The sequence below is a fragment of the Perca fluviatilis genome, chromosome 7, assembly GCF_010015445.1.
Source record: "Perca fluviatilis chromosome 7, GENO_Pfluv_1.0, whole genome shotgun sequence".
In the NCBI taxonomy this organism is placed as follows: Eukaryota; Metazoa; Chordata; class Actinopteri; order Perciformes; family Percidae; genus Perca; species Perca fluviatilis.
In genome coordinates this window covers 10316601-10460779 of record NC_053118.1, presented here as the reverse complement: position 1 = coordinate 10460779, position 144179 = coordinate 10316601, and the positions used below count along the sequence as shown (strand labels likewise).

The 144179-nt window shown below is 40.4% G+C and overlaps 3 protein-coding genes across 7 annotated transcripts; 1 reads left to right on the top strand and 2 right to left on the bottom strand.

Annotated features, from left to right (window-relative positions):
• The first annotated feature begins 34013 nt into the window (after positions 1 to 34013).
• On the top strand, positions 34014 to 79229 carry cep162 (centrosomal protein 162). Of its 4 annotated transcripts, none has more exons than XM_039806359.1 (31): positions 34014 to 34122; positions 36787 to 36888; positions 37485 to 37602; positions 39467 to 39523; positions 41704 to 41976; positions 45383 to 45523; positions 48036 to 48213; positions 49098 to 49177; positions 49258 to 49328; positions 49662 to 49692; positions 51519 to 51587; positions 53048 to 53254; positions 53529 to 53610; positions 54569 to 54830; positions 55876 to 56107; positions 56821 to 56987; positions 57658 to 57792; positions 59821 to 59952; positions 62187 to 62299; positions 63287 to 63386; positions 63474 to 63600; positions 64529 to 64692; positions 66102 to 66206; positions 66303 to 66539; positions 68454 to 68726; positions 71736 to 72054; positions 73083 to 73215; positions 74983 to 75124; positions 75625 to 75723; positions 76846 to 76980; positions 78648 to 79229. In XM_039806359.1, the coding sequence occupies exons 2-31, from the start codon at positions 36829 to 36831 to the stop codon at positions 78843 to 78845; spliced, it is 4440 nt and encodes a 1479-aa protein (XP_039662293.1). In that variant the 5' UTR covers positions 34014 to 34122; positions 36787 to 36828; the 3' UTR covers positions 78846 to 79229. The 4 variants fall into 4 exon arrangements, with proteins under 4 accessions (XP_039662293.1, XP_039662292.1, XP_039662294.1 ...); XM_039806358.1 differs by having other exon boundaries at positions 39464 to 39523; XM_039806360.1 differs by lacking the exon at positions 39467 to 39523.
• A 2796-nt stretch (positions 79230 to 82025) lies between these two features.
• LOC120562578 (melanocortin-2 receptor accessory protein 2A-like) lies at positions 82026 to 91915 on the bottom strand. The gene is made up of 3 exons (XM_039806357.1): positions 91661 to 91915; positions 85467 to 85566; positions 82026 to 83215 (listed from the first exon to the last, which is right to left on the bottom strand). Exons 1-3 carry the CDS (start codon positions 91779 to 91781, stop codon positions 82852 to 82854), a joined length of 585 nt encoding a protein of 194 aa, XP_039662291.1. The 5' UTR covers positions 91782 to 91915; the 3' UTR covers positions 82026 to 82851.
• Positions 91916 to 103002: 11087 nt separating this feature from the next.
• LOC120562586 (cytochrome b5 reductase 4) lies at positions 103003 to 132616 on the bottom strand. Of its 2 annotated transcripts, XM_039806375.1 has the most exons (16): positions 132389 to 132616; positions 131104 to 131228; positions 128850 to 129003; positions 127633 to 127733; positions 126447 to 126531; positions 125229 to 125310; positions 125066 to 125123; positions 120622 to 120715; positions 113773 to 113805; positions 113544 to 113666; positions 111137 to 111277; positions 109598 to 109744; positions 108241 to 108391; positions 107243 to 107329; positions 104918 to 105079; positions 103003 to 103592 (listed from the first exon to the last, which is right to left on the bottom strand). In XM_039806375.1, the coding sequence occupies exons 1-16, from the start codon at positions 132507 to 132509 to the stop codon at positions 103538 to 103540; spliced, it is 1719 nt and encodes a 572-aa protein (XP_039662309.1). In that variant the 5' UTR covers positions 132510 to 132616; the 3' UTR covers positions 103003 to 103537. The 2 variants fall into 2 exon arrangements, with proteins under 2 accessions (XP_039662309.1, XP_039662310.1); XM_039806376.1 differs by lacking the exon at positions 131104 to 131228 and having other exon boundaries at positions 132389 to 132495.
• Between the last annotated feature and the right edge of the window lie 11563 nt (positions 132617 to 144179).

Here is a 144179-nt window from a genome sequence, read left to right as displayed (position 1 = left end):
TTACATGATACATGAATGTATCCAGACCATAGAGCAGGAGGAAGCCCAGGTACAATAAAGTTTCCAACTTTAAATTTAAAAAGAATTTAAAGAATTTTAAAATGATCACAGCATATAGATCATAATTAATGAAATTTCCACAAAGCAACTTCACTTAAGTGTACCTTTCTGGATGATTAATGAACATGTTTATGGACACTTTCTTTTACAGGTCTTTTCACTTGTGTGTGCAGTTTTCTGGTGTGAGGCGGGTTTTCAGAGAGCCATTATTCTGTACTCTAAAAGTAGGGGACAAAAGCTTTTAGTTTTAAACATAATATGGAGACTGTTCTCATGTGAGTTTTTCTATGCAGAACAGTTAAGCTCCTTTAGAATTTGTGGTAAAAAAAAAAAAAAAAAAAAAGGGTCCATCAATCAAGTCAATCTGCAAAACAGCTCAGAGAAAAGCAGCAAGCACGGACGGAGCACCAAGTGAGGCATGAAAGATCCTAACTGAAGAGGGGAAAATAAGACCATGCAGGATAACGTTTCCATCACCTCAGCCAATCAAATTGTGAACAGAAAGAGAAGGACATTGGCATGAAAGAACCATGTAATCACAGCTTGTTTCTCAGGCGCCCCATAATCTCTCACAGGAGTGCAGCCTTTATGAATCATGTCAGTGGTTGATAAAGCTAGAAGGGAGGGGGCTGAAAAAAATGCATGTCAGATGAGCTAGTCACCTAAAAGTTAAGCTTTGTAGAGATATACTAATACTACAAGAGTCTGATTTATGCAACACTGTTATGGCCCTGACACACCAACCCGATAAACCTATTTCTCGCTTAAAATGTTTTCAGAAACACGTTTCGGTGAACTATCTTCGTGCAATATGAGATCGTATTCCGAACGAAGCCGCCAAATACAATTCAAATACAGGTAACATGTCTAAATATTACAATCCCCAACCATAAACTGGATGATGTGAGAGTAGTACAAATTACAGGCTGGGCATCTTCATGACATTTTCTTCATTTTCTTTGTGAATGTCATAGACAGAAGTCATTTCTCTATGTTTAATGTGCAGTGTGGTACAGTTATATTTTGCTCCATTTTTATTTTCTCCCTTTTACTGTTATCAGTTTTGTCAAAGCTCAGACATAATTCACTCATATCAGAAACAGAATCGCTTTATTCGCCAAATTTACAAAGTACACAGGAATTGGACATGGTGATACAGCTAAGTGAAATAGTAAGTTAAAATGCAATGTGTAAATGTAAATCCAAAATTCTTAGAAAACAAATGCGATTATAATTCAGGTTGAAGAGAATGGATCATATCAAAATGTTGCATCAAGTTTTGCAATTCTTTTATTTTTTTTATTTTTGGAGAAGTTTCAAGAACAGCACTACAGTAATTCACTTTTGCTTCTCTTATTTCTCAATTTTCCTCTTCACAATAAATCTTGAAACCAATAACCTTCTCTGCGGTTATTTTAGGACCCAATTTACTTTTTTACTTTTTTTTTTTTACAATATATTCAAACCGGTCAACAAAAGAAAGCTGCGTCTAGATTTTACAGAATTATGGTTTACAAACGGCATCCTCTTCCTTTGGGCACCCAGTATATTTTTACCATGTATTTTCCAATATACATATTTCATTAATAACCCTACTAAGATCATATGTTAACATGAAAATGAATAGAAATTGAATAAAATTAACTAACAAGTACTGCATTAAAAGGGGAATGCAGACAATAAGCAACAATCATGTTGAATGTGTCTACAAACAGAAAATCACTTTCACGTTAGGCAACTAAAAGTGTTTAGTTTGAACTCAATTTATGAAATGTCTTCTAAGCAAGAAAGGTACAAATTTATTTACTAACTGTCTTTAATGCTGACATGCTCACAAAGACAGTGCTAACATGCTATTATTATAGGGAGGTATAATGTTTGACATATTTACCATCCTATACGTATGCTAACATTTGCTAATAAGCACTAAACAGAAAGTAGAACTGAGTGTATTTCATTCTGGACTAACGTGGTGGAACGACCGATCAACATTATACAGACCAATTTCATATAAGTGCAACAGTTAAATAAATGGGCATTCAATCAGCATGGCAGTTATCCACTGCCAAGGTATTTCAGAGTGCTATTAAAACATGAACAACATTAATCAAGACAGTAAGGTAAGTTACACAGAAGCAACAGCAGACACCTGAATCTGTTTTGTCCCATTGATTTCTCTTCTTTAACAGGAGCTACTGCAGGACAAGGAGGGCCTCTGTCTTTCCTCAGCTGGTGCGCTCGAGATTCTGTTCCTCCCTTGTGAAAAGGGTCATATGGATGCGTATTAAGCTCAGGTCACTTAGCTCCTATCTGCGAGGATGCTCTTAGGGTCAAACATCACAGACCTGTTCCTTATGAACATAATGATTTGTGGGTATTTGCTGGTGACTGTTGCTGACAGTGTGTATGTTGACACAGTCAGTGATTTGGATGGAAAGTTTCCTTCCTCTTGTGGCAGTGACGAAACTAAGGAAACGGTTCATAATAGAACGATACAGACTCTGGTACAGGCACAATTGTAAAAAGAGATCGTAGCATAATTACACAAGCATAAAGGCATCATCAAGACATTATCATATAATTCAAATATTTGCATTTTTGCTGAATAAGTATCTTGCTCGCAAGCAAAAACGTAGATAAGAAACACAATCATACTGTGAAGCAGCCCGAACACAAGACAGCTGTGTACATTTCTTATCGACTTGATGGGAGCAGTGTCAGGTGTGTGTGCACAGCGCAGCACATTTAATTTCCAGCTCACATTCCCGTCATATTACTGACAGGGAGAGCAGCTAGGAGCCACGCTGACCTTGGCCCTGCCTCTCTCCTTTTGACGGATGAAGAAAATGTTGCCGAGCAACGAGCCGTCCCTTCCAGCCAGAACACCCGTTTTCACCCGCTGCTCATTTTAGAAGTTTTAAAAGGACCATTTGTGGAACATTGTAATTAGATCCTTGAGACTATATTTCTGATGAATATATTCCTGACAGTATTCTTGAATGTGGCTAAGTACTTTTGATGGATCGCTTGGCTTGGTGACTAAACAATGAGGAGGAGTACATCCAGGGTCATTTCTTTATGAACTTTGCAATTATTCCCAAGGTGAATCGATTTCCAAAGCAGTTTCCTGTATTCAGGAGCTGGCAGTAAATGACAGATGACCCTCACACGTTTCACAGAAGTCCAAGCCAAATATCCACTTCTGATTAAATCTCTGCTAATGGCTCATTCTCTCTCTCCTTTTAAAAACAAAAATCAGTACACACAGTTGTGTACACACACTGAAAGCATCAGATTTGCATACCAGGAGTACGAATGTTTAATAATAGAATGTCTATATTTAGAAAGCTACATTTTAATAAATCCATCTTAAATTTTTTTTTAACATAGAGCGGTCAGATTTCTTTTTTTTAATGACATACCTTTAACGCATGGGAGGGCCTTGCTTGTCAGCCAAGTCAAGTCATATTTATGTATTATATAGCCCAGTATCACAATCACAAATTTGCCTCAAAAGGCTCTATTTACAATGTGTGTATGACACCTTATGTCCTTTGACTCGGCTAAGGAACGACTTCCCTCCCCCCCAAAAAAACCTTTAAAAAGGTGAAAAATGGAAGAAACCCTCAGGAAGGCAGACAGCACAAACAGACATGCAATAAATATAGTGTGTACAGAATAATCAATATAATTAAATTACATTGTAGACTAAATGACAAAATAATTAGTGCTGTCAATCGATTAAAAAAGTGTAATCACGATTAATCGCAAATTTAAAATACTTGGATTTACTTGTAAACGTCTGGGTAGCTCCTGGTAGAGCGTGACAGCCCTAAACATTCTACGTAGAATGGGAACATAAATGCGAAAATGTATCCGGGAGTATGTCGGGGAGCTTCCAGGTGTCGCCAAACAGCCACACGACCTCCTCTCCACCATGTAACCTGGAAAAAGGACAAGCACACAAACACACGAGAGGCAGAACTGAAGCACATAATACACACAAAGTAGAGAATGGAACACACTCACAGGGAGAGAGAGAGAGGAGAGGCTGAATCTCCTTGAGGACAGAGATCCAGTTCAAAACAACATGCACTTTTCATTATATTGTAACCATAAAACGGCAGTTGTTGGCCACTCGTGCATGCTGACGTTAGCCTAGAAATCTAGACGCTCCCTAGTGGCAGCACATTTATTTTCCAACCAGGGTCAGTCTAGGCACTCTCCGTTGACTTGCGAGATGGAAAAACCAAATTTTGGTCAGGCCAATCACATTGTGTATAGACTCGGTGGGCGAGCTTATGGCTGCTGCTGCGAACAGCGGTCTTCTGGAAGACTTGGAGTTAAGCTTTTCTTTGAGAAAAGAACAAAGAATGGCACAGAAATCATTCTTAAAAAAGGAAGGATACGGCAAAAGTGTAATCTATCAACTAGCTCTGCTACCTTCTTCGTTGCTCTGCCTGGTTGTAGCGCTATCCTATTACGTGCAGAGGGAATTTGAAAGACAGTTTATCCCGCCCCTCGGATTGAGCTCCATCAATGGTGAGTTCCCAGACCCAACATCTTGATGTGGGTCTGGCTTGTCAGGCTATGCTGACGTAACATCCGACAATAATAACATAATCGGAACTCAGCCTAAACTGAGGATATTTGGCAAGGATGTGGAACAAAAGGACATCTCAACTTCATGATTCATTTTGACATTAGCTTTGTAGTTTTAGTTTGTACTTGTTCGGGGTCCTTTTGCGGCTACTTCTGACTTTGCAGCAGGATTTTGTTTTAAGCAGGTATTTCTTTAATGTAATGTCACACGGAACAAGTTACAAGTAAATACTTGCCTCTTGCACATTAGCTACTCTACATTAGTTGTTCGGCAAACTGCTGATGTACTCCATGTTAGTTAGGATGTTGATGGTAGGAAATGGTGTTTAATAGAGATGTGTTGGTCGTGAACAAGTAGGCTCTAAGGCGGCTTCTTTCCGGCTCCTGTCTGAGAGCCACAAGACACAATAATAGCATGACTATTACTATATTCCTATAGCCTTGTCTCCAAAAAAGTGCTTGGACTCACTCACCTCTAATATTCTGGCCAGCACCCTGTAATTGCTATCTATGGTATGTTCATTGCCAACATTTTTTTTTTTTCCCCAGGAAGTGCATTCTTGTACCACCCATAACATGTACAAAAAAATATATATTTTGTCTCAAAGAGCCACAATGTGCAGGACACTGGGGTTTGCATCCTGTATTAGGCATAATAGTTTTTCCCTAAACTTATGGTTTAGGTTAGGGAAAAACTATGACCACCACTGCTATTGTTACTAATAACATGAACGAACGGTGCAAAGCAAATTCGCTGACTTTCTATCTGAACAGTTAATGAACTACTCCAGTTACCTTTTCAGTTTTGCAAAATGCATTGTGGCCTTTCAATCACGTCCAGCTGACCTTCACCTGCTACAAATGGGAACGATTTGTTATATTAAAGTACTTTTACAAGGTTATAACATCATCAAAACTCTTTCATGTCTACAAGTCCACAACACCAATCTGTCAAAACGACTTCTTCGAAAAAAACAAGACGTGTGGTCTCAGGAATCTCCTGCAGCCTGCAGGTTAGTTATTACTTCATCAAAAAGGTCAGGGATTGGAGGCGGGCTCAGGTCTGGTCACGCTAAATACCCCCCCCGCCCCCCCCCCATCACAGACTAAACATGACAGTGAATTCCTCAGGATACCATTCAATCATACACTGAATTGACAGATAATTACACGGATGTGTGGGAGTCCGGCAGCTGGCATCTAATCTGCAGCTAAACAAATAGTATTGACAAACTTGTTTGTCTGGCTTACTTGAAATACATTAATTGACTCTTTTACCTCAAGGAACTGCTGTTTTTGTCATTGTATGTATATGATTACATAAGCCTGACCTAGTTGTGTGTTATCATAGTTTTCCATATACTTTACCTGAAGAGAGATTAAGCAGCCGGTAGATAAGTTAATGTAAAGAAAACACACTCTGAGCCTTCAGTAAGAATAAACTTTGAACACTAACATGAGTTTTAGTTCAATCTTTACTGTAACTAAGGGGGATTCCAGGCCATATTTTTTTAAGTCAAAATTGACTTTTGACTGACAATATTTTAATAATTGATTGCACAGTCCATTCAGTAAATGCCAATTCAGGTTTTTCTTTGCCTTGACAAGGAAGTTTTACCTTCTAACATGGAAGAGTGGGCACACTGCAGTCTGTAGCGGGATTCCCTGCTTCCATGGACAAGATCTTGTCTTCATAGACTGCAGTGATAATGGAAGTAAATTGAAATGGTGGTTGTATGTGAGCCTTATTACAGATAACCCATCTTAGCTAGCCAGCCGCTTCTGTAATTGCCATGGATAGCAATATCAGCTGAGTGGAGAACTGGCCTGTCTAACTGGCTTTGCTCATAAATCACCAAGTGTATACTGTTACACTGTAAAATGGCTGCCCAGCAACATCAACATTATGAGTTTGACTGCTCCAATTCACAACAAATGGCTGCCCAGCAACATCAACATTATGAGTTTGACTGCTCCAATTCACAACAAGTAATAATTATTAGAGATGTTTCAATGTTTCACGGATTTAAATACCCAGAAATTAGTAAATCATTGAACATCACTAAGCTGCAAAGTGCTCTTTAAAAGCTGCGCTAATCAATATTTGAATATAAACTGGCAAAAATGACTGTGTTAAAGGTCACATATTATGCTTTTCCGTGTTTTCTGTCATATCTACAATAATACAATAATGTTGGATTTTCATGTTAAACGTGGCCAAAACAAATAATGAGGTAAACTTATTTTAGACAAATCCTTGTGAGCTAAAACGTTCAGATTTCCAACTATTCTGAACACTCCGATTTCAACAGTTTTTTCTACTCTCGGCTAAAGGCTGATTTATGCTTCTGCGTCGAATCGACGCCATACCCCCGCAGACCCCTCTGCGTCACGGCGAACCCCCCTCCAAGCCCTCCGCCGTAGCTCGACATGCACCTCCAAAATTTTTTAACTTTGCATCGAGGCGACACAGACCGCAATGACTGTGATTGGTCAACTCGTCCTGTGTGTTGAGTGTTGGTGTTTCAAGCAGCCTACTGTGGGGAGTAGCAACATGCTAGTTCACTGACGTAAGCTTTGCAAATAAACTCAGACATATTTTGGTTACAATGAAGGGGTTATCCGTTTGTAAAGTGTCAGTAATGTTTTGAAATTAGCACTTTGCCAGCAAGCAGTACTTTGTGGGCAGTTGTGCTAAAGTTTGCTTGCTAACATCACATAAACTGGGTGGCAGACACCTCGCAAATAACCTCAGACTTAATTTCTGGTTACAGTAACTAGGTCAATGGATTTTACTGTCTATTTCTCAATACTTTTTACAAAATCTAAGCATGAAAAGGCCAAACAAATAAGAATCATATTTTAGCACGACAGTCTATGGGGTTTACTATTCTGAGTACCGTTTCGGTGGTGAGCGACACAGACACAGGCGACACCCCCTAGCGTTATGGCAGTTGAAATGCACTGCGATGCAAAGCAACCCCCGACGCAGAACTCCGAAAGGGTCACGACGCTGTAGGAGCAACGCCGTAGCTATGGCGTGGAGTTGACACAGAAGCATAAAACAGCCTTAAAGTGATGGTTCGGAGTAATTTACCCTAGGGGCCTTTGCACCATGACCTCGAGCCAAACACCCCCCCAGAAGCTTTTTTCACCTGGGTCAAACATTGGGCGAGTTAGCGTAGAGTAGCGTTAGCCGCTGAATAGCTTAGCGCAGGGGCTAATGGACCCACATTTGTATCTCTTAAATGACCCCACTAATAATGCCCAAAATGATACCAAACGTCTACAGTAGTACAAATAGGTTATGCACTCATAAAACGATGGATTGGAAAGTTTGTAAGTACACCAGAAGTTTATGTAAATAACACTTGCCTGCTGGCTTCTCTCTGCTGTTGTTGTTGCTGCTGTGAGACGAGTGCTTAGGGACGTCTACAAATTACAACAACGAAAAGAGATGCAACAAAAATATTTTTTAATTTTACTTATTTTAAGTAAGTGCTGTAATATAACTAGCAGGAGACAAGTAATAATTGAGGTAAGTTTGTAGACATTACCTTATTTAATCATTAAATTAATACATATTTTTGTTGTATCTCTTTCGGTATAGTAATTTGAGCACTATAGCACTCGTCTAACTGCAGGTAGCAGCAGCAGCAACAGAGAGCTGAAGAGAGCAGGCAAGTGTTCATAAACTTCTGGTATACCACAAACGCTCCAATTCATCGTTTTATTTGTGCATAACCTATTTGCTACTAGTGTACACCTTTTGTATCATTTTGGGCATTATTAAATAGGGTCATTTACAAACGATGGTAATACCCCCCCCCCTAAGCTATTCAGCGGCTAACGCTACTACGCTAACTTCCAATGTTAGACCCAGGTGAAAAAAGCTTCTGGGGGGGTGTTTGGCTCGAGGTCATGGTGCAAAGGACCCTAGGGTAAATTACTCCGAACCATCACTTTAAGTCTTATGCAACAGCCTGCTTTGTCATCTGCTCCAATTAGGCAGGACTAGAGTGTTTTTTTGTTTGCTTTAAGCCACTGCGGTGTTAACATTGTCCCATGTAACTACATGCTAACGGCAGTAAACAATGTCGCCTTGGCTGCCAGTGTCGTTAAATTCTCCCCAATTCGATTCACATTACTCCTGAAACATTTTCTATTTGTAGTATTTGGTTTAAAAGCCTTTATCTGCAATTATTGACTGTAGAAAGTGCTGCCATATTCTATCAGTGTCAACTGCTATCTAAAGTAGCTACATGGCTAACAGCAGTAAACAATGTAATCTTGGCTGCCAATGTTGTTAAATTCTCCCCAATTCCAGGTCGCATTACTCCTGAAACATGTCCGATTGGTTTGTGTGTGGTTCAGAAGCCTTTATCTGTGATTTTCGACAGTGGAAAATGCTGCTTCGTTCCACTACAATCTAACGTTAGCATACTGCTAACTATTAAGTAGCTACATGCTAACGCGACATAGCTGTAATCTTGGCCAATGCTGGTCATTTCTCCCAAAATTCCGGTCACTTTACTGCTGGGACATGTCTGGTTGTGTAATATTTGGTTTAGAAGTGTTTATTGGTGATTTTGGTGAAGCTCCAACTTCAACTAGTGAAACACGGTGTGTGGACAACATTGACATATATATTAATGGACCAATAGACCCCGTTGCTCTGGACGGAGACCAGTGAAGGCTATTAGAAGCACTTTTCCGGTGATGGCCAGCTTTACTGCGCAGCCTCCAACTGACAGAGACAGCGTAAATGTGACGTGAGCAACGTGTCTGAAAGTTGTAAGTGTTCTGGTAGCTGTGCCAAGAGAAATCTCAATCATTCCCAATCTTACAGAGACGGAGAGTGTAGGTATATGTAAGGAGATAACATAGGCACAGACTAATTATTGCTAACTAACATGCTAGTTAACATTAGTAATTAAACCTAAACAGCTAATGTAAGTCGAAACTGCCTGCGAGCTTCTCCTGTACTATACGGTAATTCCTCTACTGTGCGACAGTAATGGTGCGTTCTTTTTGTCTTGTAATCGCAACTAGTAGCTTGAGTGTGACGTCACATCCATGTCGGAAAACGAGTTACCGTGGGTTGTTGCGTTCTTTTTGTCACACAATACTACGAGTTGGAGAAAAGATGGATTTTTGTAACATTTTTAGTAACATTTAGGATTCTATTCACCCAGTTATTGACATATTACACAACTATATTTCACAGTTTGATGCATGAAAATTACGTTTTGATTAACGTTAACGTTAGGCTACTGCTCTGCTTTCTGCTCAAGGCTCGGCTTAAAGCCGTTGTTGTCATATAGCAACCGAGCGTCTCAGCTGCACAAGCTACAAAATAACTAATCAGGCGGTATTTAACTCCTAATAAGACATGCCTATAGGTAGCAGTATACAGTGCTATGTGTACGACTTCTTCATTTGGTTACAACAAAGACAAAAGTGCTTAAAACTGTAGAAAACCACAATGTTTACTACGTGTGATGCACGACGTAGCCATCTTTGAAAGTGAGCTCGGGGTCCTCTGAGTTCAGACGACTTGACGAGTTGTAAATACGACCTCGGGGGCGTTCTTTTTGCAACTTCCGGGTCGTAACTCCGGAAAACAACTCGTAAAACGACTTTGGTGGACAAAAAGAACGCACCATAAGTCACTTGGTTATGACACAATCGTTAGCCTATTTTTACAAAAACGTCTGCTACGGAGCCATAACGTGAGATACAAGGTAATGGAGCCTTTTATACGTTGTTGTGTTTCTTTCGAACTAAACAATGGACAAATCGAGTCTTTAAACGCTTCGGATGTAAAGTTATTCTCAGTCAAGTGACGTAAAAAGAAAATGGCGGTAAGCGGAATGCTAACAGGAGGTGATGGCCAGTTAGCAACAAAATGGCGCCATGATGGCTCGAGTTCTGAAGCGAAGCTTACCCCCTTGGTGGACAATGTGTGTGGAGGCTCCAGACATTCCAGGAAGCCCACTGGCCAATCAGAGCAGACTGGGCTTTTTCGGGAGAAGGGATTAAAGAGACAGGCGCTCCTACAGAGTGTCTTATACAAAGGGTGAATACGGGTGCAGCAGAGTAAACATGCTGCCTCCTGTTTACCAGTATACGAGAATGTTGATGAGATATGCGGTTGTGGCGTGTAAGTTTAAACGGAGATTAGTTCTAAAAACACTTGTGTGCACGGCGTAAGCTTTTGGCTCAAAACTCCGCTTAAAAACCAAAACGTAGCAATGTAAATGTAGCCTAATACTTGTTGAGATAGTTCAGTCTGGACCACAGATGGGCCACCAGACCGACATTTCCATTTCCTGAGCTATGCCGCTGGTGTGGCTAGAATTATCTTGGTTTATTTCAGCACTTTAACTTAATCTGCTATATTCAATGTAATGTTGCATCTTTTCAATTTTGCATTATCCTTTGATATAACGACTAATTCACTTCATTTGATTTTGCGTCCCACTTCTCATTTACGCCGTTGTAAATGTAGATCCTTTCCTGGATGATCTTCGAGGTGAAATAGAGAGTAAGGGTGATTAAATGAGTTCATGTCCTCATCTCGTAATCATCCTCGGCTTGTGATTTACCATCTGAGATTTTATGTTAATATCTTGCTGCAAGACATTGATAGTGTTTGGGGGAAAGTTCTCTGTTTGATAAATGAAGCATTGACGCCTTTTTAGCAAACTTCATTAAAAATGATTAAGAGATTTTCAGACAAGCAAAATGCAATCCTTTCCATTTAAGGATTCAGCCACTGGATCGCTGCTTCTCTCCCTGTTCCAGCTTCCCAGGGGAGTTGCCTGACAGCTGCACTGGCTCTTTTATAGCATTAGGAAGGAGTGCTGGGAGGCAGCACTACCTAATTGGCTTTTTGGACAAGAAAGTTATCCTACTTGATGCCATACTAGAGCTTTCAGAGCTTTTAGATTAAAGTTGTTAAAACCACACAGCAAAACTGAAGCTACAATGAAAGTCTTGGTCTGGAGGGCGATTTGGTACTAGGAACAACATAAACTTCAATTTCCCATCTGCTGCTTCTTTAAGTGTATAGTTTCATTAGCCAATGTTAAGTTTTCTTTTTTAAAGTAAGGAATTTATCACGTCAGACAATATGTTTATCACATGCCGAAAAACATTTCACATGTGGACAATTTTGGGACTCACTCATTGGATTTGGGATATTTTACACACACAATGTAAGACACCACAAGCAAAAAGAAACAATTTCACACGTAATATCACACAGGAAGCACATTTTACAGGTCACAGGTGAAACAGCAATTTACACATTATGTATTCAGGTAGGTAAACATAGTTTTTTCTATAATTTACATGTGGATGCAATGTGTATGGAGAGATGTCAGAGTAAGGAGGCTGCCTCAAAGGACGGCACCCTGAGCAGTTAGGAGACAAGCTACCAGTTAACCCTATGTACTTGGTCCATACATACATACATGGGACTTGAACCTGCGACCCTCTGGTTTTCGAGCCAAGTCCCGACAGCTACCGCTGCCCCTCCAATGATGGCTCTAACACATGTGGGTTGTTTATTTCACATCTGAAAACATAATTACGTATGTACTTGTTTGCAATATTTTCCCAACTGAACTAAAATGTTGTGCCCATAAAAAGTCAAAACAAAAACAAATTTTAACTAATGCATATTTAAATTTTACTTTATTAAAAGAAACAAATGATAGAATTAAAAAGGTATGTAGTCGTAGGTTTTCTTTTGAATATTAAAAAGCACTTAAGTTTATAGATATAAAAGAGGTGCTGTGATACCTCATTAATGACAGAGTGTGTTTACAGTCCTTGCTCTATTTATTTATAGCAAATGGGTAAGAGCTGGGATTCATTTCATGATCGCCCTCTGTGACACACTCAAGCATGCTCTTGTCATACATTAGTATAATGCAGTGGCAGCTGGTGAAAAATATCCTAGTTGGACAGTGCCATAATCAGTCAGTTTCAGTAGCCACCCCAACACAATTTAACACAAACTGCAGGATACCATTGCTCTGTGAAATAGTCAGTAGTTATTTAATGCCGATATTAAAAGGTTTAGGCATTCTTACACATAAAACATCAGCAATATATAGCACAAACTTGCCATTTGCATTTGAAATTGAACTCAAACTATTGACTTATTTATCTACACCTTGCAACGCAAGAGGCCCACCATCAGAACAAAATGGACAGTGGACTATATACATACAATAACATCAAATAATATAAATTGACTTAATATTTCTAGTAAATATTACACTGTATGAAAGCTGTATAATAAAGAAATTGACTAAACTCAAACCTCTTAATGGAAGCATAGCATACAGTGCTTTATGATCAAGGCAAATGTTACTAATAGTTAAAGTGCCCAAGAACTGCCACAATTAAATGAACTGCAACAATATGATTAATCAATTAGTTGATTGAATAAAAAGTATTATCTGCAACAACTTTAAGTAATTTTTCAAGCAAATATTCCACAACACATGTACAGTAAATAGCAAACATACAAATTCGAATTACTATATACAAAGAAACATGTGGTCAGGTCTGTGTTGTGCATGCGGGTGTGTGTGATCTTATTAGTACAGGAATTTTGCCCTTTTTCTCCTTCTGAATGGCAAAGTATGGTGCTTAGCCTTTCCAGAAGCACTGTAGCGATGGCATCTGCGGTGGCATTCTGGATTGTAATGAACTCAAAAAAATGCTCTTGGATGTTGTTGTTGGCGTTGATGTAGCGTAGCACAAGCACCAGCTGGCAGTGGGTGGACATGTCAGTCGTCTCGTCGGCTTGAAAGGAGATAAAATACGCGCTCTTTATTTACTCCAAAATGTAATCCCTCAGCACTGACAGCTCGTTTTGTAAGGTTTTTGACGTACCTTTAAAAACGACGGCTGTCTTAATGGCACTTGCCAATTAATGCAACACAGTAAAAAGTAATAGTAAAGAGACCTGAAATCAGGCAGCCACCTCCAGTTCGCCACCCCCACACACACACACAATGCGCAATGGTGAAATCTATACCAGCGTCAGAAAGCACAACAAATCTCTTTCCCCCCCAGAGCTGAAAAAATCCGAGAGGAGACACTGACAAGTGAAATATATTATGATATTGAGTGGTTTTAGCTGGCTAATGTTAGTGTGGCTATTTCATTAGAATGACTTTACATGAATTAACATTACTAAAAGTAAAGAGCAAAACTTTGATAAATTAACTTGTCTTTGAATAGATACATTTTCATCAGGCAAATGGTTGTTGTTTAACAATGAAGACATCATCAAAATGTTCATGTTTCGATTGAGTGACCCCTGTGGAGACCCCTAGCTGCAGAAAATTACATATTGTATGTTTAAGTGTTGACCTAAGGCCGTAACACAAAAGCATTTCAAATGGCAACATTTTGTGATAAATATTTTGTGATTTTTTAAATTGATTTGTGAATTAAATGTGATTCACTCCTGGGGGAAAAAAACTAATGCAATTTTCTTTAAAGTTCAACTTTGGATAATTTTGACAAGCCAATAGCAAGCTGTCTAGACAGTGTTGACCTTTGGGGGTATGAAGAATTCAAATGGATGAAGCTATTATAGGCTCTTGTTGCCTAAAAATGTCTTGTTCAGCATTCTGCCAACCAAGCTACCTAGCTACTCCTAGTGCTGGCTGTTAACTTATAGGACAAATCCGGCGCAAAATGAACCTAGAAATTAATAACACATTTGTACCAAGTCGACCATTCTCTGGGATATGTTTTCATGCTAATCGAATGTGACCAGTTTTAGCGCAAACTTAGCTTTAACGCTAGTCGTCGAGGCACTAGTAAAGTAGAAAGAAATCGCTATTTCTATACCACTAACAAGGCTCAAAATAGCACCACACATGCAGATGACCGGTGCCAGTACTCAGCCGGCCGCGTTTACCCACCGGTAAATCTCCGCTGGAAGACTCGCTTCAGAAGGTTTGAAAATCTGCAACTTTCCCTCCTCAGCGTTTAGCTAGGCGCAGCGCCATTGCAACCATAAACACTGGCTTGGCCACGTCATCCTTCGCTGCTACACCCTCTCTTCATAAATCGTCACGTCCGGTTTCAAAAAATCAAGATGGCGACATAGTGCCAAACTCAAGTCTTCAAAACAATAGTCCACAAGCCAATGGGTGACGTCACTGCTGCTACGTCCACTATTTTTACAGTCTATGGCTGCTCCTCAAAGGAGTCCAGATATGTTAACAAACACATGCAGATTAATTTCACTCTGCCACGTTCTTAAGATTACACACTATACATATTTTCAATAATGGAAATTGTAATGAATAATGAATGTAATGCCTCACCCCTTCTCGCTACCCATCTAGGGTACAATGTTGATACAATAACATGCTACATTGTTTTGTGAATAATTAAATCATGTAACGAGGAGACATGTAATTATGTGAACATTTAATCACTGTGACTGGCATGTATACAAAGCAGAACTCTTCTATTTCACGATGAGGCTGAGAGCTGCATTATCAAAAGAAAAGAGCTTTTTTTTCCCCCACATCTGAATCCTCAGGCTGAATCTATAATGAATCTATGATGATATTAAAAACGGAAACTTGTCTAGAATAAAAGATAAGTGTATTTAAACTTCTGAAGTGAGGAGCTTTGAAAGTCGGATCTCTGTCGAAGCCTGGTAATTGATTTTCTGTCTGCTATCTCCAAAGTCCTCTCTCTGCCTCACTCTCCCTACCTCTGTCCCTAATAGCTGTCTCTATTTTATTCCATCTCTCTTTGACTACTTATCCCCCTCTTTCTGTGCTCGCCACCTCACTCAGCCATCCAGCGGGCCTGTCCTCATTAATCAGGTGTGTAGGCAGCATGAAGAACAAGGGTATGTTAATCTCTGTCAGGAGCCTGCTGTACCGCGCTCATGCTTGCTTGCGTGCTTACTCGTCTTCCTGCTAGCCTCCCTGCCTGGCTGTCTGCCTCCCCTCCTGTCTACCGGTCTGCCTGTAGGTGGCCGTGCACCAGCAGGGTTTAATGAGCCTTAAAGGACAGAGGTTTTGACATGGAGCTTTGCTGTCCATTTACATCAGACCTACGAACACACATGCAGCCCTTCTCTGGGTTCATGGCTTGGTTGCTATCGTTGTCTGCAGACAGGGATGGTAGATCTTAACCTTGGGTTTGTCGCTCTTCTAATCACAAGTGACAGGCTTATCAAACGGGCAATCTATAACGTGTCACATGCAATAGATAAAATGTTGAAGTGATCGAGGATTGAAAAGGTTAAGCATCCTCCTTAGGTTTCCAAGGATCAATGTATGCACACTGTCTCACCTCTCCAAAAAGAAGCCCAGATGAACCCAAAATAACTCACCTCACTCCTCAGGCTCCACTAGAGCCACTGAGGGGAATGGATGCGTGAGGTAAGTGTAAGCTGCTCTGGGCATGAAGACTCAGGTGGAGCGCGGAGAGTAAACCGCGGACCTGAGAGTTTTTGTTGTTTTCCCCCATCCTGGCTGTCAAGCCAGATCACACCTTTACATGTTGGTCTTTGGATTAAAAGAGAGTGGCATCACCCCCTGAGGTAACGTTCTCCTTTGTCACTGAAAACAAGATAATCAGATCATAGAATCCACCTCACAAATGCTGACAACATCGTGTTAGTGATGGCAACTACTCACAATCTAAACCACAGAGCTACACAACATTTAGTTTGTAAGCCTTTTTGAGTGTACAGTAATACACTTATCCGCTAACCTTATTGCAGAGCTCTATTCACAGCTCTCAAGGGAGGAGGGTTTCTGCAATCGCAACAGGAAATATTGAATCTAAGAGGTTTTCTGCATTAAGCCACATGTGGCTGTTAAGTGAGTGGTTTTCAAAAAGGTTAGGACATTTTTCTAGCTCTCATGCTGATGCATTGTTTGACAAAAGCAGGTGTATAAGCCCCGAAATGGGGTCTATCAGTGAGCGGCCTCCCTCTGTGCAGCTGTATCTCATGTCTATGAATCAACATCAACCCTTAAACTTTGAAAACAAGGTTGGAAAAATATTAAGTTTTCTGACTGTCCGACACGTAGTATCTAAAGCTCTTTCTCGGCAGCAATGAAAGTTGTCAATTGAACCAAATCAGTTTGGATTGCTTGCCTAATAAGCAAAATACAAAACAATATGACAATCTAACCTTATGAAATACAGTAAAAAAAGCTGTCAATCATCTCCACCTGCTGCAAGCTGCACTACCTGCCCTGACTGCTAACCATTGTACCATGTCTGCTTCAGATCCGCTTGATTTGCATAAAATAGAGAAACCTACAATGCTGAAAAAATAGAATCTATTGATTCACGTGACATTCCATATAACAACTTCATATTGTGTGGATCCACATTAAAGAACAATTCATCTAAATCCAAATTAATTGAATGGTTTCATTAAATGTCTCGCTTTGCCAGACCCTCCTCCAAAACGCCCTGAAGGAGGGTCTGGCTACGCCACATTAGAGTCCGGATCGGGCCGAATTTTTCTGTCCGAGGCCGGCCTGTGTCCGACAGAGCCGTGTCCGAACTGGCCCGAGCCCGACATGCATTAAGAAATTTGTGTCCTAGCCCGACCCGAGCCCGACAGTTAAAATCTATTTTTTTTCCCCTCATACTAATGACACATGTACGCTACGTTTGTGGAAAGCTTTTATTAAGCAACTGTAGGAAGGCATTCGGAAATGTCAACAGATGAGCGCATCAGCGCACACGGGGCAACAAGCGCACGTTAATCAGCTGTTAACATGTTCAATGGGTTAACCTTTCCTGATCGCTTCGTTTCCAACCGTGATCAGAAAACCAGGAGAGACTGGTTACCTCCAGGGCCAACGTTATAAAATGAATAACCACTAACTCTGCTCCGGTTGCATGATCTACAACACGCATGCTTCCTCTTTCTCTAGGCTCTCTCTCTTCTGCCCACTTACCTCACACACTCACACACACACACACACACACACACACACACACACACACACACACACGCACGCACGCACTGAGCTCTCTTAAAAGGAGCCGCAACATCATTTTACAACAAATGCCTTATCGCGCTGATGTGACCGAGCCCGACCCGACCCCGACCATAATTTCTAAATATCTGTCCGAACCCGAGCCGTCGGGTACCATCGGGACCCGTCGGCCTCGGGTCGGGTATCCATGCCTTACTCCACATAGCATTCGGGGATGGGAGGAAAACGTGCTCTGGTTTAATGGGATTTCATTAAACCAATCAGAATCATAATGGGCGGCGCTAAACTCCGCACAGAGCCGCTGCTAAATAGTCGTGGGAGAGAAAACTCAGATTAGACAGATAGTCTAGCTAGCTGTCTGGATTTACCCTGCAGAGATCTGAGGAGCAGTCAACAATAGTCCTCATTATCCCCAAAGTGGAACGTCAAGGATTTAAACTACTTTAAACTGAATATACAATTGAGTGAAACATTGCTTTAGGCTTCATCTCATTTGTTTAGTTTGAGTAGAGAACTGAATTTTTCTTTCTAGTTAACCCAAGTTTTGTCTTTAGGATTGAGCATCGAGAACCAGTTCCAACTTGTAAATCGTTTAAAAAATTAGAATTCCATTGGAATGATTTTTTCTTATTGGAATCGTTCATCGGTTCCAAATTTCATATGCAGAAGTTTTGGTTTCCGTAGCAGCCACCGTACTTCCGGGCGCTCAATGTGTTGTGTGGCTTTATTTTACGTTGGAAAAAGCCCGGTAAAATTGTAAATCTCCATTGAATCAAAATAAAATGTTCATCTTTGAAATAAGCATGTGACCCGTTTTAACTTCACCACTGAAAGAATTGGAATCGAGAATCAATGAGAACCGCAATCGAAAGAAAGAATTGGAATCAGAATTGTTAATATCATAACGATGCCCAACCCTAGTTGTACTGATTTTATTCTTAAAGCCCCACCTAGTGCCCTTTATATAGAGACTGTGGCCAACTAGGGAATCGAATGTTCTGAGCTATCCCTTTATGCGATTGGTTCCGAGGTGGTCACGTGTTTCGTGGACTCCATGTTACCAACATTAATCTGATTCCCATTGACACAGTGCAGGGAATAGAGGAAAATTTTTATAAATTATTTAAAAAATGATATAAATCACTAAAAAATCCCAACTGTTTCGCATTTGGCTGCAATGAAAGACAGGGAAGCAGCAAAATATTTCATAAGTCCCCCCGTGAACCAAAAAGGCAAAAAGTATGGGAGCTGTTCATTATTGTGTGAGGTAAATGTCAATTCCTCGCTTCGATATGATATCAACTTACATAGGACAAATATAGTAATACCATCGTAAATGTGTACCATGCTGTCAAAAAAGTTCTAACACTGCTTAAGAAATAAAAAGTTTGAAGTTAGCCATGCCTTATGCTAGTGTTAGCTTTTTCGCTAGCACTCCATGTACCTAAATGCTTGTGATCTCGCCATAGTCATATGGCTTTTGGTCTCGACCGAATCCAGGAGATATAGTTTCCTATATCTGCGTCTATGTTGTCAACATAAGACCTGTGGCGTTAGTGCTCCTTTTGTACCATCATTTTATTGAAAAAAAATATATATAAAGCTTCGCTCCTATGAGATGGGTGGGGTTTTATTACACACAAAGCTAACTGGCTATAGTTAGCCTGAACGTATGAAAGCAGACATTAGAAAGGTAAACACTGCTGAGAGACTTATTAGGCGACTGGTCACTCACTACGAGGCCCATTTACGATGTAGAAGGTGAATATACACTGAAATATTTCCGTAAGGGCCTTTTACATATTGACAAATGTTGATAATAACTTGTATATGCCCGTTTATGGTGAAAATAAGCGATTTATTTCAAGATAGCATATTCGCCCCATAGGGTTACACTGTAGAGTCATCTGACATTGGTCTCCAATATGGCGCCCATGATTTGAGTTGGCCACACTCTCTATATAAAGGGCACTAGCCCCACCATGAGCCAGACCACAGTTTATGTACCACACACAATAAATAAATAAGTAAATACATACATAAATAATATATACAAATTGTCAATATTTGTGTTTTAATTATTAAATCCAACCAGTAATATGTGAAAAATATGATAGAAATTCATCCGTGCAACATATATGCTTTTTCTACACTTCCCCTCTACCTGTCTGCACGTCTCATCAGCCTTGGGGCGCTGCGGATATCAGCCCAGGGGGGCGGGTCTGTGTAGCAGTTTAGCCAATTGCTCATTTAAGATATGAATGTATGACATAAAATTTAGCCAATCAGCAGGCTCAAATATAGTCTGATATGGGCGATTATTTTATCGCCCCAAGTGCGAGCCACTATTAAAGTCAGGACGAGTCTGACGGCGCCATTTTTACTGTATGACAATGGCGAACAACATTCCTACCACGATTAGACCCAACCCTAACTCAGTACAATCTCTCTTCCAAGATCCGTTTGAGAGGAGAACTTTGGCGGATAAACTCCTTGTGAAAGAGCTGGTCCCAGATCAACCTGACATCTGTATAAGGCAGCAGAGTAGCGAGTACGTGCCAGTACGTGCGAGGCTTCTCTCGTAGCTGGTAACATTACGCTAGAAAGGCCTGGCTAGCTGGATGCAGTCATGCTAATTCACTATTTTGCTTTCGTGCTTGCTTTTTAAAAACAACTGGGACTGATCCAGAAGGGACCGTTACCGGAGTGAGGGATATGAAGCACCTGTCTGAAGAAGTAAGTAAACATGAGAACACCAGAGCACACATGGATAATTCAGTTAAGCTAGCTATATTCGGAAGAGTGAACATCGCTACGCAACTGGACGACGGGTCACAGAGTTGCGGTGAAGAAACTCAACGAGTAGGTGGATAAAAATATATATATATAAAAATATAAATCTTATCCAAAAATCGGCATATCTTATCCAAAATAAACAACTGTGTAAAGTTTCATGGGGCTTTTGAGTTGGCCTGGAGCAATCCTGGCATTTTCAGGGGACTGGTGGACTTCGTTACCTCCCTCGACAGTGTGCTGGAGGAGCACCTTAATTATGACACAATTAAGGGAAGTATGATGTTGTGTGGCAGACAAAATGCTGTAGTACTGTTACTGAGTATAATTCTGTGACATTGTATGATTTAAAATTACATATCATCTGGTGCTTCCGGACGTTTGCCGTGTTTTGATGGAAGTTAGAGCATCTAGAGGGGTTAAAGGTTATATGACGCCATTGACAGGTTGCCAATTCTAGGGTATGAACATTGTTGAAAACATTTTAGATAATATAAGTACACAACTGAAAACAATATATTACATATGTATAGTCAGTTTTAGACATTTCAATGAAGAAATCTTACATATTACATCTTTAAACACTCTTCATGCTTTGTATCTAAAGCTTAGTGCTTTTGGCTGAAGGTAATGCAAGTACATACAAATTAAAAAGAAAAGCAAATAGGAGCAAATAGGAGCCCAGTGTGAAGTTTAAGACAAAAACTAAGGCAGGAAATAATTTCACATCCAGAGCAGCCCTTATTTTATCCCCAATAAAGATGTAACACAGTGCCAACCCTGCCAGTGAGACTCCAGCTGTGGACTATGGTGGTAAGTTTCGACAGGGGGTGGCTGGAGGGGCGTCTGTTCCGCCCTCAGTTTGGGTCCAACTGGATGGCGTGACAGGAGAAATGTCAGCCACTGCTGAACCCCAGTGAGCTTGGTTTCTTGCTCGCTGCGACAGAAAAATATAGATCTCAACTCGCATAGGAAAGCAGACAATGGTTAAGTGTTCACATCCCCCAAGCTTGGACTAAATGAAAATAATCTGATCAATATGTGAAGAGCCATAGAGAAAATATTTTTGTATACAAATCTTAATTATAGCTCTCTCCAACCAGCATGTGCAGGGTACTCCAAAGCAAGGCCCAGTATATGAATGAATCAGAACCCTTTCACTGCTATCTTCCATCACTATTAGAAGCATCCATTATGAAGCAAGCATTCACATCTTCAGTAAGGATTTTCAAAAGAAATTTGACATTCACAATTCACATGAAAGGCAGCATATACAAAGCCACGCATAGTTCACCTGCTTGCTCTCTCCATTTCACTGATGTGTACACATTAAAAGGTGTTTGCCATTTTTACTGGGAATGAGCTGTCAGCCCCTTTCACCTGAGCTTGAGAAGACGTGGGCCTATCACAATAGTGCATGGCAGAATGAAATGTTAATGGAGGAAAGGCCACGCACATGGAGGCTGTTGGGGCTCTGATCAGACTCTTGAGACTCCCTCGTCAGCCCGAGCTGTCACGGTTAAGACAACAGTGTCGACAGAAATGTGCCCACTGACCTTACTGCTTTTCTGATCGCTTTCTTAAGGATTATAGAAATAAGGAGCTCAGTAATAATAGCCACAACATTTCTTTGTTTATGGGTAAACCTCAGGGACTTGTAAAACGATTAGTTGAATGCCAGCAATTTATTGTATGTTGTTCACAGTAAATAGTTTATGGTGTTTGCTGTTTAGCAGGTCATTTCTAATAGGAAAATGCAGGTTATCACTGCACAAAGGCTGATACTTTTTGAAACCAGTGGCCCAGCATAACTAATAGGGGAGGTTCACACAATAAGTTAAATAAACAAGGGAATTTATTAACGACAACTAAAGTAAACTATTGTGTGTGATGTCAGCAATCAGTAGTGTATTGTGGATGTGGGATGATATGAAAGTGTAAATGCTCACTTAACCTTTAACATAAACAAGGATTCAATTAAACCAAACAAAAACCAAGTCGGGCTACCTGTAGGGAAAGTGAGACCAGACCTCATGGAATCACCCAGCTTTATAGAATCCCAGCAGGTGAGGCCAATCCCCCAACGAGGTGGGAGGAGCCAGTCAATCAGGCACTCCTTCATGGTGATTTTTTAAATGTCTCCCCTTCAATCTTAATCCTTTCTCTTTATTTTTTTTGGGCATTTTCACCTTTTTTTGACAGAGGACAGTGAATAAATGAGGGAGATATATATATATATAGTTTGGACACACCTTCTCATTCAATGCGTTTCCTATTTACTATTTACTATTTACATTGTAGATTCTCACTGAAGGCATCAAAACTATGAATGAACACATATGGAATTATGTACTTAACAAAAAAGTGTGAAATAACTGAAAACATGTCTTATATTTTAGATTCCTCAAAGTAGCCACCCTTTGCTTTTTTGATAGCGCTGCAAACCCTTGGTGTTCTCTCAATGAGCTTCATGAGGTAGTCACCTGAAATGGTTTTCACTTCACAGGTGTGCCTTGTCAGGGTTAATTAGTGGAATTTTTTCCCTTATTAATGGGGTTGGGACCATCAGTTGTGTTGTGTAGAAGTCAGGTTGATACACAGCCGACAGCCCTATTGGACAACTGTTAGAATTCATATTATGGCAAGAACCAGTCAGCTAAGTAAAGAGAAACGAATGGCCATCATTACTTTAACAAATGAAGGTCAGTCAGTCCGGAAAATTGCGAAAACTTTGAATGTGTCCCCAAGTGCAGTCGCAAAAACCATCAAGCGCTACAATGAAACTGGCTCACATGAGTACCGCCCCAGGACAGGAAGTCCAAGAGTCACCTCTGCTGCTGAGGATAAGTTCATCCGAGTCACCAGCCTCAGAAATCGCAAGTTAACAGCAGCTCAGATTAGAGACCAGATGAATGCCACACAGAGTTCTAGCAGCAGACACATCTCTAGAACAACTGTTAAGAGGAGACTGCGTGAATCAGGCCTTCATGGTCAAGTAGCTGCTAGGAAACCACTGCTAAGGAGAGGCAACAAGCAGAAGAGATTTGTTTGGGCCAAGAAACACAAGGAATGGACTTTAGACCAGTGGAAATCTGTGCTTTGGTCTGATGAGTCCAAATTTGAGATCTTTGGTTCCAACCGCCGTGTCTTTGTGCGACGCAGAAAAGGTGAACGGATGGATTCTACATGCCTGGTTCCCACCGTGAAGCATGGAGGTGTGAGGGTGTGGGGGTGCTTTGCTGGTGACACTGTTGGGGATTTAATAAAAATTTAAAGGCATACTGAACAAGCATGGCTACCACAGCATCCTGCAGTGACATGCCATCCCATCCGGTTTGCGTTTTGTTGGACCATCATTTATTTTTCAACAGGACAATGACCCCAAACACACCTCCAGGCTGTGTAAGGGCTATTTGACCAAGAAGGAGACTGATGGAGTGCTGCGCCAGATGACCTGGCCTCCACAGTCACCGGACCTGAACCCAATCGAGATGGACATGTTTTCAGTTATTTCACACTTTTTTACATAATTCCACGTGTTCATTCATAGTTTTGATGCCTTCAGTGAGAATCTACGATGTAAATAGTCATGAAAATAAAGGAAACGCATTGAATGAGAAGGTGTGTCCAAACTTTTGGCCTGTACTGTGTATATATATATGTGTAAGTACTGTTAAATATGTGCTGTGTTTATGATGCATAATTAATGCAAAATTCATAGTAAATTTATAGTTTACATTCATAGTCTCATACAGTAAATAAATAGGAAATGTGTTTAATGTAAAGGTTAAAATGAATGTGATGTAATGGTTCGATTTTAGTCCATTGTGTTTTTGTTTCTCTGTTGTGTTTTCCACTGCTGCGTAATTTGTTAATGGACCAAAGGAAACCTAACGTGTACACATGTTACGGCGCTCTGCTAATTAAGTTGGAGTTTCACTGTCGTCGGAGTCAAAGCGAACTGTGAAGGATTTTCCGAGGATTTAAGAACCTCTTTTCAGGACAAGCAACCAACGAGTTCTCACAGCGTGACATGGATGCATTAAGGACAGAAGAGCAAAGCAATAAACACCCGTTTCAAAGAACCAACCTGTGTCTGTGTTGTCGTGAAGAGAGCTAATTTTTATATATATATAAGCCTATTGCTTATTATTATAATATCTGAATCATGCAATCACAGTGATGGATAGCAGACTATCATAACTTCCTAAGCCACAGCAGTTACAAGCATGTCCCTGCCATATGCATCAGTTTTGAGTGTGCTTTGAAAATAGTTGCCGTGTTGTAAGCTTCTGTATTTACAGCGCGTTTTCTAAATGCTGTGCATGTGTCGTCAATTGGATTTTTTTGTGTGCTGTCCAGTTGGTGAAGATGTTCCTTCAATTGCTTGTGTTTTCTTTCATTTGCGGGGCGTAGAGCCCCAGGCCCACAGTACAGAGATATGAGGAGACATCGAGTAGAGGCATTCATTATATCATATTGGGAAATGGATTTTGTGCAGAACCAACTGGGGTTGTTTCATACATGCATACAAACAAACACACATGTACTTAAAATCTAATGATATGAGAGGCTGATAACAGAGCTTTCCAAAGCAGCATCCATCTCGCCACGACACAGATGGGCCTTGGGCCTCAACACAGACGGCTCTCTTTAACAATTTACCTGATTTAAAAGCCCCTTATAGCAGCTGGGATTCAGTCTGAATAAACAAGGAGCAGATGGCCACTTGGAGGCACAAGTGTTAATCAACTGGGATGGAGGCAACAAGAGATTCCGGAGAGCTTTAAGACGCCTGTTTGAGAACGTGCAAATGTATGCATGCACATACACGTACACACAAATACTGGTCAGGCCAACATATGACGTCTGTGTTAGCTTTTTGACTCGAATTGGATATATGCTATTACAGAAAGTTAACTTTTATTTGACGAAGGCATCTTTCTCTTTTACTCAGTCCACACCAAAATCGTCACTGTATTTATTTGTAAATTACACTTCTGATCAAGTTTTACAACACCCACCTGTGGATGTCACCCCCTTTATATTTAACTCTTGTGTTGTCTTCCTGTCGACCATGAACCTTCCGGGTCTAAATTGAAAAATGAACTATTTTTGTCGCTTTTTCCAACGTTTTCTTCGGTTTTTCAATGCTTTTGATGCTTGTTTAAACTTTTTTGTCACATTTTTGTCACTTTTTTAAGGATTTTTTTATTTATGGCCAATAGACCTAGTTCAAATGACATTATACCTATTTTTTGAGTTAAAAAAAGGAGAAATCATTAATTATTTTGCATAATAGTTAAGATCAGAGGATCTTGAGTGAATCACAGACTGGTATCTGTCAAAGTTTAATCAGGAGACTGTTTTGAAACCATTGAAACTTGTTTTTCAAATGCTATAAAATTGAATAAGACACCCAAAATTAAATGAAAGTAATCATTGATTTTACCTGCAAAGATCGTTGTATTGAATACTTCCATGCATTCATGTTATTTTTGGACAATTTAGTTAAAAAAAAAAAAACTCTAATTCTGTTGTCTGCGGGTCAAATTAACACAAGGGTTAAAGACAAGGTGTGGTGTTAGAACATACAAAGAAGCCAGAGTAACCACTCTTTGTGTCCACATTCTTTGTTAGATTCATTATCCTAAAATATCAACTTCAAGGTGGCCTGTGGAGTTTTGTTGTAAACAAACCAAAACACATGAGCTGGTTTTCACCCATTTCATCTGACATCTTCCACAACAAAGATAACCTGGCATTGACAACCAAGGAGCCAAATCGAGCAGCAGGCTATCCTACATGTGTAAAAACAAACAGCCTTGGTTCTATGATTCTCACTTCGGGTGAACTGAACGAGCCCACAAAAACAACTAGAATCTCTTTGAATCCAATATTTAGAAGGATGTTAACAGTGAATTGATAACAGAATATATCCACAGCAGACAAGTAAGTATTACAGTTTGACTGTGAGCCAACCTGCAAATATCAGGCCGGTGAAACTGAAGCAGCTAAATGGAATTCAGAATGTAGTCATCTGCTCTCGCTAATGTGACATGTGTAAATGTGTTCTATGAAAACACTTATTGCAGAACCCCGTTTCATTTTGCTGCAGGGAAAGCACATGGAATGAGTTTCAAGCATTTCATCTGACGCTTCCACAGAAAGATGATCGTTAGTGACAACCACGTTGCCAAATCGAGCAGGGTTTCCGACATGTGAAAATTCAAACAACCTTGATTCTGTGGCTCGTTGGTCTCTGAGCATGATTCTCGCTTAGGGTGCGAAAGGTCCAGGGATCAAATCCTGGATGAGCCCACCATACGAAACTATAATCTATCTAAATTCAATCTTTAGAAGGTTTCAAACAGTGAATTGATAACAGAATCTATCCACAGCAGACAAGTAAACCATGACAGTTTGACTGTGAGCCAGCATGCAAATATCAAGACGCTGAAGCCGAAGTAAGCTGAATGGAATTCAGCATTCAGTCGTGTGCTTTTCCCATTGTGACATGTCTAAATGTGTTCACTGAAAACACCTATTGCAGAACCCCGTTTTATTTTGCTGCAGGGAAAGCACATTATATGGTTTTTACAGATTTCATCTGACATCTTCCATAAGAAAGATGACTTGTCATTGACAACCAAGTTGCCAAATTGAGCAGAGTTTCCTGCATGTGAAACAACAACTTTGATTCTGTTGGTCTAGGAGGATGATATTCGTTTAGGATGCGAGAGATCCCACGTTCAAATCCCGAACGAGGAAACATTATCAAACTATAGTCTCCACTATATAAATCCACTATTTAGCAGGTTTAATGTAGGGTAGCTCATTCTGTCAGGTGGAAAATATTTATCAGACTGGCGTAATGTGTCAAAATGTGATCAAATCTGGTTTAAATTAGGGGCAAGCATATGATGTGTGCCTTTAAGGTATAGACAGGTGACGTCTTGAGTCTGCCAGAGAGAAATCCCAGGTTCTCCTCCCCATAGTCGCATCACTGCACGGCAGCTAATAGAGAGTGGAGTCAGCAATAGGGACTTCCCTAAGAAGGAGGTCCTTAGACTCAAAAGTATCCAATTGGATTTTTAAGCAGCATGTCTTGAAAACTGTTATTGGAGGATTTCTTTTGGGGGAAAGTCTCTTGTGCATACGCCACTTCATGAGATCAGTCTGCTTTTCAAGCACATTAATATCTCAGAATATTCACTTGGAATCTCAAAGTAATGAGAAACTTTAAAATATTGACTTAGAATCTCAAAATATTGATTTAGTATCTCAAAATATTGACTTAGTATCTCAATATTTTGACTTAGAATCTCAGAATATTTTGACTCAGTATCTCAATATGTTGACTTAGTTTCTCAAAATATTGACTCAGTATCTCAATATATTGACTCAATATCTCAATATATTGACTTAGAATCTAAAAATGAGAAACTTTGAAATATTGACTTAATATCTCAAAACATTGACTTATTATCTCAATATATTGACTTATAATCTCAAAATATTGACATAGAATCTTAACATATTTACTTAGTATCTCAAAATATTTACTTTTTAATAAGTAAGTTTCATTAATTACAATATAATGAGAAACTTTAAAATATTAACTTAAAATTTCAAGATATTGACTTAGTATCTCAATACATTGACTTAGAATCTCAACATATTGACTTAGTATCTCAAAATATTGACTTAATATCTCAGAATATTGACTCAGTATCTCAATATCATGTGAGTCCACAGCTTTATGGAAGTGTAATAATAAAATCCCTACTGAGTACTTTCAGTTTGAGTTATATCCACTAATATGTGTTTCAGTCATGAACACTCTCATCATAGATTTAGCCACTTATTGCAACAAATGGAAATACAGGTATGCTTGGTGCTGATGACTCAGCTTTTTATGATGCTCCCTGTACCACCCAAGAAGCATGCTAAGCTGTAAAGTGGAGCACCATGCAGAAACCTCCCTTGGTAAAAAAGAAGAATGAGCCAAAGAAAGACACTGAAAACCATTTTAAACTTTGAGTCATGTTAAGACTCTGAACTAGTAAGCTGGAGTCTGGGGGTGGGGGTGGAGCAGCAGCAGTGTGTGGAGCAGCAGCAGTGTGTGGAGCAGCGTCAGTGTAGCAGGGATCATTGAGGAGGGAGTCATATTTAAAAGGTCTGCCTTGATGTGAGAATGGCTGTGATTGGCGTGTGTCTGATAGAAATAATAATTCAGCGGGCGTATGACTTCAGTGTCCTGAGTGAACGCTAAACTTAATTTAATTATTCCATGTACAAGTATACAAATGGTTTTTTTTCCGAGCGCTACATTATTGATGCCACCCTGTCAGCAGCATTTGGTGGTCCAGGTGCTACTGCGTCTGAATACTGCATACTGTAAACTGTAGCCATCCATCATGTTTTATGACTCTTTGCCTACTAAAGTTATAAAATACGTTACAATAACTAAACAGTACAAACACACGGTGCAGCAGTGTTTATATTGGCACGAATGAGCTCATCCACTCGGTCAAAGTTGGACAAAGATGAACTCTGAGCTGTGATTGGACATTGCACTGAAAAAAATGCTTGAATTTGTTCATTGTAAGGCCTTCAATTAGACTGGGTAAACCCAGCTCGATCTGCCGGCGATTTGATTTCGCCCTGCAGCTCAGGCTGGAAACCTGTACGTTTATCTATCCTGCTTCCGTTACAATTTTGCGGGGACCAATCACAAACTGGCTTATCCACCTGGCGCGCTATTTTTGGGTTTAACACGATGACGATAGAGAAGCGACCAAGCATCTTCTTTTTTACATTCAACATAGCTGCCACCGAAGCGCAGCAGCCCGTTGATGCCGCTGTCGCTGCTACGTCACCCAGATCGTTAGTCTGATTGGTTGAAGGACTATCCAATTGCGTACAGAGTCATTTGAACTATGCCCGTTGGTCACACCTCTTGTGCAGTAGAAAATACGGAGCAGACTCCCCAGACTAATGTTCAATCTTAAAAGATTGAGCTTGGTCTGGTGATAGCCAGACTAGCCTTCAATTGAAGATAATTTAAAATGGAGTGAATATCCATAGAACGGAAGTGCAGTGTGACCATACCTGAAACCTAGCCTCGTGAGACCGTCCTGATCTCGCCAGCTCCAGTTTTCCACTCGCAGATCAGTCTGGCATCTTGAGATAGAGAAAATTTGGAGCCGTTCGCCAAACGACCGACCAATCAGCTATGCTTTGCCTGCAGCAGCAGGGGCTTGTGGTTGTAGTTTCATACGCTTCATTGATCTGATTGGTTGATTTGGCCCGTATATCACCAACATAGGTGGTGATATACAGATGGTTTATCCAATCAGCTAACCAGTATTTTCGCACCTTCCCAAAAGTTCCCAGATGGATGTGCCGAGCAAATGCGAAGCAATCCATCTGGCGGAGTCAGGTTACCTTAAACCAGGGCAGGGATCATCAACATTTTTTAGGCAAAGGACCCTGTTAAAGAAGCTCAGTCTGATGCTGTCAGCTACTGAGGTGTTTTAACCCAGAGTATCTCTAATACAAACATGCTGTGTAGCGTTCAATGATCGCCAGACGATGTTGGGTTGCAGAATAACAAAACGTTGATTTGTATGTGGAAGGCACAGTGAATCCTTAAGCTTAACTGTATCTGTTGATGGCCACCATAGTGGATCCCTTGTAGGCCAGCGAGTCTTCATCAATGTTGTTGTTTTTTTTCCGAATAGGCCGATTTATCTGTGCTAATAATATGCTTCATATTCATATTCAGACATATTTGATTTTTGGGGGAAAGAAACTTAAAAAAAAAAAAAAAATATGAACCCACGTAAAAAAAAAAATGCAAATATTTGTTCATGCAAATATCAATCTACACATTTGTGAATATTTTTTCTGTGACTTCACATTCAGAATACAGGTGTGTGAATATTTTCTACAAGTGCAAATTTCAATTACCAAGTTCAGATTTTTTTTACAAGCTCTCGTGTGTTTTTTTTCTTTGTGTGACTTCAAATGCAGATCACATGAGTGTGTGAATATTTTTCACAAGTGCAAAATTTAACATACAATTTCAGATTTTTTGTTCTACAAGGGTCTCACATTGTATTCTACAAGCTCTCACCTTTTGCACCATATTTACCTCCATACGTACGTAGCCACGGCGTACATTTTACACAGTAATATAAATCACGCTTTAGTGTGCAAAGGAATTCCTAAAAATGTAATAAAAATAAATACATGAAGAGAAACAGAAATAATTGCCATATTTACAGTAAAAACAGTTTTCTTAGTTTGCCGTGTGATCCAAATGAGGCTGCATGCAGGACGGATCAGCCAAAACCAAACAGTCTATATATGATGTCTCTTTCCCTCCTTGTAGCCTTGACGCAGTGTGAGTGCTGGAGGTGTGTGTGCAAGGTTATGAGGGACAGAGCCATAGAGGGAGGCAGGTGATGGATCCGCCCTGACCTCTGAAAGAAAGAGAAAAGCGAAGCGGGGCTGAGTGTATTAGATAACTACTGATCTCTGGTGACGGGCTGCCCTTCCAGACACACAGAAACAGGGAAGAGATAGACTGATCCTCAGCTCAATACTGCCACCGAGTGGAAGAAAAGAAGATTACAAGTTAATTCTAATTCTCCTGCTAGAATTAACTGCAGTCCATGCCACTGAGCTACTTAATAAGTATGTATTAACCCTTGTTTTGTCTTCCCGTTGACCAATCACTTGATGTCCTCCTGGGTCGAAATTTTAAAACCCTTTTTATAAAGCAAAAAGTATTATCACTAAATTCTGTGTTACACCTTTTTAGCCAACTTCATTCTAATTTATTAGCACTAATTGTACACTACTTTTTGGAATTAATAGTCAATGGTCATGTGATGCTCATTTACATATAATTTAACAGAATTTGTGAGTTAAAAAAGCAGAACTTTTGAATTATTTTAACTAATAGAGTAATCAGAGGAATGCTTGTTGATGGATTATCACATACTTCAACAGATGTTAAAATATAGTCAGGATTCTGTTTTCAAACTATTTTATTTATTGTTAATGGCAGGACATATATCACAAATAATCAATAAAATGTATATACCCAAATAAAATACCCCAAATTCAGTCATTCAAGAGTGTTGTATGCAAGGACGTAACTTTGGGTTCAACATTAGGGGGGTTGAGATCTCCACTTTTGAGCAAAATTGCAATTTTGAGCATATCAAACACATAATTAAAATGATTGTTGTTGTCCCTGTATCAAGACCTGCCAGTTAAGACCTGTCAATCAATGTGGGAGTGATACTGTGGCGTTGGGGTGACCCATTTGCTTTTTATCTGGATTATAAGCATGACTTTAATATGTCTTGAACAGTGTAAAAGTAAAGTCAATCATCAACTCTCATAATCAGCACAAAGGCTTTCCAAAGTACCTTCACGCTGCCGGCTAGTTACCATATCTTCTTTTATTTACCATGGACCTGATGCAAGGCTGTAGTACTTGAGCTCGGACTCGAGTCGTTGTTCTTTTGTCTCGGACTTGTCTTGGACTCATTGGTATTTGGACTCAGACTTGTCTTGGACTTGGCCATTGGACTCGCCAAATATTATAGTTGGTCACGACCAGATCCAGCACTATATGCTTTATTACTAAGGGCAACTTACTCCTTCAAAACAAAACCATTGATGCATCGTGCTTCTTCAAAAAAAAAACAGCTTTCGTTTTATTTATAATCCATCCAGAACAGGCATTGGTATTGGTCCTCGGTACATATGCCTGGCTGCATCATATGCCTCATACATCAGGCATCGATCATTTTCATTTTGGCCACATGCCGACATGCATGAATGATATTTTTGCGGTTTTACACATAATAATCCACGATGATCACATGACACAAAACTGAAATTGCACGTCAAAATGACACATTGTCAATATTTTTAGAGACCCCCCAAAATTTCACAAATCACGTTTTCAGGGGAGCCCAAGTCTTATTAAGAGGAGCCGAGCTCCCCCGTAGTTCACACCCTGATTGTAATGGTGTCCTTACAGGTCTCCCTAATAAATCAATTAGACAGCTGCAGCTGATTCACAATGCTGCTGCCCGAGTTCTACTAAGACCAAGAAAGTGGATCACATCACTCCAGTTCTGAGTTCTTTACACTGGCTTCCTGTGCCTCAAAGAATAGACTTCAAAGTACTTCTGCTGGTTTATAAATCCTTAAATGGCTTAGGGCCAAAATATATTTCTGATCGGTTATTCCACTATGAACCACCCAGACCTCTCAGGTCGTCTGGGACAGGCCTGCTTTCTGTCCCCAGAGTCAGAACTAAACAGGGGGAAGCAGCGTTCAGTTTTTATGCTCCATATATTTGGAGCAAACTTCCAGAAAGCTGCAGGTCTGCCGCGACTCTCAGCTCTTTTAAATTAAGGCTGAAGACCTTTCTTTTTGATGTTGCCTATTCTTAATTTTTATATTGAACTATTAATTCTATTCTTGTATTTTATCTTGTATTATATTTGTATTCGTTAATGTTTTTATTTATTTTTGAATTTCCTATTTTGCCCTTTGCTTTTTAACGTTTAATGTTTTATGTAAAGCACCTGATAAAGTTCCCTTGGCCTTTGGAATTAAAATAGCCCCACATCATCACATACCCTTCACCATAGATTGGCATGGGGTACTTTCAATAAAATCATCTCTCAATGCAAATCAAACCAGCTATTAGGCTAACCGACATAAAACCATGCCAATCTCTAGGTATGGTGAAGGCTATGTGATGATGTGGGGCTATTTTAATTCCAAAGGCCAAGGGAACTTTATCAGGATGCATAGTATCCTGGATCCATGAAATAACTGGCCTTCAAAAATAAAAATCTGCCTGCCTCTATGGGAATTTAACATAGGGGTGTACTCACTTTTGCAGTGGTTTAGACATGAATGGCTGTGTGTTGAGTTATTTTGAGGGGACAGCACATTTACATTGTTAGACAAGCTGTACACTTAATACTTTACATTGTAGCAAAGTGTAATTTCTTCAGTGTTGTCCCATTAAAAGATATAATGAAATATTTACTAAAATGTCAGGGGTGTACTCACTTTTGTGAGATACTGTAAATGTTTTTAGTTTGGTTTGTGGTGGTCAGTTTTAAATGTAGTCCCAACATCAGAATAGCATCAGACTGAAAAAAATCAAAAATCAAATATCTGTGAGTGTGTTTCGCATACCAGTGTTTTAGTGTGTCTCTTAAGATCCATGGTGTCACATTGGCTAGCAGAGTTTTACATACACAGTGGCAGTGCATGGATGTACAGTGTCCACATACTTTTGGCCATTAAGCGTTCCATGCACAAACCTCTCTCCATGTTCTACATCTATGCCTCTCTTTCTCTCTCTCTCTCTCTCTCTCTCTCTCTCTCTCTCTCTCTCTCTCTCTTTCTCTCAATGTACCCGTCAGTCCATTGGTTGTCATTTCTAGTGACGCATTTCTTTCTAGCCAATCAGGTTGGATTTGTCACCCGGGTGGTGATGCGGGAACTGCCAGACACTCAAATCAACAAACGGAGGAGGAGGATGTTTCAACAAGTGTTCAGTTGAGAGAGCTACCAAAGTCGAGTCTTTCATGTGAGTTCTGTCGATGCAAGAATGATACATGTACGCTAATGAAAGCTTAGTGCGTGTTCCGCATGCAGTGGGAAAAGTTAGCTTACTTTTCCAGCCAGCTAACGTTACTAGCTAGCTATTAAGGAGATAAACTACTTAGCTACTGTTAGCTGGGTCAAATTTCCTGAGAAAACTCCGGAAGTAAGGCAATACGTTCTTCAAAATAAAAATGGGGCGCTCACGGTACTACTATAGCCGGCAAAAACAAAAACACCAAAAAAGACTTTTGTGCTGAGTTACCCCATGTGACATGGTCACCTTAATGTGTGGGGTGGGGGTAACGCACCGATTGCGTTAACGCATTGAGTTTATGTCGATGCAACTATTGGACGAGCTTGGTTACGATTTTATTTTGACAGTTGTGACCGGAAATTATACTGTTTCATTATATCTCGATGATGGCTACTTTACAACGTTTTTCTCTCTTAAATGTAATTTGAAAATTCCAATCCCTATATGTAGATCTGCGCATTGTCTTTCGCTATTAATCGTTAGATTATTATAAAAGATTCGGCATAATCTGTTTTAGCAAGCGTCATTTTATTTCCGCACAATGTCACCTTTTTATGGTTTTACGTTACAGTAATCGCTAGCGGCAGAGCATTTTGATTCCAGAGCACAGTGGGATGAGATTACTGGAAAACAACTATAGACCTGTAATCAAAGTGCTCCTTGGAGTATTGCCTGTTTGTTGAATAAGCCAAGGAAATGATAACCTGACATATTTCATAACATTGCTTAGCCTGCTCTTTACAACTCAAAAATTCCGTTCACAAGACGAGATGGTGTCTCTTATCCAATTAAAGCCAATTACGTCACTGGTAAACGTCTGTTTTTTAGAACGTGTTTTTAAAAGATTTGTAAATGTCTTTATTCCTTAAATACACATCTGAATCAATTGCAATGAACAGGGACACTGTCACATGCAATTCATTCTGATTGATCTGTTTTCCACAACACAAAACCGAAGGGTTGTTTGTTTTCCGTCGACTGGCTTAGAACTGGCAGATATGAACTACATCAAGTCTAAATATCCATAGTCCCACCATACTGGTATTGTGTTGGCAATATTTTGGGGATTGATTTTGGTGTCCTTATACACTAGTAGTGCAGTGCCCATTCAAAGCATGCCCTGCTTGAACGGGTTGATTGCTTTGCCTGTGGTATTGGGCCCTAAACAGCTGGACATTATTACGTTTAGATATGAAAAATACTGACTTGTGTTAATATTCTAACTACCCCGGAATAACTTAGAATGAATAAGCTCTAAAAAAATGTTCATGGTTAATATTTTCTGTTTTTAAACTGTGTGTGATAATATGTTTTCATATTTACATGAACATCTATTTATTTAATCTCTAACGTACTATATTTCATAGGGTTGGGGCGACATGCTTTTGTCCCGATTCGATTCTTTCACGATACATGGGTGCCGATTCGATTTGTATTGTAATTTTCAATTATTACGATTCGATAGTATTGAGTATTGCGGCTTTCTATTCCTTCTTTCACAGAAACAGAAGTTGAATAATACACTTCTAGAGACAATATATCATGAGACATTTCTAAAAAAACAAATTGTTTTCTAAAAAGAATGCACGTTACATTATTTCATTTGTAAAGAAGAACATAACATGGATTTTCTGCTTTTGGCCTGTTTTGCTGGAAACGGATATGATGTAGTTGCTGTCAGCGGTACCGTATAAACTGAAAATAGTTAGTAGTCTGGCTATCACCAGACCGAGCTCAATCTTTTAAGATTGCACATTAGTCTGGGGAGTCTGCTCTGTATTTTCTACTGCACAAGATCAACGGGCATAGTTCAAATGACTCCGTACACAATTGGATAGTCCGTCAACCAATCAGACCAACAATCCGGTTGATGTAGCAGTGACGGCGGCATCGACGGGTTGCTGCGCTTCGGTGGGGCCATGTAGCCTGGTTGACACCAGACCCTTCTCAGCTGTAACTGAGAGTGGGTCTGGGAAAGGTTCATTGACAGTTCATTTCCAAAGGGGCGTCACCAACGGACGCTGCTCAAATGCCTCTGGGCGCATTGGATATTCCAACCAATCGGACCAATGATCCGGGTGACGCTGCGCTTCGGTAGCTGTCATGTTGAATGTAAACAAAAAGCTGCTCGCCGTTGCTGCGCTATCGTCGTCGCGTAAAGCGCTATCGTCAGCAGTTGTGATTGGTGCCTCGATTTTGGGGACATTGGTAATGGGTTTGAATGGGCTCTTCGCCAGACTGACTTGCAGAGCAAATCTCAAATTTGCCGGAAGTTCGTCAGGGTTTACCCAGGCTAACCGCCATGTTGAATGTAAACAAGAAGCTGCTTGGTCGCTTCTCTGTCGTCATCGTGTTAAACACGCCAATAGCGCGCCAGGTGGATAAGCCAGTTTGTGATTGGTCCCTGCAAAATTGTAACGGAAGCAGGATAGATAAACGTACAGCTTTCCAGCCTGAGCTGCAGGGCGAAATCAAATCGCCGGCGGATCGGGCTAATATCTTTTTTTTTCCACCCTTAAATGTCACCTAATGCATTTAGGCATCTAATGTTTTACAATATGCTAGACTTATGATGTGTAATTTCTTTCCCCAAAATGTTTGTCTTTGTGTCAGTTGTCTGGGTCTCCATTGGCTGATGGAGTGGATGGTATCGCGATGTCTCACAGACTGACCAAGGAGGAGTTGGATGAACAGTTTGAGCAGTTCTTGAAGGAGGTAATGTAAAGTTACGTACAGGCTACTCCGGTACGGTTCACAGATTATCATGTTATTTGGGTCGCATGAATCGCACAGTATGGAAAGAGTTATCTATCTGTAAACATGCTTCATAAGCTCTTTGCAGACATGGATTAGGCCAACATTGGTAAGATATGCTTTTTGTCCCATTTCGATTATTTCACGATTCAGTTTGTATTGCGATTCGATAGTATTGAGTATTGCGATTTCCTTCTCCTTTTTTAACAAAAACAAAAGTTGAATAATACACTTCTAGAGACAATATATCATGAGACATTTCTAAAAACAGTCAGTCAGTCAGTCGGACATTTATTTCATTTGTAAAGAGGAACAAAACATGGATTTTCTGCATTTTCTGCTTTCGTCTGTTTAGCTGTAAACGGATATGATGTAGTCGCGGTCAGCGGTACCGTATAAATAGAAACAATTTGGGTGAATCATTGGTTTAATAAAAAAATTCAATTTTAAAAATCGTCACAAAAAAAGAAATCACGTTACATACAATTTTCAATGTTTTAATATGCAGTCTTATCCTGAAGGAATCCCTCTGACTTGATCCTTTATTTTCCCGTCAGTCTGTTTCAGACGACTCTGATAACCACCCCGGCTCTAAAAGCAGTCAGAAATCAGCCCAGAAACCCACGGCGTCTTGGTGGCAAGATGGCGAAGACAGCGGTGGAGGAACAGGGGGAGGTAATGATGAGGAGAGGATTCTCCACGATATGACCACCCATCATACTGGACGGGTTAGCCTTTGTTAGCCTGGAGCTTTGGAGCAAAATGAGCTGCTGCAGTTGTGTATAGGCTCTCCAGTCCAGGGAGGAATTAAGAGAGGATTTGGGTATATGCTGTAGGTTTTTGCAACTGCTGGCACTTGGTCACTTGACACGAGCGAGACGATCTGCTGAAGTTCAAACCAAGCATCAGAATGGGGAAGAAAAAGGGGATTTAACCTTCTGAGGAGAGAAGAGGCACCGGCAAGTCCAAGCCACGTTTGACAACCCTCCTACTCAAAAACTGATATTACAAAATTTTATTTAAGACATTTTATTTACTATTTTATTCATATGTTACGCTACTTTTGTGAACCCATGACTTGTTGTAAAATCATTTCAAGCACCAAAACAACTGAGTGTAGGTATGTTTTCACAAGAGATTTGAGAAATATTTCCACTTTAGTAGGGCTGGGCAGTATATGGATACTATATATTGATATCGTGATATGAGACTAGATATCGTCTTAGATTTTGGATGTCGTAATATCGTGATATGACATAAGTGTTGTCTTTTACTGGTTTTAAAGGCTGCATTACAGTAGAGTGATGTACTTTTCTGAACTTACCAGACTGTTCTAGCTATTCCATTATTTGCCTTTTCCCCACTTAGACATTATGTCCACACTGATGATACTGATGATTATTTATCTAAAATCTAAGTGTGAAGATATTTTGTTAAAGCACCAATTGTCAACCCTAGAATATCGCCGCAATATCAATATCGAGGTATTTGGTCAAGAATATCGTGATATCTGATGTTCTCCATATCGCCCAGCCCTATACTTTACGGCCAAATGATCTCTTTATACATTGCTCTGGAACAATTTTGGGCATCACTAAACAAAAAGCTGAGTTTGTTGGGAACATTTTGATATGAAACACGTAGGTATCAGTTCTATGCAAATAGCTTAAAAAGGTAAATTTAAGAAGATATGTAAAAATGCCCATAGACCTCAGAGGGTTAAGTGATTTTGAGCGTGGTGTGGTTGTTGGTGCCAGACGGTTCGGTTTGAGCATTTGAGATACTGCTGATCTACTGGGATGTTCACGCGCAACCAGGGCTGCGTGGAAAACATGCAATATGCAATAACGTTGCGGAATATTATGATGAGGATATTACCTGTGATAAATAAAGTAAAGTGTACTCAGTTCTGCATTTCTGCTGCTTTCAGTATTTCTGAACAAGAAATTGCTTGTTGAATCTAAAACAAATGAAAATAAGTAATTTCCAACATTCTTTTATTAAACAAATTGAATATAAAAGGCAGCACTAAAAAAAGTGACATTTTAATATGTCGCAGCATACTGTATGTCGCAGCCTTTCACCATATGTTTATTGCGGCGGTTAATATTGCGTTAACGATAAAAAAAACACCGATATATTGTACAGCCCTACGCACAACCATCTCTAGGGTTTACAGAGAATGGGTCGTAAAAAGAGAAACCATTTATTGAGCGGCAGTTCTCTGGGTGAAAAGGCCTTGCTGATGGCCGAAATTGGAGGACAATGCCCAGACTGGTCTGAGCCGACAGTCACTAAAAAAAAAAACACAACTGCATTTAGATTCAAAATAAGTCTTAGGGAAGTCTTGCCCTTTGTGCGATATTGTATATAGTCCATATGTATTTACATCCAGTCAACAAATCTCTCTCGCTGCAACTCACTGCAAAAATTTGCAATTCTGCAGGAAATTGGGTGTACATTTCACAGCTTTGTATTTGTCCTTCAAACATTCTCCTGTAAGGCTGTCCCTCTCTGTTTTTTCCTCTTTCCCTAGCAGGGACGACCAAAAGCAGATTTATCAAATCTAAAAAGTCTCAGCCTGAGAACAACAATGGTGAGAGCAAGTTGAGAAAAGTTCCCACTACGTAGATCTTAGAGTTCTTTTAGACTATGTCCACATTAGGCTAGTTGTGAAAACGTCATGGATCCCCTGTAGCCAGGTTGTTTCTGTAACCCCTGTTTTCCACTGGGGGCGTCTGCGCTGTGTCCCAGAAGCGTGCGTGAAGCGGCTCTCTGCTCCGCTAAAGATACACGGCAGTCTATTTTCACGCAAGCGGCGGCGCGTTTGAGCAGCCTGGCGTATGTGTCTCCTCTACAACACCACGGACAACAAGAGATTCATCTTGGTGGTTGAAAATAGATGTCACAGATCCTTTTTATCAGGACAACACCAGAAAAGAGAAGGCATGGAGTATAACTGTAATAGTGCCTGGAGTGGAAGGCAGATACTTGCTTAATAAACAAACAATTGTTCGTTCAAGTACTTGTAGGGAAAATAAAATCTGCTAGTCGGGCTGGCAAGACACTCCGCTTCTGAGACGCTCCCAGTGTGGTATGTTGCTTTGCGCAAACGCTGTGTGTGTGTGTGTGTGTGTGTGTGTGTGTGTGTGTGTGTGTGTGTGTGTGTGTGTGTGTGTGTGTGTGTGTGTGTGTGTGTGTGTGTGTGTGTGTGTGTGTGTGTGTGTGTGTGTGTGTATACACACACACACACACACACACACACACTACCAGTCAAAAGTTTGGGGTCACTTAGAAATTTCCACTCCATTGTATAGAGAATACCAGCTGAGATCAGTTGCATTGTTTTTTTAACCAGGGCAGCAGTTTTCAGATTACATTATGTGCTTACATAATTGCAAAAGGGTTCTCGACTGTTGTGGCTGATCTTTAATGCAACATCTACATTGCCCATTATCAGCAACCATTCATCCAGTGTTCCAAAGGCACATTCTGTTTACTAATCTGATATCATTTTAAAAGGCTAACTGGGATAACATTGGAGAACCCTTTTGCAATTATGTAAGCACATAATGTAATCTGAAAACTGCTGCCCTGGTTTAAAAAAAAAACAATGCAACTGATCTCAGCTGGTATTCTGTCTGGAATGGAGTGGAATGGAAATGTGTATGTATGTATGTATGTATATGTGTGTGTGTGTATGTATGTATGTATGTATGTATGTATGTATGTATATGTATATATTTATTTATTTATTTATTTATTTATTTATTTATGATGTGTAACCGGTTCCTTTTATTCAGTGTCTATGATATCTGCATCAGATTGTTTTTACACGGGCAACAAGTGAGCTGGCAACAGTAACCTCTTGCTGTTTGGCTAGACTCTCTGTGACACTGCTAAATAATGACTCTTTTTATAGGTCGACACGCCAACACTCCAAGCGAAGCTAAATTGATTGAAGAAAATTATAAATAGAGATGTTCCCTTACCATGTTTTGCTTCCCGATACCTGAGCTTGCGTATCGGCCGATACCGAGTACCGATCCAATACTAATATGTATACTAATTGACCAACTGCCACTTTGGTCATTTGAAAGCCATGATGTCTCTTTCTCATGGGTGGGCCAAATTCTCTGGGCAGGCAAAGCAGAGAAAGGGGAGGTAACCATGCCCCTTATGACCTCATAAGGAGGATTCCAGATCGGCCCATCTGAGCTTTCATTTTCTCAAAGGCAGAGCAGGATACCCAGGACTCTGTTTACACCTATCACCATTTCTAGCCACTAGGGGACCATAGGCAGGCTGGGGGAACTCATATTAATGTTAAGAAACCTCATAAAGTGAAATATTCATGCCATGGGACCTTTACCTATACAGCTGTATACTACTATCCCTATATGGAAGTGATATGATTTCTATCTTTCTTGTACTGCCTGGCTCGGGTTAAACTCTTTGTATTGTACAATATTATTCAGTTTGACAGTCATACATAACTACTTTGAAGTATAGTTTCCTCAGGGCTAAATTACGTGGTATTGGATCAGTGCAAAAACTCCAGTAATTTCCGGTACCAGCATTTTAGGCGGTTTATCCAGTATCGGAAAACATCTGTAATGAACAACAATTGTTATGAATGATGGCCAGTGTGTGAAGATGAATGAAAACCAAAGCCTTTTGTAGTTTAGATGTCACATTCAAATAGCTATTTTCAGATTTACTGTAATTCCATAGTGCACCAATTATTTACCAAATTTTTCTTCTCACCGTCTGAAGTTGTCAGTGCGGAGCCCCTTTATAAGCCGGTCCCCAAACCGCGCTGCAAAGCTCCTGATAAACCGGTTCAATTGGACACGACCCACAAAGACGCCGTTTTGGAGGTTTCCCAAACCGCGGAAAGACACAGAACTCCGTCTTATGACAGTCTGAGCAGTCCCGCTCAGGAAATCCTCCAGTGTGTGTCCGGAGAGCGGAGCCCTGATGAGACCTACTCTGATGATACTCTACCTGCCAGCACTGAGAGTCATTCCCAGGGGGACAGTGAAGATGGTAACTTCAACTCCAAACCCTCAAACCCTGTTGGTAGTATTGCATTAGTCCCTCAGCAGTAGAGTGATAGACATCACTAGCAGCACTCGTTCCCTCACGTTTGTTTGTTGTCTTGATTTTGTATGTTGTGCTATTGTTGTATCGTTGTTTTAAGTTCTAGTTTTTTTCTGCCTGCCACATAGACCAGAAGACTAATTCAGGGTTTCCGCAAGGTCTTTAGTAGCCCGACAAGCCAGACCCACATCAAGATGTTGGTTCTGCGAACTCACCATTGGCAGGGCTCAATCCGAGGGGCAGGATAAACGGTGGTCTTTCAATAGGATAGCACTACAACCAACCAGAGCAACGCTAGTTGATAGATTAAACTTTTGCCGTATGCGGTCGGCAAAACTCCGAACACATCTTCCTTTTTTAAGAATGACTTCAGTGTTTAACTCCAAGTCTTCCAGAGTCGCGGCCAAAGCCGATTCGAAAGACCGCTGTTCGCCGGCAGCAGCAGCAGCAGCAGCAGCCATCTTCTTTGTTTTCAAGTAGCAGGAAATTCCAATTCACGCGGAACCGTCGCAACTCTGCCGTCATTATGTTAAGCCCGCCCACTGACTCTTTACACAATGTGATTGGCCTGACCAGAGTTTGGTTTTTCCAGCTCGCAAGCCAACGGAGAATTACTAGATGGCCCTGGCTGTAAATTACATTTGCTGCCGCTAGGCTGCCTCTAGATTTCTAGGCTAGGTCTTTAAAAAGTCTCAAAAAGTCTAAAATTTGTGTCTTAAATAATTTGAAACGGGTCTTAATTTTCCTACGTCCATGTAACGCTGCCTCTAATGCTCTTTGAAATGTTATTTTTTCCTTGGTGTGAAATTGTGTGGTGTTGTAGTTCTTCCTTTCACTCGTCCAAATATAATTTGCTGTATGTGTACAGTTTATTATTAATCTGTGTCGCTTTTATTCAATTTGAATACATTTATTTACTTTGCAAGTACGTTTGTGACTCTGCATTTCATTGTACAATTTCATTCATAAAGGTCTTAAAAAGTCTTGAATTTGACTTGGTAAAACCTGCAGAAAGCCTGCTAATAGACCTTATCATGGCAGACATGTTGACATGTCACAGTAGGAAAAGCACAAGTGTATTCAAAACCATTGATGATGGCTGCATTCCACTTAGGAGAGGCCCTGGTATTGTGCATGCTGACTCACTGAAATAGCTTACTGGGACACTTGATGGAACTGAGCCATCGTTAAGGTTATCAATTTCAGCTGTGCTTTTCCTACTATGACAAGTCAAAATGTCTGCTGTGAAATAGGTCCTGTATGTTTGCTTACAGTTGTATTAGATATATCTATTACATAGGGGATACTTGGGTCTGTCATTGTTATCCACTGGCTGATGGAGGGTTTTCCTTAATCACGCTTGCATGAAAACATTCAGATAAACTGGTAATTCCATTTAATTTCCTTTTTAAACTACATTTGTCCGATGTTCCTTCGGAAATCGGTTATTAATGGGATGGCAGCTATGTAACCCAAAACTTGAACAGGTAGCATTGTATATTTGTGGGTGAGACATTTTTCAGCAAAGCACTATAACCTGACACTTAAAGCAAAGCTTTCATTTTAAATATGTTAGCCTGTGTAAACAGGTGTACAAGTTCACTTATTCAAAAACACAGTAGAAGACTGCATGTATAGCAAACAGACAGTGGGTGGCAGTATTGGGTCAAGAATAGCAGTTCACTGTGTGTTCTGTAAGAGTTTAATTTCTTATTCATCCTAACATAAATATAGACACATACAGAAATTGTGACATTATAACCATTTAGCCTTTTCTTTTATGAATGAATAGTCTCAAGCTAGAAAGGTGGAGACAAAAATCAAGTAAGTTATGCTTTTACTGACAGATGTGAAGAAGTTAATACAGAAAGGAGAGGAAAGATCCATTCTGGCCCTAACCCTGAGACATGTCCTAATTATTCACACACTGTGTTGGGTTATTCGACCTTTGTCAGGAATCAAGGCTTGAATCAAACCGACTCATCCAGCTTCTGTCAATCAATAATCACAGTTAGTACCCACCAGTGTTTGGTGCCGGTCATGTGTCCTGTAAGGATTAATTTTACCGCTCAAATATTTTGTAGCTGGTGCCTACCATCTATGGGAGCAGACTCGTCCTCGCTGGCAATTTCCTGGCTTAATTTACGTTAGACCGGCTGCTGCTTGGTTTCATATAGTAATACACAATATTTCCCTGCGAAAATTATAATTGTCTCCGGTCATATTTCCCTCTGCACAATTTGAATTGTGTCAAACATAGGCTACAATGATTTCCATATCTTTCATGGTTCATTCAACAAATGACCGTAGACTGTAGCGTATCTGATAAAGGAAAGAAACTATATGTCACACTCTGATTTGATGCAGTAGTCTATCGTAAGTATACATACTACAAAACGGTGACAAGCAAATGAGAACGTCCAAAGCAATTTCCTGGCTTAATTTACATTAGACCGGCCGCCGCGGGGTTTCATGAAGTAATTAATTTCTCTGTTTCCCTGTCCACTGTAGCCTGTGTTTAACACAATTCAAATTGTGCAGAGGGAAATATTTCCACCGGTCATTATGACCGAAGAGAATAAAAAATAAAAAAATAAAGAAAATCCTGTCAATGACAAAAACTCAGGTACCCAACTGTAGCTGGTATTTATTGAAACAGTGATTCCCAAACCTTTTCACGTCAAGGTACCCTACACAGACACAAATTAGACGGCGGGGCCCCATCTGATAGGATTTGGGCTTTTAGATGTTTAATTACAGAAAGTGTATGAAACCCATGAGTAAATAGTCAGACATTCTGTCATTGTGTTACTTATGGATGGAATTATAGTGAACATAAATGATTCCTTTTTTAGCTGAGGACCCCCCTGGAACAACCTCAAGGACCACTGGGGGTTCGGGATCACAGTTTGAAAACCATTGCATTGATAGACCAGTTACTTATTCTATATACATAGAAACCCAAACAGTGTATAAAATCCCTCTGAAGATAAGGACTCTTTGTCTATGCAATTCTTTGCATAGACAAACATGAGCACACCTGTAAAATGTAACATTAACCAATACAGCCTCTATGAAATCTATGCTGCCTTTTTGGGATAATGATGATGTGAATATTTAGTTGTAATTGTGTCAGGTGTTGAATCCACTGCACGGTAGTCTTTGTCATGTATTTGTCCTCACGTAACGAGTGTAGTACTAGTAGTGTGAATATGAAAAATGTAAGCTTAATAAATAGATGATCTATTTACAGTTATTATTCATAATCTCAGATTGTGCAACTGATGTGGCGTGACCTGCATTCATTAAAACGAGGTCCCCTTGTGCTTTTCTCTGCCATTTATTCCTCCAGGACTGCTGGGATCTGGGAAGACTTTCAGGAAGTCTTTGAGGAAGTCTATTCGAGAGGAGGATGAAGATCTAGGGGTTGCTGGTTTGAAGGAAGACGGGCTGGAAGCAGCTGTTCTCAGCAGAGACAGTATTGAGCTACAGGGTGAGTCTAGGACAAAAGAGAATGATCAGGATAAGACTTATGGGGACAGAATACTTTTATTAAAAGCATACAGTTGCTAGTAATTTGTTGGAATATATTTATTCTCACAGTGCCAGACCTTTCTCCACAGCGTTGCGGAGGAGGGTCTGACTAGTCCACACAGCATTCTGGGATGGCAGAAAAACGTGCTCTGGTTTATTGGCATTTCCTTTAAACCAGTCACAGTCGTCATGGGCGGCACAGTGGGCCTCTGCAAAGTAGCCTCAGCAAGGAACTAGAATATCTGTCCAGTTTGAGTTTTCTGTTGCGCGACTAAAACTACCTTTCCTTTCCGAGGCTATTTTGCAGAGGCACCGTGGCTCCGCTCGGCACTTAGCACCGCCAAAGAAGATTGTGATTGGTTTAAAGCTATAGTGCGTAGTTTCTGTCGCTCACATGAGGAATTTTAAGTAGTGACAACAACACTGTCGGCAAATCAACACCACGTCCCCTTTGTGTACTTTTGATAGCTGCAAAAAGATAAATAAAAGATGGAAGTTATTGTTGCAGTCAGGCAGTATAAACTACATTTAGTTACCTCCAAGAAGGACACACACAAAAGTCCGCCATTGACGTGGTTTTTGGTGCTGCCTGTTTATCTCTTTGTTTTTGTAAGCAGAATAATGGGGGAAATTACAGGACCAACTTTTATGGAACTTTGTGGAGGAGTGTAGCATGAGCAAAGGAAGCATTTTGAGTTGTTTTACTAGCTTGTCAGAGAGACACAGCAGTTACCTGGGTCGCTAACGTTAGCTAAAGTGCTAACACTCTATTCATAATAAGTAACACGGAAAAATATCCCCGTTCCAACACAATAGCACATTATTTAGCTAGCTCGAGTAAGTCAAATAGAAATAAAAACCTTTACTAACCTATTCAAGAGCACTAAGGCGACATCTGTGTCTGACCTCAGTCCCTTTTTTCAAATTCTTTTTTTCACGTTTTAATGAAAAACAAACTTCTTTTAAATAAAAAGGACTAAAATAAAGGTGCATCTTCAAGATGATATGTATCGCTATTTTCACTTAGCATTAATGATATTGGATTTTTGATGATTGAATTGATTTATTAATTCAGATGTATTTATTGTTACCCCACTATGTGTTTCCCATGAGGGTTTGTTCATGTAGGGCCTCTTGTGTTTATGGGCAAGAGCTACATGTCTTGTATTTTGCTACACAGAAATAGTTACAGCTTGGCTGCAACTTGCCTATGTGAAGACTTCCATTATGCTTCATGTCAACTATTTTGTGCCTCGTGTTCAACACGACATGGGACAGGGAAGCTGTTTAAACTTGTTTCCATGATTTCCAAGAAAAAACTAAAAGGAAAATGGAAATAAGAATCACTTGGAATGGTTCTTTACCTGTCCAGTTGCTTTGGAACATGGGAAGGGCTGAACTTTTGATGGTTTTTGAATCGGAAATCGCGATTTGAAAGAATGCGATTAGCTAATCGTGAAGACCGCGATTAATCAAATGTGCAGTATTTAGTTAAAGCTATAGTGCATAGTTTCTCTCTCCCCCATGAGGAATTCTAAGTAATGACAACAACACTGTTGGTGCGTCCACATGATACAAGCCTTCTGTGATCGCGCACCACCCCCACCCCTCCTCCACGCAGTTGCTAGTAGCCAAGGATGAATTATCTTAACTTGAGTTTTTGCGTGCGAAAGTCACCGGACGACACAATCTTCTGAACATAGTCATACTGAGAAATCCAGAGAGAGTTATGTGGTGCTGATAGTCTTAATTAGCTTTGTAGCAACTCATTTGGCAATGGCTTGAATGTAAGGGCCGTTCAATAATATCAATATTATTTTTTATTAGTTTATTCAACATGATGGTAGAAGGTGCAATATGTAGATGCTGCTGTTGAACTTAGACATATCCGACATTTCAGTTTACAGCAAAGTACTGATGTTTTTTTTTTTATTGGAATTGTTTTTTATTATAATTTTCGCTTTTGTGATAAATGTTCTGTGTTTGACTGTACAATGTTCTATGCTTGACATGTTTTATCTGTTGCACAGTGAATACTGAACTATAGCTATACTTTAGAAAATAAAAACCAATCGCACATCGAATAGTAATCGCAATATCTGGCAGAAAAATCGCAATTAGGTTTTTTTCCCCAAATCGGTCAGCCCTAAGCATGGGTATACACATTTTTGATTGCATGTTGTGGGAAGTTATAAAAACGTTCAGATGTGTTACACCAATAGTAAAGCAGCTTTTCAGTGTTATCAGGTATTCCAAATAGCAAGTCATTTTAAGAATACAGCCGCCTTTCAGTCCTATCTGGTGTTCCACATCCAGTCGGAACAAGCGATAAACCGAATACGGGACGTTGCACCTTAGAATTTCACCTTACAAAACTCCTTTATCTTCACACACTCTTTCTTGTTTTCCAGTTTGTAAGTATCACAGTTGTGCTTTCCGTGTGTGCTCTCTTTATGTATGTTTGTGTGCAGACTCAGCGAGGGTACTGGCTGCAAACGCGACCATTATAGGCTTGGACACGATAGAGGAAGAAGAGGAGAAAGCCAGGTTCTTTGCCCAGCTAGAGGCGGGGGCTTTATCAACTATAGATTACTCCAAGCTGAACAGAGACCTGGACTCAACTAGTTCTACCATGGGTACTAACCTCAGGTAAACACACATGCTGTAGTATTACACACTTAAGTACAAATGTTGTACTTGAGATTGTTCGTTGCATGCCACTTTCTACTCTACTACCGCTACATTTCAGAGAGAAATATTGTACTTTTTACTCCACTACATTGATCTGACAGCTTTAGTTACTTTACACATTAAGATTTCTGCACACAAAACACATGTAGTTTATCAAATCTGATGTTTTATTCTAAATGAAACTAGCCAACAATATAACAGCCTACAAGTCCAGCTGAGGTTATTAGACCATTAAACCCACAACTGTTTGGATCCGCGAGTGTAAAAATAGGACAGTCTTCTATTTATATTTTTTACGTGAGGTGTGTGGGTCCCTGTTACACCGAAATGGATCGTAACCTGTCTATATTTCTTTTAAATTAAACTACCGATATACAGGAAACAACTTAATGACTGTGAATGAGCGTGTTGGCAGTTTCATTTTGAGAGTTTGTTTTTTATTCCTTGTTTCCCTCACCTGCGTACTCCGTTTTCACAGCGCTGTGCCGGCTCCAAAAAACTGAAGAAACAACAACAATCCCAAAGCAAAAGCTCTCCGTCTCGACTGCGACTCCCACAATCCTACGCCGTGTGTGCGCAGCAGGTGTAGCCGGTTAAAAGATCCATACAGTCCGCATACGTTACGTGTTCAGTGAAGCCAAAGTCGTGCAGCGTTGCCCCTATTTTCAACTGTTACTAACTGTTGCTAAATAGTTGTGTGATGTGTAAATCAATGTTTTTTTTTATTATTTATTTAAAAAAATTATGTGCACTGAAGCACAATTGTGCTAGTGGTGGTCTTTGGACACCCTCATAAATAGTTGTGTAATGTGTAGATCAAACATCAAATATTCTCTCTCCAGGAAAGCTGAGGAAGCCGCGGAGCAGAGTGATGATGATCAAAGGGAGGCCAGAGTCACAGAGGCCGTGGCAGAGTCTCCAGGTAGAGTGATGGACATTTCTTTCTCTGTTTTCTTTATCTCTCTTGTTTCTGTGTCTCAATCAGGTCTTTTTCTCTCTCAGCCTTTACAGGTTCCCCACATTACAGTGAGGATTTTGAGGAAGAGGAGAATGAAAAAGAGCCGCTGAAAGAGGTTTGTACTGTAGTTGGAATCTACAGTGATTATGCTCAGAAAGTGTTCTTTGATAAGTTAGGACCTTGATGCATCTGCTAATCTGCAACTGCACAGATATACCAGGTTTAAACAGAATTAATAGACATGCAAAAATAAACCTGCTGTGTCGCATTCAAATGTTGGTTTAGAATTGAAATGTCAATGTTACAATTAAAGCTTCGAAATAGTCGGTACAGCCCTACTGGATGGTTTTGTGATGACATTATCTGTAAGATTTATCTTTGTTCATACTGAAATATCACAAACTTCAGTTTCAGTAATCCATGCTATTATCTGCTATTATCTTTTCAGAAGTCTAAAATGTCTCCAATTCTTGCCAAAGGTAAGAGAAAAAAGACATGATATTTCACTGAAGTCATGGGTGGGTGTTTGGAGGAATACAATCTTTCAGTCAAAGAGAATGTGGCATGGAGTTTGACAGTCTCAGAAGCTTGAGATGGTCAAAATACTTTGAACGCGTTAACATATGCTCCACGTTGAACGCATAACATATGTGGATCGTTCTTGGAGCGGATTCTGCAACACTACGTTGCCACTATAAGAAATGAAACTGGCTACACCGGCCGTGACAGCAGTGCGTACAGGTAAGTGGTGCTATGCGCCACAGAGATCGGCTCTACAAGTGTGAAAATAGGCCTGTCTTCTATTCATATTTTTTACGCAAGGTGTGTGTGGCCCTTTTACACAGAACTGGGACGTATAGTGTCTATATTTCCTTAATTAAACTACAGATATACAGAGAATGACTGCTTGTTTTGGGTTTTCTATTATTCATTTATTTAACTAACCCATATTACACAAACTCTAAAGTTTAACATCACTGTGCTGGGCCCAAAACTGAAGAAACAGCCCCCACAATCCCTAAACAAATCCTCACTGACTTGTTTTGTCTGTGACTCACACGACCCCACGCCCTGTGTGCCCTGCAGGTGTAGCCATTACAAAAGAAACGGTCCGAGGCACATTCTTAGATAGAGTTAGACCGGCCACACATTGCCTGAATGGCGTGAGCGTGGCATTTCTGTTGCGTGTCAGCTGCGTGGCGGCTGCGTGGATTTTTCTATGTCTTTACACACCAGAAACGTGTCTGACGCTGCTGCTGCTAGCCTTGTCTGGACACATGTATGTTTCCCATTGATTTACTGCACTCCAGCAGTAGTATCCTTCATGTTAAACATAAATATATACTGATTTGATTACAGCAAAGACAACGTCGGCAGTATTGACGGCAAAATAGGCTACAGAATATTTCGTTCTGTATTGACAGGTGCAATATTTGAAAATCGATAATTATTATTATTTATTTTTTTAATTACATTTATATCTGCATTTATGTCAAAACCTAGAGACTTGTCATTTATTAATATGTATTTGTGTGAAAATGACATATTAATATCTTTTCCTATTCTATTTTGTCTGGAACCTTCCAACACGCGTTTTCGGCGCGGCTGAGACGTGCGAGTCACACAGGCAGTGTGCAAGCTCTAACCTGTTAACATGGGAGCCGAAATAAAGAACGGACACACCACGCAGCTGACATGCTCACGTGACGCAGCCAGTGTGTGGCCGGCCTTAGAATGAATCTGTTGATGATCAGCATTGCAAGAGGCCTCCTTTATGCTTGACCAAACACCCTCCTAATTGAAATCAGGGTCTAGATGTGGGCAGTCAAGTCTCCATATTCTGTGTAGCGGTAGGTTATAATAGTGTTGACGCACATTTGTTCTTTGGTCTTTAATGTACGCGTGGGTCTGGTGAATGCTGTGCTTTAAAACAAACAATTTTCACTTAAATAACTGTCAAAAATCTGAAACTTCAAGTTGGATATGTCAATTTGTTTATTTCAAATATCAACAGAACTAATCAAACAAAATAACAGTTCTCATTTTATCGCACCACGATACCACATAACCACGGTCCAAAGAAACTGTGACCTCACTGTGCGCAACACCGCTGTTGCAATTAGGCCGCATTTAAAGAAACTTTTTGCTACCCAAAGCATCACACGCTGCTTGTCAATGAAAGGGCTCCAACACATGTTTTTTTTCCCTGTATAGTAAACAATTTAGAAAGTGGGTGAATGTGCAAAGACACCATATGCTTTGAGAGCTGATAAAGGAAACCTAACTAACTCAACTTTTGTCTCAGTTTCTCTCCATGATTCCCTGGATGACACCGGTGGAGAAGACAGAAGGAAGGACACAGCACTGGACAGAGGTAACGCAACACACACACAGGGTCATATAAGTGAGACAAGAGTGTTATCCAGTAGCATAAAACAAAACAGCCAAAGTACCAGGCAATATAATGCAATCTTGAAGTAAAAAAAAAAGATCATTTTGTTACATGAAAGGTTGTGCTCCATTCAAAACAGTACATATTTCAAATGTACTTAGGTCAAGTTTAAAGTGATGGTTCGGAGTAATTTCACCCTAGGGTCCTTTGCACCATGACCTCGAGCCAAACACCCCCCCAGAAGCTTTTTTCACCTGGGTCGAACATTGGGAGTTAGCATAGAGTAGCGTTATCAGCTGAATAGCTTATTAGCGCAGGGGCTAATGGACCCACGTTTGTATCTCGTAAATGACCCCACTAATAATGCCCGAAATGATACCAAACTTCTACACTAGTACAAATAGGTTATGCACTCATAAAACGATGGATTGGAAAGTTTGTAAGTACACCAGAAGTTTATGAACGCGGCACTGCTCTCTCCAGCTCTCTGTTGCTGCTGCTGCTACCTGCAGTTAGACGAGTGCTTAGGGCCGGTCTACAAATTACTACACAGAAGAGTACCAACAAAATATTTATTAATTTAATAATTAAATAAGGTAATGTCTCCAAACTTACCTCAATTATGACTTGTCTCCTGCTAGTTATACTACAGCACTTACTTAAAAAAAAAAGTTAAATTAAAAAATATTTTTGTTGCATCTCTTTTCGGTTGTTGTAATTTGTAGACCCTAAACTCTCGCTTGCTTTACACATCAACAACAACCGCAGAAAGCAGAAGCCAGCAGGCAAGTGTGAATTTACATAAACTTCTGGTGTACTTACAAACTTCCAATCCATTGTTTTATATGTACATAACCTATTTGTACAGCAACGTTGTCGTATTTCGGACCATTATTAGGGGGTCATTTACTTAGATACACCAAACGTGGATAGCCCCGCCCAACTTATTGTTCAGCTGATAATGCTACTCACTAACTCTCCAATGTTCGAGCCAGTAAAAACTTTTCGAAAAGGGTGTTTGGCTCGAGGTCATTGTGCAAAGGACCCTAGGGTGAAATTACTCCGAACCATCACTTTAATTTAAAGTTTTGTGTCCGTGAGGAACGTTCTTCCAAGTACTCTTGAAAGACGAGCAACCTCTCAAGAGCATAGAGAGCACTGAGGAATACAAAGTAGGAGAAGAGGTTGTCATAGCAGTATGGCAGCGGGTAGCATACTATTGTAACATTTCCCCATTTTTCTTTCTGGTTTAGCTCGCAACTAGTTGTGAACCTAAATTTATATTCAGGCCGGATTTAAATTTGCGAGGGGCCGGATTTGGACCGCAGGCCTTGAGTTTGACACGTCTTCTAGATCAATCCAAGATCAATCCTTCGAGGTCATTTACGTTTCATCTTACGTTGTTTTTGACACCGATAACGCTAAATATGTTTTCCGTGCAGGCCAGTCGTATGTGCAGAGCGGAGGCTCAGACATGGAGGCTCTTCACGAGGCCTACAGACAGATCCATGTTGTGGAAGATTCAGATGAACATAATCCCCATTATTCATCTCTGGAAGGGAGGGGGTTGGTAAACAGACCCGTGTCTCCATCCTCCCCTCCACAACATGCCAGCCGGTCTCTTCAGCCTGCTTCTACCAATGAGTCAGGTCAGACACCAGCATGTTGTAAACATTATTATTATTTTTTTTTTTTATGTATTACTTTTTTAAACAAATTAAAGTTTTGAGTGAATTCCAGGATAAGTTGTATCACTGTTCTGTGACCCAGATAATGTAGTAACACAAGTACACAGTTTATGAAGTAAAACACGCCTCTTTATTATCATACTTACTGTATCCCCCCCCCCCCCGTTTAGGGTCAAGTGCCAACAACTAACAATTGACATAATAATAAAAAGATATAGTCCGTTTGTGTTTTTAGAGCTGCCCACTGCAGAAGAGTTGATGAGGCTCATCCGGCCAGAGAAGGACCAAATGAGGGGCTTCACCCTCCAGCCCGTCAGGTAAGAACGGCAAAATCCTACTTGGAATCATCTAAAATGAAGAAACGCATCACAAAACATCAACAGACTGTTCGTTGTTTGTTAATTATTTTGATTGGTCACCAGTTGGTCTTACTGTCGCATGTACATGTAATGTCTCCGACTAATATGCCTACCTGTGAACAAGAGAAACCGCTTTATGTCTCCTACCGCAAACCTGTGTATTTGTGAGTTACTCAACATGCAATTAACAAGAATATTCACCTACACGCAGTCCAAAATATTTATCGGATGACACCTGATGACACAGATCTGATTAGTGCTTTTTTTTTAGTTCACAGCAGTAAAGGCTGATTTATGCCTCTACGCCGTGGCTACGTACGTAGGTACGTGGAGACATGGACCCTATGCCGTAGCCTGACGTGCAGATCTCAAAAAAATGTAACTACACGTCACAGCGACGCACGTCGCTCGGCTTTGGCCTTGGTAGCGTTGCATCTCCCTCTACTCATTTCCTGGTTCTCCTTCTCCATTAACTACATGAAATCAAGGAGAGGGTTAACTTTTCCTGCTACAGATTTCCCACCGTGGTCAGGAAGAACAGGGGAGACACTTTGTTTCTCCCACTACGCCTCTCTAGAGTCCTCACTCCGAAGATAATCACGGTCACTGTCTCACTCTCTTTACCACACACTCCCCACACACAAACACACACACACACACACACACACACACACACACACACACACACACACACACACACACACACACACACACACACACACACACACACATTGGCCCTGCTATTCTCTTAAAGGGATCAACGCACACACCAACGCACAAGTATAAACTTCAGGCCACTTACGTAGGCTACGGTGTAAGCTCTGTGTAGCCTCCACAGAACCATAAATCAGCCTTAACACTGAATATTTTATAAAAGGTTTTAGTGTGGTTTTCTCTTTTCATTTTGTGTTTACAGTGCTGTAGGACTTGACCAAGAAAAGCCATCCCACTTCTTGGAAAGGACTTTCCCAGATGTGACTTCTCCAGAGTCACGACTGAAGCCACCAGAAAAGGCTGACCCTGTTGAAGGAGTAAAGGGAGCCATGGGATTGTCCAGCTCCCCCGACCCTCCCAACCTGACATGGAGCATCAGACAGGAAGTAGAGAGGCTAATGCAGGACCAGAACAAATCTTCTACGTACACGTCCTCTCAGGCTGGCAAAGCTAAAAAACAACAGGTGGGGAAAAACTTCACATTGTTCTCCATTTCAGCAGTGCTTGGCTTTGTAGTTGTATCAGGCAGAACACCTAGTCTCGCATTGACAGACCTTCCTCCAAAGCGCTGCGGAGGAGGGTCTGTCTAGACCACACAACATTCCAGGATCGTAGAAAAACGTGCTCTGGTTTATTGGCATTTCTTTAAACCAATCACAATCGTCTTGGGTGGTGCTAAGCAACGGACGGAGCCACGCTGCCTCGGCTAAATAGCCTCGGGAAGGAACTTGTTTTGGTGGAACGTGTACGTTCAAAAGTTGTTTTAGTCGTGCAACAGAAAACTCAGATTGGACAGATAGTCTAGCTAGCTGTCTGGATTTACCCTGCAGAGAGATGAGGAGCAGTTAACCATTAGTCCTCCACTAGAATTTAGAATTCCAGCACAAAGAAAGAGGAAGGTGAGGGACATCTGGCGGATCTTCCGGCGGCACCTGAACAATCCCCTAAGTGAATCGTCGTCGATATAGACTACAGAACACCTAACGCGGCAGTAAGAGGTGGGATCAGATCCAATGGAGCAAAAGCTAACCTGTACTCATCTGTTGTTACTGAAACAAAGTGTGCTGTTTTCTCCTTACTTAAGTGTCAGTACACCCTAATCAAACTTTTGAAACGGTATTGTGATCAGGGCTGTAGTCAAGTCCACCATTGTCGAGTCCAAGACAAGTCCAAGACCAGGACTAGTAGAGATCGAGTCAAGACCGAGTCCAAAGAGGTTCAAGTCCAAGTTAAGACCAAGTCCAAAAAATGGGATTGTCAAGCAGACAAACTGACCAACACATATATAATAATAGATTGATACTTCTGTGTATCCATACAGTATTGCCACGGAAAATATCGCAATACTATTCTGTATTGATTTTTTTCCCCCACCCCTAATATATATTAGTTTTTTTTTTTTCAAAATAAAGCTTTCATTCATTTATTCTTTCATTCATTCATTAAGAGCATAATGTTGTTCCATGTTTTTTAACACACTGTTGTGTAACCATGAGCAATTTTCCCCAGGCCTCCCATGGCTCCACTATTTCTCACTCCTATACATCTTCGGTGAGGAAACCCACTGTGGCTCCCGTGCGAGGCAGGAGAGTGGAGGGGAGAACATCAGTGACTTCCAGGTCATCAGGGCTGAGTAGAGCTGCTGCTACAGCCAGAACCCAGGCTTCTGTTTCCCGTCCTCTGCAGCATCCACGAGAAACAGCCAAATTCACAAAGAGCCAAGCAAAAGACGAAAACACAGGTTATTTGTTGCACTCACGTGCAAAATATCAAATAATTAAACTGCTGATCTAAACATTTTAGATAAGGGTGTGTGTCTCTCTGCTGATACTGTTGTAAATTGTACCATGATACAGATGCTACAAAAGGTATATGCATTATTTTTCTTTTCTTTTGAATATACACAAAGTTTTCTATCCTCTTCATGTTATCACTTACCTTTTTTAAACTTAAAAGGGTTTTTTTCTCAACTTGGACCATTATTTTCCATATTTATGTTTTTGTGTGTAAGTGACTGATAGGAACAACAATCTTTGAAATTGTTCCAGTATTAAGCGTGAACGCTGTAACCGGCAGCCACAGACCGGCCTGCAATGTAACCCTATGGGGCAAATGTGCATCGTCAGTTATTTTTTTTTGCCACTGACAGGCTCAGATTAATATTTTAAGTGTCTGACAACATTCTGGAAAGGATTTCTAAGGAGGTCGACCTACCTGTTAAAGAGTACTTTTGTGAAGTAAATGCAAGCTGGACAATTGCCCTATTAACTTACATTGTAGCTTGTTTCACCGCTGCCGACTGCAGCGATCTCGCTTAATACTGGTTGAAAGAATGGTAGTTACCCTTTAAGTTTGCCCTATTTCTGAATTCCTTGCAGGAGAATTACTGTATCATGTTTGGAGCTGTGCGTTTAATATAAAGGTACTAAACGCCTTGTATGTTTGTTTGAGTAGCAGAGCCGGGTCTGAAGGCAAGCAGTGAGCTGGTGGCATCTGTTCAGTCCTTAGTGGCTGTCCTCCAACAGCAGATAGACACCAGCAGTCACCGGGATGCTACAGCCACCCAGGAAGTCAGAGGTCCTCAAGAAACCAGACCGACACAACATCTTCCATACAACAATGTAGGAAAACACTTCATATCCAGCTGACTTTTTGGTGTTTCGAGTTACAAGTGGTAGATACATGTCCTTAGTACAGGGCCAGGGATGTTACCAGGCCCAGCAGATTTACTCATAATAACTCTCATCAAAGCTTTTCCTTACATCCGCTGTGGATAGTGATAGTGTCCAGTCCTCTGGAGGCGGGGCAGACTTGACGGGACAGATTGTGGCGTCCGGTGACTTTCCCGCATTGAAACTCGAGTGAAGATAACGCACTATAGCTTTAAGACCTTAGCTAACGTCAGCAATTAATTGCGGTTAAACATAGCAACCGTGATTATGTAAAGAAATTGACAATTCGACAATTATGTAATAATAGTTACAGGCTGAGTTTCAAGGATTTGTTTCTAAGGGAATGTAGCTGGGAAAGTAGCTGTTTGGAGGAGCATTTTAGAAAGGATCAGTTGTCAGTGTTTTCAGATGGGATTCCAGTAAGGGATCATGTCAGTGTTGCAGTGCTAGTTAATGCTACTGGATAAAACATGAGGGAGAAAGTGTAACCTCTGTCCATGTTAACAATGTATACTGCTCTTCTTCTATGACCATTTGTCCTTACAAACTCTATTCTGTTAGGATTGATTCTCCACAGGACATGAAGTATCTGATGTCAGTGTTGATGTGTGATTTGCAGAGGGAGGGGGACCGCTCTGTGGTGGAGGAGCTGAGAGTCCAGCTGGCTCAGAAAGAGAGGGAGCTGCAGGTGATGAAGGAAGGCGCAGAGGAGCTCAACTCCCTCAGACAGCAGAACTACCTACTGCAAAGCAAGGTGCACAAACACACATTTACCACACAGGACCTTTCAAAACAGAACATGTATTTTATGCTTTGTAGCCATTTTTGTTACATACATTTACTACTCACATTCACATGGGTGATTGAGGGTAGATCCTTAATCAGATCTGCTAGAATGGTCGACGTAGTTAGGTTTAGGCATGGGGAGTAGTGGTTGGTTGTGGTTAGGGTGAGCATACCAGGGTAAGCCAATCAGAGGCAGAATAAGGCGGACGATGAGGCTCGTCCTTTGACGTCTAGTGGATCCAATCTAGAATCTACCGTGATTGAGAGCGGAGGGGGCTTCATGATGACGTCATCATATATTTCATGTCCGGCGCGAAGGCTCCACATGTTGTCACGGAGCGTGGTCGTGCACCTCTGAACTTTTGTACCTTGGCGGGCGCTGCGCTTTACGTTTCAACAACTTCACTACAAGGGAGTCAAATGGCCTTAAATATGTGGTCAGAGAGAGACACTCTGGGAAAAGAAAAGGGAGACACTCTGGGAAAAGAAAAGGCATCTGGCTTGAGGGTGTGGGAAAACACTAAATCACTTTGTCAAAGCTTAAAAACGGCCTCACGGAAAGAGTGTTCTTCACATCGAGAAGCGGTAATCTAGACCTGGAGATAAGTGACAGTCACTTTAATAGTTATAATTAGTCAGTTAAACGCGTTATTAACGGCGTTAACGCAAACCCATTTTAACGGCGTCAATTTTTTTATCGCAAGATTAGCGTTCTTTTTGGCCTAGCAAACTTTGTAGTTTTTTTCACATGCTGTTGCAACAACTAGTAATGTTAGAAAGACTACAACACCACACCGGATCTAGCTAGACCGGAAACACAACAACAGGAACGCCACACACACTTGTTTGGGCTTGCGAGCCGGCCAAAGAGTAGTAGGCTAACGTTACGTTTTGAGTGGATGGCGAGCGCGAGACGCCGAAATGGATGCCAATAAGATTGTGAATGGAAAGTTTACTTTTAAAAAGTTGCCAAATGGTTCCATTGACAAGACCAAAGTGATCTGTGTGTTTTGTCGTTGTGAACTGAGCGATCATCGCAGCACGTCCAGTCTGAAATACCACTTGATGGCCGAGCACACAGCTGATGCCAATTCTCCGCCCCCTCGTCAAAGCCAGGCGACAAAAGCACAAAGCAAGCCGATCCACTTTTCCATGATAAGAGGATTAAAATGAGAAAAAAATAATGGGACAAAAAGAAATCAAGGGACATTTAGAATAGATAAAAATGTGTGATAAATTGCGAGTTAACTATGACATTAATGCGATTAATCGCGATTAAATATTTTAATCGTTTGACAGCACTAGTTATAATACACAAAGTCAATGTTTGGTAGTATGTCGGTGTTTACCATGGATGTGTTTACAACTATTGCCAGGCAGCCTACTTTCCTTTACCTCTGCTCTCTACTTCTTCTCTACTACTTCTTGCTTATTCACAGGTTATTTTGTTTGTACGCCCCCTGGCGTTTCGGAGAATACTGCAACAAAACAATGTATGGGGTATAAACGTCTCAACAAACAAACCCATAGGGGGAAGCATTTCACCTCCTCCTTCAGTACTTAATAAACTTTTGCAGGTGATATTAAATTCTAAAAACAGCTCATTCTATTGGCTAATACACCAACCAGTAAGAACCCACATTTGAGCAAAGTAGGCACTAAACCTTTTATAAAAGGTAGTAATGTTTCATTACAGGTCTTGTAAACATAAAAAGCCTTTCATTTTCTGCCATTTATTACAAAGGTGAAAGACGCCAGCGCTATACAGTATACAAATGCTGTGGTTACAAAAGAAATATAATAATAGTGGAAACTGAAATGCCACTCCTCTGTTTTAGTAATTAATTAAATTTGACAAATGATAGCCACATATCAAAGAGAGGGGAAAAAATATGAAGGCAAGGATACGGCATGACACATGGGCAGTCCTTGGCAGAAACATCAGTAGTAGAAAAGTAGAAAAGAAGCTGTGTTTTTTTTTTTTTCCTCTCCTCAGCTGCGAACAGCAGAAGAGGCCTGTCAGAAGAAGAGATGGGCCGAGGCCACGGACTCTGCTGCAGACGAAAAGCTCCGACAAATTGATAAAGAAATAAAAGAGCAGGAGACGCTCATAAAAGGTTACCAGCAGGTTTGTTTCCCTGAACACTTATCTCCTAATGTTAAAAGTCATTCTAAAAAATGATTCTTCTTTTATCAAAACAAAGCTTAAAGTGCCCATATTATGAAAAAACATAAAAAACACCCCACATTTCTGGGATGTGGGGTGTTATTTTGTGTCTCTGGTGCTTACACACGCATAAAAACTTGGAATAAAAACATCCATGCTGTTTTGAGTGAGATACAGGTTTCTGAAGGTCTTCTGCCTTCAGTCTCCGGGAGATTTGTTCAAAATCGGCACGGCTTTCTACGTCATTGGCCCAAACATTTGGTGTGTGCTAACTACTTTAGCTAATACCACATCAGCTAGCTATTTCTCCAACTTCGGTAAGTAAAAGGCAGGATTAGCCGGGAGACTTCTTCTAAACGAGGGCACACTTCCAACTTTGCGTGGAATACCTGCAGAACAGGGACATGTAAATAGTTCTATAGTGTTGTAGCAGTGTTTTGCCATTGAGAATGAGGTGGCTAACTGCTAGCAGCACTAGCTTCTAGCTAGTAGTCCTTACCTAGCTACTGCGCATGTGCGACTCCCAACAAAGATGGGATAGAAGTGGGATGCCTCACTCTGTAGCTAAAACAGAGAGCTCAGCACACAGGGTGAAAAGAGGAGCTGCAGCAATGTGCCGTACAACAAAAATATGGTGTTTTTTGAAAATTAAACCATGTAAACCTATTCTGGTACAACCTCAAAATACAATTATGAACCTGAAAATGAGCATAATATGGGCACTTTAATGTCATTAACTTATGACAAGGACTCATTTTAATTCAGGTTCAATTCAATTTTATTTATTGTATCAAATCATAACGAGGTATTTCAAGACACTTTACCGATAGAGTAGGTCTAGACCACACTCTATAATTTACAAAGACCCAACAATTCCAGTAATTCCCCCAAGAGCAAGCATTTAGTGCTACAGTGGCGAGGAAAAACTTCTTTTAGGCAGAAACCTCAGACAGACCCATACTCTTGTTGGGCGGGCGTCTGCCGGTGCTGGTTAGGACACAGAGACACTGATACAGATATACAGATATAGAGAAATATGATTCATGATAATATAGCAGTTGGCGTGATGAACAATGGCAATTATAAAAACAAAAAAGATAATGGAACTATGACTAGAAATAATAGTTGTAGCAGTTCAGGGCGTAGCAGGGCTTAGCAAGCAGGACATTTCCTACTGTGAGACGCTTAAATCATCTACGATATTTTACCATAAATAAGGGCCCAGACTGAAACAACACTGCATTGGTGTCAGTGTGATGCTGCATGTTTCGTGAGATGATGAAATGGCAAGTCCAGTTTTAAATAATCACAATGACAGCTATTTTCTCCTCCATCGCAAAGATTGTGAGCCACACAGTAGGGCTGTGTCCAAAAATCACTCCAAATGGTTTGTACCCTACTGAATCCCATGATGCACTGCTCCAAATTTTTATAGATGCAAACATTTCAGCAAGACTGACACAACAGCTGTCAGTGACGACACAAAATGATGGTTGTATAAGACTCCAAAATCTACATTTTCTGCTCACTATAGAGCCATGTATTATGTATTATAATTTAGTATTGTATTATATATACAAGTGGGAGTAGTGAATGTGTGAACGAAGGAGGGATTTCAATCACAGCCTAGAATTACCTTGTGCGCCTGGAATGTGCACATGCACACAGTCTGCTGGCCAAAGCAGTGCGTTGGCAGACAATGTCACATTCCATTGGGGGTAGAACCTTTTGGCTACCTTTTTTATTTATTTATATATTTTTTTTTCCTGCAGCCCTCTACATCTGCACCACCATTGTGTCAGCTCAGCAGTCTTAATTAAATACATTTTAATCAGAATCAGAAAAGATTTATTGCCAGGTAAGTAGCACTTATTAGGAATTTGCGTTGGTTTGTTGCATACATATAAACATATTTAAACATTCATATGAAATAAACAATAAATACAGAAACAAATAACACAAACATATAACTAAATAACATTAGGAAATAAAAAAAGAGGCTGCATGGATGAATAAAATAAAAATAAATGAGGGGGCTGCCATCACAAAAATCATCACTCGTGTCCATTGCATGATATGTAGTTTTCTTTTTTATTTCCTTCTCCCCTTTTTTGCTTTGTTTTCTTCTTTCTCCTCTTGTGTTTATATGAATGTATGTGCTATTGAACTGCACTAAAACTAAGGCTATTTTACAGGAGAATGAGAAGCTGTATGTACAGATGAAGGCTCAGCAGGTTAAGAGTAAAGCCAACGAGGAGGCCATGTTCAATGAAAACCAGAGGCTGCTGAGTGAGCTGGCTTTCACAAGGTGGGTTCAGAAAAGGTTTGTCTCAAGGCTCTGACACACCAACCCGGTTCTCGGCCGTCGGACAGCCTGGCGAGGTCGGTGACCCGAGTCTGTTCGGTGTGTTCCGTGCCGTCGTCAGTCTGAGGAGTTGTCGGCGTCCATTTTGGCTGATTTCACTTGTTGAATCGGCCAGTGGGCAGTCAGACTCAATGACCAATCTGATTGGTTGAGTGCTAGCCCTGGACTAGCGAATCAGTGCACAAGAAAACCGGAGCTGACAACGCCAGTATCATCTTATTACTAGCCATCGTATTTTCTTCCGTTCAGCGAGTAATGACAACAACGATCCTTCTTGACTACTATCAACACACTCTGATGAAAACAATGACTGACGACAGCGTGCTCTGGGTTTACTAGGTCTTTCATTTGTGGGGCGACAATACAGATTAGTGCCGCCTGCTGTTATGGAGAAGTATTATGTCTTGCGCACGCGCAGAACGCACGCTCAAGTCGGCGTCGCTTCAGTGTGTTCTGTCGGCCCCTGAGCCGACTGATCAGGCCTTGTCTGCCGGCGGTCGGCTTGGTGTGTCAGAGCCTTTAGGGCGTTTTCTGACCTATAGTTTGTTTTCGTGATTTTTTTGTTAGGTATTTAACTGCACTATAAAATATAAATGTTCTTTTTTTTGTGTTGCCTTTTATATTCAATTCAGTGCTCGATTTGTTCAATAAAAGAATGTTGGAAATTAATTTCCTTAATTTGTTTTAAATTCATCAAGCATTAGTTGTATTAGCTGAATACTGAAATCAGCAGAAATGCAGGACTGAGTACAGTTTAATATCTGTTTTATCACAAGTAATATCATTATGGCGATTCAACATCTTTATCGGATATTGCATGTTTTCCTCATATGGTGCAGCCCTACATCATTACCTTTTGAAATTAATTTGTTTCAGAAATTGTCTTGTTAAATGTTTGTATTCTCTATGGCATTTTTCCATCTTCACCAGGGAGCAGCTGAATAAAAGCTCAAGGACTGTGGGAAATGTCTGCTTAATGGATCACACTCAACGCATTACAGACTTGTTAGCCCAAATAAATACACATCAGGTAAGTACCACAATCACTAAAACACTGTTTTCTGACTTGAGTTCTGTTTCAGCCCCTCAGTTACCAAATATATGTTTCTGTGTGCAGAGGAATGAGGCCAAGCTGTCTGAGGACATTCACACACTGAAGCAAGAAAAGCAGGCTCTTACGGTAGACCTGCAGCTAATGAAAAAAGAGAGGGAGCTAGCCAAAGCTCGGGCCATGTCTGCCTCAGGTAAAACGGAATTCAGAACAGTGCTAGTGGGGGAATTTCAATCATTTCTTTTGCAACTCTTTTATACTGTGTGTGTGTGTGTGTGTGTGTATGTGTATGTGTATGTGTATGTGTGTGTGTGTGTGTGTGTGTGTGTGTGTGTGTGTGTGTGTGTGTGTGTGTGTGTGTGTGTGTGTGTGTGTGCGCGCGCGCACTACCGGGTCAAAGGTTTGGGGTCACTTAGAAATTTCCACTCCATTCCAGACAGAATACCAGCTGAGATCAGTTGCATTGTTTCTTTTAACCAGGACATCAGTTTTCAGATTACATTATGTGCTTACATAATTGTAATAATACTCCAATGTTTTCTCAGTTAGCCTTTTAAAATGATATCAGATTAGTAAACAGAATGTGCCTTTGGAACATTGGATGAATGGTTGCTGATAATGGGCAATGTAGATATTGCATTAAAGATCAGCCACCCACTCAAATCAGCTGGTATTCTGTCTGTCTACAACAGTCGAGAACCCTTTTACAATTATGTAAGCACATAATGTAATACTGTATATACAGTATATATATTTGTATTTGTATGTTTGTATATTGAGTGTACCTGGAAGTGCTCTGTGTGTGTGCACACAAATGTGTGTCTGTGGGAGTGTATGTCATAGTGAGGGTGTTTAAAAATGCTCCTCCTGTGTGTGTGTGTGTGTGTGTGTGTGTGTGTGTGTGTGTGTGTGTGTGTGTGTGTGTGTGTGTGCGCACGCGCGCATATGGAGTATTAATAGTTTTTCATATCATCAGTATTTATAATTGTATCTTTATGACTGTTTTGTGTATCTGTACCTTGATCACCCAGATTTCCCTGTTTTGGGATAATAATTCACCTTGACCTTGATAACTGATCTTGGGTTTCTCTGATAATGTGTATCCACTCTGAATGTGTCAGGTGACAAGACTTTTGAGATGCGTGTATTGGAGGACAAGCACAGAGAAGAAGTGGACGCCCTGAAGAAGAAGCTGCAGTGGTTTGCTGAGAACCAGGAGCTGCTGGACAGAGATGCTGGCAGACTGAAGGCTGCTACAGCTGAGATACACCAACTCAAAGAGCAGGTCAGGCTCATTTCCCTTCAGTATCTATATATAGTAATCTATACAAAGTCCTCGCCTTGTGTTTTTTTCCCTGCAGTAACACGTTCATTATAGCATTTGTGTACTTCATAACACCACTTCATTTAGGAGACATACCATATATGTATATTCAGCCCTTTAGTCTCGCATTGCCAGACCTGACTCCAGCGCTGTGTCAGCGTAGGAACTGTTATTACAAAGAACACTATAGACTTTTTTTTGTAACTGTAACAAATGTAGTTTATCACTCTGCCCTTAGATTTATATCTGCTGATGCATTCAGAACCCACCACTGTCTTCTTTATCAAAATGTAGGCTGGACTTCTTTGGCTCTAAGAAGGGAGCAACAATGCATTTTATATATTTACAAAGCCTTGCTTAAAAAAGTGCCCGTATATTTAACAAGCTTGCTGAATTTTAAATATTATTACTATGGCACTTGCACTAGTGATTCCTTGGTCCTTAATATTCCATTTATTAGGACAGAATTTGGCAAAACTGCATTTGAGTATTATGCTCCATATGGAATAACGTGCAGATTCTACTGAAATTGAACAGCCTGATTCCATTTACTCACTTTAAATGTCTTCTTTATGAGTCCATGTATTCTGAATCTACATGTGCAATTTGAGTTGTTTAACATTCTGTTATTGGTTTATGTGTGTAAGGTGTATTGCAACGGTTTATTATATATTAATTACAATGTAATATTTTTATATGTATTGTAATTTTATATGGAACGTTATAAGAGCGTCATTGGAAATGAGAGCTTGCTCTCAATTGGCCCTCCCTGAATAAATAAAGGTGATATATAATGCTGGATAGTTTAAGGGGCCTAGCTTGCCCCCCACCAGGCCTAAGCCACTGGGAATTATTTTTTAATGTACTTTTAAGATGTTTTTTAAACTACAGTTCACGTTACAGTGTGGCGGCTCGGTTGGAAACATAGACGTAGTCATGTTTTCAAATCTCCACTTAGCTTTTAGCACTGACCTAATGTAGGATAATGTATGGAATCTGTCTTATAGCTTTTTTAAATTCTCAATTACACTATTCCGTCCATTATTCTGTTATCACAGAAACTTTTGGGCTCTACATTAATGCTGCCATCAGTCTGGGACTGGCCCCTGCGTGAAAAAAGACACTTGCCACTGGGCTAAACAACTTTTCTGGGGGAAACACAGTCTCCTGGATATATAAGAAGTACTACAAAAACAGAGGCTTTTTGTGAGATCTGAACACTAATACAATTTAGTGTGCCTGTCGTGTGTGAACTGAGTTCTTGGTGTATCAGCTGTGACGTGGGACGGAAAATGTGCTGAAAGCCAGTTACAGTTGAACAGTTTTGTGTTGCTTACTGTGTTGGAAATGACCGCTTGTCTCCATTTCAGGTAGAAAAACTGAAAGTGGATGTGTGCAAAAGAAGCAGTGAGCAGCAGAGAAAGACCAAGGAGAAAACAGTGGATACTAAGAGGATGCAGGACCTTCAGCGACAGGTTTCTCACACAACTCAACAAGCCAACTAATCAAAATTGTTACACTACCTCCCACCTCTCTTCATTTTTCATTAAGAGTCTTTCTCTCTTTACCAGGTGAAGGAGCTGGAGCAGATACTCAGACGTAGAAACCCAAACTCCCTGCCGGCTCTGATCTACGCTGCAGCCGCGACTGGCGATCAGGGGGATGTGGCCGCCAATACGCCCCCCCCCAGCAGGATCAACGTCCTGCTGGAGCGCAGGATTCAGCGTCTGGAGGCGGAGCTGGAGAGTCACGATGAGGAGGCCAAGCGCAGCCTGCGGGCCATGGAACAACAGTTCCACAGGATCAAGGTACAAGTCAAATCATACTGTAATAACTCCTGCGTGGTGTCGTAGCCTCTCAGTGTCAACCATTCAAATTACAGTCAAATATATTGTTATTATTTTTCTACTAAAACTCCCCAAGTAACATGTAGCAACACAGAGTTACAATTTAATAACCAGGCCTGTATTTGTTAAACTGATACTTAAGAATGCCCCAAAGAGCCAACTTAGGAGTAACAAAAGTCTTCACTTAGCATGAGCAATGTGACACATTTACTAAGACATTTTTTGCTGGGATCCTAAAGAGAACGGTTTTGGTGTTGAGAGAAAAGACTTATTTGCTGCACGGGATCGGGATTCTGTATCGGCAGATATTCAGTATCTGTTGAAATGTGGAGCAGCACATGATTAACCATGTCTGCTCAGAGACATAATAGCCAAGCGATGTCATAGTGGTGTGATATGTCTGTGCTGTTTCCGCTAATAATATATACCGTACATTACATACCCAGGGTTTTTACTGGCTCAGAATGGGCCATTTGGGGGTGGGGGGGTGCAGTAAGCATTACCGGTTGCGTACAGTATAGGCAATGAGTCTGTGTTACCTTATTTGACAGAAATCTATGCATTTTCCTGTTATTTCTGACAATTTGATCAACAAAAATGTTATTATGCTTGAGTTAATAAAACCCCAGTTAACAAAACTGGTTAAAAAAATGATAATATTTAAATAAATCACCAGCAGAGTCCGGTAGAGCCTGACTCTGGAGATAAAACTGAGATGAGCTCTCATATTCAAGTTTATGTTCTGCTTGTTCAACGGCTGTTTGGTAAATTGCTCTTAAACACATTTAGAGAGGATTTGAATTGCTATTTTTATTCTCAGTTCTTACCATTTTGGTGCTGGTGATTTTCTTTTGGGGCTGGCTAAAACCTCTTTGGGGGGTGCCAAAAGATTCCTCTATGCAGGAAAAACCCTGATACCTACCAGCCCCACTGTCTTTACATCGGATGGTCCTGTGTAACAAACCATCTGGCGTGTCAGGTGAGAAAAGGGTTCCGTTAAGGAAAAAGTTTGGGAACCACTGTGCTACACCATCACAGCTCATCGCTGCACACAGTAGTCCGTTTACATTTGTCTGTCACTCACATGTCTCATTGCTCTGATTGGTTGTAGGTCTATTCAATTGCATCAGGAGGCGGTTGATAACGCCCCTTGGAAATGGAAAATGAACTGAGAGATTTTAGACTAACTCGCATTTGCTATTTGGTCTGCCAATGTCAGGCTAAAAAACAAACAACCAAAATATCACAGACATGCATGTCTACATAGCAGAACTCTTACATTGACAGACATACAGACATACATAACATCAAAGTGTTATCTGTCAACAATAATTCATACTTTCCAAATTATTAAAAAAACTGAGACCTAAAATTCAGAGTGTTGTTTGCTGCTTTGCATCTGTATTTAGCTTACCAACCTATGCATTGTATTCTGTCTCATTGAATTACTTGATTTGATCTTTTTAGCTCTGCTCTGTTACAGTAATAGGGACCTGGATAAGAAAACAACAAAAAATTGCAAATGATTTTTACACCTTGATTTGCTGAAGAAGTCTAAATGAACACAAGCAGTGTCCACATAAATGTATGGAGAGTGTGTCAAAAATGCATTTGTCTTTGTCTTTAACAATCAATTGTTAAAGTTGTTCACAAGTGCCTGAATATATATTTGGTTGTAGAAGAAGATTGGATGAAAAGATTTTAATTGTTATCAGATTAAAGTACACCAAGAACAAACACACATTGTGATTAACTGGATCGAAATGTTAATGCAAAAATACAAATTATTTTATGAAATGAACAAGCAGAAATGCTTGAAAAAAACAAAACAGAAAATGTTAAATTTCAACATGTGTGTCTGTGTGCACCGTTTAGCTCCGCTATGAGCAGCAGATCTCCGAGCTGGAGACACAGCTGGAACAGCAGCTGAAAGCGGCACACTCAGCAGCTGGGACCGAGCGGCCACGGGTGTCACAGGGTCCGACCCTGGAGGAAGAGCTGCAGCGTGTGAAGGAAAGCCATCAGGAGAAAGAAAAGTCCCTCCAGGACCAGATTGAGTCCTTCCAGAACCAGATTGAGTCCCTCCAGGAGCAAATTGAGTCCCTCCAGGAGCAGCTCAAACACAAGGCTAGCACCGGAGCTACCCAGGTCATTAACAACAATAAAGTGTATTCTATTCTATTCTAACATGCAAAAACACCTGTCTTAAACATGCAGTATACTCGCTGCAGCCGACCTCTCGCACACAAATGTGACGTCATGGGAGCGCCGTAACTTTTCTACTCGCGCGTGGTGGTCGCGACGCTAGTTACATTCTTCTCCTGAACAGAGGTGTCGCTACGGACGAGAAGAAGAAGAAAAAGGTAAACAACGGCAGAACTGGCAGCAGCATTGACGTCAATGCCTCGATTTGATTCGATTACCTACTTTGTTGGATCAAGCCTTTCATTAACCATAAAAGAACTCCTTTTAACCCAGTAAGTTTACAAAAAATACGCACAATGCGCACTTAAAATCCTGGCACGACAGCGAGATCTGTCATTTTTACATCACATTGACGCATTACAGGCCGGCTGCGGCGACTGTAAAAAAGACCCTTAGCTTTAGCCTCACTAGCTATGTTTCCATCCACGTCAATCGATTATTATCTGAAGTTCGCTAAGAACATTTATGCGAATAAAGCCGGTGGAAGTGTGCTTCCATCCAACGGCTTTAAATCGAATAAAAACCTGCGCGTAATGACGTCACATGCTGTTTTGCGGTCAAATACATTTGAGACATTTTAGGGTGTTTCCATTCATTTTCTTACTGAATCGCCCGACATTCAAGCAAACATTTGCGAACAAAGTTTTGCTAGCCAAAATGGATGGCCCATTTGTAACGCTACAAAATAAAACAGGAAACTAAGGCATCAAAAACATACACAAGGATAGAACCGGGAAACCAAAACGGAACACGGAATAAAAGAACCCTGAACAAGGAATGAGAATACAGCAGGAACAAACAGGGAATGAATTAAACAAAATAAAACAGGAAAAACCTGAAAATCACAGCCCTAACACGTACCCCTTCATCAATTCCCAATGTACGTTCTAAATCTATAACACTATTCATCATATACGAGTGGATATTATGTTAATTATTTCATACAATTGAACTGTCAATATTAAGGTTGGTTTGGTCAGCAATCATGAGTGAAGCTGAATGTTTCAACCCTATATCCATTAAGGTTACTTTAAGCCAGGGATATCAAACTCAATTTCATTAGGGGCCACATTGGTAAATGAGAATCACATCAAGGGCCAGACATGTCTTAGACTGTTATTGCATGTCTCACAGAGTTTTTTCACTTACAATTTGGTTGACATAAAGCCCCAAAAAAGTCTGCAAAACGTTCCTTACACTGCATGAAAAGTGGGATTTTCGTCAGTATGCGGCACTGTAGATTGTCGTGGAACTTCAGGTTTACGACTGCACACGGCAATTTACAGGCAACACCGAAAACTGCCGGAAATTGTTGAAAATTTTCGTGGGCCTTGCTTGGCAGTTGTCCCCCCATGACCCCCCCCCTCTCCATCTAATTCTAGGGGAGGCTTTAACATGTAAATGAAAATGCTGTGAGCTATACAAACGCAAATCAGGGTAGCAGCAGGGGGAGTTTTACCCCAGGTGACATTTTTCTAAAAGGTATTAACTTCATTTTAAGAAAATCTCTTAAAATAGATCTTTTTATTGTAGACTCTTAAATTTTAGCTTGAATTGATTTATTTAATGAAAGTATGCTAGATTAATTATTGTGTATGTGATTAGCAATGACCAATGTTATGTAAAAAAGATACACAAAATAATTTATTTCAACAATTAGTTTTAATCAGGCTTTGCCATAAAGGTAAAATGTGCATTCCATGATTCATTCACAGTCTCCTAGAGCTCAACCACTGTGCACTGTGGCATGACTACAGTGACCTTTCTTTGGTCTTGCTCATCCAAGATTGTCTGGTGGAATGGGTTAATTAGCCATTGTAGAGTTTAGTAAATCAAGTAAAACAAAGATTTCATTTTTACAACAACCTGTTTCGCAGCCTGAATATTAAAACTCTCGGGTTCTGTGGGAATTTCTCAAAGAGTCTCAAAGTCGGCAAATCTGCCAAATTCTCCTCTGAGTTTCACTTAATTACAGTTTGATAAACAGTTTCCAGTCTTTTTGGTTCGGTGCACAACTAGGCGGGCCAAAATGGATCGTGAACCTAAAGTGTTACACGGGTTGGATCATTTGTGAGGGGCTTTAAGCCATTGCTTTTGGCTAACTATTTCAACTTTTAGCTACTTTTTCCATTACTTTGCTAATCATTCGAACTGTATCGTCATTACTTTTAGCTAGATATTTCTACCATTTAGTCATTAGTTTTAGTTAAACTCCTGCGCTTGCTTGCTTACTAGCCTTTACACAATCTTAGATAGCTGCAACATATAGTTGTTAGGTGTTACAGTTTATTTCATGCTAATATGTTATATTCTTCCAATCAAATCATAATTTATATTTTTATTTTTTTCAAATAAGTTGAGATACTCTACAATCTTTTCACAACCCCCCTGGCAACTGCAGTAGTACCCCCTGGGGTACACGTGCCCCTGGTTGGGAATCACTGCTAGCATACTAACACAGGCTGGTCTTTGGGAAAAAGTAGTCTTGCATTGCCAGACCTTCCTCCACAGCGCTGCGGAGGAGGGTCTGGCTAGTCCAAACGACATTCCTGGATGGGAGATAAATGTGCTCTGGTTTATTGCCATTTCTTTAAACCAATCACAATCATCAACGGCGCCTCTGCAAAATAGCCTCGGGAAGGAACTTGTTTTGGTGGAACGTGTGCACGTTGTTTTAGTCGTGCAACAGAAAACTCAGATTGGACAGATAGTCTAGCTAGCTGTCTGGATTTACCCTGCAGAGATCTGAGGAGCAGTTAACCATAGTCCTCAGAAATCCACCGGAGTTTAGCAGCACCTGAACAATCCCGGAAAGGAAACATCGTCGATATAGACTAGCGGAAATGTGCCACGCAACTTACAGAAATGTGTTTTGGATGTTGGACAACCCGGATTTAAGATATTGGTCTATATGTGATTAGGCAAAAACAATGATCTTACTTGCTTTTACAGGCCCAGCCAAGTCCAGGCCGACACCAGCGTCAGGCCGAGGCAGCGTTTGGCGCCCGGATAGAGCGGCTGAACAAAGACCTCGCCTCCAAGACAAAGACTATTCAGGAGCTGTGCAGCACGGTGGAGAGACTGAAGAAGGAGAGGAAGAGCATGCTGTCCGTCCCCAACCCACGCACAGAAACCCGTTCTGCAGAGATGAAGCGACAACCAGGCCCAGCCAAAACACCCTGTCCCGCTGCTGCTGGAGAGACACATGGAGGGGAAGAAACCTTTCCCGCTGCTCATTATGAGAAGACCTACCAGCCCACTGTCTTTACAGGTATGGAGGTGGACGTTCTGTTCTGGGTGACAGTATATCTGTTGAGGACAAAAATAGGATAAATAAGCTAATCAAGAGAGCTGGTTCAGTTATTGGTCTTAACCCGGACATACTGGAGGTTACTGTAGAGAAGAGGATTAGTTCAAAACTAAAAATTGTCCTGCTTTTTGAAGGCCATCCACTACACAATTTGTTCAAAGGACTCAGAAGCTCTTTCGGTGAGCGATTGGTAATGCCTCGGTGCTCTAGTGAGCGCATGAGAAGGTCTTTTGTTCCCGCAGCGGTTGGATATTTTAACCAACACAGTTAACTGTTGAATATTATTTTTGTCTTTTATAGCGTTTGTTTTTTACATTTATGTATTGTGAAATTGAATTATTTATTTATTTGTCTGTTTGTTGTGTATTGTGTTCGATGGCTGTATGGTTGGTGGCAAACCAGTTTCCCTATCGGGATTAATAAAGTTTTTCAAATATTAGCTAAAGTAGTTAGCACACACCAAATGTTTTGGCCGATGACGTAGAAAGCCCTGCCGATTTTAAACAGCTGACCCGGAGACTGAAGGCAGGACACATTCAGAAACCCGTATCTCAAAACAGCATGGATGTTTTTTTTTGTATGTTTAGTCTGTATGCGTGTGGAAGCACAAGAGACACCAAATCACACCCCAAATCCCAGAAAAAGTGATTTTTTTTCATAATATGGGCACTTTAAATGAAATGTCTGTTCAAAATCTAGAAATGTTTGGTGTGCTAATGATGACACAGTGGAGTGGTTGTTTCAATTGAATGTAAATACATTAAGCTGCCGACCTTTGTCTCTAAAGCATGGGAAAAACGACAAGAAGGTTTATTTGTTTAATATCTGTCATTTTTGTTGCTATTCTGGTAACTGGTTCCTTGCTGTAAATAATGGTGTCTTGTAAGCCTATGTGGGCTGGGCATATTTTCTTCCATGCATGACACAATGATAAAATATGAATTCATATCCATTTGCTGGATTTTATAATTGTTGCGTGTTTTTGACAGGCAGCCATATCTCCGAGGTTCTGCAGGAGAACGAGGCTCTGAAGCAGCGCCTGGAGCTGCTGGAGCTGCGGAGCGAGCAGCAGAGGGAGGCGCTGAAACCTGATGCTGAACGTGCCACAAAGGAGCTGTGCAGGTCTGTGTAGCTGTGCGAACACATTAACTAGAGCTGTTACTATTCCACCATTTTGCTGTACAATTAAAGTGATGGTTCGGAGTAATTTCACCCTAGGGTCCTTTGCACCATGACCTCGAGCCAAACACCCCCCCAGAAGCTTTTTTTCACCTGGGTTGAACATTGGGAGAGTTAGCGTAGAGTAGCGTTATCAGCTGAATAGCTTAGCGCAGGGGCTATCGGACCCACGTTTGTATCTCGTAAATTACCCCACTAATAATGCCCGAAATGATACCAAACGTCTACAAGTAGTAAAAATAGGTTATGCTCTCATAAAACGATGGATTGGAAAGTTTATAAGTACACCAGAAGTTTATGTAAATAACACTTGCCTGCTGGCTTCTGCTCTCTGCTGCTGTTGCTGCTGCTGCAGTAAGACGAGTGCTTAGGGCCGTCTACAAATTACAACACCGAAAAGAGATGCAACAAAAATATTTATTAATTTAACTTTTTTTTTTAAGTAAGTGCTGTAGTATAACTAGCAGGAGACAAGTAATAATTGAGGTAAGTTTGGAGACATTACCTTATTTAATCATTGAATTAATAAATATTTTTTTGTTGTAACTCTTTTCGGTTAGTAATTTGTAGACGACGTAAGCACTCGCCTAACTGCGAGTAGCAGCAGCAGCAGCAGAAAGCGGCAAGCCAGCAGCAAGTGTTCATAAACTTCTGGTGTACCTTAAACTTTCCAATCCATCGTTTTATGATAGCATACCCTATTTGTACTACTTGTAGACGTTTGGTATCATTCCGGCGTTATTATTGGGGTCATTTACAAGATACAAACGTGGTCCGCCCCTCAGTAACCTATTCAGCTGATAACGCTGCTACTCTACTAACTCTCCCAATGTTAGACCCAGGTGAAAAAAGCTTCTGGGGGGGTGTTTGGCTCGAGGTCATGGTGCAAAGGACCCTAGGGTGAATTACTCCGAACCATCACTTTAATTGTCTCAGAAATGATTGCAATTAACAATATAACTGTCTCTCTCTGTCAAATTTAAAAAACTTTTTTAAACAAAATTTAAATTTAAAAAAATTATGTCACTGTCATGTGACCCAGAGAATGCGCTAGTAACACAGGTACACTACGCCTATGAAGTAAACCACACCTCTAATTATCATAAAACATTTTTTTAACTATCCCCCCTCATACTTTTTTTTTTTTTGTATTATTATGTATTATATTTTTTTTATTGGTTTATTTGATAGGGACCATGCATATTTATGAACATTGTTGTATAAAAACGCCATTTAAATATGCCAGAATTAGTAAAAATAACTACTTTTCATCTGCAGTCCCTAGGCAGGTAACATAGGACTAACATAGAGACAGCCAGCAGTCATACAGCACTCATTCATAAACAAGACAAAACTAAAATACATGATGACAAAGAAATTATTCATCCACCTCTATACTGCACTCAGTTTAACAGTTAGTTAGTTTATTGTTATGAACGTGTATAGGGTCAAGTGCCACCAACTAGCATAGCTTTAGCTCAGCAGTCCGACCAATAATCACTTATTTAACACACAATTTGGAATATCTAAACAAAATCAACAATTACCAGTCATACGCCTTAAGACCTTAGCTAACGTTGGCAATTAATTACGGTTAAACAAAGAAAGCGGGGTTATGTAAAAGAAATTGACAATTATGTAATCATTGTTACAGGCCTATCATTTTCTGCAGATCATAGATGTGCTGAATGTCATGTGATGTGTTATTAGGCTAAAGGAGCACTCTGCAGAGCAGCTGTCCTCCATGAAAGCAGAGCACCTCAGGGTGTTAGACCAGCTGCGGGCCACCCATGCCCTGGAACACTCGTCCTCAAAGGTTGCTGAGTTGGCCAATAAGCTCAACACTCAGGAGGTATTGGCTCACTAAACCAGTGTTTTCCCTAGGTTTGTGGAAGACTTAGGTGCACATATTTAGGGGGGGGGGGGGTTTAGGGGTGCTCCCTCCAGAAAATGTGACATTTTTCAATGAAAAACATATGCAATTTCACATTATTTTGGACATTTATTATGACCATATCTGTGTCTAAAACGTTGGAAAAGTTAGAGCCGATCATAAATAAATAAATAAATACCACTCAAAAAGAAAAAAGAAAAAAACTTGTAAAAGAAGACCACTGGGGACCAACTACAATTATTAGATCTGAGAAGAGTCGTTAAGTTAGTTTTGATGCTAACTTGATGCTAAATTGATTTTACATTCAAGTGGCTTAGTTGGTGCCCAAAACGGCTTGGGTGCTGCGCCTAAGCCGGTAGGGTAGGGAAGGTAGGGAGAACCCTGCTAACCAAACAGTCTCATGTCAACAGGAAGTCCTGAAGTGATCCTGTTGCTTTAACCTTCACATTTGCCTGCAGATAATGACGAAACATTTACAAGACCAGCTGAAAGATTTCAAGCGAGCTAAAGATGCACTGGCAATATCCAGGACCCGAGAGGACGCTCTGCAGAAGCAGGTGGGGATTCATGGGGGGGGCATTTTTGCCTTTTTATTTGACGGACAAAAGTGTAGAGGTGTGTAAATGGGGGGAGAGAGAGAGAGAGAGAGAGAGAGAGGTATGACATGCAACAACGGTCCCACAGCCATTCAGCTACCGAGGCGCTCCCGAAACATTTATCCAAAGAGTTCAAGGGTAACTACCGCTTTTTTCAACTCAGAACCTATTTTCCTGTTTGTGTTGCCTGTTATTTCTGACAATTTGATAAACAAAATTTATATAAAGCTTGAGTAAATTAAACCCCAATCAACAAAACTAAAACCTAAAGCCTAAAACAAATCACCGGGAGAGGCCGACTCTAGACGGTATATCTGAGATGAGAGCTCCTATTCAAATTTATGTTCTGCTTGTTCAACCGTTGTTTGGTAAATTGCTCTTAAACATATTCATAGAAGATTTGAAGTGCTATTTTTTCCTCTCAGTTCTTCATCATTTTGGCACTGGGGATTTTCCTTTTGTGCTGGCTAAAACCTCTTTGGGGGGCGCGCCAAAAACTCCTCTATGCAGGAAAAGCCCTGTTATACTGTATGATTTCAGGCATGGTAACTTTTAGATCCACAAGCTGTTCTGAGCATACATTGCTGATCGTCTGTGTGACATTATCATATCTCTCTCTCTCTCTCTCTCTCTCTCTCTCTCTCTCTCTCTCTCTCTCTCTCTCTCTCCTTCACTCGCTGTCTGTCAGCTGCTCATATTGTTCGCTTTCTTCTCAAATATTAGAAACACTAAAGCAGAACCAGAAAACCCAAGACGTTATAAATATGGTGCTCCATTATTTCTGAGACCAGAAATGTCTGCGATTTTCAGTCAGATATTCTGTCCAATAAACAAGCAACTGTCTCGATCGTGTGACGTGTGTTTACAGTGTTTGGTGCGTTTGACAAAGTGCAATGTGAAAGCACACCCAACCAAATGAAAAAATGCAACAATGTTACAACTTCACCCCCCGAATCACACCAAGTCCACCAAACTATAGGTGTGGAAAAAGGATCATTTTTGATCATTAGATGAAAAATGACACCGTTTCAGAAACATTACAAAGTTACATACAGTAACTGCTTTCACTGCTTTTGTGTTTAGCTGACCAGACTGCTGACAGAGCTGAAGGAAGCTAAAGAAGCTCAGAGCCCAGAGGTGAAACTCCTGTGTGGCCTGGAGAGGAAGATCCTCAACATGGAGCTCAGACACCAGCACAGAGAGAAAGAGCTGCAGCAGGTACAAATCATGGCACAATATACTGTTTATTAGGGCTGTTGAAATGAATCACTGCATCGATGCATCCCGATGCAGACAAGGATGATTCTGCATCGGTGCAGTGACAGACCACAACAGATTATTACCTCCTGATGTTACTTGTTGATTTTTCAGGTCGCTGCTTTTTTTGGTTTTTGCCTTTTGCCTGCTGTCTGCTGTGTTCAGACTCCGCTACATTCAGGAAGTGTCTTTTTTAAGAGCAGATACAACAAAAAGGGGAGTTTTTATATATGATATATATATATATATATATATATATATATATATATATATATATATATATATATATGACTGCTTGAATTTGTTGATGAAAACCACGTGTAGCAATATATAATAAAATATATATGGAATTGATTCAAATCGTTGACAGGGTAATCCTAATCAAATTGAATCGTGAGACCAGTGGAGATTCACCCCCCTACTGTTTATATAATGTTTTAATGACCCCGAGCCCCCAACCTTTACTGTTTAACCCTGATTGCTTGCTGCTTTATGGAAAATGGGGTCGTTTTGGAGCGGTCTTGAGACCCTTAACCTGGAGCTGTGGTGACAATTATACGCCATTATCATTAAAGTAAAAGAAGCTCCACCCATAGTAGGATTACGACAGAATGGAGCTAAACGAGAGTACACAAGACCAGTTCTAGAAACTGGGAAAATGCAGAAAATCATTTTTGAGGGTATTTTTTTCCCCCATCAACAGAATATAAAATCTGGCGATGCAGAGTGTGGTTGCACTACCTGCTACTGTCCTGCATTATTAATTGAAAGCCAGATGTTTAACATATTGCGATACTATGCTGTATCGATTTTTTTCCCCCACAGTGCGCATGTGTGTGTGCTGATCGGAGCTCCGCTCTGTGTCAATATGCAGAGAGGACAGATAAGCTTGCGCTTACGCGCTCAGACGCTTTTGGAACCGAAATTTGGCACCGAAAGATAAATAATTTTTTGATACTCATAGGATATGAGGATAGGATACTTTTTTTCGGTGCCATAAAAGTATCGACGTTCGGTACCCAGCCCTATATACAGTAGATGACGGTTGCAGTATTTATCAGAGATGTCCGATGTATCGTGGGGTGGCTCATGATTTACACTCCAACTAGACAACACATTTAAAGTACATAGATAGTAGTCTATATTGACGACGATTCACTTCCGAGATTGTTCCCGTGCCGCTGGAAAGTCCAACAGATGTCTCTCATTTCGGCCAGATGTCCGTCACCTTCCTCTTTCTTTGTATTGGCATTCTAAACTCCGGTGGATTTCTGAGGACTATGGTTAACTGCTGCTGAGATCTCTGCAGGGTAAATCCAGACAGCTAGCTAGACTATCTGTCCAATCTGAGTTTTCTGTTGCACGACTAAAACAACTTTTGTACGTACACATGTTCCACCAAAACAAGTTCCCTCCCGAGGCTATTTTGCAGCGGCACCGTGGCTCCGTGCGGAGCTTAGCACCGCCCAAGACGATTGTGATTGGTGTAAAGAAATGGCAATAAACCAGAGCACGTTTTTCTCCCTGCTGTGGACTAGCCAGGCCCTCTTCCGCAGCTCTGTGGAGGAAGGTCTGGCAATGCGAGACTACATAGATAGTAACTCCCCCCCTCGTCCCTCCCCCTGCAGGTGATTGGTGGGTCGTGGCAGACGTTAGAGGCCGATCAGCAGTCAGAGGTGGAGAGCTGGAAACGTCTGGCTCAGGACAAGAGCAGAGAGTTGGAGGCTTTCCGTCTGGAGCTGGACTCCATCCTGGACATCCTAAGACATCTCCAGAGACAGGGAGTGGTCCTCCCTGCTCCGGACCCCCTCACCCAGAGGAGTTAAAGCACATGCACAGTTTGACTGATGCCTGTTAGTGAAAGCTAATGCTTTGGCTTTGGCTACATTGAACGCGTAACGTATGCGGACCGTTCGCTGAGCAGATGTGCAGCGTTATGTATCTTTTAACCGGCTACACCTGCAGCGCACACACGGAGTAGGATTGTGTGAGTCACAGGAGATAAGGTGAGCTTTCCCTTTGGGATTGTTGTTGTTTCTTCAGTTTTTGGAGCCGGCACAGCGCTGTGAAATGTCCAACATATGTCAGCTGCTAACAAAGGACGCAGCCCGGACCCTATTTTCCTATGTTTTTGTATGACTGATGGGAACAACAATCTTTGACATATGATCCAGTATTAAGCGAGATCGCTGCAGTCGGCAGTCAGCGAAACAAGCTACAATATAAGTTAATAGTAGGGTTGGGCATCGAGAACCGATTCCTAATCGGAATCGTTTCAAAAATTACGATTCCATCGGAATCGTTTCTTTATTGGAATCGTTTGGAGGATTTGGTTTCAAATCTGATCATAGGTTCCAAATTTAATATGCGCAAGTTTTGGTTTCCGTAGCGACCAGACGCTTGTTGTGTTGCAGCCGTGCAGCACAGTAAGCGGAGCTCTAGTGTGGCTTTATTTTTCATTGTAAAAGCTGTGAAACTGCAACCCACCTATGAATCAAAATAAAACTTTCCTCTTATTTGTGAAATAAGCATCCAACCCGTTTCAACTCCACCACTCAAAGAATCGGAATAGAGAATCGATAAGAACCGGGATCGAAAGGAAAAATCTGAATTGGAATCAGAATCGTTAAAATCCAAACGATGCCCATCCCTAGTTAATAGGTCAATTGTGCAGCTTGTATTAACCTTCACAAAAGTGGTCGTTTTGCCACTGACCGGCTCAGATTAATATTCTAAGTGTCTGACAACATTATGGAAAGGATTTCTAAGGAGATCGAACTTTATGTTAAAGAGTAAGATCCTTTTTTTAAACATAAAAACATCTGTGAAATTGCATTCGCTAAACCCACTAAGACTCCATGTAAATAAACAGTAATTTTAGCATCTTAAAATACACTTCATTCAAAGTCGACAGAAACAAAATAAAACTATGAAAAGCCGTTTTGGGTCATCTTTCCACTTTTCCAACCATCACAACTCTAGTTTTGGTTGAAATAAACACATAGTTTACAGATTAACATGTGAAAATATGTTGGCTCTATACACGCTAAAAGTATTGCTTTTTTAAATGGAGTCTGGTGGGTTTAGCGCTTGTGACCTCAGAGCTGTTTCTGGTTAAACAGAAAGGTCTCAAAGAGGTTTATCTCTGTAGGGATCATTTCCATAATGTTGTCAGACACTTACAATATTAATCTGAGCCTGTCAGTGGAAAAATAAAGCACTTTTAGTTGACCAAACTGACGATGCACATTTGCCCCATAGGGTTACGTTGCAGCCCGGTTGAAGAAAATAAATAATAATTCCCCTTTTAAGTTGGTTCCTGTATATAGGTAGTTTAATTTAATAGAAGTATAGACACTTTATGATCCATTTCTGTGTAAAAGGGCCACACCCGCCCTTGCGTAAAAGACTGCCCTATTTTTACGCTCGTAGAGCAGATCTCCTCGGAGCATACACAACACTTAACGCTGCTCTCGTGTCCGGTGTAGACAGTTTACTGATTATAGTGGTAGCGTAGTGTTGGAACATCCGCTCCGCATACGGTACGCGTGCAATGTAGCCGGCCCGTAATGCTGTGTAACGAAGCCAGAGATAATCAGTGCCTCAGCGTTAGAAAGAGTTCAGGTGATGGACTTCCCATTGACAGCCAGTATAATATGAGTTAATACCCCACATCTCAGAGATAGACCATGCTTCCTGGTCCACATCAGCCGCTGCCTTTATATCAGCAGTACTTCATGTCAGCACAGAAATAGAGCTTCAAATACTCAGAGGTTTTGTTGGGATTCAGAGACCGAAACTTTTGTTAAAAAAAAATTCTTCATACATGTACTGTACCGGTTTCTTATTTGTGTATGTATATTTTGTAGCTAGTTTCTATTTTTAATTACATTTTTTTGTAACTTATTTCAGATATAGTAAAAATAAATGTTTTTTTTGTCTTAACTGTGATAAATTGTATTCAGTTACTCCTTTCATGCACTCTACACTGGAACCCCAGACCTGGCAGTGTCAACTTTTTAAGTAATCCAATCCACCTCATCCTAATCTTTTTGGCCGATGTCCGTCGTCCGGTGGATTTATGAGGACTATGGTTAACTGCTCCTCAGATCTCTGCAGGGTAAATCCAGACAGCTAGCTAGACTATCTGTCCAATCTGAGTTTTCTGTTGCACGAATAAAACTTTGAACGTACACGTTCCACCAAAACAAGTTCCTTCCCGAGGCTATTTTGCAAAGGCACCGTGGCTCCGTCCGGCGCGTCCAGGACGGTTGTGATTGGTTTAAAGAAATGCCAATAAACCAGAGCAGGTTTTTCTCCCATCCCGGAATGCTGTGTGGACTAGCCAGACCTTCCTCTGCAGCGCTGTGGAGGAAGGTCTGGCAATGCGAGACTACATGAAGACATAGAGAAGTGGCCAAATCAGGAGATAATTCTGTGATGTTTCTTCATTCAATACAGGTGTACTGGAGGTTCACTTCTTCACTTTGTCCTGAGCAAGAGCATCTGTGGTTGAAACAACATATCAGTCATGTCCCCAAATGTCCCTGATGTGAAAATGGTTCACTGATTCTTGGTGAGTCCAGCCTTCTCTGCTCAGTAGCTGCTGCTTTAAAGACACCAGTGTACCAACGTAAGTGCAGAATTTATTTTGGGCATATATAACCCTGTGCCGGGTTTAGTATTTTCTCCAGTGACTTTTGCACAGTCTTTGAGGGACAATTACTCATAGGTTTAACACAGCCACACGGGGGTCCGCGGCAGCAGCAGCAGCAGCATATTCAAGAGGAGCTTGAATGATATAACTGGTCTCCATTGAGAAGTTGAGCACTTACAGCAAAACCAAACACAAGCAGCAGACTAAAACAATCCTACAGTAACTGTATGTCAACACAATTTCTCTCAAGGGGAAACATGCAATTACAATACAATACATGAGCAGTGCATAGTATAATAATCAACTTAACACTGCTGCTGTAAAGGATAAAGAGGACTGCATGGTGAGGTGAGTGTGAAATACAGCCAGTGGTTCAAGGGAACAGCAAGGCACATTTATTAAGACACACATGACAAGAAAACTCAAAGTGCTTTACATTCAAATGAATATTGTATGTATAGACAACAACAGTGTCGGAGAGAGAGAGTTGTGTGGAGCTGATAGTCTTAATTAGCTTTGTAGCGACTCATTTGGCAATGGCTTGAATGAAACGGACTTTCAATAATATCAAAACGTTCTGCACTAAAGCTTTAAGACTTTTCTGTTTATTTGTGCTGAAGACAAACTGCTTTAATTGTTCTTTACCCTTATGGAATTTAGTCATTACCCAGGTTATTATTGTATATGTATTGGGGGTTAAAGAGAGGGTGAGCAAGCTGTCTGTATCTGTGTATTTGCAGTGTATATTTGCTATGTAACTGTTCTGTTTATGTGTTTTATAACTATGTTTGTGTTTATAGGACCCCCTCGAAAATGAGATGCTACATCTCAAGGGGCTATCCTTTCAATAAATGCAACTTCAAATATTAACGAACCTTGCATCCAGCCCACACACACAAACCACGGACGGACGCACACATACAGTGTAACAAATCAGGAGCCCAAGAAAACGGGAAAGTTTTCAGTTGACTTTTTTGGGTCATTAGGACGTTTGTTGTAGAAACGAAAAGCAGCCTTAAAGTGAAAAATAAAAGTAAAAATTCTCCACTTACACTCAAATTACACTTAAGAATAACAGCTTTGATCCCCCCGCGACTCGACCACCGATGACGATGAATGGGTGGAGTGAGTGAATGAGGAAATGGTTTGGAATACTACCGCTATTTTGGTAATTCTCAGTCCTGCTGCTCTGATCCCTCCCCAGTGATTGGCAGCTCTGGCTCTCCCAGCAGCATGTCGTCCTCCCCTACAGCTGAGCTCTGATCAGAGTCCACACAGTTAGGAAGGTTGAAGTGGGCCAGCACTGCTAACTCCTGCAGGACTGTACCGTCCCCCAGCTCCAGACTGCTGCTGGGCATCCTGAGGCAGCCACCCACACTACCCGCTCTGGAGTTCAGCTGACCCTCCTTGGACACAAAGCACTGAAAGAGAGAGCCGGACGAGTCCAGAGCACTAGGGCGAGGAGAAAGGGCTCCAGTGTCGAGGTTGGTGTCCATGTAGCCAATCACACGGGGCCGCTTCTCACATGGCTGTCCACTGCTGCTTACATCAGAAGGAAAAGACACAGTTAGAGAGAGACCGAGAGAGAGAGAGAGAGCGAGGCAGGGCAGGGCTGTAACCAGGATTTTAGCAATGCAGGTCCAAATTTTTATTTTATTTCCTGATCTAAATATCTGAATTTTCACAAGTTTGGAGAGCTACTATTGCGTAACAGTAGCTTCAAATGTGAGACTTAACAACAAACAAAACAAAAAACTCACATAGTCACATACACACAGTACATTATAATTATAGTGCAATTTTATTTCTGCATTCTTAACCCATCCTAGTATTAGGAGCAGTGGATGGCTATTTGTACAGCATCCAGGGAGCAACTTGGGGTTCAGTGCCTTGCTCAGGGGACACTTTAGCTACTTCTCAGTTTCCTAATTTGATAGCTTCCCGCTCGAACCGGAGATTGTTCAGTCCCTCCTTCGTGAAGACAGTCTCAAAGCCCTTACTGTATTTGTGCCCCGAGGAGAGAGCATCGAGGAGGGATCACCGAGGAGCTGTGAGCGAGGGTACACCAGAGCAGCCTTCCTGGAAGCCGTGCAGCTAACCGGGTTGCTAACTCCGCCCAAACAGCTGACGAATTAATGTGACGCTTGAGAGGAAAGGACGTCTCGTCTTTAAAACACATTTGCTTGTTTCCTCTCTCCTCCCATGATTTCCTCTGTCTCTCCCATGCTTCCTTAGTGGGACGGACTAGTTATGACAAGACAATCCCCTTCACCCCCCTACTCGCTCACCCACCACCCACAAGCAATGACGGTGATGATGCACAGACAGACGAACAAGTCATATCTTGACTTTGTTTACTTTAGGCAGTTAAATCGCTTTTTTTGTGGGGGGGGAAGGGGGTCCGGACCTCGGTGTCCTCAATGGTCGATACGGCCATGGAGAGAGGATACAGTCTACACTCGCTTAAGAATTCATTGTGCCAATGTTTGAAAAAAACAGCAACATCCATAGTGTCCATAATCAATATTTTTACATTAACAATGTAACATTGTGAAAGGGTTCACTCGTAGTGACGAGCCGACAGAGAAGTTTAAAGTAAAGCCCACAACTTTACTTTTGGTTCCCTCTCACCACTGCTCTCACAGTATTATTTTCAGTCACAGCAGGCAGCTGTTTTCAGAGAAAATACTTACTGCACACTACCGGCTCAGCAGCAAACAGCAGATATAACGTACTGTACATAACCCTAACATACATAGTTAGCATACATAGTTAGCGACTAGTTGGTCAACATTTTTATTTTTTTCTCAGGAACAGGGTTTTTCCTGGCTCAATTATGACAATTGTTCCTCACTGTAGAATTTTACGGAGCCCCTAAGGGGACATGAGCAAAACAAATCTAAAGTTTAGTTTCATGTACTCACACGAAACTAGTGTGGGCACATGAAAGCCGTAGCCTGGGCCATACTGGAGACAACTAGAGAATGACCACAGTACAGTTAATTAGCTGCACTATATTTTAATCTAGGTCACCATTATTATAAGGACATTGCTGCTTTGCTTGCAAGTCGTCACCATTATATTGTTTTGATACGACATTTAAAACGAGATTTTAAAGTCTTGTAATCTGTTCCGGGGATACAGCGATTTGGATCGGGCAATTACTTTATTTATGAACAGTTAAAAACATCTGGCCAACTCACGGATATAGTTGGATGTATACAAAATGCAAGGAGAATGGATTAAACAAAGGAAAGAGAATGTTCGATTAATTAGACGAGAACTGAACGGGATCATTCTAAAACGCTTAATTTGAAAAAGCTTAACGTTTCTCTCTTATATTGCTCCTCATAACCACTGAAAACTGTCAAAAAATCTAACCCAAAGTCCTATTATTATGGACATTATCTGACATTAAGCGTTGTGGGTTGACTCCCAACGGCTCTCATGGGCTTTACAAGTCCTAAGGTGAAAAATCTCAACGTGGTTTAATGTACCTAAACAAACTTAACAGTATTCTTCAATCCATTGCACACTGAACAATTGCTTGTTTCTGCTGCATTCAGTCAGTCCTTGACAATTCATAAAGTCTGAAGAAATCAGGCCAAAAAAAACGTATGTTGATGCTAGTCTGCACTTGAATTCTTTGATAGTTTTTGCCTGAGGTTCCATGTCTTTGTGAAGACATTCTTTTAGTTTCAATTTTTGTTCACTATTTTTGGACTTTGCTTATATTTAGGTGTTGCAGTATCTCTTTAATCTAACAGTGGTGCTAGTTGCAGTGACTTACTCAGGATGTGGAGCTCCGGTCTTGGTCAGAAGTGTGAGAAGGAAAAACATAAAGACGACAAAGACAGCCAGGCCGACCCAGAAGCCGATCACTATAGAGTCTACAAAATTGTAAGAAAAAGAAATGAGATACAGGATAGGATAAGTGGTGATATATCCACTCAGTATTCTGACAACACAACCTCTTTACAAAACGTACAGTCCTGGAAATCATAATACTATGGTTTGAGAGGGATGATAAACACATGTTAAATGAAATTGCATTATCAGCAGGATTACAGTCCTATATTGAAAGGTTAGGGTTACCACACAGCTTGCACCATAGGCGCAAATAATCACAAACTCACTACAGGAATTTGTATTAAATTATAATTATTACTTAGGCTGCCTATATAAAAAGGTGGATGTAAAGTACTTTATCGTCACATACACATACAGGTAGCGAAATTCATTCTCTGCATTTAACCCATCCCTCAAGGGAGCATTGAGCAGCCATTTACAGCGCCTGGGGACCAACTCCAGATCTTAGCCAGTGCCTTGATCAAGGGCACTGACTATTATTTTTTCTATTATATATTTGAAGTAAAAAAAATAAATTCTACAAAGGGAGGGAGAAAAATCGATAAAGAAGTCTGGCTTGGTTCTGTCACGAAGGACTGGATGCTCAGGGCCAGGCCAGCTCAACGGCGTCTTTCTCCCATCCCATCCCGCTGTCTCTTGTCTCCGCCACAGGCCCAACCCGGCCCGGCCCAGCCCGACCCGGGCCAGCCCAGCCCGCGCACCCTGTCCCCCCTCCCCTTCTAACTGCCTGTGCAGTGCTGCTGCACATGAGGAGAGAGCAGAGGGGGGGGCTGCTCCTCAGTCACAGAACAGAAGAGAGAGGGGATTGTTTCGGCGGCCACAAGAAGAAAGAAATCTCGCGGGCTTGCCGGACAATACTGGCGTCTTTTCTGCAGAAAGTTGCTAAGGGGGTCTAAAAAGTCACTAAATCTAACGACAAAGTCGCTAAGTTGGCAACACTGCAGTAAGTGGGCTGGCAAGGCTGTTTTATTCACTTTAAACATTGGTGGAAGTCCAGTTTTTTGTTCTTCTCTAATACTGCTGAGTCATTAATAAATTAGTCATGACAAAACAATTATGTATTTTTCCATGAGTCCGCTATGTTAGCAGCAGGGGCGGATCTACCGGGGTGGCATAGGGTGGCAAATGCCACCCTAAAAGAAAGCCTTGCCACCCCAGTTGGCAGCAACGAATTAAAAGTTATGGCCAATTTGACAATTTTACAAGCATGAATCTCCAATGTCCGACTGCAGTGAATGCAGCACGAGATGACGCCAGAGCGGTTTTGTTTGGAAAACTGTGTGGCGCGAAGCGAGGGAGCCAGGAGTCGCGAGGAAAGGAGACACCGAAGGAAAGAGGCCAAGACAGATTAACTATCTATCAAGAAATTAAATTATAATGAAAGCACAGTGCTAGCATAGTTGCTGATTTTGAGATGATAAAAATCAGGTTGAAGAACGTTATTTCGCTAACTATACATATAATGTTAGTTAGGTCTGACGTTTGTTCTGTGTAAAGTAGGCTACAAAATCTAATATTGATTCAACGTCTGTCAAGGAAAACATTGTAAAGTTACTCTGAATCTTACAGAAATGAAGAGGAAAGGTAGCATATGCAGTTTTTTCTCACCAAAGAGAAAGGCAAGAGAAATAGAAAATGAACAACTGAGCAAGGTAGACAGAGAAGATGAGGTGGAAGGAGAGAGAAAAGCGGTGGAAGGAGAGATAGAAGACAAAGACGAGGTGAAGAGAGAAGGGCCACAGAAACGTGACAGAGATAGAATACAAGGCCAAGGCGACCAGGGACAGCAGGGGGTGGGAGAAGACCACAGCGGTGAAGATATGGAGGGAGAGCATCACCGAGAGGAGGAGGAGGGAGAAAGCGAGAGACAAGATAAGGTGCAGGGCTCAGACAGTGAAAGGGAAAGGAGAGTGCCTGGGCCATCACCAATGATCTCCAGTCGAGCTGGTCCACACGGTATGGAAACTGTTGATGCATAGTATACTAACTTACATGTGAATAAGAACAGCAAATGACAAAGACGGACATTTTGCTATAAAATTTAAGAGACATTGCTTAGACTTCAAATACTTTGTTTGCTTAAGTATGAATAATTAGGGAAAGTTGTCAGTGTGAAAGTGTGATGAGATGGGGAGATGAGTTTTTATATTTTGTGTAGAATGTATTTTAGATCTATTGTTCAGAATAAATTAAAAAAAAAAAATCAAACAAATGAACCTAAAAATACTCTCCCAGGCTAAAATGTTAGTGTGTGTTAACACAGTCTGATGGTTATAACTAATCAAGTTCCTAATTGATTATGTTTTTACTAGTTGTAATATTGTAAAAGGCTACAATGAAAGACAGTGGTTTCTGTTCTCATGCCAGATCTGAAGGTCATGTAAATGCAATGTTCGCATGGAAAGAGAACAAGAATTATGGATAAAAATACCTCAATGTTTGGACTAATGGATGAGCAGGTGGCTGAAAATCAATACTACATTAAAACATTCGCTGAAATTTTTGTTCTAACAGCCACAGAAAACATAGCACAGAGGGGTCACAGGGAGTCTCTCGACTCAGAAAAAAAGTGTTTTTCTGTCTACGTTAGACCTGCTGGGTAACCATAACCCCATCATTAAAAAAAAAAAAAAAAAGACTTGAACAACAAGCTAAAAATGCTAAATACACAAGTAAAACAATACAGAATGAAATACTTGAGTGCTTGGCTGCAATGGTCAAAGAAGAAATCATCCAGGAAGTTAAAACGAGCAAGCAGTTTTCAGTTAATGTTGATGAAACTAAAGATGTTAAGAAAAAAAAAGCAAATGTCATTTGTTCTGAGATATTTTTATAACGGCGTGGTTCATGACAGCACGGTGGCTTAGTGGTTAGCACTTCTGCCTCAGCAAGAAGGTTCTGGGTTTGAACCCAGGTCGTCTCAGGCCTTTCCGTGTGGAGTTAGCAGGTTTTGCGTGGGTTTCCTCCGGGTGCTCTGGTTTCTTCTCACCATAAAGCCATGCGTGCTAGGCAACCAGGACTACAGTTGAAAATTAGCCGACTAGCTAACACTGGCGCACTTACAGAAATGTTCATTGGTGTGCATTGTCCTAATCAAATAAATGAATTATATAAAAATTAAACAAGCTTTCTGGAGTTTGAAGTGGCAGAACACCTGGATGCTGCCGCCTTAAGTGACAAGATTATATTCTTCCTTGGAGTACAAGAAAAACCTTGTAAGCCAGGGCTACGATGGCGCAGCAGTGATGCGCGCAGGTGTTCAAGCTAAAATAAAAGAAGTAGCCACACATGCCTTCTATGTTCACTGTAGTGCACACTGCTTGAACTCCGTTATCGTAGACGCTGTAAAAAGTGTGGCAGATGCGGGAAACTTCCTTCTCATTATTGGAACGACTGTATGTATTCATGTCTGGGTCTTATGTACATAACAAATGGCTCGAAGTGCAGCGGGAGATGTTTGATGGTGCACCAAGGGAACTCCAACAGCCAAGTGATACACGTTGGGCCTGTAGGCACATAGCATGTCGCAATGTTATGGACAGGTTGCCTGCAACAGTACAGGTGCTTGAAGAGATCGCATCTGAGAACAATCCACAAAGAGCTGTAGAAGCAAGAGGGATATTGGCTGAAATTGATCTGAATTTTGCTGGATCTCTTGTTCTGTTCAGAAAGGTCCTGGAGGACTCCAATTTTTTATCAGACACGTTCCAGTCTAAAACTGTGGACTATGCTAAGGCTGTTGAACTTATTGAAGCACTTAAAGAGACACTGGTCCAGTACCGTAGTCAAGCCTCTTTTGAGGAAATGTGGAGTGAAACGCTTGATTTAAATGTCAACGAAGTAACATTGATACAACTCAGCGAAAACCAAAGAGGCCAAGACAGACAGCAAAGGATGCTTCAGGACACTGTCATCCACTCCACCTTGGGACAGCATGTAGTTCCAGATAGCAAACACACTTTTCTTGTCTCTGTGTACTATCCAGTTCTGGATAACATGGATTGGAGAAATAGGAAGAAGATTTTCTAACACAAATTTTAACATTATGCAGGGAGTCCAGGCACTAAATCCATCAAGTCCAACTTTTTTGAGAGAGGAGGCTGTTCTGTTATTAGCTGAAGCTTAGGATTCAAATATTGAGGATCTCAAAAACGAGTTACATCAGACGAGGCGAGTACTAGACAGACAAAAGGGGAGAGTCCTACCACTCTAATGGAGTTCACTCAGTTTTTGGACCCATACCAGGATGTGTTTTATGAGTTGTTCAGGTTGTGTAAAATAGCGGTTGTTTTACCTGTGAGCAGTGCATCCTGTGAACAAAGTTTTTCATCTCTCAGGCTCATGAAGACTTATTTGCGGTCAACTATGACAGAAAAGAGACTATCGAGTTTGGCTGTACTCGGCATTGAATCAAAACGCACGAGGGCATTAGATCTAGATACATTTGTGAAGCGTTTTGCTGAGCAACATGGAAATCGCCGCATTCAGCTGTTCTAGGCATGACAACTTGACGTTATGCTCACTGATGAGCCTTTACAAAGCTGTTAAAATGATGACCTCAACAGAATCTGTACTTTAAATTTCTGTGTTTATATCTTTGTTTTGGCAAACGAGAACCTTTACTAAAACCAAAAGTGTGAGAAACAAAGTTTAAAATGTGACACTGGTGTAAATGTTGTAAATCCTGCTGAACATGAAGCAGCTTTGTTATTGTTTTTTTTTTTTATGTTTCTTCTTTTGTATATACAGTATAAAATTGTCCAGAAACGGCCTGTATGAACCTACTCACAAAATGTTTTGTACTTATTCAGACTGGGAGCAAAATGTATTTTTATGTGACTTCTATTCAGGTTTGTGGAGATTTTGATGTAACATACCCTTTGTAACTCTGTGAGCCTTTTTATTGATTTTTTTTTTAATACAGCAGCTCATATTTACATGCATGAAATGTCCCTTTCATGTCTACTTAACTGCAGTGAATACTGTATATACTTTATTCCTCATCGCTTAAACAAAAAATTGTTCAAGTTACTGAGGGACAAATGGGGAGAATGTGTGTTCTGAGTAAACCATAAAAGCGATGTCCAGTATCTTGTTTGAGTGCCGTGACCCATTTATTTCCACAGCGTATTAATGCTCACTTTAGTACAGCTCAGTCCATAGACCTTCAGGGGTACGTTTTTCTTTGTATAGTTTCTTATACTGCAACGCTGCCTCTCTGACACAGTCAAAAACGGTTTCCTTCCCCTCTCACACATCTGCCACTCATCACCTGTGTCTTGCCTTAATGCCTTTCCTGTGATAATGCCTCTTACTTCTATCATACTGCTATCTCCTATTAAGTGAGATCACATTGTATGGTCACTTATTCCTAATATGAACTGTTTCCCATGAAACCTCAAATGCAGGACACTGATTGCATGAAATGAAGTTTGTCTGTATGAGTTTGTAAATGGAAGCCTGTGCCCTTTTGTAGCGTGTACATACTATTTCTCATCAAACTGTGATAACTGTGATTAAATCCAGTATATATATGTTTGACACATGTTGCCACCCCTCAAATATTCCCATATGTCAATGAATATTCCTGCCCCCCTCTCGCCAGCCCATAAATATTTTTCTAGATCCGCCCCTGGTTAGCAGGTATAAAGTAACTTACTGTAGCCTGTTGGTTAGCTAGCTTGCTAATTCCACCCACCGTGCTTTCATGCTACACACCAGTTTTAGAAAATGAGGCGAACAAAGTCCCACTCATCTGGCAAAAGCGTTGTGCTTTTCTAAGCTGTGACAAGAGTGTGTGAATAAAAACATTTAGCTGTTACAGTTGACTAATTAAGTGGCCGCAGGCTGGCTAGTTAGTTAGCTTGCTTGCTAGCTAGGAGGCTCAGTTCTCAGTTCAGCAGCATTTGTTTTAGAGAAAAAAAAGTCACTTTATCCGATGTTTAAAGTGAATAAAACAGCTCTGTCATTACCCCAATCTACATTTCTTTATTTATATTATTTCCTAAGTAAGGAAACATATTTGCTGAAATCCCAGAGAAGATGTAGCAGCCTATCAGATGACTCGGATCATTTCACAGTGAGGTACATTTAAACAGACGGCGATATACTCACAGTGGTGCGCCTTGAGTCCTTCAAAAGACACCGGCTCCTCGTCGTCATAGTATTCATATCTCCATTCATAGTCCGGGGCTGGAGACGCCCCGGTGCCGTTTGGACCGTCAGCACCGCCCATCTCAAAAAGCTCCGAACCAGCCTGAGCTACAGTCCCGGACGGTCTCCTCCGAGGCACTGGTACTCCTCATCTCTGGCACATGAGCTCAGTGCGTAATGGCACATTCACTTGGAGCCTCTCTCTCTCTCCCTCTCTCTCTCTCTCTCTCTCACTCTCACTCTCTCTCTCTCTCTCTCTCTCTCCCTCCCTCTCTCTCTCCTCTCTCTCTCCCTCCCTCCCTCTCTCTCCCTCTCTCTCTCCTTCTTCCCTCCCCTCTCTTTCTCTCTCCCTCTCCCTCTCTCTCTCTCCCTCCCTCCCTCTCTCTCTCTCTCCCTCCCTCTCTCTCCCTCCCTCCCTCTCTCTCTCTCTCCCTCGCTCTCTCCTTCCCTCCCTCCCTCTCTCTTTCTCTCTCCCTCGCTCTCTCACTCTCTCTCTCCCCCTCCCTCTCTCTCTCTCTCTCTCTCTTGGGGAGGGGGGCTTGTCTTATGTATATAAACTGTTACAGGTTAATAGGGCTGCTTGATGATTAAATGCTATGTCATGTTTTACTTATTAGTTGTAGCCTATTATGGTCCATAATTGTTGTGTGTATGAATGAATGAATGTGTGTGCAAAAGCAGTGATTGACACGCAGTTAGACCCCCCCCCCCCCAATTCTGGGTTCTGCGTCTTGCCCAGTGGCGGCGCCACAGATGTTCTTTTGCTGGTGCTTTGGGGTTGCTGGACGTTTCAGTGAGGGTGCTCTGAAATTTTGAGTTTCTCTTGACACAAATAGACTAACGTTTCACACACTCGCGCAGATGCCCACCCACCTCCGCCGCGGTTTACTAAACGAGCGAACAAGAGAGACTGATTTAAAGTTGCCGATACAACAGCACCATGGAACTCTGATTAGCCCACCAAACATATTTCATATATATATTTCAGTATATGCACTTTGAGACGGCCTTCACCGAGGAGGGACATAACAACTTCCATGTCAGCCGAGGAGCTATTGAATAAGAGACATGATATATACCATAGAGGGGGCCGGAGTTATGACCTATACTGCAGCCAGCCACCAGGGGGCGATCCAGACAGTCATTGCTTCACATATACCACATGTCAAACTCAAGGCCCTGCAGATTTTGATCTGGCCCTCATATCAATCAACCCTTTTTTTCAATGTTTTTGCCAGTTTTTGGGGACTTTATGTGGACCAAACTGTAAGTGAGAAGACTTTATAAGACACAATAATACAGTCAAAGACACAACTGCGGTCAAGCCAGCCTCCACTTCAAAATGAGCGGTCAAACTAGCCACCCCTATATTTCGCGGTGCGCGTATACACTTGCTATTACGGTGAAACTAAAAAGAGGGAATTTTCTGACGAAGGCAATTTCCCATTCATTTATTCTGTCTGCCTGTCTGTCTATCTGCCTGCCTGTCTGTCTGTCTGTCAGAAAGAAAGAAGGAAAGAAAGATTTTAGCACACCTCACAACCTCTGTGACAACTGCATGATATGCTGAATTCCAAAATAAGAGCCCCCCCAAAACTCAAATATTAGCTGTTTTGTCTACACATTAAGAAAATCATGAAAATAAAAGTCCTAGCTTCCACAGACCAATTTCACCTCAGATGGAGAGGACTCCTTCTCAATGTGTGATCTACAATGTTTCAGGACATTCTGATGTTGTTTTCCAAAATAAGAGCCCCCCAAAACTCATATATTAGCTGTTTTGTCCATACATTCAGAAAATCATAAAAATAAAAGTCCTAGCTTCCACAGACCACTTTCACATCAGATGGAGAGGACTCCTTCTCAATGTGTGATCTACAATGTTTCAGGACATTCTGATGTTGTTTTCCAAAATAAGAGCCCCCCAAAACTCATATATATGCTGTTTTGTCTACACATTCAGAAAGTTATAAAAATAAAAGTCCTAGCTTCCACAGACCAATTTCACCTCAGATGGAGAGGACTCCTTCTCAATGTGTGATCTACAATGTTTCAGGACATTCTGATGTTGTTTTCCAAAATAAGAGCCCCCCAAAACTCATATATTAGCTGTTTTGTCCATACATTCAGAAAATCATAAAAATAAAAGTCCTAGCTTCCACAGACCACTTTCACATCAGATGGAGAGGACACCTTCTCAAGGTGTGATCTACAATGTTTCAAGACATTCTGATGTTGTTTTCCAAAAATAAGAGCCCCCAAAGCTCAAATATTAGCTGTTTTGTCTACACATTAAGAAAATCATGAAAATAAAAGTCCTAGCTTCCACAGACCAATTTCCCCTCCGATGGAGAGGACTCCTTCTCAATGTGTGATCTACAATGTTTCAGGACATTCTGATGTTGTTTTCCAAAATAAGAGCCCCCCAAAACTCATATATATGCTGTTTTGTCCATACATTCAGAAAATCATAAAAATAAAAGTCCTAGCTTCCACAGACCAATTTCACCTCAGATGGAGAGGACACCTTCTCAATGTGTGATCTACAATGTTTCAAGACATTCTGATGTTGTTTTCCAAAATAAGAGCCCCCCCAAAACTCATATATTAGCTGTTTTGTCCATACATTCAGAAAATCATAAAAAAAAAAGTCCTAGCTTCCACAGACCACTTTCACATCAGATGGAGAGGACTCCTTCTCAATGTGTGATCTACAATGTTTCAGGACATTCTGATGTTGTTTTCCAAAAATAAGAGCCCCCCAAAACTCATATATATGCTGTTTTGTCTACACATTCAGAAAGTTATAAAAATAAAAGTCCTAGCTTCCACAGACCAATTTCACCTCAGATGGAGAGGACTCCTTCTCAATGTGTGATCTACAATGTTTCAGGACATTCTGATGTTGTTTTCCAAAATAAGAGCCCCCCAAAACTCATATATATGCTGTTTTGTCTACACATTCAGAAAGTTATAAAAATAAAAGTCCTAGCTTCCACAGACCAATTTCACCTCAGATGGAGAGGACTCCTTCTCAATGTGTGATCTACAATGTTTCAGGACATTCTGATGTTGTTTTCCAAAATAAGAGCCCCCCAAAAACCCATATATGTGCGTTTTGTCCATACATTCAGAAAATCATAAAAATAAAAGTCCTAGCTTCCACAGACCAATTTCACCTCAGATGGAGAGGACACCTTCTCAAGGTGTGATCTACAATGTTTCAAGACATTCTGATGTTGTTTTCCAAAATAAGAGCCCCCAAAACTCATATATTAGCTGTTTTGTCCATACATTCAGAAAATCATAAAAATAAAAGTCCTAGCTTCCACAGACCAATTTCACCTCAGATGGAGAGGACACCTTCTCAAGGTGTGATCTACAATGTTTCAAGACATTCTGATGTTGTTTTCCAAAATAAGAGCCCCCCAAAGCTCAAATATTAGCTGTTTTGTCTACACATTAAGACAATCTTGAAAATAAAAGTCCTAGCTTCCACAGACCAATTTCACCTCAGATGGAGAGGACTCCTTCTCAATGTGTGATCTACAATGTTTCAGGACATTCTGATGTTGTTTTCCAAAATAAGAGCCCCCCAAAACTCATATATACGCTGTTTTGTCTACACATTCAGAAAGTTATAAAAATAAAAGTCCTAGCTTCCACAGACCACTTTCACATCAGATGGAGAGGACACCTTCTTAAGGTGTGATCTACAATGTTTCAAGACATTCTGATGTTGTTTTCCAAAATAAGAGCCCCCCAAAGCTCAAATATTAGCTGTTTTGTCTACACATTAAGAAAATCATGAAAATAAAAGTCCTAGCTTCCACAGACCAATTTCACCTCAGATGGAGAGGACTCCTTCTCAATGTGTGATCTACAATGTTTCAGGACATTCTGATGTTGTTTTCCAAAATAAGAGCCCCCCAAAACTCATATATATGCTGTTTTGTCCATACATTCAGAAAATCATAAAAATAAAAGTCCTAGCTTCCACAGACCAATTTCACCTCAGATGGAGAGGACACCTTCTCAAGGTGTGATCTACAATGTTTCAAGACATTCTGATGTTGTTTTCCAAAAATAAGAGCCCCCCCAAAACTCATATATAGCCGTTTTGTTTACACATTCAGAAAGTTATAAAAATAAAAGTCCTAGCTTCCACAGACCAATTTCACCTCAGATGGAGAGGACTCCTTCTCAATGTGTGATCTACAATGTTTTTTTTGTGTTTTTTTTTTTTTTTTTAAAAAACAAAAAAAAAAAATTTTTTTTTTTTTTTTTTTTTTATAAAAAAAAAAAAAAAAAAAAAAAAAACTCAAAAAAACAAAATTTCCCTTTGGAGGGGGAGGGGCCTTTTTTAGGTTTGTTTTTTTTTTGGGAATTTTTTTTTTGAGATTTCAAAAAAAAAGCCTGTCAAAGTCTTGAATATGAGACAAATTAGATATGATTTTGGATTCAATTTAAAAGAAAACAACCCTGTTATCAAACAATAAATCCACTTTAGGGTTATATTACACGACCCCGTGGTGTGACTCCCTTAAGTATCAAGACATTCTGATGTACAGTTTCAAAATAAAAGCCTGTCAAAGTCTCAAATATGAGGCATATTTAGGCTGGTGACAAATGGTCAAAAAGGGCTTTAGTTTTTGAGATACCCCTACTGGAGGTTGAACTAAACCCAACAATGTTTTTCCTCATCCCTAGGGTCTCCCATATATGAAATTGATTCTTGGCTAAAGATATTTTACTGCTAAGATTGTTAAATTAACAGATATTGTTACACAACCCAAAACCAAAGAAGGACTAAAATATAGCCTGTCCATGGGAGTTAAGGCATCTAAACTAATGCAGATCAATCACACAAGCTCTGAGAGCTTTGAAACTTAGCATGTTTGTAGTCAGGAAGTTGCTTTACCTACTAGAAAAGACTGGATATGAATATCATGATGTATGGAATAAATAAAGACATACCTAAAAAGGCGAGGCATACAAAAATTAATATCTATGCAGAATGTTTTCATTTACTTTGTGGTTACTTTTCCAGGGATTATAATAGAAACACATATGATTTCTTGTTGGAAAAGTGGGGTTGTGCTTAATCCAGCAATACCAAATGTGTAAATATAGCATGACAAATCAGGGTGTTCTTTCACTCAATGCATGATGTGTCTAAAATGAAAGAAGATGGAACACTGACATAATTTAGTCTCAAGTCCAAAGCCCATTATCAGTGGTATCATATGGCACCTTGTACTATATAGTCCATATGGAAACAAAGATTGAAATCAAAAAGAAACACCTTCACCATTGCACAAACAGGAGACCAGGATTCAGGATTGCAGTTTGACCTTAATGAGCCTTTTAATAAAACTATAATTTAACACAATACAAATTAAATGACTGTCTTAAACAAACAAATGGCAATCTAACAAAATAAACACTGTGAGGGGGAATGACCCCCCTCATCACTGAATCTCAAGCTCTTTCTAGCAGCAACCATTTGGAACATGAACTGCTTTTGGTAGTCATTCTGGGGGTTAGGCCATCTCCAGTGGCCACTTTGGGGAGGTCAGCTCCCCATGATGTTACCACTGCAACACACCACTGTCACTCATCCACATTGTCATCAGTGACAAAGTGGGTCATATTTGGATAGCCTGGGAAAGGGGCAGAGCAAGACTCTGTGCAGGTCAAGCCCACTGAAAGACACTGGCATTTGGTAGCATCGTTGCAGCTTTCCGTCTAACAGTATAGTAGTGGGTGATGTCTCTAACTTCTTTAGGTGCTGGTGTCTTCTGTAACATCACAGGTTCAATGCACCCATCTTCTTTGAGCCTCCATCCTCCAACTGGGTTCCAGAGAAGAGGTTTGACCAGGTGGCTGTGACGCCACACTGCTGTTTGGTACAAGGCTCTCAGCACTTGTTGGCCCAGTACTGGCGATATAGGTGCTGACAAAGCTACATACAGGGATATTCTTGAGCAAAACCTGTAACACTGTGCGTGATTTGAGGCTAGGACGGAGGTTCACCTTCCAGCAGGACAATGACCCCAAACACACCTCAATCAAATAGAAAATCTGTGGTCAGACTTAAAGATTGCTGTTCACAAGCGCAAACCATCCAACTTCAAGGAGCTGGAGCAGTTTTGCAAGGAGGAATGGGATGATGTAGATGTGGCAAGCTCATAGAGACTTATCCAAAGCGACTTAGAGCTGTGATTGCCGCAAAAGGTGGCTCTACAAAGTATTGACTTTAGGGGGGTGAATAGTTATGCACATTGACTTTTTCTGTTTTTTATTTCTAAAAAATAATTTTATGTATATTTTTCTCATTTCACTTCACCAACTTAGACTATTGTGTTTTGATTCATCACATAACATTCAGATAAAAAAAACAACATTGAACTAAAGCCTCTAATGTAACAAAATAGGTAAAAAGCCAAGGGGTGAATACTTTTGCAAGGCACTGTACGTACAATACACCTTGCACAGTCACATTCTTGTCTAATTGTTGAATGTGATGATACAGATGTAATAGTTTTGCTGCTATACTATTCAAGCAAAGGGATGTTTGGATCCTCAGCAGTGTGCATGCACTCGGGACATGGCCTTAAGGAAAGATTTGTCCCTAGTTGATCGCTCAGAAGCTTGCGACAGTGCTGTTCTGATTGTTTACCTGCATGACACGTCCTCACAGGTTGTAACACCACAAGCAGTTTGTACAGAATTGGGAAGGCCACTGCCCTCACAAGACTGAAGACCCATCTTTGTAAGTTACAGGCAATTACTAAATGTGGACTCTCTGGTAGCCTGGAAGAGGCTTTGCCTGTGGCAAGAAGGTATGCCCTCCTTCTGTATGGCCAAAAGAAAAAGTTGGATGGACATCCAACTTGGATGTGCTGAGGTACAGATTAGCATCTAGATTCGTCAGCAGCAAATCTACCCCCAACAGAAGATGCTTTCCAGCATGTCTTCATGCTTTCCAGCTTTCCAGAATGTCTTGATACTTACTGGGTCACACTATGGGGTCGTGTACTATAACCCTCAAGTGGAATTATTCTTTGATAACAGGGCGTTTCCTTTTAAAGTGAATCCAACATCATGCAATTAGTCTCATATTTGACATTTTGACAGGCTTTTATTTTGAAACTACACATCAGAATGTCTTGATACTTAATGGGTCACACCAAGGGGTACTATAACCCTCAAGTGGAAATAGTCTGTGATAACGGGGCGCTTCCTTTTAAATTGAATCCAAAGTCATATGTTCTATTTGAGACTTTGACAGGCTTTTATTTTGAAACTATACATCAGAATGTCTTGATACTTACGGGGTCACACTATGGGGTCGGTGTACTATAACCCTCAAGTGGAATTATTCTAGGTAACAGGGCTTCCTTTTAAATTGAATCCAAAATCATATCTAATTTGTCTCATATTTCCAGACTTTGAGAGGCTTTTTTGAAACTGTACATCAGAATGTCTTGATACTTAATGGGTCACACCAAGGGGTCGTGTACTACAACCCTCAAGTGGAATTAGTCTGTGGTAACAGGGCGTTTCCTTTTGAAGTGAATCCAAAATCATATCTAATTTGTCTCATATTTGACTTTGACAGGCGCTTTATTTTGAAACTGTAAATCAGAATGTTCTGAAACATTGTAGATCACACCTCAAGAAGGTGTCCTCTCCATCTGATGTGAAATTGGTCTGTGGAAGCTAGGACTTTTATTTTTATAATTTTCTGAATGTATGGACAAAACAGCATATATATGAGTTTTGGGGGGCTCTTATTTTTTTGGAAAACAACACCAGAATGTTCCTGAAACATTGTAGATCACACCTTGAGAAGGTGTCCTCTCCATCTGAGGTGAAATTGGTCTGTGGAAGCTAGGATTTTATTTTATGATTTTCTGAATGTGTAGACCAAACAGCATATACATGAGTTTTGGGGGCTCTTTATTTTGGAAAGCAACACCAGAATGTCCTGAAACATTGTAGATCACACATTGAGAAGGTGTCCTCTCCATCTGAGGTGAAATTGGTCTGTGGAAGCTAGGACTTTTATTTTTATGATTTTCTGAATGTGTAGACAAAACGCATATATATGAGTTTTGGGGGGCTCTTATTTTGGAAAAACAACATCAGAATGTCCTGAAACATTGTAGTTGACACCTTGAGAAGGTGTCTTCTCCATCTGATGTGAAATTGGTCTGTGGAAGCTAGGACTTTTATTTTTTATGATTTTCTGAATGTATGGACAAAACAGCTAATATATGAGTTTTGGGGGGCTTCTTTTTTTTGGAAAACAACATCAGAATGTCCTGAATGAAATTTTAGTTGACACCTTGAGAAGGTGTCCGCCATCTGATGTGAAATTGGTCTGTGGAAGCTAGGACTTTTATTTTTATGATTTTCTGAATGTATGGACAAAACAGCTAATATATGAGTTTTGGGGGCTCTTATTTTGGAAAACAACATCAGAATGTCCTGAACATTGTATGTACGACACCTTGAGAAGGTGTCCTCTCCATCTGATGTGAAATTGGTCTGTGGAAGCTAGGACTTTTATTTTTATGATTTTCTGAATGTATGGACAAAACAGCTAATATATGAGTTTTGGGGGGCTCTTATTTTGGAAAACAACATCAGAATGTCCTAAACATTGTAGTTGACACCTTGAGAAGGTGTCCTCTCCATCTGAGGTGAAATTGGTGCGCTGTGGGAAACTAGGCTTTTATTTTTATAATTTTCTGAATGTGTAGACAAAAACAGCGGCATATATATGAGTTTTGGGGGCTCTTATTTTGGAATTCAGCATATCATGCAATGACAGGTTGTGAGGTGTGCTAAAATCTTTCTTTCTCTCTTTCTGACAGACAGACAGACAGACAGGCAGGCAGACAGAATAAATGAATGGGAAATTGCCTTCGTCGGAAAATTCCCTGTTTTTAGTTTTGACGGTCTCACCGTAATAGCAAGTGTATACGCGCACCGCGAAATATAGGGGTGGCTAGTTTGACCGCTCATTTTGAAGTGGAGGCTGGCTTGACTGCAGTAAGACACAGGTTCGTACGGGTGCTTGAAATCCTTGAAAATGCTTGAATTTTGATGTTGTGTTTTCAAGGTTTGAAAAGTGCTTGAATTGTGGATAACATGCTTGAAAATGCTTGAAATTGTAACTGTATTTCTTTCACAACAAATGCCTAACTTACTGAATAGTTCGTTTATTAAATGGAGAAATAACATGTTGGAGAGCCTAAAATTAAACCTGCTCGCATGTGTGACTGCGGTCTGCCGCCACGCCAAGACCCGCCCTAGGAAGCAGCTCGATTGGTTGGGGCAAGGCATTTCACCTCGAGTGGTTAAAATTAGGATAGCCGATTGGTCACGGTTACGCTACCTTGCGTGAGCATCATGGACACCTGGCCAATAAATGGTATTGAAGGGCGGGTCTTGGCGTGGCCATAGTGGGATTCATAATATCGCTGCCGGCAGGTTGTCGTTTCAATGAACGTTGGCTGGAAGATGAAAAATACAAATCATGGATTAAACGGGGACAAACCCTACGAGTTGCCTCTTGTAAAGTCTGCAAAAAAGACGTGCAGCTTTTCACAATGGGCGAGTCTGCGCTCTCGAGTCACATGAAGTGAGTTTCAAGTAAGCCAACTGAAATAGTACACGTTAGCGCCAGTTAGCGCCTATTTGTTTACGCTAGTAACTTCTAGCTAGGAATTCGCAGGCTAAGTGACTGAGAGTACTTGGTGTGATAATGTAACTTTAGTATTGCATGTCCGTTATGGCACGTTCATTTGTGGAATATGCAGGGAACATAGCCAAAGTTACATCTCAGTAACTGTAACGTTACTACCCGCAAATTAAAACCTGCAAACGTTAGCCCGGTGCATAACAACAATCGTTGGTTGCTCAACAGAAATCATGTCAGATGGAGTGTCATACAAGTAGTCTACTGTAAGGTTGAGGATGGCCTTATGCAATATTTACACTGCTCTATTCCAGTAGATAAATGTATATGTCTTGGCAATGAAGTAAATTTTTTCTTCTGGGTTAAAATGGAATTACAGGATGTTGTTGCACTGTCTTAGATTTTGTTCAAACCTTGTCTATATCAATGTGTGAATGTGTCCCAAAACCGAGGCCTGTAAAATATTTCTGTTCAAATCCTATGTCTTCATATTTTTAGCCCTTGAAATTACTTCAGTTTTACAGCCTGAAAATCGCATTATCTGGGAAGCAATATTTGGACATTAATTCATAGGCAGCCCAAACTTTCTAGGTTGGAAGACAAACATGTCAATATGACTGAACCATTACAAGTTTGTACGGCATGCCCTAGATTTAGAAAAAAGTGTGCACAAAAAGAGGGTGCACAAACTGGTTTCCTGGATATTGACACACAATGACCCAACTGTATGTCATTTGGCTTAGACCCCCCCACTCAGTGCTCCTCTCCATAGCTGTCTTACTGTATGTTATGTTATGGACCATGAAGAGAAAGTGATAATTCAGGGTTAGTGAAGTGAACCTGTCGAGTGATTTTGTTTTGGGGGTAATTGTTTTTACATTGACTCAGGCAGGTTAGATAGCACAGTCTACTTAGACAGTGATACATTTTGAAAAATAAAACTTTTTTTTTTTGCTTTAATATCTGATCCTTCTGCTATTATGAAACACAATGTTGGCTGTTTATAGTATTATGTCTTTTAATGTGACAAAAACACTAAATAATAATTTTGACTATGTATTGGTATTTTACGGTGGTGTAAGGTGCTGGAAAAAGCTTTTTAAAATGGACATTGAAAGTGCTTGAAAAGCGCTTGAATTTGACCTTGGAAAAGGTGTACGAACCCTGAAGATATTTGACTTTTTCTCTTAACAGAATGATTATACAGGGTATTTCACACTGTTCCTTAAGGTCTCTGAATAGGGTATGTGACATTACTCGGCATTTGCTCGGCATATCCATCTGGGAACTTTCCATTGGAGAACTTTTGGGAAGGGGCGAAAATCCTGGTTAGCTGATTGCATAAACCATCTGTCTATCACCACCTATTTGGTCGGAGAAAACCCAAGAATATACCGGAAACCCAGACGGAGTACTGAAGGAAAATGAAAATTGAGCAGAAGTACGTAGGAGGGCGGAGCCAGGCTAAGGGGTCAACTAATAATAAAGGTCAACTTGACGACTCAAGATGAAATGTGGGTGAGTCAAGCCTCCAATCAGAAGGAATAGTGAAAATTGCCCCAGTCTTAATGAATAGGAGACTGACCTTTACAAATGTTACCATAATGCATTTTATTTCACTGGTTTCAATGGTTATAACTCCTGCAAAATCATCCATCCATGTAACTGGAACTTTAATATCCATAAATATCTCCAGAAGATCCTCTGCTTCACACACCAAAGCTCATGTTAATTCTGTTTTTATATTGCATATAATCCATCAGTTTACATCATCTCATGATTTTCTCTGTGTCTCAGTATATTTTACTGCTTTTATTTTACACACCTTTTCAATGTTTCAACTTATAGTTTTATGAACATTATTAACTTTATTCCAGACACGGACCAAAACGAGCCAGAATCATACAAATCTTACTGAACTGTGATTTTTGGGATTGTCTTTACAGCCCATCAAAGCCTGGGTCGTGTTGCCTGCTGTCGGCATCTTCAGCGCCCTTGGTGCATAGAAATACAACGTTCCATTTATCTCCCACAAACACTGCTTTATAAATTAAAATGGACTCTCTGTGTCGCTCTCTCGCTCGCAGGCACACAGTCTTTGAAGGGTGGGGTCGAGGCAGAGCTCATCAGCCCTGGAAGGCGTGGAGCTCCTCTTCACTGAAGCCCTGCTGCTTCAAAAACCTGAAAGATAGACAAACCGGATAAGGAGGACGAGGAAAGAAACTGCTGCGTTCAAAGAAAAAGTGAGTACAAGACAAAGTTGATACATTCTAGGCAAGATCTGAGCGTCACTGCCCTCTGAGGTCTGCAGTAGGGCTGCACAATTAATCGCAATATTTGTTAAAGGTCCCATGGCATGAACATTTCACTTTATGAGGTTTTTTTTAACATTAATGTGCGTTCCCCCAGCCTGCCTATGGTCCCCCAGTGGCTAGAAATGGTGATAGGTGTAAACCGAGCCCTGGGTATCCTGCTCTGCCTTTGAGAAAATGAAAGCTCAGATGGGCCGATCTGGAATCTTCTCCTTATGAGGTCATAAGGAGCAAGGTTACCTCCTCTTTCTCTGCTTTGCCCGCCCAGAGAATTTGGCCCACCCATGAGAGAGAGAGAGAGAGAGAGAGAGAGAGAGAGAGAGAGAGAGAGAGAGAGAGAGAGAGAGAGAGAGAGAGAGAGAGAGAGAGAGAAAAAAAGAGAGAGAGAGAGAGAGAGAGAGAGAGAGAGATCATGATTTTCAAACGAGCAAAGTGGCAGTTGGTCAAGGCCACACCCCCACCCTCCACCTTGCCCTCCATCTCTCCTCCTCAATAGCTACAGACAGAAATGGCACATCCTAAGGAAAGTTCATTGTGGGACTGGCTCTAGTGGCTGTAATTCTGTATCAAGGCTGAATTTCGGGAAAGAGACTTCAGATACAGTATTAGGGGACCCCTAAGGTCTATATAAAGAGACTTCAGATACAGTATTAGGGGACCACTAAGGTCTATATAAAAGAGACTTCAGATACAGTATTAGGGGACCCCTAAGGTCTATATAAAGAGACTTCAGATACAGTATTAGGGGACCACTAAGGCCTATATAAAAGAGACTTCAGATACAGTATTAGGGGACCACTAAGGTCTATATAAAAGCATCCAAAAAGCAGCATGTCATAGGACCTTTAAAAGCAAAATATGTGTCAAACCATTCTGAATTAAGTATTGTGGTGCTGCAGAGACGTCGAAATTAGGGGTAAAAAAAAGAATCGAAAGTCGTATGTATCGTGATTTTTTAAAAATTTTTTTAATTTAAAAAAAAGGGATTCTTTTCCCTAGAATCAATATTTTTTTTAACAAATAATTCACCTAAATATTTTCTGTTGATACGGTACTGCTGATGGCAACTACATCATATCTGTTTCCAGCAAAAGAGAACGAAGGCAGAAAATCCATGTTATGTTCTTCTTTACAAATGAAATGTGCACTAGGACAGTGAGTTGAATTTTATATAACAACGGTTATATTACACACCCTATTGTTAGCTCTGTAAAGGCATCGGGGCCGCACACACACACATAGCGTTTGGACCCGTCGGGCCTGTTGAGGAAATCCTTGAGCATGGACTCATCCACCCGCCCCGTCCTGCCAGTCCAGCTTTCACAGGGATCGGAGACGACGTACTCCACCTGAAACCTGACACACACAGACACGCGTTCTGAAGATGTACAAAGACGCAGAGGTCTGAATGTAGCAGAAGAATTTGTAAAGCTGAAAATCATCTTCATTTCACAGTTCTGCCTCAATACAAATGTGGATATGTCGAGCCTTAAAGCCCAGTGTGAATTCACACTTCAACTCCGTGTGTCCCTCAGTTGCTCACATTTCACCCCTTTACACCAAACGCTGAAAAATGTAGCCAACGCGGACGTGCCAAAAACGGCAGTTCCTCGAATGGCCACATGAGGCTGGCTCCAAAAGGGAGTCAATGCCCTTTTTTTTCTTTTTCTTCTTCTTCTTTTTTTAGCTTAACTTAACATCCTTCAACATTGCCTATTCTGATGTATTCTGGTGGACCGCATACTAAACAGAAGTTGTGTAATGAAGCTTTGCAGAAGTTCCACAGTCAGTGGAGTGAACTTCTGCTATTTCTTCCCATTGTTAGCTCATACATCACAAGTCTGTTTTTCCACGCTGTCCAAGTCTCCACATTCACAATTCTGAGTCACCATATCTGACCAATGATCCTACTGCCCGCTTTCCTTGAGCTCATCAGCCCCGGCATGCTGTTCTTTAATTATTTGCAATTGTGCCGCTCTGGTTTTAATACTGTGCAACCCACCTCCTCCCCATCACCTTGAGCTCCATGAAGTTCAGGAAGATTTGACTAAGGCTATACTCCTCTACTACCAGCATCTAGGTAATGGATCTTCATATGGGCCTATGCTTCACATGGAATACAAAATCTTATTTTCTCAGGCATTTGTTTAATTACTGTGTGTGTGTGTGTGTGTGTGTGTGTGTGTGTGTGTGTGTGTGTGTGTGTTGTCACACTTGTATGTCTTCCTTGTTTTCTATTTATAAAGTAAAGCACTTTGGGTTAACGTGTCATTAAAGGTGCTATACAAATCAAATTGGCACTAAACATTAATTCAGCATGTGTTTCTGAACCAGGAAGCACATCCTTGATTGTAAAGCGGCAACCAAATTTGCCAAAGACTGCAGCTGCGAAATCTGACCTTAATATGATGCTGCAATTGTGGCAAGTTAACACAAAGAGCTTTGCGAGATGTAAAACAAACGGACTTAAGTTATTGTTTATTCCAACGTCTATCAAGCAGCTGAACTCCAACAGTAAATCTTAGCACAACAGAGCAAAGGTGCAAAAAATATGCCAGCCCTTTTTCCACTTTAAATATTACAATTAATATTTAAGATGTCGTATTGTCAGTAATATGTGTCCTTCGTTTATGTCCTAAGATGCTTCGCTGATCTTATGTTTATGTTTTTATGATGATTTAGAATGGTTTTCCTGTTACATGTGGATGACTTTTGTTTTATCTCTTATACTCTTATTTTAAATCGATTGCATAAAGATGTTATTATAAAGAAAATCCACAACACAAGCAACAGATTGTAGCACTATGCCCAAGACAAATTTCCCCTAGGGGAAAAAGTGTATTCTATTCTACAGTGGATGTACACTACCGGTCAAAAGTTTGGGGTCACTTTCCATTCCCCTCCATTACAGACATAATACCAGCTGAGATCAGTTGCATTGTTTTTTAATCAGGGCAGCAGTTTTCAGATTACATTATGTGCTTACATGATTGCAAAAGGGTTCTCGACTGTTGTAGAAAGAAGTGGCTGATCTTTAATGCAATATCTACATTGCCCATTATCAGCAACCATTCCTCCAATGTTCCAAAGGCACATTCTGTTTACTAATCTGATATCATTTTAAAAGGCTAACTGAGAAAACATTGGAGAACCCTTTTGCAATTATGTAAGCACATAATGTAATCTGAAAACTGCTCCCCTGGTTAAAAAAACAATGCAACTGATCTCAGCTGGTATTCTGTCTATAATGGAGTGGAATGGAAATTTCTAAGTGACCCCAAACTTTTGACCGGTAGTGTATGTATGTATGTAATATAACTGAAAAAGGACACAGGTCCAGATCCGATCTCTTTCTGGTTTTATTTTTCTACAATTCAAAACGGCCCCACAGTGCGCTATCCTCACAGCACTCCCTTGCACACTCCACTCCCTAGTTTATTTAATTCATAATAAATAACATTTGCATGCCGGGTTGTGACAGGGACACGATATGAGGCTTGAAACACACAGCAGCAGTACCTGTCCGTATTAGCAGCCAGTTCATCCAGTTCACAGCGCCACAGGATGTCCTCCTCTCGCCGGTTCAAAAAGAGCAGCTTGGTTTTTCTGAGGACGCACAAACATGTTGTGGATTATCAGGCAAGGCCTTGGGTTCATAATCAAGTGATACAAACAGTAAAATAGAACACACTGTCTGTTTTCTCAGCACAGTACTGTGGATGGGAAAGGTTGATGATGACGAAGAAGACAAGGAGTCTCTTTATGCGTCAGAGGTACTGCCGTCACTACACGCTGTCAAACCTCTTTAAATGTCACTATTTCATAACAGAAATGCTTCACCTCACGGTCCTACAACACTTTTAATTCTAAAATGTCTAAGTTATACCTAGAGTCATAATACTAACATTTTAAATAATTAAATAATTGTCTGCAAAACGCGAACACCGTCGGCATTATGTTGTGGTGACACAAGTTCGCTCTCAAACCACTGAACGTCACAGATACAGCGGAGATGCAGTTGAAAAAAGATGCCTGTGGAAACCCAGCGTAAGATGACCGAGAGCTGGTTTGAAATCAGCAAAGTCTCCCTTTTAACCCTCCTGTGGTCCTGGGCTCAAATTTGACCCATTTTCAAAAACTTTCTATATCAGAAAGAGTTCCTTTCAACCAATTTGTCAAAAACAATAACCAGATTGGTTCCATACAAGGCTGTTCACAAGTAAAATAAATGATCAGTTCACTACTTTCATTGAATTTGGGTGTTTTATTCAATTTTATAGCCTTTTGAAGAAAAAAAAGATTAAAGAATGTTAAAGAAACGTGACAAAAATGTCGGAAAAAGCTTCAAAAAAACAACAAAAGCGTAGAAGAAAATCGTCAAAATTGGAAAAAGTGACAAAAAAAACAAGTTTAAATTTTGACCCAGGAAGACAACCCAAGGGTAAGTAGTAAGGATAGAGTAGACATAATGAAAGAGAATAACAAACAATGAATACACAACATTTTAAAAGTCCCACCTGATGGTGTCAATGTCCTGTAGGGCCAGTTGGATGAGGCGAGCCATGGGCGTGAACCCCGTGCCTGCTGCTATTAGGTAGAGGTATGTGACATCACGAAGGGGGCGGAGACTGAAGGTACCCTCTGGACCACTAATGGATATACAGTCACCTAGAAGAGTAACAACAGATAAGTGAACAAAAAACACATAATTCATACAATGGATCACACAGTGCTGCCACAGTAAAAACTCCCAAATAACGTTCAAGGGACAATGTAGAGTCTAGGACAGGCAACATTTTGTTGATGATATTCAGTTTTTACTTTTTTTTGTATTATTGATCAATGTCAAACATTGTTACAAAGCGTGATTCAATGATGTTAACATGAATAAATGTACGTAAGCATTAGAACATCCAAAAGAGCGTGAACACTTGTATAGGCCCATACAGGGTCAATCATTGTTATTACAGCAGATATAGTTTAGAAATGAACCCATAACCACACAGAGAAAAGTGTGTTTCCACTTGACCCCAAAAACTAGCCCACAATAGCTCCTGATGGAGAGCGTATGAAGGTACAGCAGGAGATCAGTATTAGGTAACATCTGCAGGAGAGCGGTAATGGAAAATGAATGTAATTATTAGAGCTCATACAATGCTGGTATTTGAAAAAGTCAAGGGCAGCAGAGCAGTAGGTATGTTTATGACTCTTTGAATAGAAACTCAGGCATATTTTAGAGTAATTGGTAAGTGATTTATCCAAGAGTGCCGTTTCCGAAGACGAGGGTGGACCCAGGGACAATTAAGCCAGCTGTTTTTTTTTCCTGGCACACGTCACTTACACATTTTGCCCTTACTGCGGCGTCTTGTGTAGACTGTTTACATATCTGTGCTCATCATATGTACATTTTATGTACTGGTGTTATTGTTGAATACATTGTGAATACATATTTCTAAAATTTTTAGTAAGCTTTTATTAGACAATACTTTCTGACCTTTTTGAATCTTGCCCCTGACAAATAACCTATATATCAAAAAAGGACTTAAACTAAACTAAAACTAAGCATTTTCAAAAAATAAACTAAACTAGCAAACCCACTTTAAAAACTAAGTAAAACTAAACTGAATTTGAAAACAAAAAGTCAAAACGAAATAAAAACTAGTGAAAATTGCAAAATTATAGTAACCTTGATCCAAACTAGACATAACGTATAGCCCCAAGCAATACAGTCAGAACACTATACAATCACTTAAGAGTCCTTCTCGTACCTGTTCAATACATTCTTTTTTTAAGTCTCTTGAAATTGCTCATTATTGTACTTGATTTCATCCCCTCACGTGACTCACACACTGTGATACATGGGCTGTGGCTTACCGATGCACAGGCTGTTGAGATGTGGGGTGAACACTCCATCAGGGTAAACTTTGATCATGAGGTAGAGGTCGGATTCCTGCGAGGAGCGGAGGGAGGCTGCTTCCAGGTTCTGATCTACTGGGGTATACGGCCTCACTACCTCTGTGTCTGGATATGGACAAAAATAACAATTTACTAAGACTTCTTCTAATCATATGAAGTATCTAGTTAAGTCCACTCGGTTTCTTCAGATTGCCGTCCTCCTCTGTCAATGCAAAAATAAGGCTTTGAGGGTGCCTCAATAAAGAGATCCCCTATGCATCTGTACTGATGTGGTATACCTACAGTACTCTCTCTTCATGACATTAAAGGCTTGGGTTGTGTCTGAAATCGCATGCTCTGCACTACATACTCAATATGAAACAATGGCAATGGCAGAGAAGATTTGGCAAATTTTTCATGGGTGCAACCCGCGCTGCTGCTCATCCCACTAATGCATGTTCTAAACAGGAAACTAAACAGGCTTTCCAATGGTATAAGATTTATTGACAAAAAAGCATAGTTACCACAGAGAAATAATCTACAAAACACAAATATTCTTACTTTTTGTGCTAAATTCATATTCTAATATTCTATTGGTGTCCATTCTAATACTCTATTAGTGTCCACTGCTAACTATAGTAGCTACATGCTAACGGCAGTAAAAGATGTCACCTTGGCTGCCAATGTTGTTAAATTCTCCCTAATTTTGGGTCACATTACTGCTGAAATATGTCCAATTGGGTAGTATTTGGTTCAAAATTTAAATACTTTCTACCGATTTCTGACGGTAGAAAGTGCTGCTTCCTTCCATAACAATCGAACGTTAGCATAATGCTAACTATGAAGTAGCTGCACGCTAACACCAGATAGCTGGTGTCGGCCAATGCTGGTCATTTCTTCCTCAATTTTGTGTCACTTTACTGCTGGGACATGTCCGGTTGTGTAGTATTTGGTTTAGACGCCTTTTATTTGTGATTTTTAGTTGCAGTAACTCCAGCTTCAACTAGTGAAACAAAACTGGAGCACAGCGAAGAGACAGGCGCTCCTACAGAGCTAGCAGCAGCCATGGGCAGTATGAGACAAATAGTTTTTTTTTATTTTTATTTTTTTTACATTAAAGCATGTAAACATCTTCTAGTACGAACACGAAATATAAGTAGGTTCAAAGTATGAACGTGAAAATACTATGTAATAGTTCCCCTTTAATAAAAAAAAGCAGACTTTGGAAAGAAGCAGCCTTGGGAACTACTGTGCTTTAGTGGTTGTGGATGATGAGTAAACATGCTCACTGACGTACAATATAGCCTTGGTAGAGCCTAACAATTCCCATTCTTTACAGACTCAGTGTACCACACTGACGATCTGGCTCTGAGTACTGCACCCTCACCACTGATGGCAGCAGCATACATGTTTTCCTTACTTGTCTAAATGTACACATTTATTTCAATGGCTTAAGTGAACAATGTTTGGACATTCACTGTATTCAGCACAGTGTAGTCCATCTGCTCGGCTCCCTACCTTGAATGAGGGCTTTGAGGTAGACGTGTTTTCCAACAGGCACATGCATGACAGTCCCACGTGGGAATTGCAATCTGAACACGTGGGTGTTATGGTTCACCTGAGTCTTAGACACCAACACACAATCCCGATAATAGAGAGCTGCAAAAAAGGAAATTAATGAATGTAGACTTATTATTAACATATACATCGTTAACATTTTCATGGGTTCCTAATAAGCAAGCAAATATCCAATGTTATCTGATGAAAGATTTTTAAATAAGATCTGGAGGAAGAAGTGGCTCTGGTTGACACACTGGTGGGTCTTAACACATTGCATTCCTGGTGTAGTTGCGTATGTCAAGACCAGAGGTGTCAAAAGTATTCACATTCATTACTCAAGTAGAAGTACAGATAATAGGGTTTGAAAATACTTCTGTAGAAGTTGAAGTATCAACTCAAGCTTTTTACTCAAGTAAAAGTGTAAAAGTACTGGTTTCAAAACTACTTAAAGTATAAAAGTAATGTAAGGGAGAAAAAAATGGCATTAAGGACAAAAGCTTAGCCCGCCCCACAGGGGCCTAATAGTGTACTACCCCACTTCCACAAAAAACATTTATCTAAAGGCCATAATGACTATAATAATGTTATATTAAAATCATACCTGCAAACTCAGAAGGGCTGAAAAAGGTGACACATCTCTTCTGTGTTTTTCAGACAACGGCAGTTATAGTGTGGTGTTAGAATCCTAGCCAGTGAAATACAGACACACTTTACACCGTTTAGCTGTAAGCATTTTAACTGTGTTTACTCCAGCTGCTAGCTAACGGTACGTAGGCTAACGTTACCTGCTGCCAAGCGTAGTGTTAACTAGCGTCCCGTGCGGCGATGTTTCAGTTCCCTCTAACTTCCATTTTCGGAGCATCAGAGAGAAGCGCAGTCATTTAAGTAGCACCTAATAAGGCACCGAAATCCGCGTTGCTATTCGGTCCAATAGATAACTGTCGTTAAGTCACCGGTGGCGTATTAGCACCGGGTCTGTGCAGGTGCGATGGATCGTGTACAAACCAATAGGGTGTCAGAATGGTATATGTTTATACTTCTCATCCAACCACAATCAAATTCAGTCCATCTGGATGGCGCGATGTGTGTGTGTGTGTGTGTGTGTGTGTGTGTGTGTGTGTGTGTGTGTGTGTGTGTGTACGTGTGTGTGTACGTGTGTGTGTACGTGTGTGTGTACGTGTACGATGACAAGCCGGAATGAAAACAAGCCAAACTGAAATAGGAGTAACGAGGCTATTTTTTAAAATGTAAGGAGTAGAAAGTACAGATAATTGTGTGAAAATGTAAGGAGTAGAAGTAAAAAGTCTGCTGTAAAATAATTACTCCAGTAAAGTATAGATAGCCTACCCAAAATTTCTACTTAAGTAAGGTAACAAAGTATTTGTACTTTGTTACTTGACACCTCTGATCAAGACACAATGTGAGTCCCCTACACCAGTGGTTCCCAACCTTTTTTCCTTGGCGCCCCCCCTACTTATGTCTAAGAAAAGCTGAAAAACTTATCAAAAAAGAAGTGACAAAAACGTTGGAAAAAGCCACAAAAAAGTAAGAAAAGCTACAAAAAAAGATGAAAAAAAAAGCTACAAAAATGTCAAAAAGCAACATGAAGTAATACAGTCAAAGATATTTTACCTTTCCATTGAAATAAAAGCATGTGAATAAACTTTACACGTCTGGTCCTTGATGGGATTCTCATTTTACAGTGTGGCCTTTAGTGAAGGGGAGTTTGATACCCCTGATATAAGTGATTTGAGGTTATTTCCCAGATATAATAAGAGATATCCAGAAACTTTTTTTGCAATGTTTGAGGCTGGCCTATTTTGGGGCATTTTAAGTCTTTATTTGACAGCCGAGTGGAGTGGAGAGTGACAGAAAATGCAGGGAAAGAGAGTAGGGAATGACATGCAGCAAACGCTCCAACCGAACGGGAACTGAAAAGGGGAACCACTGCTCACGGCCTTTGTGCCCATGTTGTATGCGCATGTTGCAATGTGTGTAGTTAAACACAGCTTAAGAGGCTTAGTCTTTTATGAGTAGCAGTGATTGTGTAGCAGCCAGCTCTGGTGAAATCTTGCTAGGTTTGGCATGCATCCCCCTCCTTTGTTGCGTCCTACGAGCTGGTTGTAACCTTAAAAATCTCTTGCAAACTTTCCAACAAAAAAAATTGCTTGTATTCACTTTAAATGCAGATATTATTAAAACCACTGTGTTTTTTTTTTTTAATGCAATTTTGACGTTTCATTTCCTGCACCTCTAGGTGACTAATTGGTGTGTCACAAGGTATGTCAGTAACATTTAAATTATAGGAAAAGAATTTGTGTAAAGGAGTAAAAGATCCAAAGTGGAATGATTTCTTTGATCTTACCTCTGTCTTTTTTTCGTAGAAATGTATTGTGAAATTCCAGTGGTTGACCAAGTCTTGTCCATTTTTCTTTAGCCTGTTTGCGTATGCTGATCTGGATCTTTCCCACTGAAAAGGCAGTGTGGACTGTTGAAGAAATGACAGTTAAGAATAAGAACGCATGACAGTAACACAGACTTTGCAGATATTATCTAATTTTTTTTTTTTTTATCTAATCAAGATATTTTCTTACCAGCAACAGTTCCTTCAACTTCATCAGCAAGACCTGAAAAGCATGAAAACGAGACTAATTTGACATCCAAAATCATGTGTAAGTCAGCATGGCATTGTGAACAGTGTGTCCCTATCTAATCAAACGCTTGCATAAATCATGGTTGGTGCTATGGTGTCAGCAACTTGCCTAATAGCATACTTTGTAAGCAGGGCTTTAAAAGGTCCAGTGTGTAACGTGTTTAGTTGTTCATTATCAAAATCTGTGTTGCCCGTTCACAAACATGCCCTTTTTCATGAATATTTACCTCCACCATCAATTCCAAGTGTTCCTTTTGGCTTGAAATTTTACATTTGCATTCGCATGAAGTGGGGTAGACTCTCCATATTCATGCCCCATCTTGAAATACATTAGCCGGTAAGGGACATACAGGACATACTGCTCCACCTTTCGCGTTTTCACTGTCACATGATAAACTCCCAGGTGCTGCTAATGCTGCTAATGGGTATCGTAGCTTCCCGGCCCCGGCAAGTTTGAAGAAGGAAACCTGGAGGACCCCACGTATTCAAAATCCAAATTTCAGGAACAGGAGTCTTCTTCTTCGCCCAGAAAAAGAAAAAGGATATTGAAAAGAGCAAGAGACCGGCTTTTTGAATCGTGAAGGCTACCGTAGCTGTAGTACATACTTTGAACTGCGTGGTGCGAGAGAGCTGATTGTGATATATGATCTCAACGCTAGATGGGAGAAATTCCTACACATTGGACCTTTAACTTGACACCCGCAAACCCGCCAAATGCCGGTAAAAATTAACTTTGGCTGGTATAACATTGTAAAGTTACGAGCCAATTTGGCCGGTGATGAATGAAGCAAAGCGACTGTTTAAATCTGCAGGCTGCAGGAACAATCCGAATAGTCAGTGTTTACAGATTGGCCCGTTTTCTGGGGAGAGGAGCTGAAATTATGTAGTAAAGATAGTTAGGGTAAAAAAAAAGTAGAGATATTTTTCAAGCGTAAAGTAAATCTGCCAGAAATCACCTGAAACACATTTTTTTTAAGAAACATTGATGCTTAAATTTTTTTTATTTTCCCTGGGAAAAAAATGGTTTAGTAGAAAATCTGATTGGTTGGTAATTAAAAAAAAATCTACTAGCCATGTTGCCTGGTGATTACAAAAGTTAATTTAAACCCCTGTTGTAGTCAAATGCATTCAGATGTACTTTAGCTTTTCTCTGGGTACAGCCGCCATTCTTCAGTAAAACAACTCATCCCTTAGATATATGGAGCAGGTCAAAATTAGAACCATCTTGCAATATAAAGCAGTCAAATACAACACCACAAAATACTGTCTCAAAATGTACAACAGACTTATCTACACCTGCGGCGGTGTAAATAATTCAAAATCATGTTTTGCAATGGTTAAGTGTTTCTTACGGGACTCCTAATTTTCTGGGCTCTCATTTATAAACGTGGCATACGCACAAAACGGGGCCGAAAATGTGCGTACGCCACTTCCCACGCAAAGGTTGTGATTTATAAAAAACAAACTCGACGGGAGAATGTGCGGTCCTCCACGCAAACTCTGACCCATGCGTACGCACATTTTGGAGACAAAATAGGAATTGGCGACGCAGATGGTGAGGTGGTGAACTGAAGTCAGACTGCAGAAAGTAAATGGGAATAAGATTACTCGTAATATTTACTAGTAAGTATTGATGCCTCACGCACATTTTTTCACTCCATATCATCCACGTTGTCATGAAGATTAAATCCAGCAGTGTTATTTGCGCTTTTACTGAGTGATACTTGTTCCATAAACACATCCAACTCAAATCTTAAATAAAAATTTGTTCTTAATGTTTAATCAGCGCTGTCTCACCGTCACATTGTCCACTAATGCGCGTAGGAGGAGGAGATGGCCCGACAGAATGGAATACAGGATAGCATCAAATACCCTAGCATTAGATAACGGCAGAACACCGTGTAAATAACTAAATATCTGTCTTTAATACTGTGCATATATCATCAAATGTCAAAGTCTGAAAATACAGCCGTTAAGCTCTCGCGCAATCATTACCCTTAATGTCCTCGTTATCAGTCCGAACTTTAATACTGTTTGTGACAAAACCTGCATTAAGAAAAGTGTGTTTGTCTATTACACTTTCTTTTGTCTTCAAATTGTATCTCGGGGTGGGGGATATCACTAGTTGATGCTGTGTTGGCAAGGTGTTAACAATCACAATATGTTGTAAACACAAATACTGCTGTGACCCCCGTGCACTGCTGGCCCTGCGGAGGACTACGCCAATGGAAGAATCAGGAGAACATTTTAGGCGAGAAATGAACGGTTTATATTTCGAATATAGGCAGTCTTGCGAAAATCGTTGCCGAATTGACAATTTGCTCCAAAGTTTTCGGAGCTCCATAAAATGACGCGGCCGCCAGCTTGCGCCTGCCGGGGCCGCTTGCTCAGCGCTCGGACAGTCACACTCGGAGATCCCGCTGTAAGATGGAGGTCTTTTAGACCGGTCCCGTAAATAAGAGGCTTTTATTTCGCCGTTTCGGATTGTTTGTTTAAATATCACAACACATGTGGTTAACTGTCTTTTCGGAGTTAAACTTGTGTATTGGGGATTCGCTCAACCAATCAGCGCGCGTCTCTAATGTCTGCGTATGGCAAGTCGCTCAACCAATCAGCGCGCAGCTCATCTAAATATTCATGACCATACCATATTTGGAAGAAAAGCTCTTGTTACAAATAGGGCCAAAACACAGGGATGCATAAGGGCCAGTAAAATATCAACCAGGCCATTTTCAGCCCAACCAATGTTACATACCCCATTAGGAGACCATAAGGAACAGTGTGAAATACCCTATATGATCATTCTATCACCCCTTTAAAGATCAGCCACTTCTTTCTACAACAGTCGAGAACCCTTTTGCAATCATGTAAGCACATAATGTAATCTGAAAACTGCTGCCCTGATTAAAAAACAATGCAACTGATCTCAGCTGGTATTATGTCTGTAATGGAGGGGAATGGAAAGTGACCCCAAACTTTTGACCGGTAGTGTACATCCACTGTAGAATAGAATACACTTTATTGTCCCCTAGGGGAAATTTGTCTTGGGCATAGTGCTACAATCTGTTGCTTGTGTTGTGGATTTTCTTTATAATAACATCTTTATGCAATCGATTTAAAATAAGAGTATAAGAGATAAAACAAAAGTCATCCACATGTAACAGGAAAACCATTCTAAATCATCATAAAAACATAAACATAAGATCAGCAAAGCATCTTAGGACATAAACGAAGGACATATTACTGACAATACAACATCTTAAATATTAATTGTAATATTTAAAGTGGAAAAGGGGCTGGCGTATTTTTTGCACCTTTGCTCTGTTGTGCTAAGATTTACTGTTGGAGTTCAGCTGTTTGATAGACGTTGGAATAAACAATAACTTAAGTCCGTTTGTTTTACATCTCACAAAGCTCTTTGTGTTAACTTGCCACAATTGCAGCATCATATTAAGGTCAGATTTCGCAGCTGCAGTCTTTGGCAAATTTGGTTGCCGCTTTACAATCAAGGATGTGCTTCCTGGTTCAGAAACACATGCTGAATGATACATGGTACAACATTATCTCAATAAGGAGAGATACGTTGGAAGTGTAAAATAGTTATGGAGGTGAGCAGCAGAGAGACTCCATCGATCTCAGTGCCAATTTGATTTGTATAGCACCTTTAATGACACGTTAACCCAAAGTGCTTTACTTTATAAATAGAAAACAAGGAAGACATACAAGTGTGACGACACACACACACACACAGACACAAAGTGCAGCAGGCAGAGGAGAGATATACCATAGATAGACTGTATATTATTAGTCTATGAGATATACCCGTTTCTTTTCGGGAGACTTGTTTAAATTATTGCCATAGGCTATAGCCTACATTATATTTTGTATTTAGTTCATATTTTTGGTGTATTTGTTTTCCGATTTATTAGAAATTGAGTTTCAGTCTTTATGATAAATGAACAGTTGTACATAAAGTGGTAACATGCTATGACATGTTATGTAGACTAAAGGGGAGACACCAACTTTTATAATTTGAATTTCTAATTTCCATCTCCCTGGGCATATACAGTGCACTACAATAATACATACCTGTCAAGTATCCCGTTTTGGCCGGGAAAGTCCCGTATTTTACCCTTCTTTCCCGCAGTCCTCCCGTATTAGTATTTTCCCGTAAATCTCCCGTATTTTAACCTGCGTTATTAAAAAATAATACCCTGGGTCCGAGCGGAGTAAAAAATAAAAAACATTCCCAATCTGAGCTCTGTCACTAGCCTCGCGATAACTGCCACCTGCAGTAGCCTACTACAGGTACTGTAGGTGGCAGTTGTCGCGAAGTTAGTGTGTGAGGTCAGATGATGAGAGACCGGATGATGGACGCCGACAGAGACGGTGCGCTGCCAAAACTTCTGAAGGCTTTACTGCATTCCCCACAGCAATGCAAGTTCAGAAAGGGTGTTTAGCATGGTACGAAGATTGTTCCAGAGAATAGGATGACGTTAGACAACAGAACTGTTCTGCGCCACTCTCATGTAAACCACTCTGTAAACCACTCTGGCCCAGCCCACAAATACACTCCTTCCAAAACAATCTTAAAGAATGCAAAGTCTGCAACTAAATTTTTATACAATAACTCACTAAAAGAGTAAAGAAAAGTTATGTGAAATGAAAAGAAAAACTGTAAAAGAAAAGCAATATGAAATGAAAAGAATGTGTGGAATGAAAATAAAATGTAAAGACAAGCAATGTTATAAATTGTAAATGTTTTCAGCATTCAGCATCAAGTGGTGATTTTAGCTTTCTTGTACACCTGTCTTAAAATGTAAGGGATACTGGAGCTTGGTTGGGGTGGTGGGACTGCTTGCGGTGGGCGCCGGAAAACTTTCCCTTATTTTCAAATCCAAAACTTGACAGGTATGCAATAATATAGAAATGATAATTCCACATAACACTAATAGGAACACATAGGACACACCAGTGCATATGCCTATTTATTTGTTTTATTTAATCTGACTTAAACTTATATGCTAATAATAGTAGGGATCACGTTCCACTCTTTTGAATAAGTAAGGGGTGTTTGAGCTAAACCATAAACAATAAAATTAAAGCTCAATTAGTTTTATTTGTCAATATTATTGCAATAGTTGTAGCATTATGAGGTTTTCTTGTCCGGAGATTGTTTTAATACAAAGTGGTTATATTGTTGTGGTTTTTATTTCTAGCTGGTATTTTGGAGCCTTGCAGGTAGCCTCTGTGCTGGGAGTGTTGAGCAATAACAGGAAGAAGGCATCGTCTCAAACTGTTAACAGCGTTTTCTGTGCTTGTGAACTTGCGAGTTAATTCTTCCAAGAACAACCAGCAAGAACGTTCTCCCCAAGAACACAAGTCCGTACTTTGCATTCTTGGTATTGAGAAACGCCCACTGTGTTGATTTTCACATTTGTCGACCAAATCACATCATGTTTGTAGCAACCAAAGTTAGTTCTCTGTTACAATTAAAAATGAGTGTATTATCATTTAACGCACACATGTCAAACTCAAGGCCCCTTGCAGATTTTGATACAGCCCACGTATAAATTTAGGTTCACAATTTTTTGGGGGCTTTTTCTGAAGTTTTTGAATGCTTTTGGCACTTTTATCATCATTCTTGCCACTTTTTTTGCCGCCTTTTCCAACGTTGTTTTTTTATGTTTTTGTTGCTTTTGTCAACCTTTGAGCAGCACTTTTTGTCTTTTTTTGCAGACTTTTTTAGGGCTTTAGGTAGACCAAATTAAGTCAGAAGACAATATGAGTGTGGCATTTGGTGAAATTGAATTTGACACCCCTGATTTAACTGTTTTAAAGACGTACAGACCACACGCGACTGTTGCAGCACATTTTTAGATGTGGAGCCAGGACTGATGGGGGTTCCTGAGGGAGTTCACTTAGGAAGAGCAGACACATAACTCTGCAATGATCTTTAAATGGAGTTGTGTGACATAATTCCATGCACATCGAGTACTTGTCCTGCTGTCTGCTGATGTCTATGGACCTCTTCACAGCAGACATTTTGACTTGTCATAGTAGGAAAAGCACAGCTGAAATTGATAACCTTAACGATGGCTCAATTCCATCAAGTGTCCCAGTAAGCTATTTCAGTGAGTCAGCATGCACAATACCAGGGCCTCTCCTAAGTTGAATGCAGCCATCATCAATGGTTTTGAATACACCAGTGCTTTTCCTACTATGACATGTCAACATGTCTGCCGTGAAAAAGGTCTATAGGAATTGAATTGTACCTTATTAATTCCATATTATTAGATGGCCACCCTCTAAACCAGTAGGTAATCCTGGCACTGACAAGCAAGCAAGCAAACTTAACCTACACGGTACTGTGTAGCTAGGCATAGGCCCGTTACTGGTTTTAAGGTATACCGCGGTTTGAAAACATTTTCGTCATTCCGTTTTTTTATGAGTCTTCAAGGACAGAAAGTAGACTTTAGAAATCCCTCTCCCTGCCAGTGTGCAGTGTGTTTAATAATTTGATGATTTTTTTTTACCCAGACATTTCAAAAATAAAACATTTTACAATACTGTGATATTTTTGCTGAAGGTTATCATCCTGTCAGAATCTCAAACCGGCCCATGCCTGTATGTAGCACTTTTCAAAAACAGAAGTTACAAAAGGGCTTTACAGGAGAAAGAAAAGAGGAAGAAGAAGAAAACAATATGGGCTGCACCTCAGCGTGTCTCACTTATGTTTTGTTTTGCAGAAGAAAGCACTTTAAATGTAGGAAGACATAGCTCTACTCACGTAAATGTATCATGTAGGACATTTGCCCCAGCAGCACTTCCAGCCGTAGAACCCCGGCCTCAAGATCAACAGTGGTGCAGCCCGAGCTGGGGATCTGACAGAAAAAAAACAATATCAGGGATTTTTCTTGCATCGAAAATGTTTTAGTGGCCCCCAAAGAGGTTTTTAGCCAGCACCAAAGGAAAATCGCACTTTATATTTAACATCACTGACGAATCTAATTTAAAATAAAAAAACATTACAGTTTATAATGTTTTGTATTCATGATACTACTGTATTATGTAAATGTGCTCCTTGGGAAATAAGTTTCCGTTAAGCCCTGTTCCATCAAATGAACTGGACTTTGTGGTCAAGTGTAGTAGGATGCCAAAGCCCCCTTCCCTTACTGCATTATACTTTTTTTTTTTTTATTTATTGTTACCTGCCACCAGAATTTTGTATTTGCCTTGATTAAATTTTTACCATAAATTTGACAGTGCAGGAAATTAAGTCTTTTGGCGCTTACCCACTGCTAGTACCAGCTCTACTCAGCTCGGCTCGACCGCGTTGCCCCGTCCTCCATTTTCCATTGCAGATTAAGTACCGCTTCATGCGTGTGGCGAGCGTGGCTGGTCATCATAGCGCCGCCACAGGAAACTGCCGTGACCTAACGCGACACACACACAGAACGTCGAAGGTGTGTTGTTGTTGCCACAGCCAGAAGACAAATTTAGTTTCAAAAGAAGCTGGAGGCAGCAAAAAAAAAATACCGCTGGCTAAACTATTTAAAAATTGCAGGTTTGTTCAGGACACCCCCGTCTGTCGCTAGCAATGATGACGCAGTGATTAGTGACAATTCTCTCCGACCAATCAGTAGTCTGCAGGTTTTCACGTCACCTTTTGGTATCACCTCAGCTCGTTTGGAACCTTGACGGAGGCGATACTAAAACAAGTACCTGTTGGCAGGTACCAGGGACTTTTTTTCATAATGGAAAACCAAAAAAGGCGAGTAGAGTTGAGGTGAGTCGAGCAGGTACCATGTAATGGAAAAACGCCATTTGACACTCAAAAATTCCTGGGGGAGTACCCCCCCCAGACACCCCGCTTCATATGTGTCCCCATAAATGCCCATTCTGAGCCAGGAAAAACCCTCAATATGCATAAATTACAGCTTACAATTAATTACAATGATTTCTTCAATTAATTGCACATTTATTTTCGGTTCTAAATGTACTTTGAAAGGAAAACATTTTCAAGTTTTTAAGGCTTAAGTGGTATTTAAGAATCTACTATTCTGGTGGTAACCCCATTCACATGGACAGTACATGGAAAGAATAACATCTGGAAGGGCTGTGAAAATCAACTTGCCATTCGAAAAAACCTTTTCTTTATCCATTTCTGCACATAGAGCTTTGCGAAATCACAGAACGAGTGTGCGTTAATCGCGCATCAAAAACAAATTGTGGCGTTAAAAGAAATTTGCATTAAAGCTATGGTGCATAGTTTCTGTCACCGCTATGAGGAATTCTAAGTAATGACAACAACGTGGTCCACGTGACGCAAGCCTTCGGTGGTCGCTCACCACCCCTCCCCCACCAGTTGCTAGTAACTCGGGGAGGAAACGGTGGTTTCAAAAACATGAAATTATCCTGTAGTTTTTATATCCTCTTTGTTTCCAAAGCTGAACGCTGTTGTCCTTTCTCAGCCTGATATGCAACGCATCACTCAAGCTTCTGCGCTCGAAAGTTGCCGGACTATACCATTTAGTAAACATACCCTTACTGAGAAATACAGAGAGAGTTGTGTGGAGCTGACGAGTCTTAATTAGCTTTGTATCAACTCATTTGGCATTGGCTTGAATGTAACGGAGGTTCATTAATACAAAATAGTTGCGCACTAGAAGAGTTTATGCTCAACGCATTGTTCGTTGCAGTACTCTCCGAAACACGAGAGGGCGTACGACCTGTCTCTCTTAGTTACGCTGTTATAGTTCTAGACTGCCGGGGGACTTCCTTCCTTTGACACACTGAGCTGCTCTCTCCTCTCCCTTTCTATTACCATTTGTGTGCATCCCGTTCCAGAAATGCTTGTTATTAATCCTAGCTTCTGGGGAGTTTACTCCCCGGAGTCCTTATGTTTTTTCCCCCCAGCGTATTTCCTTGGAGAACGTTGGCACCAAGATCCTGGTTGCAGCTGTCGCCGTGGTCATGCTGCACTCCCTGCTGAGCTCAGCGGTGCCCTGCAATGTCATCCTGCGTCCTGCTGAACCCTGCTGCTTCCTGCTACGTCCATCCCTGCTCTGCTGGGCCACGCTACATCCTGTAACGCCCTGCAGCGCCCTGATATGACATGAACTACTACGACTACCATTTGAAGTCACTGTTCCATTATTAATGTGACTATTATCGCCACTGTTCATCACATCCCCAACCGGCACCGTCAGACACCGCCTACCAAGAGCCTGGGTCTGTCCCAGGTTTCTTCCCAAGAGGGAGTTTTTCCTCGCCACTGTCGCACTGCTTGCTCTTGAGGGAATTACTGCAATTGTTGTGGCTTTGTAAATTATAGAGTGTGGTCTCGACCTACTCTATCTGTAAAGTGTCTCGAGATAACTTGTGTTATGATTTGATACTATAAATAAAATTGAATTGAATTGAACAAAATAATCTGCAAATAAATCAAGAAGTAGTAGAGAAGAAGAGGCCGGAAGTTAAGGAAAGCAGGCTGCCTGGCAACAGCAGTAAACACATCCATAAACATAAACAGTGTTGGGCAAGTTACTTCCAAAATGTAATACATTATTGATTACTAGTTACTGTCATTTGAGAGTAATTAGTTATATTACACTATTACCGTCTCTGAATTGTAATGCTTTACACTACTTTTGCATTACTTTCACCAAATTAACAGCGGAAGTTTGACTTGGCAGGTAGCTTGTGTGAATTTTACCACCGGATCAACAAAGTCTCATCTTTATCCACTATATACATCATAATTTAGTCATATTATTTTGTTTTATTAATCTGACTCTGCAAAGCAAATAAAGCTATAAAATAAATGTTAAGTAAATCGTACAATAGCCTACTTGACTCTGAATTGTGGTGGACTAGAAGTAGCCTAATAAGTAGGAGAAAATGAAAATACTCAATTAAAAGCACCCTACAATTGAATCAAAGTAGCCTACGGTATAGTTACTTTCCACCGCTGATAAAAATGTAATGATATTACGTGTAGCAGGACTAAACATTAATTCCCGGCATGTTGTTATCTGTCATGTTTTGCGCGCGGTGTTGGTGAATTCTTAAAAAAACGCCACTAAATGTCGGTTTAACATGCGTTGTAACTCGCGTTACTGAGATTGTAACTCGTGTTACTGAGATTGTAACGGCTACAATATTACTCTAATTGCGTTACTTTTGGAACGCGTTACTCCCAACACTGATGTTAAACACAGACCTGCCGCGAAACACCTTATATTCATCTACTCTGATCATTAACATGACTCTTGTTTTTCTCCACATCTTAACGACCATCTGCTTCTAACACTGTTAAGAACACTCTTTCCATGAAGCCGTTTTTTTAGCTTTGACAAAACGATCTCTCGTGTTTTTCCACATTCTCCAGCAAAATGTTTTTTTCTTCTCCCAGTGTGGTGTCTCTCTCGGACCACAAATTAAAGGCTGTTTGACTCCCTGTGGTCTGTACATGGAGAATTACACATTCGTAGAAGTGAATCTGCTCTTCCCAGCCGAACGTGTTGAACTGAAAGCGCAGCGGGCGCGTAGTTACAAAAATTCAGAGGTGCTCGACGACGCGCTGCGACAGATTGCGGAGCCTTCGCGCTGGAAACGACAGCCGCGGCGACGTCATTTTATGAATGACCGGAACCGGAACACGGTGGCTACCGTAAACCTAGCTTTACGCCGTCCCAACCCTCACATGGTTGGGGGGGGACAAAGGTGAAGATCAAGAGGGATCCTGGTGTCTAGCCTGCAGATAGAGGCTGCAGCAGGGGACACACACATTAGCAGTGATTTCTGGGTGCTTTTGTTGTGCTTGGTCTCAGTCTTGAAGCAAAAATGACAAACACGCACCTGTGACACAACCCTCATTGTGCATGCCCCTCCCTTCATCAGCCTGGTGGGTGGAGTCGGATCATCAGGGAGATTCAGCTAACCAGCTCAGCCAGTCTCTTTCTATACCCTTGGCTTCCACCCGGTTTGCTTTGGTTGTATTAGTTTGTCTTTACGGCAAATACCCTTTTAGTTATGTAAAATAAACTTATTTTTAGTTACAAGTAAGCGTGGTCTCCCTTCCTTGGTCCTGCCTTGGGCCAGGCTTGGGCAGGCTTGGGCACACACTCTATATCTCATCAACAACCCACTGGATTTTTAACTGTATGCCAACAGAGCTCAGTAGCTTATTTGATGCCTCAGGAATGTGGGTGTGGTCGATGAGGGATTACCTTCCGTTTAGCATAAAGGACCAGATGAACAGTCACATCAGTTTGGAACCAGTCATACCTACACAAACAACAGACAGCAGATAATAATAATAATAATGTCATTGAGTATGAGTTTAACTCTGACGTGTCATTATTATATTTGTTTTTAGATGTCCTTTCATACCGAGGCCGGGAGTCTTTGTCTTGGGGAGGAGCCACTGACATAGGTGGGGCGAGGCCAGTCGGTGGCGTAGGAGGAGTGATAGCTGACAAGAAAAACAGAAATGAACGCAAACCACTACTGAGGCATACCATAATTCTTTAGATAGATTTCCAGGCAGCCACTGTTTACACTCATTCTAATACTACATTAAAATCCAGTTGCAGACACTTGCACTTCCTTTTCTTTTTTAAATCTCTTTTTTAATATTTTATTAGTCACATTTTTGAGAGGAAATCAACTTGTTAAAAGTTCTCAAGAGTGACAGACTGGTACTACTTTTAGAACTACAAGTAAAAGCATTCTATCAACATTGTCATCCCCAAGGAATTTACTCATATCATTTATGATATTAAGGACAGCTTTAAGTAACCTGAAGGGTTCAGGCAGAAACATTATGTGGGATAACAATGTGCTTAAACCATTTTTGTGACTAGCTTTGTGCAGGATCCATCAACAGGGTCCTTACACTTTGGAAACACAGCTTTGTGACAGTTATGTTTTACATCTACCACAACCAACAATATTTGTATGTATTTATTTTTCAAGCCCAGCTATGTATAAATTACAGTCGGACTGATACTGGGTGTAGATGCCAATACGTATATTAGTTTTTTTTTTTTTTAAATGAACACATGACGTACATTTTTTTTCTTACAAAGTTCTCTTTGGTTATTTAAATGCCTGTGATAAGGGTACACACTTTATTGATCAGCCTCTAATATTTTTTAATGTATAGAAAACCTTAGTTACTTGTATTATTTTTCTATACAGCTGCATTTAAAATGTTTCCATTGTCTAATACCTCCAATTGCAATGGCCAGAAAAACTAGAATACGTCTTAATCATAATTTCAACTTTGTGACTTAAAGGGTCGTATACAGTGATGTTACACTCCCTCCTAGGAGCCATCTTTCTCTGAAATTCATCTTGGAGGATGAAAAACATAACAGACATCACACATCTTTTTTATAAAGACAGCGCCAAAAAAGAGAAGGCATGGAGTTTAACCGTAGGAGTGCCTGAAGTGGAAGGTAGATACTAGCTTAATAAACATGTGAGTGTTCTGTAAAGTACTTGTAGAGACAATATAAGCTGCGAGTCGGGCAGGCAAGACGCTCCACTTCTGAAACGCTCCCTAATGTGTTCTACGTGTGTGTGTATGTGTGTGTGTGTGTGTACCTTTATTGGCTGTGGGGACCTTGGTGGCCATCCTGCCCACCAGGCACTCTTTTAACATGGACTCATAGTTCACCCAACGATGGACCTATGCAAAAAACACACGCATGTCACCATAGCAACACATGTAAACCCAATCAAGTCACCCATGAACAGATTAAAGAGCTAATAGAACTGCATTAAACCGTGCAGCACTCACAAGGCAGCCCATTAACTTACATTGTAGCTTATTTTGCCACTGCCGACTGCAGCGATCTCGCTTAATACTGGACCAATGTCAAAGATTGTTGTTCCCATCAGTCACTTAGACACAAAAACATAGGAAAATAAGGTCCAGGTTGAAAAAAACCCCGGTAGTTAGCCTTTAACATGAATTTATTTACTGTGCTGTTATCTAATGTTTAGTATCTTGTATTTTAGCTGCTGGCTCAGTGTGGCGGGCGTACCTGGTTTTCATTTGTGTTGTGTATGTTTCTATGTTTGTTGCTGTTGTTGTGCTGTCAATATAATATGCTTGTCATGGTCCTTGATGTGATTTCAGGGTTTCTGCAGGTTTCACTAAGTCAAATTTAAGACTTTTTAATACCATCATGAAGGAAATTTAAGACCTTTATCACAACATCAACTTTGCCTTTTTCGCTAAAGGCATCGCTAAACTTGCACGTCCCCATAGCTGAAGAATGAAATCTGTTTTATGTCCGTGGTACAATCTGTAAAAGAGACTCGCACCAATCACACGAAAGCTGATTGGCTGCAATATAAGTTTTCTCATGGGTGGGCCAAATTCTCTGGGCGGGCAAAGCAGAGAAAGGGGAGGTAACCTTTCGCCTAATGAGATCATAAAGGGAAGATTCCAGATCGGCCCATCTGAGCTTTCAATATTCTCAAAGGCAGAGCAGGATACCCAGGGCTAGGTTTACACCTATCGCCATTTCTAGCCACTGGGGGACCATAGGCAGGCTGGGGGAACTCATATTAATGTTAAAAAAAACTCATGAAGTGAAATTTTCATGCCATGGGACCTTTGAGATCTGGCGGAAACCCTGGATTTGATGCCTGCTGCAGATCAAACTTCCTTTGGGATAATAAAAGTTGAAGTTGGAAAATAACTGCACCTTTAAAATTTGTACCTTTAGGTTTATAAAGTACCATGAAAACGACGGTGCTCTTTCTCCATCCCCTTCCATACCTGGTCAAACAGCTCAGTGCCATCTATCCCAGCGGCCTTCATCAGCTCAGCTTCCCCACCAGGGTGGTAGTCCATGTAGGGGGTCACGTTGTAAACCATACCTGAAAACATCCAGAAGGAAAAAGAGCTTTGTGTATATCACGTTCCAGCGTCCTCTGCTGACAGAAATGATAACCGCAACACACTTACTGTATGTCAAATGATGGCATTATGTTTAATGCCAGCAGTAGCTTGTCAGCTAGCAGTGGCTAGCTGACAAGCTACAGTGTGGCTTGGATTATTTTTTAAGGAGACTTGGACTGAGATAGGTGAGATCAAGTATCATTAAGCTGACATCAAGTATTCTCCAACCTGCTAAACACTACTAAACGCTACTAGGGGTTGGGGGGAAAATATCTAAAATTGTATGCATCGTGATTTTTTTTTTTCGACGACTTTTAAAATCGATAGATTTTTTCCTAAAATTGATCGACAATCAACAAAAGCATATCGTCACAGCCCTAACAGCTACCATGCAGGTTAACTTATTCCCCTGTTTCTTTTAAAGGTCCAGACACACCGACAAGATGGCCGACCCTCGGCAGAAAAGGCAGTCGGACTGATCAGTCTCCCCGAGTTGGTCAAAAAAGTGCCTCGGAACACACCGAAGAGACGAGGCGTAATACGTCTCCTTAACAGCAGGCGGCACTAATCTATATTGTCGCCCAAAAAATGAAAACCGGCAGCTGATTGGACGAACGCGTCACGTTGGTCTGGTTTCTCCGGAAATTCAAAGCCAGACTGTCATGGCGGCTTGTTCAGAATACGATCTCATATTGTACTAAAATAGTTCACCGAAACGTGTTTCTGAAAACATTTTAAGCGAGAAATAGGCCATGCAGTTGCTGAATCTGTCTTCATTTCAGATCGTCAATGGTCAGTTTAAAAGATTTTCGGCAGATTTTGAGAGACTCTAGTCACGCTCATTCCGCTCCCCATTTCCGGGTTAGCACTCTACCAATCAGATGGGTCATTTGAGTCCGACTGCCGGCAGTGCCCCTCCCGCCGATTATACTTGTCAAATCAGCCAAAATGAAGGACGACGGCATGGAATACACTGAACAGAGTCGAGTTACTGAGCTCGCCAGACTGTCCGACGGCCGATTATCGGCTTAGTGTGTCTCGGGCTCAAGTGTGAAGCAGCCCCTGTCCTATGTCAGACTATCATGCAGGCTCACCTCGTATGCAGGTCCAGCAGTCCTCCCTTGTGTTGTGTTTCTGCAGCTCTTCCTGGGTAACTTCAATCAGGCGCCCTCTGAGCCCTGTCAGATCTTTTCCACTCTTGGAAAATCGAATCCAGTCCATTAAACTGTGGCCAGGCTTCAACGCCACCTAGCGTTAAATAGGCAAGGGCAGAGTCAAGTAAAAGAAGATAGCCTTGTATTATTCTCTTCTGGAGATATGTGAACGCATGTTAAGACCAAATTTAAGACAAAGCATCGTCACGTTGAGCCCGTGCGTCGACAGAATTTGAATAACACAACTGGCAGACACCAACGGACTCAACAATCTGATCCGCAAGGCCAGTGATGTTGTTGGGGTGGAGCTGGACTCCTTAAAGACAGTGGCTGCATCTCATGTCTCTTATTTGATAGCTCCTCGGTCCTCGGCTGAAACAGTTCTGTCCCTCATCCGAAAAGGCCATCTCAAAGCTCTTATTTCTACCCCGAGGAGTGAGCATCGAGGAGGGCTCTCCGAGGAGCTACGAGTGAGGATTCCCAGAAGCTGTGCAGCTGAAAGGGTTGCCACTCTAACACCGCCCATACAGCTGACGAATTAATGGGATGCATCAGAGTAAAGGACGTCTCATCTTTAAAACACATTTGCTCGCTTCCTCTCTCCTCCCATGATTTCCTCGCATCTCTCCCGTACTTCCTCGGTGGAACGGACTAAGACACGAGGAAGGGAGGCAAGTGGAGGAGCCGGGGATGCAATTTAAGAGAAATGAGATGCAGCCAGTGTCAGAGAGGAGGATGCTGTCAAAAATACATTCCATCCTGGACAACTCCTCCCACAGGGTTTCCCCCAGAAAAGTTGTTAAGCCCGGTGGCAAGTTTCTTTTTTTTTTTTTTCGACAAGGCTGGGGCCAGTCATAGACTGACGGCAGCATTAATGCAAAGCCCAATAGTTTCTGTGATAACAGATTATAGGTCGGAATTACGAAATTGAGAATTTAAAAAAGCTATAAGACAGATTCCATAGGGCCCTACATTAGGTCAGTGCTAAAAGCTAACTGGAGATTTGAAGATATGACTACGTCTAAGATTCCAACCAAGCCGCCCCACTGTAACTGTAGTTTAACCCTTGTGTTGACTTCGGGTCACTTTGACCCAATTTTTGTTTTATATCAGAAAATATGGGACGTAGAAATAAATTCTGAAAATGTGTAGAAGAAAAATTTAACAATTTAAAATGTTGGAAAAAGCAAAAACAAACTGTGAAAAAAAGGCGTCAAAAACGTCAAAAAAAAAATGTTTCTTTCAAGGTTGATGGGAAGACAACACAAGGGTTAGAACACGTCTTAAAAAATACATTACAAAATAATTCATTACATGTCATTTAGCTGACGCTTTTATCCAAAGTGACATGTAATTGCTATATAAGTCAGAGGTCGTACGCCTCTGGAACAACTATGGGTTATGTGCCTTGCTCAGGGATACATTGGCTGATGTATTGCAGTGGGAATCGAACCCAGATCTCTCACAACAACGGCATTTGTCATATCCACTGCTCCACCCCCATAATCTACATAATTCCCACTGATTTAGGCCTGGTGGGGGGACAACTCCTCCCTCTGAGTGATACATGCTTAGAGTGTCTAAAACTGGACTCACAGCACACATTTCCACATAACATCTCAATATTCTTGGACAATTATGTACAATACTTACTTGGTGCAATAATGTATCAGTTACATGTGTAATATATGTTATTCATTCAGTGCTGCTACTAATATTCACACTGTACTTATATGTTTGTACTGTATTTCTGTTGACACTGTATTTCATTATGTTCACACTGCACTACAGTATCATTTGTACAATCCATTGTTTTAGAAACAATCTTTTTAACCTAATCTCACTTTACTTCTACTTAACGTTTTTATTTCTAACTGTAGCTATATTACTTTATACACTTACTGACAAGCTCTTTTCTTACTCTTATTTCACGTTGAATTTGACTGTGAGCAACTGCAACTTAACAAAATTAGCACATGCTTCACTGTTGACTATATGTAGGCTATGTCGAAATTAAGACAGCTCTGAAGGATTTAACGTTAGCTAGCTCCTAGACGTGGAGTTCACTATTATTATAGGGTATGTAGGCTACTTTTGTCACTCCAAGACAACTTTACACTCTCAGGTTTTAGAAAAGGTTTTATGTATACTTTATATAGAAAGAAGAAGTGATTTTCATCTGTTGTGGTGTTACCTTGTTCCTTCCGGACTGGCCGGACGGAGCGACCCGCTGCTGGGAACACGGCGCAGGGAACGACTGGCTGGGAACGTTCAACATGTTGGGAACGCTTCGGAGGCAGCCCCAGTTTCGAAGAAACCCTATTTAACCAACGGTAGTTCACCACATAACACACACGCACGACAGTTTTGTAACTTAGTCACACCGGCTGCTAGATGTAAAAGGTACAAGTCCCCTCCCTTGTTGTGACCTTAACAGTCATTGGTTGTGACACATTTCTCTTGAAAAACTGTGTTGAGCAATGCTGCTTAGCTAGAAAGGCTAAGCTAAGCTAGGCTAAGAAGACATTACGTGCTAACTAATAACAGCACATTATATATCGTCACATTACATTTCGATTAAAGTTAATATTTGCCGTGTTAAATAAATAATTAAGAAGCAAATTCATAAGTTGCTCGCTATCTAGCTAAGTAATTGGTTCCGCCACCATGTAAAGACTACACTCGCTAATGTTAATTGTCGCACAATTTGACGACGACGTCAACAAATGGTGTCATCAAGTTGCGACGGTCCTCTGTTGCCCTCTACTGTTCGTTCATATATATATATATATATATATATATATATATATATATATATATATATATATATATATATATATATATAGTGTCTATGGTAGGCTTTACTATGTATATATAAAGGGCCTTGCGTTAAGCCAGCATTTACAAGGCATCACAAGACAAGAAAGTAATGTAAGTTCCTTTAAGAACTCAAAAATAACATATGTTTTTACAAATAACACTTGGAATGATAAAGGTAGTGATAAATAAAATGACCATGGTGTTTCATTTTTTCTTTCTTGATTTCAATCAACTTTTTTTTCTACGAAAATAAACCAAAACACTGACAACGAGGAAGATCTTGGGTAGATAATGATAATACATATGAAACCAAATTTAAGTCATACCCTTTAAACTAAAAATAAATCAGGTTTGAATTTGAATCAAACTAAATAAGCTTGTTTATAAGAAACCATAAAGTGCATATTAGGATGGATGGATTCCCCCTCTATCTTTTTTTATTACGCAGATATTTTGAAATGCTATAGAGGAGTAGCACAGGTGTAATAACATTAACAATGGCTGCATTACGTTCAGGTTTGCCACTCCCCAGGATCCTGTAGACTATTGTGCATGCTGGCTTTTAACATTGGTTGAGAGACTTACATGGTCATTATTAACAATATTAATCACTCCGATGCTTTCAATTCAAACTGACATGAAAAATGCAAATAACCCACCTGAAATCAAACTATTGAATACATTGGTGAAAAATGAACCATTTTGGCCTCTGCTTGATCCACTCTCGCTGTCATCATCATCGTCATCCTCTTCTGAATCTCTCTGATTTTCGTCTGACATTGTGAAAACATGGTATCTCACAGAGTTTTGATGTTGTATCTATTACAGTGTAATACAATTTAGGCCTACCTCAGACTTTCATCAGGGCAACTGAAGGGTTTGCTTTTGAAAGGTTAATCTGCTAAGAGGATTTAAGGACACAAATTCTCCGACTTCAAAATAAAGGTCCATGTGCACCTACACTCTAAGACACGTGTTAAACCAAAGGCCAGCGGGCCAAATCCGACCCCACTCAGACTTTGATCCAGCCTGCATGTCAATTTAGGATCCTAATAAATTTTGCTTTTTTTAAATTTTTTTGGCCCTTCTTTTGATGTTTTTGTCGCGTTGTTCGACCTTTTTTGGGGCTTTTTTCTATGATGGCTAAGGGACGTTTTTGCTAACTTTTTGAGGGCTTTATGTGGACCAAACTGTAAGTGAGAAGACTTTATAAGGCATACAATAATACAGTTATTTGACTTTTCTCTTAAATAAAAGCATGTTAATAAACTAAACATGTCTGGACCTGGATGTGATTCTTATTTTCCAGTGAAATTGAGTTAGACACCCCTGCTCGAAGAAATATCTGTGTATTAACAGTTGTATGACTGTATATTTTAACAGAAAGAGTCCATAGAACGTGATTCACAGTTGTATTTCTGTTTGTTTACATTTCCAATTGCATTATGGGACATTTATCTGTGCTACGACAGCTAACGTAGTTATTAACGTAGTTACCGTAGTGAGCTATTCACAACACCATTATCGTATATTATTAACCAGCACTTGCATCAGCGAGAGTCAAAAGCAAAAAACAAAGTGTTTAAAGCGTTGAAAAAAGTGTTGAAAAGCATTAAAAAAAGAACATAGTTAATTTCAGAAGTTTACTAACTGAGCAGCTTTGTGTGAGAGAATTTTGAATAACAGAGTCCGGGTAATGAGCCGACAGAACTTTTTCAGATTTATTTCTTAGAGTGCATGGCAAAAGTATTGAATCTTGAATCTTAAAAAAACTTAATTCCTGAGGTAGGCAGCTGTTTGGAGACTAGAAGGTTGGCAATACCTGTCACAAGGCGGGTTGGGCATCGTTTGGATTTGAACAATTCTGATTCCAATTCCGATTCTTCTATTCCTTTCGATTCCGGTTCTTCTCGATTCTTGATTCCGATTCTTTGGCAGAAGCAGAACAGCTTCAGATATTCTCATTTCAACACACATGTATTATGTCCTTTTGTTCAAATTGTCAGCAATTGTCTGTTGGTCTATAACGCTGTGTCTCAAAAATAGTTTAAATTATTTAGTCAGAAACTCAGAAAAACAGCATTGTTGGCCAGCATGACTGGAATGTGTGTATTTACAGGGCTTCATGGGATCAACTTGTATAGGAGTTTATCAGTTCAGCAAGAACTGTATCATTGTTCACTATACCATGTTTTGTTTTTCTCTAAAACGTACCGATATATTGTTTTATTGTTTATTTTAGAAAAAATATTCTATTCTATAGTAGCCTATTCTAGTCTATTCATTTTCATTCATTGTATTTGTCAGTTGCTTTCTGGAGCTCTGGCACGAAACAAAACTGGGTATGACTGTGTATGGGACAAATACATGTGCCTTGGTTTGAAATCACTCCTGTGGGAACTCCTAACCACCTTTGTTTTTGCCTCTTTCTTAATTATTCTTACTTTCTACAGATTTTATTGTTAATTTTATCTGTCTTTGTGCTGCTATTGAGCTTGTTTTCTGCTGTGCAGAAAGTACTGCTACAATCACCCAACATCAAGAGGGTTTACATGCAACAACCACAACATACAGTGCAACATGTTCTTCTGTGCAGCTTCCTGAAGATGGCAGCAAAGATCAACACTGATTCAATAGCCGGCAACACTTTTATGGTTTTGTTGCTCTTGATGGATGTTTTCTTATATTCCATAACAAGGCAACATGAGCACAGATGAGCCAACTCTGAGTTTGAATTGCTAACACATAGAGGGCTATATTTTAAAGTAAGTCTTATACATTGGAGCTAAATGCTTTGCCAGTGATGTCACTAGTGCATTTAAGTGTCATGTTGATTGTTTCCTACACTGTAAACAGTGCTTATTTGTATCAACTTAAAAAAATTAGTGAACTAGTTGCATGAATTATTTTGAGTTTTAACTACTCTTTCTGGATTGTGCTGCCAACATAACGACAGTAGTTGAGGGTACAAAAATAATTTGTCCCTCCAACTAATTCCTAAGTTTTTATAAAAACTCATATCAAGACTTGTGGCAACTTGCAATTATAATTGCCAGAACAACGTAATGTTTCCAATTCATACAAATATATGTTTTGTTGTTGACACAACATGAAATAACATGTATTGCTGACAAAAAATGAAAAACCTTTTTTACAGTGTGTGCTTACCACTATCCTCCTTATGCCATCACTTGCCTACTCTTGTATTCTACCTCTTTTTCTCCCTCTCTTTTGTCACTCTACCCATCTCTTCCTCTCTTTGTGTAGATGCAGCACAGGGGCAGATAACTATTATTTCAAAACCATTTGCCAGATCATTACCAGCTAATCCCGTGTTTGGTCTGATGAGTCACGCGCCACATTTGCCACGGTACGGGGCGGCTTGGGGCCCTTTCACAAACACTGGCCAAAGACCACCGGCCTGCCCTGTGGGGCCCCCAGACCGCGGGGGGTTGGGGGTGGGAGAAAGGGTATTCCTCTGGGACAAGCATGAATCAGCAGAGACCCAGCAGAGTGGAAATTAGAGTACAGAGTGTTAACTGTGAATCTACTCAAGATTCTTTTATCATTTAGACCTGAAAACTGTATTTGCTAATTGTCATCATTATCTTGTCTAAAGCGTTCTTAAGCAGTCCTGCAGTAGTGATGAAAGCTCTTTCATTCTTTCCCCCCTTGCAAGCCCTCTCTTCAAATAAACTACATCAGTTTACACTATTTACCAGATGAACACTATAAAATGGTTTTCCCTTCACTCTATCCCTGTTGAGTAATAAAAAGGGGACGTATAGAGTAGCAAAATGTACTGCAGTTTGTGCTACATTGAAAAAAATCTTTGTCCTCATCTATTATTAATTTACCTAAAAACTAATTAAAAGAAATAAGCCAATGAGCATAATTTTTAGAAAACATGGGTCAAGGTACACTACCCAGAAAGAACGATGTGTGTGAAGTGTGCCAAAGTAGAACAATGTGTTATTCATGGTAGTTTTATAATCCATCAAAAGAACAATTGGATGTAGCTATTTATACTTTTAGAATGAAATCATCTAAAAAGACATCTTAAAAGCTGGTCCAACCAACTGCTGTGGGTCACCCTCCAGCTTCTCTACCGGCCTTTCTCCCTTCCATGGCCACCAACAACATCAACATGATTCTAGTTCCACATTTTCTATCTGCTCCCTACCTTTGCCTTATACTAAAGATTTATGGTTCTGTGGAGGCTCCACGCAGAGCTTTCGCCTACGTAAGTGGCCTGAAGTTTATGCATGTGCGTTGGTGTGTGCTTCGATCTCTTTAAGAGAATAGCAGGGCCGGCATGTGTGTGTGCTGGTGGAGCGTGTGGTAGAGCGAGTGAGAGATTGAAGGTGATTATCTTCGGAGCGAGTAGCGACTCTAGAGTCATAGTGAGAGAAAGTGTCTCCCCTGTGCTTTCTGACCAAGGTGGGAAATCTGGAGCAGGAAAAGTTAACCCTCTCCTTGATTTCATGTTGTTTATGGAGAAGGAGAACCAGGAAATGAGTCGGGGGGGAAATGCAACGCTACCAAGCCACGGCCGAGCAACGTGCGCCACCGCGACGTGTAGTTACATTTTCCGAGATGTGCATGTCAGGCTACGGCGTAGGGTCCGTGTCTCTACGTACCTACGTACGTAGCTACAAAGCCCCCCCCCCTCCTGAAATATGATTGCCTCCCCCCATAGTGACACCCCCCCAATATATTGGGCTAGAGTGCTGTCAATGTGACAATTATGATTTCCATCGGATCAGAGTACTGTCACTTGGCTGACTGTTTTGCCAGTTTTCCCAGCCCTTGTCACATGACCAATTAATGTTTCCATGATGACTATTACAATGTGAAGTATAAGCTCATCTAGGCTCAGCTTTCACATTTATTACAGCTATTTATTAAGTTGCTACAAATGCTTTAATATTACAGCCAGTTGGATTATTGTATGCAAGTACAATAAGTCATAGGCGTAATTTACAAACCCCCCCATAATCAAAACTGACCAGTGCAACCCACCCCAAAAACCTATTATAATTTCCTTTACATAAATAAAGGCATTTGCACCGTAAATTGATGCAAAGAAGGCACAAATTGTTGAAGAAAAATTCACCAGACTGTTTGACGTTCAAAATTTCAATTTTGCTCAAAAGTGGAGATCTCAGGCCCCAATGTTGAACCCAAAGTTACGCCCTTGTTACAGTACATTATACATGTGGATTAAAGCTGCATTACTTTATGCAAAACACATAAGTTCAGTGTTTTTTCCTGATTTCCATTTCCAATCAAAATCGTGTTCAGCATATTTTTTGTAGAGTATTCCCTGTAAATTACCAATGGTTTCCTCTGACTTCCTGCTGGACTCTCCATCTGGGCCAGGATGTTACATTGTAGCTGAAAACAGGCAGCATGAGAAACACTCGGGTCTTACCAATATATATATATATTCTCAGGCGGAAGAATATAGTACTTGGGCGGAGTGATATGCTCGCAGCAAGCCTGTCGCAAGTTCCCGGTTTGTTTACGGATAGAAGATGGCTGTGTCTCATGTTACGTTGTTTTTTGTACACGCTGTGACTCACAACATATAAACAGGAACATGTTGGCGTTATTTTGTCACTTTTGTCACAATTCGGAGCAGTAGGCTAGTTGGAACCAGTTACCTGCAGGATCTGTGCTGGGCTAAGCTAATGCTGTAGCCGTCAGACAGCGTTACAGCACGCACGGAGATGAGAAGGGTATGTATCGACTTGTCTTACTCTGGGGGTTACGGTCAATAAGCTAAATTCCCAATATGTCGGCATGTTCCTTTAATGTTCATCTGTTTCCTCCTCTCTGTGTTCAAGTCTTATTGCCAGTGTCTTCTCAAAAACATTCACAGTCAATGCACTGTTTGCTGTTGTTGTTGACAGTGGCACACTGGGTTTCAATGCACACGCTGCCATATGGTATATGGCAGCGTGTGCATTGAATGTATGTGTGGCGCACCGGCCTGTGTTTTCCTTCGTTGGGTCAGTTGACCAGACAGCTCGTGATACCACAGCACACAGAGTTTCCATGGCAACGCATGAGGCTGAGGAGGATGGATCAACAAATGGCTTTGGCAACCATTTTATTCAATGTGCTGCACACTCGCTGCCGTCACTCCAACACTGTGAATATTATTTGCCAAACACATCAGTTCTTCTTTCTTTCTTTCTTTATTTTTTTATTTCAACCAAAAAAATAATAAAATAACATATAAAAACACAATAAGTGTGTAGCAACACACCAATAGGAAAAAAGAAATCTATAAAGTGTTACAAACAATATGTTCAATATATCCGTAAAGAAGCAGGACGAAGCTGAAGCTTGTTATTTTTTCCACCCCTCATTTCCTGTATATATTATATATTTTGTATATGTATGTACCATATATTTTATATTATATATTTATAGCAAGATAACAAATACATTATATATATATATATATATATATATATATATATATATATATATTATTTTGAAACACCTACCAAACATGTTTTATATTTTGCACCAAACAACCCATTACCCCAATTGCCCACCCCAGTACAATCAGTATAATAACCCACCCTCACAATCATCTCTCTTCATCCTCATATCTTATTAATAAAGTGTTTTTATACGACTTTTTAAAATTTATAATGTTTGTACAATGTTTAAGCATCTGCTCCAAACCAGTTCACAAACTCCCCCCACAGATCGTGATGCACATACTTTGTTGTTACTGTTTGTTTCAGGTGTTTAAAATTCATCCGTCATATCAAAGTCTTGATTACTGCACAAGCCGAGATGCTTTCATATATAAATATATATGTGCCATCTTGGTTTCAAACTACACTTACAGCTATGGAATCTAGTGCGGACTGATGTACTGTATCAGGTACAAATTAAATTGGGATGAAGATAAAATTGGCCTACAACCTAAGGGATGGGTTGAAAAATGCTCCAAATATCCACATGTATACATGAAGGTTTGAGTTTGAAATATTTGATATAGAGTCATTTCAGTTTTAAAAGGCATCTTTACGAAAGCATCAATACTATTTTTATTAAGCAAATATAAAAGAATTACAACTTAATTTGGGACCTTCGATAAATATATATAAAAAAGTACTGTTTGCAAAGATGAACCCTGATGCAGCTTGGTGTGATTGTGTGTCTACTGGGAACATTTAATGTCTGTGGGCCTCACTTAGATATCTAACCTTTGACCCTTGTGCACTGTATTTTTCTTTTTACAGCTGCAAGTGATTTTTTGAATGTGTCCACTTGGGGGCAGCTGAACAAGCTGAAAACCCAACAATGGACATCTTATCTCCTTATAATATTAATACGGCCTATTTACACATCCAGCAAACACAGAGCATCATTAGCATTTATTTGGAGTTAGCTTTGTTTTGCTCTCCTCCACCTCTGGAGAAAAAATATTGTAGCTAATATCTGTAGCTTGCTAGCAGTTAAATGTGCCTGTATGTTTACCAGCTAGTTACTAATTGTGTCTCTCTGCTGATTAGTGCTGCATGGGTAGCATACAGTAGGGTTTTTTTTTATTTTATTTTTTTAAGATTTTTTTTATTGATGTTTTTTGACAACATATGAAAAAAATATAACACACACACACACATAAGGAGTACAAGTATGCCAAGCCAAAGAAACCCAAACCCACAGTAGTATGCATACAAAAACCAAACAAAGACCGGCATAGACAAAATCAGTGCATAAGTACATGCATAAATGAAAGTAGAATGAAATTGGGTCCAGATATTCCAAAAAGGGGCCCCAGGATTCTTCCCATTTATGCAAATATTTTGAATACTTAGTCCGCAGTTTCTCCAGACGGATCACTGAAATAAGTTAATGTAGCCCGTTTCTTCAGTAGGTTTATATTATAGCAAAATTGCAGGCCAGAAATCTAAAACTATTAGCTGTAGAGCTGTATAGTTGACTGATAAATCTCTGTGGGTTTATTACTATAAGTCACCCCTTTCACATTACAAATAGTAATTTGCACCATTGTTTATATACAGAACACATACAAAAAAAGGATATACCCACACTCTGCTCTTGCTTATTTTATATTTAAGTAGGTTGTAAATTTTTATTCGCCACCTGTATATATACATTTGTACCTTCTTTCCTGTGTATTTTTATCTTTATTTTTGAATAGTTGTTCTTGTATTCGATCCTGTTTATTATTTTTTGTATATTCCTTATGTTTGCTGTGTGTCTGATATTTTGCTGCTGGAGCACTGACATTTCCCAATTTGAGATCAACAAATTCAAACAAAACTAATCAAATTTGATAGCATCATCATTTATTAAAGAAAACTAACGTTTCGGTCCCTCTGGACCTTCATCAAGAGAATTTTCAACAATAAACACAACTGTGGTCTTAAATGCATTCTGCTCCTCCCATTCTGTGTCCCCAGGTGTGGGACAATTGACAATCATGTATCGATGGGAGTTCTCTCAACAAACACATGTCATGTATGCAAAATGTAATCATACATTTTTAAGTAATACATATCTTTATTCAATTGCAATACTACATATATCAATTTAATTTCCATTGCAGGAATACATAGTGACTCCACATTCTAAACTTGTTGCCACTAAGCCTATAAAAATATTTATATTCACAACGTTTCCTACAAATACATATATTCATTCCGTATCCATTACAATAATGCATATCCATTTCCTATCTACATACTGAAATTCATATTACTTTCAATAATGCATACTCTGATTCATATCCATAACATAGTACATATTCAGATACATATCCATTTCAATTACATATTCTTAAATTCATGTCAATCACTGTAATTCATAGTGGCTGCACCATTTCTTCAAAGAAGCCATTATTTATATAAAATATTCATAAGTGCAGCTTTAAATATCTGATCAGAGAAGTCATTCCAGAGTAATGACAGAGGACTTCACTTAACAGTATATAAAATAAGTGAAAAATTGCTTTACAAGACAATACCAACAGATGAATGAGGCAATAATAAATCATTATTAAAACAGAGCAGCATGTATCAATTATAGAATAAAAATACAAGACAATATAAACACATTTTTAAATATAAATATGTATAAATAAGTGCATACACACAAGTTAGATAGATATAGATTTTTATTGATCCCAAAAAAATGGGAAATAACGGTGTTGCAGCAGCAAAATATCAGACACACAGCTCACATACAGAGTATACATTAAATAATAGGAAAAAATATACATTAAATAATTGAATACTACACGAGCAACATTTAAAATATATAAAATTTGTAAATAAAATGTACAACTGTTTCAATAAGTTGAGGAGTAAAAATTTACAACTGTTTCCCAAGTAATGATAGGATGTAGATAAACCTATTGCAATGTGCATTCAGTGCAGTTGTGATGTATATGAGTCTTATCTCACACTCAGTGATTAAGTGTTAAAAAGTTGAATTGCCTGTGGTAGGAATGATTTCCTGTAGCGGTCCGTGCGACATCGAAGCTGTCGGAGCCTCTTAGAGAAGGTGCCCCTCTGTTGGACCAGTGAGGGGTGGAGAGGGTGGTCGGGGTTATCCATGATAGATAACAGTTTGTTCAGTGACCTCCTCTCCACCACAGCTTCAAATGTGTCCTGTTGCATATTACGTATACCCATACAAGCAAGCTCTGTACACATGCTTCACCACACATATACAATGTACAAACTATGCACATTTAGACAAATAACTAGGGGATAATTATAAAAATGCCATTAAAAAAAGCTTTTTAAAAATCTCTGCAGGAAGTGCATTCCAGAGTTTGGGAGCTCGGACAGCATAAGCCTGATCATCTCTAGTCACAAAATTGGACATGGGAACAGCAAGAAGTAGCTAACTAGATGATCTCAGATTGCGTTTAGGCTCATTGGGTGTTAAGTGATCCATTATATACTCTGGAGCCAGTCCAAGTTGTGCTTTTAAAAGTAAGTAATCCAATTTTAAAATTGATTCTAAAATCTAGAGGAAGCCAGTGCAATGATGCTAGGACAGATGTAATGTGCTCCCATTGGTTAGTGCCCATTAAAAGCCTGGCAGCAGAATTCTGAAACAGTTGTGGCTGTGGTAGTTGCTTTGGAGTGAGGCAGGAATAGAAGGAGGTTCAGTAATCAACTCTAGAAAAAATTAATGTTTTTCAAAAGATTTTCAAAGTGTTTCAAATGTGACTGCTAAGTTTCTAGCAGAATGTGTGGCATAGGGAGCTAAGGAACCCAGGGGTTTAGGTGCATAGTGTAGACTAGTCTCACATTGCCAGACCTTCCTCCACAGTGCTGCGGAGGAGGGTCTGGCTAGTCCCCACAACATTCTGGGATGGGAGAAAAACATGCTCTGGTTTATTGGCATTTCTTTAAACCAATCACAGTCGTCATGGGGGGCACTAAGCGCTGCAAGGAGCCCCGGGGCGGCTGCAGTAGTCCTCATAAATCAACCGGAGTTTAGAACGCAAACACAAAGAAAGCGGAAGGTAACGGGCATCCGGCCGAATTTCAGAAAATCCAGAATTTCCGGTGGCAAGGGGGCAATCCCGGAAGTCGAAGGTTTAAGATATAGACTAAGTATAGACTGATCCGTAAAACCTCTGTTTTAATAATTTTGAGTTGCAGGTACATTTGAGGCATCCACACTCTATTTTATTTAGGCAATTTTGCCAGGAAATTAGGCTATTAGGGTGATGAGGAATATACAGCTGGGTGTCATCCACATAACAGTTATTGGACACCTGTTTTTGTTGTAACCCAATGGAAGCATGTAAAGTGAAAAAAGGACTGGACCCAGAACAGATCCTTGTGGCACATATGCTATTCATAAACTTGGGACTCTAGTATGAATGTGTGTATGTAGTAAAATGATGGATGCGATTTGGTTATGATGGATAGTTTTCATGTCCCGTGTTGTTCTAAATTCTCTTGATGTACATTTTTGTGAGAGGTGAGCTCTCTGAACCAGCACTGATCTCAGCTTCTCCCTGGCTGTCTTGCTGACCCTTTACCTCTGACCCCAGCTCAGGGACTCACTCGTCATTGAACCAATCGATTCTACCCCAAATGTTTGAAGTGACCATGCTCAACCCGATTGGCTGTGTCTAATGCTGATCCATGTTCACAGCAGGTCAGCAACCCATAAATCACCCAGACAACTCAGATTATCCTATTCCATTCACTTTGAAATGTGATTGATCAAATTCATTATTTGCTGAATGTTTTGTAGCCTGGAATAACCCAAAATTAAATGCAAAACAATGTTTTTCAGTGTACATTTAATCAGACCCTGAATTTACTTTATTGTCATAGTAAGAACATACAATGAAATTAAAAGTTCTACTCTATAGTGCAAACATAAAAACACAAGAACACGGATCAGAGAATGTGAAGATGGTAAAAAGATTTAAACTAGAGTAAATAGTAAAATATTGAAATAATTTACTAAAATAATTTACTCGCATTACACATCATTATGTAAAGGGACGTTACGTAAAGTAATGATTTAAGGCTGATCTTGCTAAGTGTTGCTTTACCCGTTCAGCCTCTTTTTTTCCTTCTTATTATTCTAACAGTTATTTTGTATGTAAACACTGTAAAAAAATTTTTTCATTTTTTATCAGCAATACATGTTAATTCTTGTTGTGTCAACAAAAACAATATTTTTGTCCAGAGGGATTTGAAACATTGCGTTGTTCTGACTATTATAATTGCAAGTTGCCAGTTAATATTAGTTGTTATAAAAACGTAGTAATTAGTTGTAATTTAGCATAGTTCTTAGAAAAACTTGGTGTTAGTTGGAGGGAGAAATTATTTTGTACACTCAACCATTATCGTAATGTTGGCAGCACAATCCAGAAAGATTTGGTAAAACTCAAAGTGATCCATGCAACTAGTCCATTAACTTGTTATTTTAATAAGTTAATACAACTAAGCACTTTTTACAGTGTATATTTCTTTCTGTAGTTTTTACTTATTTCATATTATTATTTTAGATGTTTGTTTATGTATGCACCATTCACCAAGGCACGTTCCACATAAGTGTAACTTATTGTGTCAATAAAACCCAATTCTGATTCTGATTCTGATTGTGAAGCTGTAAAATCCAGATCATTTCAGTCATCGCTGCAGTTTAGCTCGTAGTTTATTAATGACATGGAATGTTGTGTATCTCTGGCTTCATCAGTCAAACTGCATCTAGAGGCCAAGAATGTGTCTCCTGAGACTCAGAGATGTCAATGCAACCTAACTGCCATGATGATCCCCTGTTCACCATGGTGGGTGAAGGGGAGGAAACGCAGGAATGGCCCTGTCAGTGTGAGCGCTATATGAGCGACACTGTGGAGAAACTCTCAGCAGGACAAAAATAACTGAGAGCCCATTAGACCTGTGGGAGTCGGAG

Excerpts from the sequence above, each read along its gene's own strand:
- cep162 (XM_039806358.1), top strand. The coding sequence starts at position 36,829 with ATGTCTCACAGACTGACCAAGGAGGAGTTGGATGAACAGTTTGAGCAG. Across the intron at positions 37,603-39,463 it reads CGGTGGAGGAACAGGGGGAG|CAGGGACGACCAAAAGCAGA; the intron begins GTAATGATGAGG and ends CTCTTTCCCTAG. Across the intron at positions 48,214-49,097 it reads ACCATGGGTACTAACCTCAG|GAAAGCTGAGGAAGCCGCGG; the intron begins GTAAACACACAT and ends TTCTCTCTCCAG.
- LOC120562578 (XM_039806357.1), bottom strand. The coding sequence starts at position 91,781 with ATGGGCGGTGCTGACGGTCCAAACGGCACCGGGGCGTCTCCAGCCCCG. Across the intron at positions 85,567-91,660 it reads AGGACTCAAGGCGCACCACT|ACTCTATAGTGATCGGCTTC; the intron begins GTGAGTATATCG and ends ACAATTTTGTAG. Across the intron at positions 83,216-85,466 it reads ACCGGAGCTCCACATCCTGA|CAGTGGACAGCCATGTGAGA; the intron begins GTAAGTCACTGC and ends TGATGTAAGCAG.
- LOC120562586 (XM_039806375.1), bottom strand. The coding sequence starts at position 132,509 with ATGTCAGACGAAAATCAGAGAGATTCAGAAGAGGATGACGATGATGAT. Across the intron at positions 125,124-125,228 it reads GACAAAGACTCCCGGCCTCG|GTATGACTGGTTCCAAACTG; the intron begins GTATGAAAGGAC and ends TTGTTTGTGTAG. Across the intron at positions 105,080-107,242 it reads CTGGCTGCTAATACGGACAG|GTTTCAGGTGGAGTACGTCG; the intron begins GTACTGCTGCTG and ends TGTGTGTGTCAG.